The sequence below is a fragment of the Ranitomeya imitator genome, chromosome 10 (assembly GCF_032444005.1).
Source record: "Ranitomeya imitator isolate aRanImi1 chromosome 10, aRanImi1.pri, whole genome shotgun sequence".
Classification (NCBI taxonomy): Eukaryota; Metazoa; Chordata; class Amphibia; order Anura; family Dendrobatidae; genus Ranitomeya; species Ranitomeya imitator.
This window is the reverse complement of record NC_091291.1, coordinates 69,857,068-70,001,246: the sequence shown is the minus strand read 5'-3', so window position 1 is coordinate 70,001,246 and position 144,179 is coordinate 69,857,068. Positions and strand designations below refer to the sequence as shown.

The following is a 144,179-nucleotide window of genomic DNA, read 5'->3' as shown; positions in this document are numbered from 1 at the left end:
ACGAGGGTCTTCAGCCAGTGGATTGAGCATACAATAAAATATTAAAACAAACGGTGTGTTTATTTCATTAAAATACTTTTTAATAATGTGTTTGTGTTTTTTTAACTCTTTCATACAATTGGATTAAGAATGGATAGGTGTCATAATTAACGCCTCTCCATTATTAATCTGGCTTAATGTCACCTTACAATAGCAAGGTGGCATTAACCCTTCATTACCCCATATCCCACGGCTACACGGGAATGGGAAGAGAGTGGCCAAGTGCCAGAATAGGCGCATCTTCCAGATGTGCCTTTTCTGGGGTGGCTGGGGGCAGATGTTTTTAGCCGGGGGGGGGGCAATAACTGTGGACCCTCTCCAGGCTATTAATATCTGCCCTCAGTCACTGGCTTTACTACTCTGGCGGAGAAAATTGCGCGGGAGCCCACGCCAATTTTTTCCGCGATTTAACCCTTAAATTTAAGAGCTAGAGCGCCAAAATTTTGCATATACACACTACTAACATTAGTAGTGTGGAATATGCAAACAAAGGGGGATATGACATGGTTTACTGTATGTAAACCATGTCTCATATCATGTTGGGTTTTGGCAGGAGAAATGAAAAGCCGGTAATTGAATTACCGGCTTTTCTGCTATATCGCCCAGAAGGAAATATATTAAAAAAAAAACCCATAGACTTTCATTGGGTTTCGAGTTTCAGCCGATCCCCGACCCCGACTTTTCAATAGGATCGGCCGATTTCACTTGACCCGACTTTTGAGAAAGTCGGGTTTCGTGAAACCCGACTCGACCCTAAAAAACTAAAAGTCGCTTAACCCTACTGCTGAGGCTCAGCAATTAGATAGGGGGCAAGCACCTATGTCCACTAGTCTGGCAGTGGTCTGTCAGAAATGCCTCATCATCACCTAGTGTCATTTTCTGCATTGCTATTCTTACTGCCTTCTGCACTTACATGTCGTCACCTGGACTTGTGGAATGGGCTTCCAGTCTCCCAGGAGCTGTCTTGGCAAGCAACTTAATCTGCTGTTGCTGTTGTCTGAACTTGTCCTGTTGGTATTGCTACTGTTGTTGGATCTGCCGCTGCTGCTTTTACATCTGCTGGTTAAGCAACTTACTCGTCTCCTCATGTGCCAGCTGTTGCTACTGCTGTGCGTTCACAAGATGCTTGAGCAAGTCCTCCATTTTGCCTGACGTCATCCGCTGGTTGTGGCCTCCTTTACCCAGGACATGCGGTTTGACCATGGCTGCTACTGGTGTTCCCGGAACGTTGTCCGCATTCGACACACCACTTGTGATAGTTTAACTCACTCGGCGATACACATAGGTAGAAAACAGGAACACTGTCTCTTTAAATCTTTGGTTGGTTTATTATATGGTGGCATAAACCAACAAGAAGGGAAAAGTAAACACAGCCCTTCAGGCAAAAACAGGAAAACAACAAAGAAAGCAAAATATTGTAACAGAGTCCATACATTCGGGGGTAGCAGCCCTCTCTGCAGCAACACAGGTTCAGTCTTTCCTTCTCAGGACACAAACCACTGGAGGTCCTCCCCGCTGAACAAAGACTGCCTCTGGAGCCAAGCTATTTAAGCCCCAAACCATGTGACTTCTCCTCCATGTGACTGAACACATGACTGTGACATCACACAGGTCCAGTCAGCACACAGCGGTGACGGCTCTGCAGGTGGAGATAAGGTGGACATCCTCCCACCCACTCCATGGATGTCCACATAAAAGCCAGCCCATTTAGGCAACTGCTAAATGCTCACAACACTTAGTGTACTGAAGGAAAATACTCTGGGTTTCACATCACTGACGCCATTAAGCATAGTGACACAAATCTCCCCACCATTATTTTACCGGTGACTGTCACATTCTCTAAACATTTTTTTTCCATTTATTGCACCATTTACAGCTCTGTTTAGCCATCATGATTTCCTCCTGATTCTAACTTGTTTTTTCCTATAGGGTCTATAGTGTGCACAGATTCTTATTAACTAACCCCTTAAGGACAGAGCCACTTTGTAGGTTAATGAATGGGCCTCATTTTTTAAATCTGACCAGTGTCACTTTATGATGTAATAACTCTGGAACGCTTCAACTGATCCCAGTGATTGTGAGAAAGTTTTTTCGTGACATGTTTTACTTCATGATAGTAGTAAAATTTGTTTGATATGACTTGCATTTATTTGTAAAAATATCAGAAATTTGGCAAACATTTAGAAAATTTCACAATTTCAAAATTTTAATTCTTATGCCCTTAAACCAGAGAGTTATGTCACAAAAAAAGGTAAATAGATAACATTTACCAAATGCCTACTTCACATCAACACAATTTTTGAAACATAACTATTTTTTAAGGAAATTAGAAAAGTTAAAAGTTGATCAGCAATTTCTAATTCTTACAACAAAACTTACAAAACCATTTTTTCAGGGACAACATCACACTTGAATTGACTTTGGGGTGCCTATATGACGGAAAATACCCCAAAGTGACACCATTTTAAAAATTGCACCCTCAAGGTGCTCAAAACCATTCAAGAAGTATATTAACCCTTAAGGTGCTTCACAGGAATAAATGAAATGTGTAAGGAAAAAATTAACATTTAACTTTTTTTCCCCAAAATTTTACTTTAGACCCAATTTTTTATTTTCTAAAGGGTAACAGGAGAAAATGTACCCCAGAATGCAGAGTACACCAGTACCCCAAATGTGGGTGAAAACTACTGTTTGGGCGCACGGCAGGGTTCAGAAATGAAGGAGCACAGTTTTACTTTTTGAACACAAAAATAGCTTGAATCGAGAGCGGACGCCATAATTGGTTTGTAAAGCTCCTGATGTTCCTAAACAGTGGAAACACCCCACAAGTGACCCCATTTTGAAATCTAGAACCCTTAAGAAATGTATCTAGATGTGTGGGGAGCACCTTGAACTCCATGTGCTTCAGACGTTTTTAACTTAGTACTGTAAAAATAAAAAATCATATTTTTCTTACAAAATTTTCTTTTAGCCCCAGATTTTTCATTTTCTCAAGGTTACCTGGAGAAAATGGACACCAAAATTTGTTGTTCAATTTCTCCTGAGTACATCAATACCCTATATGTGGTTGAGAACTACTTTTGAGGCCCAGTGCAAAAGCTCAGAAGGGAACAAGCACCATATTGGAGTTCAGATTTTGCTGGAATGGTCTGAGGGTGCCATGTCACATTGGCAGAGACCCTGAAGTGTCAGAAGAGCAGCAACCCCCATAAGTGACCTCATTTTACAAACTACATCTTTCATTGAATTCATCTAGGGGTGCAGTGAGCCTATTGACACCACATGTGCCTCACAGAAATTTATACCATTGGACGATGAAGTAGGAATAATTACATTTTTACATTTATATTTTTACAGCTAAAATATTGTTTTAGCCCCAAATTTTTAAGTTTCATAAGGGCTAATAGGAAAAAATGTGACCTATCAGTTTATTGTGCAATATAATAATACCGTGCATGTAATGAGGCACAGTGCAAATCTCAGAAGGGAAGTAGTGCCATATTATAGCACAGATTTCACTGCTATGGTTTGCGCGTACCATGACCGAGCCCATGAGGTGCCAGAACAGTAAAATCCCCCATAAGTGATCCCATTTTACAAACTTCACCTCTCGATGGATTTATCTAGGAATGCAGTAATCATATTGAAACCACGGGTGTATCACAGAATTGTATACCATTGGACACTGAAGAAAAAATAATTTTTGTCACAAACATTTTGTTTTAGCCCCAGATTTTACATTTTCATACTGGGAAATTGGTAAAAATGGCAGCAAAATTTGTCACAATTTTTGCTGAACATGGAAATACCCCTATGTGGCTGTACAGTACTGCTTAGCCATACATCATTTCCAAGAAGAGTTTGTGGACTCCATATACAGAGCCCATAAGTACTAGAAGAGCAGAATCCCCCCACCGTAAGTGACCCCAGTTTGGAAATTATACCCCTGCGGTGCTCAGAAGGGAGGGGGTCATTTGGATTTGGAAGCGCAGAATTTGCTGGGTGGGGGTGAGGAGCCACAGCGCTTTTCCGGTGCCTTTGTACTACCAGTAATGTGGAAGCCCCCTATATTTCCATTGACAGATGACAGACCTGAGGGGAGACTTCATTTTTTTGTAGATTGAGTGGAAGCTTTTATTGGGAACATTTTACATAACATTTGGGATGTGATTGAGATTAAACCCCTGAGGGATCATAATGAGGCAGCAGAGTTCATCTGGACTCAGTATGGCCTCTTTTTAGTGGTTTCCTTTTTTTCAAAAGTTCACAAAACTGTGGCGGACCGTGCTTTTATGCATGCCTAAAAAGATGGACGCTGAAGGATCACAGGTCCTATGGCGTCCAAAGTGCCTCCATCTGCCTTGTTACAGGGAATCTTGTGCCAGGGTCAATCTGAATCATGTATAATAGAATGTAAGTCCGCAAGGGCAGGGTCCTCTCCCCTCTGTACCAGTCTGTCACTGTAAACTTGTTTACTGTAAACAATATCTATAACTCTGTATGTCACCCCTTTCTCATGTACAGCACCATGGAATTAACCCCTTTACCCCCAAGGGTGGTTTGCACGTCAATGACCAGGCCAATTTTTACAATTCTGACCACTGTCCCTTTATGAGGTTATAACTCCGAAACGCTTCAACGGATCCTGGTGATTCTGACATTGTTTTCTCGTGACATATTGTACTTCATGATAGTGGTAAAATTTCTTTGATAGTACCTGCGTTTATTTGTGAAAAAAAACGGAAATTTGGCGAAAATTTTGAAAATTTCGCAATTTTCAAACTTTGAATTTTTATGCAATTAAATCACAGAGATATGTCACACAAAATACTTAATAAGTAACATTTCCCACATGTCTCCTTTACATCAGCATAATTTTGGAACCAATTTTTTTTTTTGTTAGGGAGTTATAAGGGTTAAAAGTTGACCAGCAATTTCTCATTTTTACAACACCATTTTTTTTTAGGGACCACGTCTCATTTGAAGTCATTTTGAGGGGTCTATATGATAGAAAATGCCCAAGTGTGACACCATTCTAAAAACTGCACCCCTCAAGGTGCTCAAAACCACATTCAAGAAGTTTATTAACCCTTCAGGTGTTTAATAGGAATTTTTGGAATGTTTAAATAAAAATGAACATTTAACTTTTTTACACAAAAAATTTACTTCAGCTCCAATTTGTTTTATTTTACCAAGGGTAACAGGAGAAATTGGACCCAAAAAGTTGTTGTCCAATTTGTCCTGAGTACGCTGATACCCCATATGTGGCAGTAAACCACTGTTTGGGCGCATGGGAGAGCTCGGAAGGGAAGGAGCGCTATTTGACTTTTCAATGCAAAATTGACAGGAATTGAGATGGGACGCCATGTTGCGTTTGGAGAGCCACTGATGTGCCTAAACATTGAAACCCCCCACAAGTGACACCATTTTGGAAAGTAGACCCCCTAAGGAACTTATCTAGAGGTGTGGTGAGCACTTTGACCCACCAAGTGCTTCACAGAAGTTTATAATGCAGAACCGTAAAAATAAAAAATCATATTTTTTCACAAAAATTATATTTTTGCCCCCAATTTTTTATTTTTCCAAGGGTAAGAGAAGAAATTGGACCTCAAAAGTTGTTGTCCAATTTGTCCCGAGTACGCTGATACCCCATATGTGGCAGTAAACCACTGTTTGGGCGCATGGGAGAGCTCGGAAGGGAAGGAGCGCCGTTTGACTTTTCAATGCAAAATTGACAGGAATTGAGATGGGACGCCATGTTGCGTTTGGAGAGCCACTGATGTGCCTAAACATTGAAACCCCCCACAAGTGACACCATTTTGGAAAGTAGACCCCCTAAGGAACTTATCTGGATGTGTGGTGAGCACTTTGACCCACCAAGGGCTTCACAGAAGTTTATAATGCAGAGCCATAAAAATAAAACAAAAATTTTTTCCCACAAAAATTATTTTTTAGCCCCCAGTTTTGTATTTTCCCTAGGGTAACAGGAGAAATTGGACCCCAAAAGTTGTTGTCCAATTTGTCCTGAGTACGCTGATACCCCATATGTGGGGGGGAACCACCGTTTGGGCGCATGGGAGGGCTCGGAAGGGAAGGAGCGCCATTTGGAATGCAGACTTAGATGGAATGGTCTGCAGGCGTCACATTGCGTTTGCAGAGCCCCTAATGTACCTAAACAGTAGAAACCCCCCACAAGTGACACCATTTTGGAAAGTAGACCCCCTAAGGAACTCATCTTGATGTGTTGTGAGAGCTTTGAACCCCCAAGTATTTCACTACAGTTTATAACGCAGAGCCATGCAAATAAAAAATATTTTTTTTTCCACAAAAATTATATTTTAGCCCCCAGTTTTGTATTTTTCCAAGGTTAGCAGGAGAAATTGGACCCTAAATGTTGTTGTCCAATTTGTCCTGAGTACGCTGATACCCGATATGTGGGGGGGAACCACCGTTTGGGCGCATGGGAGGGCTCGGAAGGGAAGGAGCATCATTTGGAATGCAGACTTAGATGGATTGGTCTGCAGGCGTCACATTGCGTTTGCAGAGCCCCTAATGTACCTAAACAGTAGAAACCCCCCACAAGTGACCCCATATTGGAAACTAGACCCCTCAATGAACTTATCTAGATGTGTTGTGAGAACTTTGAACCCCCAAGTGTTTCACTACAGTTTATAACGCAGAGCCGTGAAAATAAATAATCTTTTTGTTTTCCCACAAAAATTATTTTTTAGCCCCCAGTTTTGTATTTTCCCAAGGGTAACAGGAGAAATTGGTCCACAAAAGTTGTTGTCCAATTTGTCCTGAGTACGCTGATACCCCATATGTTGGGGTAAACCCCTGTTTGGGCACACAGGAGAGCTCGGAAGGGAAGGAGCACTGTTTTACTTTTTCAACGCAGAATTGGCTGGAATTGAGATCGGACGCCATGTCGTGTTTGGAGAGCCCCTGATGTGCCGAAACAGTGGAAACCCCCCAATTATAACTGAAACCCTAATCTAAACACACCCCTAACCCTAATTCCAACGGTAACCCTAACCACACCTCTAACCCTGACACACCCCTAACCCTAATCCCAACCCTATTCCCAACTGTAAATGTAATCTAAACCCTAACCCTAACTTTAGCCCCAACCCTAACTGTAGCCCCAACCCTAACCCTAGCCCTAACCCTAACCCTAGCCCTAACCCTAACCCTAGCCCTAACCCTAGCCCTAACCCTAGCCCTAACCCTAAAACTAACCCTAGCCCTAACCCTAGCCCTAACCCTAGCCCTAGCCCTAACCCTAGCCCTAACCCTAGCCCTAACCCTAGCCCTAGCCCTAACCCTAGCCCTAACCCTAGCCCTAACCCTAGCCCTAGCCCTAACCCTAGCCCTAACCCTAGCACTAACCCTAGCCCTAGCCCTAACCCTAGCCCTAATGGGAAAATGGAAATAAATACATTTTTTTTTATTTTTCCCTAACTAAGGGGGTGATGAAGGGGGGTTTGATTTACTTTTATAGCGAGTGTTTTAGCGGATTTTTATGATTGGCAGCCACTGAAACACTGAAAGACCCTTTTTATTGCAAAAAATATTTTTTGCAATACCACATTTTGAGAGCTATAATTTTTCCATATTTTGGTCCACAGAGTCATGTGAGGTCTTGTTTTTTGCGGGACGAGTTGACGTTTTTATTGAAAACATTTTTGGGCACGTGACATTTTTTGATCGCTTTTTATTCCGATTTTTGTGAGGAAGAATGACCAAAAGCCAGCTATTCATGAATTTCTATTGGGGGAGGCGTTTATACCGTTCCGCGTTTGGTAAAATTGATAAATCAGGTTTATTCCTCGGGTCAGTACGATTACAGCGATACCTCATTTATATCATTTTTTTATGGTTTGGCGCTTTTATACGATAAAAACTATTTTACAGAAAAAATAATTATTTTTGCATCGCTTTATTCTCAGAACTATAACTTTTTTATTTTTTTGCTGATGATGCTGTATGGCGGCTCTTTTTTTGCGGGACAATATGACGCTTTCAGCGGTACCATGGTTATTTATATCTGTCCTTTTGATCGCGTGTTATTCCACTTTTTGTTCGGCGGTATGATAATAAAGCGTTGTTTTTTGCCTCGTTTTTTTTTTTTTTCTTACGGTGTTTACTGAAGGGGTTAACTAGTGGGACAGTTTTATAGGTCGGGTCGTTACGGACGCGGCGATACTAAATATGTGTACTTTTATTGTTTTTTTTTTTAATTTAGATGAAGAAATATATTTATGGGAATAATATTTTTTTTTTTTTCATTATTTTGGAATATTTTTTTTAATTTTTTTTACACATTTGGAAATTTTTTTTTTAACTTTTTTACTTTGTCCCAGGGGGGGACATCACAGATCAGTGATCTGACAGTTTGCACAGCACTCTGTCAGATCACTGATCTGACATGCAGCGCTGCAGGCTTCACAGTGCCTGCTCTGAGCAGGCTCTGTGAAGCCACCTCCCTCCCTGCAGGACCCGGATCCGCGGCCATCTTGGATCCGGGGCTGGAGGGAGCAGGGAGGGAGGTGAGACCCTCGCAGCAACGCGATCACATCGCGTTGCTCCGGGGGTCTCAGGGAAGCCCGCAGGGAGCCCCCTCCCTGCGCGGTGCTTCCCTGCACCGCCGGCACATCGCGATCATCTTTGATCGCGGTGTGCCAGGGGTTAATGTGTCGGGGGTGGTCCGTGACCGCTCCTGGCACATAGTGCCGGATGTCAGCTGCGATAAGCAGCTGACACCCGGCCGCGATCGGCCGCGCTCCCCCCGTGAGCGCGGCCGATCGGCTATGACGTACTATCCCGTCCAGGGTCAGATAAGCCCAGGGCACCTCGACGGGATAGTACGTCTAAGGTCACAGAGGGGTTAATGATGCTATATAAATAAATAATAATAATAATGTATTGCAGATATTTACACAGAAACCCAGGTCTAAGTGCTCAGCATAGAGCACAGGATAAATGCGAGCTGAGCCTTAATCTGATCTTTGGGAGACTGAATGAACAAATCAACAACAGGTGAATAATTGGATTTAATTATTTTTTACGCCGTTCCTTGTGCGTTATAAATGATTAGACAGCTTTATTCTTCGGGTCCGTGCTATTAGAGATACCAGATTTGTATCAGTTGTTTATGTTTATGCTTGGCTGCTGTCACACATTAAAAGATGCTTGACGTTTTTATTGGTACTATTTTCGGGCACATAATCTTTGCTGATCGTTTTCGATTTCGATTTTTGAAACGGCAGAATGGCGTTTTATTCCACTTTTTTCCAGCGGTATAATGAAAAAGAATATTTTGCCATGTTTTTTATCCATTTATAGATGGGGTTGTTCTGAACGTGGCGATACCAAATATGTTTCCTTTTTTTACATAAAAATATATTATTAGTGTAATACTTTTATTTTTTTACAGTTTTTTATTTAGTCCCTCTATGTGACTTTCACTTTTTCACTTTAAGAGGAGACATAATAGGTGTCTATAAGTATCTGAGGGGATGTCACAGTGTAGAGGGATCATCCTTATTCTCATTTGCACATGGAAACACGAGAAGAAATGGAATTAAATCAAAAGGGAGAAGATACAGATTAGATTTTAGAAAAAACTTTTTGACAGTGGGGGTGATCAATGTGTGGAAAAAGCTGCCACAAGAGCTGGTGACTGGTGAGTTCTCCTTCAAAGGAAGTCTTCCAACAGAGACTGGACAGACAACTGTGTGAGATGATTTAGTGAACCCTGCATTGAACAGGGGGTTGGACACAATGATCCTTGAGTTCCTTTCCAAATCTAACATTCTATGACTCTATGGTCTAAACAACTTTCCGTAGCTTGGTGACCCAGGTGTCATCATGACGACCCCTGGTCACCATGGTAACGACGATCAGGCCCCAGCGATTAAATCAGTTCTTAAACAACATTGATGATTAAAAAAAAATTTATTGACAAGGTGTTTAAACGCATTGTGAATAAAAAATCCCTTTTATCATCATCATTTTTGAAGAATCAATTTACTCAAGCAGCACAGCCCAGCTTACAAGTTTCATCCAACTCGATACAATCTCAAGTGTGGTGTTCTTGTAGCTCCTGTACTATACATCGTATTTACCCCTTACTGACATCGATTGTACATGTGAGTGTACATACATACATACATACAGACACATGTGTTATGATCTGGTGGTTTAGGAGCAACATGGGACGAGCTCTGAAGGAGGTGGTACCTGTACTGACCGCAGTCCCTAAGCTCAACACAACACTAGAAGTAGCCGTGGGATGCTCCTGTCACTCCCTAGGCACCTCGTCACAGCCTGAGAATTAACTACCCCTAAAGATAGAAACAGGAAAACTATCTTGCCTCAGAGAAAATCCCCAAAGGATAGATAGCCCCCCACAAGTAATGACTGTGAGTGGAGAGGGAAAAGACATTCACAGAATGAAACCAGGATGTAGCACAGGAGGCCAGTCTAGCTAGATAGATAGGACAGGATAGGATACTGTGCGGTCAGTATTAAAAACTACAAAAATCCACACAGAGTTTACTAAAATCTCCACACCTGACTAAAGGTGTGGAGGGTAAATCTGCTTCCCAGACCTTCCAGCTTAACTGAATTAATCCATACTGACAAGCTGGACAAAACATAGAATGCACAGAACGAATAAGTCCACAACATGTGGACAGAAAGGAGCAAAGCAAGGACTTATCTTTGTTGAACTGGTCAGGATATCAGGGAAATCCAAGCAAAGATGTGAATCCAACCAGGAACCATAGACAAGTGGCACTGGCTGAAGGGAAGAGCCAGGCATAAATAGCCGAGCAGAAAGACAATCAGTGGAAGCAGCTGCAGACTGCTAAATCCAAGGAGCAGCCATTCCACTTAAAACCACCGGAGGGAGCCCAAGAGCTGAACTCACAAAAGTGCCACTTACAACCACCGGAGGGAGCCCAAGAGCGGAATTCACAACAGTACCCCCCCCTTGAGGAGGGGTCACCGAACCCTCACCAGAGCCCCCAGGCCGATCAGGACGAGCCAAGTGAAAAGCACGAACCAAATCGGCAGCATGGACATCGGAGGCAACAACCCAAGAATTATCCTCCTGGCCATAACCCTTCCACTTGACAAGATACTGAAGCCTCCGCCTCGAAAAATGAGAATCCAAAATTTTCTCAACCTCATATTCCAACTCTCCCTCAACCAACACCGGGGCAGGAGGATCAACCGAGGGAACAACAGGCACCACATATCTCCGCAACAAAGATCTATGGAAAACATTATGAATGGCAAAAGAGGCTGGAAGAGCCAAACGAAAAGACACCGGATTGATAATTTCAGAAATCTTATAAGGACCAATAAACCGAGGCTTAAACTTAGGGGAAGAAACCTTCATAGGAACATGACAAGAAGACAACGAAACCAAATCCCCCACACGAAGTAGGGGACCAACACACCAACGGCGGTTAGCAAAACGTTGAGCCTTTTCCTGAGACAACGTCAAATTGTCCACCACATGAGTCCAAATCTGCTGCAGCCTGTCCACCACAGAATCCACACCAGGACAATCAGAAGGCTCAACCTGCCCAGAAGAAAAACGAGGATGAAAACCAAAATTACAAAATAAAGGTGAAACCAAAGTAGCCAAACTAGCCCTATTATTAAGGGCAAACTCGGCCAACGGCAAGAAAGCCACCCAATCATCCTGATCAGCAGACACAAAGCATCTCAAATAGGTTTCCAAGGTCTGATTAGTTCGCTCAGTTTGGCCATTAGTCTGAGGATGAAACGCCGAAGAAAAAGACAAATCAATGCCCATCCTAGCACAAAAGGCCCGCCAAAACCTAGAGACAAACTGAGAACCTCTGTCAGACACAATATCCTCCAGAATGTCATGCAAACGAACCACATGCTGAAAAAACAATGGAACCAAATCTGAGTTGGAAGGCAACTTAGGCAAAGGTACCAGATGGACCATTTTAGAAAACCGGTCACAAACAACCCAGATAACAGACATCTTCTGGGAAACAGGAAGATCCGAAATAAAATCCATGGAAATATGCGTCCAGGGCCTCTCAGGGACCGGCAAAGGCAAAAGCAACCCACTAGCGTGGGAACAGCAAGGCTTGGCCCAGGCGCAAGTCCCACAGGACTGCACAAAAGCACGCACATCGCGCGACAAGGAAGGCCACCAAAAGGACCTAGCAACCAAATCTCTGGTACCAAAAATCCCAGGATGACCAGCCAACACTGAACAATGAACCTCAGAAATTACTTTACTTGTCCATCTATCAGGAACAAACAGCTTCCCCACTGGACAGCGGTCAGGCTTATCAGCCTGAAATTCCCGAAGCACCCGCCGCAAATCAGGGGAGATGGCAGAAAGAATCACCCCTTCCTTAAGAATGCCAACCGGCTCAAGGACTCCAGGAGAATCAGGCAAAAAACTCCTAGAGAGGGCATCAGCCTTAACATTCTTAGATCCCGGAAGATACGAGACCACAAAATCAAAACGGGAGAAAAACAGGGACCATCGAGCCTGTCTAGGATTCAGCCGCTTGGCCGACTCGAGGTAAATCAGATTCTTATGATCAGTCAAGACCACAACGCGGTGCTTAGCTCCCTCAAGCCAATGTCGCCACTCCTCAAACGCCCACTTCATAGCCAACAACTCCCGATTGCCGACATCATAATTGCGTTCCGCAGGCGAAAACTTTCTGGAAAAAAAAGCACACGGTTTCATCAAAGAACCATCAGAATCCCTCTGAGACAAAACGGCCCCTGCCCCAATCTCAGAAGCGTCAACCTCAACCTGAAAAGGAAGAGAAACATCCGGCTGACGCAACACAGGGGCAGAAGTAAATCGGCGTTTAAGCTCCCGAAAGGCCTCAACAGCCGCAGAGGACCAATTCGTCACATCAGCGCCTTTCTTCGTCAAATCAGTAAGGGGCTTAACCACACTCGAAAAGTTGGCAATGAAACGGCGATAGAAATTAGCAAAGCCCAAAAATTTTTGAAGGCTCTTCACAGATGTGGGTTGAATCCAGTCATGAATAGCTTGGACCTTAACAGGATCCATTTCCATAGACGAGGGAGAAAAAATAAAACCCAAAAAAGAGACCTTCTGAACTCCGAATAGGCACTTAGACCCCTTCACAAATAAAGCATTATCACGAAAGATCTGGAATACCATCCTGACCTGCTTCACATGAGACTTCCAATCATCGGAAAAAATCAAAATATCATCCAAATATACAACCATGAATTTATCAAGATAATTGCGGAAAATATCATGCATGAAAGATTGGAACACAGATGGAGCAGTAGAGAGCCCGAATGGCATCACGAGGTATTCAAAATGGCCTTCGGGCGTATTAAATGCAGTTTTCCATTCGTCACCCTGTTTAATACGAACAAGATTATATGCCCCTCGAAGGTCAATCTTAGTAAACCAACTAGCCCCCTTAATCTGAGCAAACAAATCAGAAAGCAAAGGCAAGGGGTATTGGAATTTGACCGTGATCTTATTAAGAAGACGATAATCTATACAGGGTCTCAAGGAGCCATCCTTCTTAGCAACAAAAAAGAAACCCGCTCCCAATGGTGACGAAGACGGCCGAATATGCCCCTTCTCCAAAGATTCCTTAACATAACTCCGCATGGCGGCATGCTCTGGCACAGACAGATTGAAAAGTCGGCCCTTAGGGAACTTACAACCTGGAATCAAGTTAATAGCACAATCACAGTCCCTATGTGGAGGAAGGGAACTGGACTTGGGCTCATCAAATACATCCTGGAAATCCGACAAAATCTCAGGGACCTCAGAAGAGGGGGAAGAGGAAATTGACATCAAAGGAACGTCACTATGTACCCCTTGACAACCCCAACTAGTCACAGACATAGTTTTCCAATCCAGCACCGGATTATGTTCCTGTAACCATGGAAAACCCAGTACAACAACATCATGCAGGTTATGCAACACCAGAAAACGGCAATCTTCCTGATGTGCTGGAGCCATGTACATGGTCATCTGCGTCCAGTACTGAGGTTTATCCTTGGCCAATGGTGTAGCATCAATGCCCCTCAAAGGAATAGGGCTCTGCAAAGGCTGCAAGGAAAAACCACAGCGCCTGGCGAATTCTAAGTCCATTAAGTTCAGGGCAGCACGTGAATCCACAAATGCCATGACAGAAAAGGACGACAATGAGCAAATCAAGGTCACAGATAAAAGAAATTTAGGCCGTAGAGTACTGATGGTAACAGACCTAGCGACCCTCCTAGTATGCTTAGGGCAATCAGAAATAACATGAGCAAAATCACCACAGAAAAAACACAGCCTATTCTGATGTCTGAATTCCTGGCGTTCTGTTCTAGTCAAAATCCTATCACATTGCATAGGCTCAGGACTCTTCTCAGAGGACACTGCCATATGGTGCACAGCTTTGCACTCGAGCAGACGCCGATCAATCTGAATGGCTAGAGACATAGATTCGCTCAAACCAGCAGGCGTAGGGAAGCCCACCATAACATCTTTAAGGGCTTCAGAAAGACCTTTTCTGAAAATAGCAGCCAGAGCATCCTCATTCCATTTAGTGAGCACAGACCATTTCCTAAATTTCTGGCAGTATAATTCTGCCGCTTCCTGACCTTGACACAAGGCCAACAGGGTTTTTTCTGCATGATCCACAGAATTAGGTTCGTCATACAATAATCCGAGCGCTTGAAAAAAATGCGTCTACATTCAGCAATGCCGGATCCCCTGATTCAAGGGAGAATGCCCAGTCCTGAGGGTCACCACGCAGCAAGGATATGATGATTTTAACTTGCTGAATGGGATCACCAGAAGAACGGGGTTTCAAAGCAAAAAACAATTTGCAGTTATTTTTAAAGTTCAAAAACTTGGATCTGTCCCCAAAAAACAAATCAGGAGTAGGAATTTTAGGCTCCAAAGCCGGAGTCTGGACAACATAATCTTGGATACTCTGTACTCTTGCAGCAAGTTGATCCACACGAGAAAACAAACCCTGAACATCCATGCCAGAGCATAAATCCTGAACCACCCAGAGATCAAGAGGAAAAAAAAAAGACAAAACAGAGTACAGAAAAAAAATGGCTCAGAATTTTTTTTACCTTCTTTTGAGATGCATTTAATTCATTTTTGGCCACTTGTACTGTTATGATCTGGTGGTTTAGGAGCAACATGGGACGAGCTCTGAAGGAGGTGGTACCTGTACTGACCGCAGTCCCTAAGCTCAACACAACACTAGAAGTAGCCGTGGGATGCTCCTGTCACTCCCTAGGCACCTCGTCACAGCCTGAGAATTAACTACCCCTAAAGATAGAAACAGGAAAACTATCTTGCCTCAGAGAAAATCCCCAAAGGATAGATAGACCCCCACAAGTAATGACTGTGAGTGGAGAGGGAAAAGACATACACAGAATGAAACCAGGATGTAGCACAGGAGGCCAGTCTAGCTAGATAGATAGGACAGGATAGGATATTGTGCGGTCAGTATTAAAAACTACAAAAATCCACACAGAGTTTACTAAAATCTCCACACCTGACTAAAGGTGTGGAGGGTAAATCTGCTTCCCAGAGCTTCCAGCTTAACTGAATTAATCCATACTGACAAGCTGGACAAAACATAGAATGCACAGAACGAATAAGTCCACAACATGTAGACAGAAAGGAGCAAAGCAAGGACTTATCTTTGCTGAACTGGTCAGGATATCAGGGAAATCCAAGCAAAGATGTGAATCCAACCAGGAACCATAGACAAGTGGCACTGGCTGAAGGGAAGAGCCAGGCATAAATAGCCGAGCAGAAAGACAATCAGTGGAAGCAGCTGCAGACTGCTAAATCCAAGGAGCAGCCATTCCACTTAAAACCACCGGAGGGAGCCCAAGAGCAGAACTGACAAAAGTGCCACTTACAACCACCGGAGGGAGCCCAAGGGTGGAATTCACAACACACATGAATGCACAGAGCACATACATACAGACACATGCATGCACAGATCACGAACAGACACAAGCATATACACTTCACATACATACAGACATGTGCATTCACAAAGCACGTACATATATTCACATGCATGCATAGAACACATACAGACAGACACATGCATGCTCAGCACATACATGCAGACTTACATGCACATAACACATGCATACAGACACATGCATGCACAGAGTGGGGGTCACAGTTGGGGGATCATACTGTGTGGATCACCATCTTTGCCAGGGGAGTTGAGGTGTTGAAGAATTCCCTCTGGAGATATCATGCAGTGTTTGTGGGGCACTTTCAGTAGCATAGCCACCGAGGGGGGCCAGGGACCCGGGTCCCATGCTGTGAGTGTGCTCACCTGGAGCTATGCTACTGTAGCTGTATCAGCATGCACATCATGCCAATACAGTTACATTCTGCAACAGAGCAGAGAGAATCGATCTTCCTGCTCTGCCACCCGGCCGCTATGCGGCCTCTGAGCAGGCAGGGGAGCCCAGTGCTGACATTGAGCCTCCGTCATCGTAAGTGCAACTGTATCGGCTGCATACCGATACAGCTGACTACATTGATGAGAGAGGGAGCACTACACACCCTCTCCCATCAACCCGCTCTGTGTCTGACATCACTGAGAGTCTGCCTATGGGGGGTACATTATACTATATGAAGGCCTATGGGGAGTGCATTATGCTATATAGAGTCTGCCCTGCCTATATGGAGTGCATTATATAATATAGAGTCTGCCTATGGGGAGTGCATTATACTATATAAAGAATGCCTATGAGGAATGCATTATATTATAGAGGCCTATGAGGAGTGCATTTTACTATATTGAGGACTATCTGGCGCATTATACTATATGGAGGCTATCTAGGGGGGCATCATACAGTGTGGAGATTACAGTGAGGGAGCCATCATACAGTGTTGGGGTCATCAAACAGTTTGCAGGCTACTAAGAGGATAGTAAACTGTGTGGGTGGTACTATACAGTGAGGGGGCATTATACTGTGCATAAGAGAGCATCATACTGTGTACAGGGGAGCTATACAGGGGCGGAGAATCGGGACATTATTAAATGTAAAGTGAAAATATTTAGAATTGAGAGTCCTTAGTGGTTGATAAATATTCTTCTATCTACTGGCTAACATGGTACCAAGATATTTATCTTTCCTGTATCTAAATGCAAAGTGGGCACTTATTGTTATAAGAGAACTCAGGTTACTGTGACTGTCAAAGGGGCACACAGGGCAATATTACTTTCTAGGGGGCGAAATGTGGGTACTGTTTTCTAGGACACTTGCATCCAGCATTACAGCATTACTATATTCTAGAGGGGTGCTTTAGAATTTAGAGGGCACAGAGAACCACACAGTAGGTGCAGTAATAGGGACACATACGGCAGCAGCGGTTCAGTATTGGGGTATCAGGTGCAGTAATAGGGACACATACGGCAGCAGCGGCTCAGTATTGGGGTATCAGCAGCAGTAATAGGGACACATACGGCAGCAGCGGCTCAGTATTGGGGTATCAGGTACAGTAATAGGGACACATACGGCAGCAGCGGCTCAGTATTGGGGTATCAGGGGCAGTAATAGGGACACATACGGCAGCAGCGGCTCAGTATTGGGGTATCAGGGGCAGTAATAGGGACACATGCAGCAGCGGCTCAGTATTGGGGTATCAGGTGCAGTAATAGGGACACATACGGCTGCAGCGGCTCAGTATTGGGGTATCAGGTGCAGTAATAGGGACACATGCAGCAGCGGCTCAGTATTGGGGTATCAGGTGCAGTAATAGGGACACATACGGCAGCAGAGGCTCAGTATTGGGGTATCAGGTGCAGTAATAGGGACACATACGGCAGCAGAGGCTCAGTATTGGGGTATCAGGGGCAGTGATAGGGACACATACGGCAGCAGCGGCTCAGTATTGGGGTATCAGGGGCAGTAATAGGGACACATACGGCAGCAGCGGCTCAGTATTGGGGTATCAGGTGCAGTAATAGGGACACATACGGCAGCAGCGGCTCAGTATTGGGGTATCGGGCAGTAATAGGGACACATACGGCAGCAGCGGCTCAGTATTGGGGTATCAGGTGCAGTAATAGGGACACATACGGCAGCAGAGGCTCAGTATTGGGTATCAGGTGCAGTAATAGGGACACATGCAGCAGCGGCTCAGTATTGGGGTATCAGGTGCAGTAATAGGGACACATACGGCAGCAGCGGCTCAGTATTGGGGTATCAGGGGCAGTAATAGGGACACATACGGTAGCAGCGGCTCAGTATTGGGGTATCAGGTGCAGTAATAGGGACACATACGGCAGCAGAGGCTCAGTATTGGGGTATCAGGTGCAGTAATAGGGACACATATGGCAGCAGCGGCTCAGTATTGGGGTATCAGGGGCAGTGATAGGGACACATACGGCAGCAGCGGCTCAGTATTGGGGTATCAGGGGCAGTAATAGGGACACATACGGCAGCAGCGGCTCAGTATTGGGGTATTAGCAGGATGAGGAGTTTGTGCAGGTTGGGAATAGTCCCATTGGGGACAGTGCTGAAAATATGAAACTTGAAATTTCTCTTTGTTGTAATTTCTGCAGCCGAGTCCTGTGGCTAGAAGAAGTTGTCATGTTGGTCTGGGCCAGTTTGAAAAGATGTGAAAAGTGAATGATTCCACTGGAATTGACTGGAAGGTAACAGAACACCGACCACTACAATGTTTCGGTTTCTTTTCTCTTTCACCCCCATACTACTTTCCTTCTTACAATCTCCTGCAATCCCTCCTCCTAGTAAGGAACTAGTCATTTCTTCCTCCATACTCCCCAGCCATCTCACCTTCTCCTCAGAACTGTTCCTCCACATACAATCCTTTTTATCCAGACACACACGGCCGCATCATGTCCTATCCTGCTCCCACCTTCTAATATTCTGTCTGCTGCTCCTCATTGCTGGTGACATATCCCCAAATCCCGGCCCTCCCCAATTCATCCCCACACTCATTTCTAACCCCCTGCCACGATCCTCTGCACGTTTTCCCAACCACGACAACCTCATACCCATTCATCCAGCCCCCACTCCCCAGCTCCCCCTACTTGGAGCACTATGGAACGCACGCTCCATCTGCAACAAACTGCCATTTATCCATGACCTCTTCATCACCAACAAACTCTCCTTCCTCGGCCTCACCGAAACCTGGCTCACCCCCTCTGACTCGGCCTCTCCAGCTGCGCTCTCCTATGGCGGATTCCACCTCTCTCACACCCCTCGCCCCAGCAACAAACGCGGTGGAGGAGTTGGCTTGCTCCTGTCCGACACCTGCTCCTTCACTCCAATCCCGCTACCACCCTCCACTACTCTTCCCTCGTTTGAGGTGCACTCTGTCCGCATCTATTCCCCCTCCAACCTCCAGCTGGCTGTCATCTACCGCCCCCCAGAACTAGCCATCTCCACCTTTCTCGACCACTTCACCACCTGGCTACTTCATTTCCTCTCTGTTGACATCCCCACTATCATCATGGGTGATTTCAATGTCCCCATTGACACTTTCACCTCAGCTACCTCTAACCTTTTATCACTGACTGCCTCCTTTGGCCTCACTCAATGGTCCTCTGAGGCCACTCACAAAGATGGCCACACGCTGGACCTCATCTTCACCCGCCTCTGCTCCCTTACTAACCTCACTAACACACCCCTCCCCCTGTCTGACCACAACCTACTGACATTCTCGCCCCTCTCCTCTCCTAGTGTGCAACCCCCACTCCACAAACTCACTCACCCTCGCAGAAATCTCAAACATCTCAACTTACAATCACTCTCTGAGTCCCTTCTCCCTCTCACAGACATAGCTTCTCTTCATGACACAGATGCTGCTGCCACTTTTTATAACACCACAATAACAGCAACACTCGATTCGGCCGCCCCACTCATGCATAGTAAAACTCGTACAATTAACAGGCAGCCCTGGCTGACCAGCCTGACCAAAGAATTGAGACGGGCTTCCAGGATTGCTGAGCGGAGATGGAAGCGATCCCACTCTGCCGACCACTTCACTGCATACAAGCAGTCCCTCGCCAGCTTCAAGTCTGCGCTCACTGCCGCAAAACAAACTTACTTCTCATCCCTCATATCCTCCCTGTCCCACAACCCTAAACAGCTTTTCAACACTTTCAATTCTCTACTCCGTCCCCCCGCACCTCCTCCCTCCCCCCTCATTTCTGCTGATGACTTCGCCTCTTTCTTTAAACAGAAGATCGATACGATCAGAGAAAGCTTTGGCCCACAGCGCCCACTGCCCCTCTTAGCTGCTCAACCCTGCTCCTCCAAAACCAGCTTCTCCACCATGACAGAAGATCAGCTCTCCACCCTCCTGTCAAGATCACACCTCACCACCTGCACGCTTGACCCGCTCCCATCCCACCTCATCCCTAACCTTTCCATGGTCTTCATCCCAACCCTAACGCACCTCTTCAACCTCTCACTCACAACAGGTGTCTTTCCCTCATCCTTCAAACATGCCAAGATCACACCCATCCTCAAAAAGCCCTCCCTCGACCCATCCTCTGTGTCTAGCTATCGCCCAATATCTCTTCTCCCTTATGCCTCCAAATTGCTGGAGCAACACGTCCATCTTGAACTGTCCTCCCACTTCTCCTCCTGCTCCCTCTTTGATCGGTTACAATCAGGCTTCCGTTCCCATCACTCAACTGAAACTGCCCTAACTAAAGTCACCAATGACCTACTAACTGCCAGGAGCAAGCGACACTACTCTGTCCTCCTTCTCCTGGACTTGTCTTCTGCCTTTGACACTGTAGACCACTCCCTTTTGCTACAAATCCTCTCATCCCTTGGCATCACAGACTTGGCCCTTTCCTGGATCTCGTCATATCTGACAGACCGAACATTCAGTGTCTCCCTCCCCCACACCACCTCCTCACTTCGCCCCTTGTCAGTCGGTGTTCCTCAAGGCTCTGTTCTAGGACCCCTACTCTTCTCCATCTACACTTTCGGCCTGGGACAGCTCATAGAATCCCACGGTATGCAGTACCATCTCTACGCTGACGACACGCAGATCTACCTCTCCGGACCTGACCTCTCCTCCTTGCTTACCAAAATCCCGCACTATCTGTCTGCCATTTCAGCCTTCTTTTCTGCTCGCTTTCTACAACTGAACATGGACAAAACAGAATTCATCATCTTTCCCCCATCTCACTCTACCCCTCCACCAGACCTATCCATCAATGTCAATGGCTGCTCACTATCCCCAGTCCCACACGCCCGGTGCCTCGGGGTGATCCTCGACTCTGCCCTCTCTTTCAAGCCACATATCCAAGCCCTTGCCTCCTCCTGTCGTCTCAAACTCAAAAATATTTCCCGGATCCGTGCTTTCCTTGACCTCAACACTGCAAAAACGCTAGTGCATGCCCTTATCATCTCCCGCCTCGACTACTGCAACCTCCTACTCTCTGGACTCCCCTCTAGCACTCTGGCACCACTCCAATCCATCCTACACTCTGCTGCCCGACTAATCCACCTGTCCCCCCGCTATTCCCCAGCCTCTCCCCTGTGTCAAGCCCTTCACTGGCTTCCTATCGCCCAGAGGCTCCAGTTCAAAACCCTCACACTGACATACAAAGCCATCCACAACCTGTCTCCTCCATACATCTGTGACATGGTCTCCCGGTACCTACCTACACGCGACCTCCGATCCTCCCAAGACCTCCTTCTCTACTCCCCTCTCATCTCTTCTTCCCATAACCGCATCCAAGACTTCTCCCGTGCTTCCCCCATACTCTGGAACTCTCTACCCCAACACATCAGACTCGCGCCTACCATAGAAACCTTCAAAAAGAACCTGAAGACTCATCTCTTCCGACAAGCCTACAGCCTGCAGTGATCCTCAACCTACTGAACAGCCGCACAGCCAGCTCTTTCCTCTCCTAGTGTATCCTCACCCACCCCCTGCAGACTGTGAGCCCTCGCGGGCAGGGTCCTCCCTCCTTATGTACTCGTGTGCCTTGTTATCTGCTCATGTTTAATGTATTTGTCTATATTTGCCCCGTATTCACATGTAAAGCGCCATGGAATAAATGGCGCTATAAAAATGTATAATAATAATAATAATAATAAAAGAAAGCATGTCAACTGTAAGTCACCATCTGTAATTGTGCTGTAATCTCTTATATGTTCCATAGGACTGGTATCTACCACTGACCATATGGCAGTAATATCCATGTCGGTCTTTATATAGAGATTATCTTCAGTAACAGCGCGGCCATCTGCTGAGGTTCTCCTCCACTATTGGGGTGTGTTGTCCAGTTGTAATCAAGGTTACCTGGTTAGGGGCCACTCAGAAGTTTTGCCCCCCTGAACCGAAACACTAGCTACGCCTCTTGTTGACATTATACTTTATGGGTGCAAAGTTGTGAGATATGCTCTTCTTTGACACCTTCAAATATATATATCTATATCTATATTTTTTTTTTGGGGGGGAGTGTGGGGGCTCAATTGAATCTTCTGCTCTAGGGCCCCATGATTTCTCTGGATCTAAAAATTGGGCTTAAAAAAGGTTGCATGCAATTGACACAAACCTTGCTAAACAGAAGCTGTAGTGCTAAAAAAAATCTGTGCAAAACATTTTAAACTTAAGAAAGTAAAAAAATAAATTCCTCCTGAAAATGAAACACAGCACAACATAAATTTAAAGCAAAAAATGTATTCTATAGAATGTTTGGCTTTGAGGAACAAATCATTTAATTATAAAATATGACTAATTATTCTCTAGCTTTGAATTTATAATTAAGCTACAAATGGTTTCTACACCCTTGAATAGATGTTATAAAACATACAGTAGATGCAATACACAGTACATGGAGAATATACTGTATGTGCACAGGTTAGGCAATGCTTTTACCTCAGCTTATCTTAAGAAAAAGCTTAGTAACTCAGTAAGCTGAGAAATGCCTGTGCGGCTACTATTAGGAAATGGAAAGGATAATTCATATTTGAAGATCCAGACCATATACTATCTTGCTTGCAGATAGCGCTTTCTTGAAGGTGTTCTGGAGCTGGAACTTGACCTATAGAGAAGACAAAAATGAAGCCGTATAAAGCAGTCATATAGTGAAATACCCCTTGTATCAGTTAACTATAAAAAAAAATGTAATTCAACACTTTAAGGTCCAGATCTAATTTAGCCATAATGACCATTTATCTTTTTTCATTTTTTTCATCATCAACATTTTCATCAACATAGCTCTATGAGGGCTAGTTTTTTTCAGGATGAGTCGGATTTATCAGTGGGTAACTTAACCCTGCTGTTCTGTTCGGTCTGGGGAGACCTATTTTGAACTTTGGTATTTTTTGGGGTGTTCAAGATGCGGTTCTGAAACTTGTGGTTGATTGACTTAAATGAGGATGGGTCGGTCGGCCACGGGTTTCAGAGCCGCATCTTGAATATTTTAAAGAATATTGAAGTTCAAAGTCGGTCATTTTTGACCAACAGAACAGCAGGGTTAATACCAAACTTTTATTAACGCTCTATGGGGAGACTTAAAAAAAACACAGCAATTCCCCCGTTGTTGTTTTTTTTACAGTTTAGAGTTTATGCTTTTCCTGTCTTCCTTTGGGGTCAAAGACCTTGCCCTATCTTGGATCTCCTCATACCTTACCAACCACACATTTAGCATTTCCTACTCCCATACTACCTCTTCATTTCACCCCCTCTCTGTTGGTGTCCCTCAAGGCTCTGTCCTAGGACCCTTACTTTTTTCAATCTATACACTTGGCCTTGAACAACTCATAAGGTCCTATGGCTTTCATTACCATCTATATGCTGATGACACTCAGATCTACCTCTCTGGCCCAGATATAACCTCTCTGCTGTCCAGTATTCCAGAGTGTCTATCACCCATATCCTCTTTCTTCTCCTCTCACTTCCTCAAGCGCAATGTGGTCAAATCTGAACTAATTATCTTTCTTCCATCTCGCATATCTTCCCACCTGATCTATCTATCAAAATACATGAAATCACACTTTCCTCTGTCCCTAAAATCCGCTGCCTCGGAGTAACCCTTGACTCTGTTCTGTGTTATGATCTGGTGGCCTTGGAGCAGCATGAGACGTACTCTGGAGAAGGTGGAACCTGTACTGACCGCAAACCCTGAACTTAACAGCGCAACTAGAAGTAGCCGTGGGGGGTACCTAACACTCCCTAGACCCCTCGACACAGCCTAAGAACTAACTACCCCTAAAGACAGAAACAGGAAACCTATCTTGCCTCAGAGAAAATCCCCAAAGGAAAGACAGCCCCCCACAAATATTGACTGTGAGAGGAGAGGGAAATAACATACGCAGAAATGAAATCAGGATTTAGCATAGGAGGCCATACTAGCTAAAAAGAAAGAATAGAACAGAGTACTATGCGGTCAGTATTAAAACACTAGAAAATATCCACCACAGAAAATACAAAACACCACATCTGACTAAAGACATGGAGGGTATATCTGCATCTCCAGAGAAATAGCTAGGCTGCAAAAAAATCCTTCATAGACTAAGCTGGACAAGACAAAAACATGAAAATGCACAGAACTATAAGGTCCACAGCAGGTGGACAGCAAAAACAAAGCCAGGACTTATCTTTGAAGAAAAGCACAGCAAACAGGAGAGACCAGAAGGGATGTGAATCCTCCAAAAACAATGGACAACTGGCACTGACTAAAGGATCAAGCAAGGCTATATAGCACAGCCCAAATTGCAAAAAATAGATACACCTGATAAATGCTGCGATCCAACTACCGCAGCACTACCACTCATAACCACTGGAGGGAGCCCAAGAGCAGAATTCACAACAGTTCTGTCCTTCAAACCACACCTTCAAGCTCTCACCCCTTCTGTTACCTCCAGCTCAAAAATATTTCCAGAATCCATCCTTTCCTCAACCCTCACTCTACGAAAATGCTTGTGCATGCCCTAATAATCTCCCGCATTGACTACTGCAACATCCTCCTTTGTGGCCTACCTTCTAACACTCTCGCACCTCTCCAATCCATCCTTAACTCTGCTGCCCGACTAATTAATCTCTCTCCTCGCTACACTCCTGCTTCCCCTCTTTGCAAATCCCTTCACTGGCTCCCAATTTCCCAGCGTATCCAGTTTAAACTACTAACACTGACCTACAAAGCCATCCATAACCTTTCTCCTCCGTATATTTCCAAATTAATCTCTCAATATCTTCCCTCACATAATCTCCGGTCCACCCAAGACCTCCTTCTCTCCTCCACGCTTATTCGCTCCTCACCCAATCACCTCCAAGACTTCTCCAGAATATCCCCCATCCTCTGGAATTCTGTGCTCTAACACGTCTGGTTATCCACCACATTTGGATACTTCAAAAAGAAACATGAAAACCCACCTCTTCAAGAAAGCTTACAACCTGTAATGACCACATGGCCACCTCAACACCATCGGAGATACTGCCCCCTTCCCAATAATCCTGTAGAATGTAAGCCCGCAAGGGCAGGGTCCTCTTCCCTGTGTACCAGTCTGTCATTGTTAGTTTGTTTACTGTAAGTGATATTTGTATTTTGATGTAACCCCTTCTCATGTACAGCACCATGGCATTAATGGTGCTATATAAATTAATAATAATAATAATAATAAAGTGCAAATGCATATAATTATGGTCACAATACAAGATCAAAATTTGGAAAAATATATATCACAAAAAGAATAATAAATATGCCAGTGCAAACATAAAGGATGAATAGTGAATCGGCCACTATTAATGTGGGTTAAAAACACTCTATATAAAATAGCCATGCATAGTAAATAAAGAGATAAATAAAGTTACCACTACATATATCAACTACCTCCAGGAAGAAGCATAAGCGAAACACGCATCAGGGTCCTTTTCCTCAGCTTCCAGACCACATTACATGTTATTATTTATCTCTTTATTTACTACTAGATTGTGGCCCAATTCTAACGCATCGGGTATTCTAGAATATGCATGTCCTCGTAGTATATGGACAATGATGATTCCAGAATTCGCAGCAGACTGTGCCCGTCGCTGATTGGTCGAGGCAACCTTTATGACATCATCATCGCCATGGCAACCATTATGACATCTACGTCGATACTGTGCCCGTCGCTGATTGGTCGAGGCGAATTCGCGGCAGACTGTGCCCGTCGCTGATTGGTTGAGGCAACCTTTATGACATCATCATCGCCATGCTGTGCCCGTCGCTGATTGGTCGAGGCCTGGCGGCCTCGACCAATCAGAGACACGAGATTTCCAGGACAGACAGACAGACGGAAAAACCCTTAGGCAATTATATATATAGATGCTGTCATTTCCTCCTGGCTGGGCTGAAGTTGGTGGTGCAGTACAGTGACCGGATGAGGAGGCGGTGGAGGAAATGGAGTAGGAAGGAGAGACAACATGGACTTAGAATCATCCAGCAATCCTCAGTGGTGGTAGGATATCTGCTAGAACTTCTTTTGCCTGCCCAGACCACCACTACATTTACCCAGTGTGGTAGTTAGGGAGATGTAACATCCCTGGTCATGCTTACTGGGCCACATATCGGTGATTATGTGGACCTTGCAACTGATGGCATTGAGCAGTGCACACCTGATTTGGTCTGCAACATGTGTGTGTAGGGCAGGGATTGCCCACCTGGAAAACTATTGGCGGCTGGAAACAACGTACTGCGGTACAGCCACCACCATCAGTTTTTAAAAACTGTCCGTCTCCACCAGCCGGAATGGCAGCATTTCAAAGGCCAGGAATTTTGAAATGCTGTCATGCAGGACCATATTTCTTGGGTGTGTAGGGGAGTAATTCCTCCTTCTCTTGAGGGTTTGGAAGATGGGGAGCTGAACACTTCCATGGGACAGTGTGAACACTGATGGTGCTATCACATCCTCTCTTTGCGGTGAGGCAGGTGGTACTGTTGCTCGTGAGAGGCAAGAAGAGGCCGAGATCGCAGCAGCAGAGGGCTCAAATCTGTCATGCTTTTTAAGGTGTGTACTCCACTGCACCTCATACTTGGAATTCAGATGCTTTGTTATGCAGGTGGTGCTCAGGTTCAGATCATTTATACCTCATGTCTTGTTGTCAGCACATTGGCTGAAGAAATGCCACGCCATGGAGGTCCTTTAAGTTGGCTTTGGTTTGCTCATTTCCTTGGTGCGGTGGGCAGTAGCAGCTGATCTACTGGCTCGGGGCCGTGCGCTATGCTTTTGCACCATGCTCACTCTTTTGCTGTGCTGCTGGGCAACGTGCCAACCTCTTCTGCCTCCAAACTGCATACATCACAAGGATGGCCTTTGCTCCTTGTGAGATCTAGGACCTCATCATCCCCTGCATCATCTTCCACCCACTCCTCGCCCCTCCCTCCTTGCCGGTCTGCACACTGCAGAAATATGCTGCAGTTGGTGTTTCATCATCTACTGAGATGTGCTGCAGTGGTCCATTGACTGTGTGCAGTAGCCCTCCCAGGTACACTTCCTCCAACCTATCAGGTGGTTGGGTATCAGCGCACTCAATCTCTTCCACTTGTAGGACAGAGCCAGGTGGATGAGCTATGGAACCCAAGCCAGCACACACATCAAAAAGCAGAAAAGACTGTTACATGTCTTGGGCCTCAGACTCTTTGGCTGATTTGCAAGGGGGTGAGGTGAAAGCCAGAAGACCATGGTCCTTAAGTGTCAACTCTGTGCATTTTGGAGGGGACCAGGTGGAAGATAACGAGAAGGACACTCTCAGCCATCCAATCTAACACTGCCTCAACTTGTTCTGGCCTCACCATTTGCCTGCGTGTACCATAGGAAGGTGTTTCATTTGGGCATGTAGCAGGCACAGAATGACAACGTCCTTTCCCTTCAGCAGCTACACCACGTCCAGCAGCAGCTGTAAAAGCACCACCACGGCCATGTTCATGTTCCTTGTTTGATACTCTCCTCTTTTTTTGTAGTGTTTTAGGCACACTACTCCCACAGACATTGGTGCAGAGTAAACCAATTTGTTTTTAGGCACACTACTTCCACAAACAAGGATGCAGAAGAGAACAATTTGATTTTATGCACACTACTCCCACATACATGGGAGCATAGTATAAAAATTGGTTTAGACACACTACTCCCACCTATACGGGTGCAGTGTATAAGTAATTGGTTTTAGGCACACTACTCCCACAAACACGGGTGCAGAGTAGAACAATTTATTTTAAGTACACTATTCTTACAGACATAGGAAAGATATATATCTTGGAACCGTGTTAGCCAGTAGATAGAAAAATATTTAGAATTGAGAGTCCTCAGTGGTTTATACCTTTTAATGGCTACAGAAAAGATGGTAACAAATTGTAAGTTTTTGAGACTACTCTGGTCCCTTCATCAGCCTATGCGTATTGACCTACCATTCCAGGAGCGTAATCACAAAGCAGCTCGAGATAGGAGACCTACTCGCCTGTCTCCAACTGTCCACTTAGCCCATGTTCTGCAGTCTTCTTCCACAGCAGCATCTGAACTGATGCTAGTGGATCGACTCAAAATGGCAGAGCAATGTCATTGTGAGAGACTTGCTCAAGGTCTATGCCTATACTGTGGAGATGCTTCTCATTTGCTTCGTTCCTGCCCAGTGCAGCTGGGAAACTCCTCCACCTAGGTCAGGAAAGAGAGGCCTCCCTAGGTGTATGTGATTCCTCTCTACCCTTAACCTCAATGGTCCAGTTGTCTTTAGGTCTTAAACGCTATACAGAGGTGGCATATGTGGATTCAGGTGTGGCAGGGAACTTCATTAGGCTTGCAGAGGTGGAGAAGTACCACATCCCAGTTAGGACCCTGGAAAATCCTCGGTGGATTGCTTCTTTGGACGGTAGACCTTTGCCAGAGGCGATCACTAAGGTTACCGAAGAACTGGAGTTGCAGGTTGGGGCTCTGCATCGGGAGAAGATTGCCTTCTACGTTCCCTCTGACATGTCCCATGCCCTTCTTCTTGGTTTACCCTGGTTAAGGGCGCATGAGCCGCCCTCAATTGGCATTCTGGTAACATACTTCATTGGGGTCAGCATTGCCAGGACAGGTGCTGCCAGTTCGACCAGTTGGAACATCATGGCCTCCATCTGTTCCTGTTGGGTTATCCGTTGCCTACTCATCTTTCACGGATGTCTCCGACAAGAAGGAGGCAGAAAGTCTTCCTCCGCATCAGCCTCCGGGTTTGACTCCTCCTAGGGGTAAAACATACCCACTCTCTCCAGCAGAGACCCAGATCATGTCGGAATATATTGAGGAAAATCTGGCCAGGGGCTTTATCCAAAAGTCCTCCTCTCCCGCAGGCACTGGGTTCTTTGTTAAAAACAAGGACGGCTCCCTTTGACCCTGTATTGACTATAGAGGTTTGAATGACATCATGATCAAGAACAGGTATCCCCTACCTTTAATTCCAGAGCTTTTTGATCATTTGAGGGGAGCAAGGATCTTCACAAAACTCGACCTTCATGGTGCCTACAACCTGATCTGTATCCGCGCCAGGGACGAGTGGAAGACCGCGTTTAATATGCGGGAAAGACATTACGAGTACCTGGTCATGCCCTTATGCCTATGCAATGCACCCACAGTATTTCAGGAGTTTAACAACATTTTTCGAGTCCTCCGATATTTATGCATTGTAGTTTACTTGGACAATATTTTCGTCTTCTCTCCGGACCTGTCTTCTCATCAGCGGGACGTTCGCCAAGTGCTGTTACGTTTAAGGGAAAATCGTCTCTATATCAAATTGGAGAAATAAGTATTTGAACTAACCTCTTTACCATTTTTGGGATGCATTATCTCGGACTTTGGCTTGAAGATGGATCCAGAAAAAGTATCAGCCATCCTTATCTGGCCACTGCCTCTCGGAGTAAAAGCTATCTAACGGTTCCTTGGATTCACAAACTATTACAAGCAGTTCATCCCGCATTTTTCCTCGCTATCTAAGCCTATCTCAGCTCTTGTCCGTAAGGGAGCCAACTCCCACGTCTGGTCTCCGGAGGCTAAAGATGCCTTTTTGTCTCTGAAGCTAGCCTTTGCAGACCCCCTGTACTTCATCATCCTGAGACTAACAAGCCGTTCATTCTAGAGGTGGACACCTCCTCCATGGGAGCAGGAGCTGTTCTTCTCCAAAAGTCCTCTTCCAGTCACTTAGTCACCTGCGTTTTTTCTCCAAAGTGTTTTCTTCTGCCAAGAACAATTATTTAATCGGGGACAGAGAGCTATTATCCATCAAATTGGCTCTTGAGGAATGGTGCTACCATCTTGATGGGGCAGTGCATACTTTCATAGTTTTCTCCGACCACAAGAATCTGTCCTACATCCGGTCGGCTCAAAGACTTAATCTCCGACAGGCCAGATGGTCCCTGTTTTTTGCCCGCTTCGATTTTGAACTGCACTTTAGACCAGGCCATAAGAACATCAAGGTTGATGCCCTGTCCAGGTCCTTTCAGCCAGCTGATGCCGAGGAGGTCCTTCCCACATGATCGATCTCTTCAGGATTATCATGGTGACTCCCCTGGGTCTGGCTAATTTACCCCTGGGGAGCACGCTAGTTGCCGAGGATGACAGAAAGAAGGTGTTACTCTGGGGCCATTCATCCAAGTTTGCCGGTCATGCAGGGATAAAGAGGACTTTCTCTCTCATATCCCGCCACTATTGTTGGTCCTCTCTATGCCAAGACATCAAGGATTTTATAGCTTCATGTCCCTCCTGCACCAAGAACAAGATTCTGAGACAACTTCCCTCTGGTACGCTGCAGCCTCTCCCGATACCTTCGGCCCCATGGCAAGATATAGCCATGGATTTCATCACCAATCTTCCTCGCTCCTCTGGTTGTGCGGTAATCTTGGTGGTCATGGATCGCTTCTCTAAGATGGCGCACTTCATTTCTCAGCCAGGTTTGCCTTCTGTCTCTGAATTGGCTACGACTTTTATTGCTCACATCTTCAGGATTCATGGATTCCCACAACGCATCGTGTCCGACAGAGGAGTTCAGTTTTCTTCCCAATTTTGGAGGGCTCTCTGCACGCTTATGAATGTGGCTTTGGATTTTTCTGTAGCCTATCACCCACAGACCAACGGTCAAGTGGAATGTACCAACCATATCCTGACATCTTACATTTGCAATTTTTCCAATGCTCACCAGGATAATTGGGCCTGTCGTCTTCCTTGGGCTGAATTTGCCTATAACAATCATCCTAGTGACGCTTCCAACAAGTCTGCTTTTTTCATTGTCTCGGGACAACATCCTAATATGCCCTTGCCGGTTCCGCCAGTCTCGGGTTTACCTGCAGCTAACTCTTTGTCAGTAGAGTTCTCTAAAATTTGGGAGGAGACCAAAGGAGCTCTTGTCAAAGCAGGTGACAGGATGAAGAGATATGCTGATAAAAGACATTTGGACCCACCTCCGCATCTTCCCGGTGATAAAGTATGGCTTTCATCCAAGTGTATCCAGCTTAAGATTCCCTCCTACAAGTTGGGTCCTCAATACATAAGTACTTTCAAGATCTTTGGACGAATCAATGATGTAGCCTACAAGTTGAGGTTGCCTGCCTCGCTCCATATTCCCAACTCCTTCCATGTCTCCCTCCTCAAACCCATGGTGTTTAATTGCTATCACTCCTCTGTCTGTCGCACTTCTGATCCTTTTAGTCACAAGGACATGTTTGAGGTGAGCGATATACACTCCATGAAAAAGGTGAGGGGGAAAACCTTCTTTTTGATTGATTGGAATGGGTTTGGCCCTAAGGAGAGGTCATGGGAACCTTGGGAGAACATCACTGCACCTCATTTCTTAGAAAAGTTTCTTACCAGCCTCAAGAGGAGGGGATGTAAGGGGGAGGTACTGTTACACCGCCATCTGCCCTCCAGCTCCGGGATACTTACCTCGCTCCTCGGCGTGCCGCGGGCCAGGCTCCTCCAGGGGACTCTCCTCTGTTTCCGGCTTGGCAGGCGCGTCAGAGGTCTGCTTAGGCTGCGGCCGCACATCTCCTCTGCTTTTTATGCAGCCTGACCCGGAAGTAACCTCCTCCAGGCGTTCTGTGCTCTCCTGTATCCAGTGTGCCTCCCAGTGCGCCCTCTGCGCTTCCCTGTATCCAGCCTGCATCCCGGTGCATGTCCTGCACTCTTCTGTATCCAGCGTGCTTCCTAGTGCACGTTCTGCGCTCCCCTGTATCCAGCATGCTTCCCAGTGCACGCTCTGCGCTCTCCTGTACCCGGCGTACTTCCTAGTGCATGCTCCACGCTCCAGTACCGGTTCTGGCGGTACTTAAAGGGGTGGTCATAGCGGCAGTGACCCGGTCCGTGGCTCTGGGCATCCAATTAAAGGGAGATTAAATTGAAGTGAGAAATAAAGTCTAATGCTCATGATGCCACCTGTGGCACTCGGCCAGGGATGGCCGACACTGCTTAAAGGGATCTGCTGGGGCCGATGGTGATGCAGTTTAGATGGTTTCTCTCCCCACAGGTGGAGCGGAGGCCCCAGGGCTACCAGGACAGTCTATGAGGGTTGTAGATGTTGGGGTGCAGGAAATAATTGGAGGACACAGGGATACAGTCTCTTTACCTTTTAATTGACAATGCAGTCCAGAATGCTGGTGATAGGTGATCTTTGAAATCCGGGCAGCCTGGAAGCGGTTCGGATCCCTCTAGCCAGGTGGGGTTGGAAGCCTTCCTTTCTGCACTCAATTCTGGGTTCTTGATGCATTAGCTTTCCTCAAGTCCCTCTCTCAATCTGTCCCTTAGGTGGAACACTACTCGCATAGTGTGACGCCCCAGGATCCTGGTCGTCACAGTGGCATTGTTTTCCTCACGGGGAGAGTGATGGAAGCGATGAAAGATCTCTTTTATCAGGTAACCACATACACACAACACGTTCATACTCCAGGCCAGAAGGGAGAGCTCTAAACCTGGTTTAGGATGAACTCCCCTATAAATACATTCTGGTCTGGAGGGAAAGAGAGTTTTGAGCATTCTGTCAGAGGACAGAGACGAAGTCAGACGGACATAGAGTGTCAGAAGGTCTGAAGGGTCTGTGTAGTCAGAGGTACTACAGCTCTTGGAGAGAGGAAACTTAGAAGGAAAAAACAACTTGTGGAAAGTGTGCAGGAGAGAAAAGGCACAGGAGAGTGACACCCACCAGGGGAGCAGAGCAGTGATCTGGCTACCTCCCTGGCTAGTGCAGATTCCGGTAGCCGGAGGACCGAGGCCCTGCCGGACTCTAAGGGGTATAGCAGAAACCGGCAGGACAGCTGGACTTTAAGTGACCTGTCCACCTTTATACCCAAGAGGCACAGTGACATATAGGGCCTGGGTCATGATAGAGACACTGTAAAAAGGCTCGAGTCACCTGTCATATGAGTTTGTGTCCTATGGGGACAGAGAGGAACTGTGAGGACCTTATCAGAAGCCATAGGCAGTAAGGGACTACAACACTACAGCGCTTTGAGGAAGGCTTTCATCTCCACCTGGTAAAGGGGACTTTGGATTTGCTTCCAAGCCGGCGGGACCCTGCCTGTACCTGTGATTTGGTGCCCTGGACTGTGGTTGCCTGAAGCTACAGTAAACCGAGTAAAGAGATTGCAAACCTGTGTCCTCCATTTCTTACCACACCACTCACCATCTTCATCTATACACCGAGAGCCCTGGGAACATACTTCACCTTTGGGAAGTTATACCATCTAGCTGCAATAACATCACCCCAGATGACCCCTTTAAGCAGCATCAGTCCCTACTGACCTAATACCACAGGTGGCGCCACGAAAAAACTTTATTTAATTCCTTTTTACATGGGCGCCCAGGGCCATGGACCGAGTCGCCGCCATGACACATCCCTTTAAACATCCCTTTAAGTACCGAGTACCCCACGGCCCTGGTGGGCATTCCACATAGCAGGCAGCTCGAGCCTTTTTCAGGTGTCCCTCTCTTTTGGTGACTCCGGACTCTGGTCTGCTGCTGTTCCTTCGGGTGTCAGTTGTGGCCAGGAGACCTGCAATCTCCTGCCCTCCGGTTTCAGTTTTGGGGCATACAGCTTCCACACAACCTCAGACCACAGTGTCTGGTTTCCTGCTCTCAATCCTGGGATGATCTCAATCGCAGCTCCTATCCCCAGCTTCTCTCTTACTCGGTTCCTCTCCCTTCACTGTCTCACACAGACTGACTTCTAACTCCTCCCCCAAGCCAGAACGTATAGGGAAGCTACCCTGAAACCGGGTCCAGAGCTCCCCCTCCTGGTTTGGAGTCAGGAAAGTGTTGTGTGCCAGTGTTAACTTCTAAGGGGATCCCTTCTCGCTTCCAGGCATGGCATCACCCTCCCCAGGAGGCAGGCAATACCACTGTGGCAACCAGACTCCTGGGGTGCCACACTGACCCCAGGGGTCAGGTACGCTGACACTATTTAGGGATTTGTTCAGATCAGCTGGTCAAGCATACTGGATCAGAGTTAAGCTACTCATGGACCGGGAATAGCTTCATGCACTGGATGCTCCAGAACCAGAGGCAAGGTTTAGACAGTAGCTGCTCCAGGACCATGGGACTGGGTACACTCTGGGACCAGGGGATGGGGTTCAGGCACTGGCCACTCAGGGACCAGGGAAGAGGTTTAGGTACTGCCTCTCTGGTACCAGGGGACAGGGTACAGGAACTGGCCGCTCCGGGACAAAATTCAGGCACTGGCTGCTCCAGAACCAGGGGATGAGGTTCAGGTACTGGCCGCTCTGGGACCAGGGGGAAGAGGTTCAGTTACTGGCCTCTCCGGTACCAGGAGACAGGGTTCAGGTTCTGGCCACTCCCACACCAGGGGACAGGGTACAAAACCTGGCTGCTCCGGGACCAGGGTATAGGGTACAGGCACTGGCAGCTCTGGGACCAGGGGATGGAGTTCAGGTACTAGCCCCTCTGGGACCAGGGGACAGAGTTCAGGCACTGACTGCTCCGGGACCACGGGACGGAGTTCAGGCTCTAGCCACTCTGGGACCAGGGGATGAGGTACAGGTACTGGCCGCTCCGGGATTATTGGACGTGGTTCAGATACCAGCCACTCAGGGACCAGAGGAAGAGCTTCAGGTACTGACCTCTCTGGTACCAGGGGACAGGTTACAGGAACTGGCCGCTCTGGGACCAGAGGACGGAGTTCAGGTACTAGCCCAGAGGACGGAGTTCAGGTACTAGCCTCTCCGAAACCAGGGGACAGAGTTCAGGCACTGGCCGCTCCGGGACCATGGGATGGGGCTTTAGGCACTGGTCTTTCAGGGAACAGGGGATAAATAATAATAATAATGATTATTATTATTATTTTTATTTATATAGCGCCAACATATCCCACAGCGCTTTACAGTTTAACAGTTTCAAACACAACAGTGTTTGAACAGGGATGACATTAAGGCAGTGGCTGCTCTGGGACGAGGGGATGAGATTTAGGCATTGGCCGCTCCAGGACCAGGGGATGAGGTTCAGGAACTGGCAGCTTCGGAGTCAGGTGACAAGAATACAGAACTCAAAACAGCAGGACCAGGGAACTTTGGACACAAGACTTGTCACACTGGGACCAGGGATACAAGTTCAGGGTCACTAGCCACACGAGGACTGGGGGACCTCACAACTCTCTAGTAACTATGGACACAGGACTTGTCACACCGGGACCAGGAATACATGTTCAGGGCACTGGCCACACTGGGAATAGGGGACCTCACAACTCACTAGTAATATTCACTATGTTGCTTGGCGACTCCCTAGGGGAGAGGGAGTCTTTTATACAAGATACCTCCCAGCCATCTTGCAGGTGTACTGCTTATGCTAAATACCTCTCAGCAACAGGATGAGAGCATTTAGCATAATACGCCCACTGCCCCATTAAGAACAGGCAAGCATGGGCACGCGTGTACTAGTTGCACTGCTGGACTGTGGTGTGCACAAAACCAGGGAGCAGGAGAACGCAGGGGACCATACCACAGGGCTGGTGCAGTGAATAAACTGATATCCCTGGATGGAGGGGTAAGGGGACACAATACAACTGCATCTGCGCAGCGACCGCTGAGTTGTTACCAGTGCTGATTACCAGGTAGCCACACTGCTGGATCCCCACTACAAGAACAACGTGCCATCCTTACTTCCATAACTGGAGCATGATCAGAAGATGTGGTGATACAAGCGTACGCAGATACACTACTGACGGCATCCCCAACTGAAAGCAGGGACTCAGTGGAAGCATGAGGCAGAGTAGGAGGAAATCACCAACACGGCTTGAGCCCAGGTACCACCTCAGAAGGGAAGGTTAGCATAGCCAAAATATCGAAAACCTTCCTCAGAACTCCACAACACCCAGCACCACTGTCTGATATGGTCTGTATTAGCAGGAGGCAGCTTTTCAACAACATGGTAGAAGAGTATATGTCCACACTTCTACTGAGTGTTGCGTCTGCCCCATTTAATGTCAGGCTCTCCAAATTAGACACATATCCCAAGCTTGCCCTTTACATCTTGGTGGTGCTGGCCTGCCCTGCGGCAAGGGTACTTTCAGAACTTGTGTTTAGCATGGTAGGGAGTGTGATCACAGACAGGTGCATACAACTGTCCGCAGCAAATGTGGGGAAGCTAACATCCCATAAGATTCATGGCTGAATAGAGAAGTATACCAGCCACACCCAGCCATTGTTATACACCACCCCAGTTTGTTCGTTCTATTTGCCATTCCCAATGTTTTGAGGTCTCCCTAAATTTAGAAGGAAAACAAAAAGAAATGAAGCTGTTTTGCAGAGTGCACCCACAGAGGCTGTTTTGCAAAGTACCTCCACAAAGGCTGTTTTGCAGAGGACCCCCAATGAAGCTATTTTGCAGAGTACCCCCAAAGAGGCTATTTTGCAGAGTATTCCTACATAGGCTGTTTTGCAAAGTACCCAAAATGAGGCTCTAATACAGGCTTTCCAAACTCTGAAAACTGTGAGAAGCCCATGTTCGAAGTTCAACACCAGACTCTAAGTGTCAGGTACGAACCACAAACTTTAAAAGTTTGGGCTCACTCATTTCTATAAAGAATTTAAAAAAAACACAAAACAATGTAGAATATGTGCTACTATTATATATTATAAAACTTTTTTTTGTACTCTTAGCATTCTCTCAAGCAGTTTCAACAGGTAGTCTAGTCAATCACTGGTAATGGTGAAAGTCTTGAAGGAGTTCCCAGAGATTCTGAGCACTTGCTTGCTGCTTTGTTTTGATTTTTCAATCCATCAGACCCCAAACCATTTAAGTTAAGTTGAGGTCAATTTATTGTGGAAGTCAGGTCATCTGACACTGCACTCCAACTTTCTCCAACCTCAATACCACTTACTTGGCCTGGAGATGTTTGGGCTCATTGTCCTATTATAACACAATTGATGGTCTCAGTAAGTGCAATCCAGATGGGATGGCATGTTGGAAATATGGAGAAAATTTTTAAAATTTAGCAATTTTCAACTTTGAATTTTTATGCCCTTAAATCAGAGAGATATGGAACACAAAATAGTAAATAAATAACATTTCCCACATCTCTACTTTACATCAGCACAATTTTGGAAACAACATTTTTTTGTTAGGGAATTATAAGGGTTAAAAGTTGACCAGTGATTTCAGTAGTGTAGCATCGGGTGGTTTCGTCAAACTCAATATGACAGGTGCCCCGCCCCCTATCAACGTGTATCAAAGTGTGTAACCCCTCCCCTCCCCTGTCTGACAGCTGGTAGCCAGCTGTCCCTCCTTGGCTGACTTCCCCTTTTGATATAGTTTGATATAGTTTGATATTTTCCTCACGTATTTGTTTTATATTAGATTTTGATAATCCCCTATTAGATGGACAGTTATATAATTATATCCTAGTTGTTTGGGAGCTCTGTAATATGTAATTTAGAAGCAGTGTTCTCTAATATTCCAATGTGTCCAGATTAGATTTTTTTGTAATAAAACCCAATGCATGGTGTTTTGAGAACCAGAAGAATTAAAGGCAAAGACAAGCTTAGGCTACGTTCACATTAGCGTTGTGCGCCGCTGTGTCGGCGACGCAACGCACAACGCATGCAAAAACGCACCAAAACGCACGCAAAAACGCTGCGTTTTGCGATGCATGTGTCGTTTTTTTGCCGAAATTTGGACGCAAGAAAAATGCACGAACAAGATCGGGAGCATGGACATCAGAGGCAAAGACCCAGGAATTATCTTCCTGAGCATAACCCTTCCACTTAACCAGATACTGGAGTTTCCGTCTTGAAACACGAGAATCCAAAATCTTCTCCACAATATACTCCAACTCCCCCTCCACCAAAACCGGGGCAGGAGGATCAACAGATGGAACCATAGGTGCCACGTATCTCCGCAACAATGACCTATGGAATACGTTATGCATGGAAAAAGAATCTGGAAGGGTCAGACGAAAAGACACAGGATTAAGAACCTCAGAAATCCTATACGGACCAAAGAAACGAGGTTTAAACTTAGGAGAGGAAACCTTCATAGGAATATGACGAGAAGATAACCAAACCAAATCCCCAACACGAAGTCGGGGACCCACACAGCGTCTGCGATTAGCGAAACGTTGAGCCTTCTCCTGGGACAAGGTCAAATTGTCCACTACATGAGTCCAAATCTGCTGCAACCTATCCACCACAGTATCCACACCAGGACAGTCCGAAGACTCAACCTGCCCTGAAGAGAAACGAGGATGGAACCCAGAGTTGCAGAAGAACGGCGAAACCAAGGTAGCCGAGCTGGCCCGATTATTAAGGGAGAACTCAGCCAAAGGCAAAAAGGACACCTAGTCATCCTGATCAGCAGAAACAAAGCATCTCAGATATGTTTCCAAGGTCTGATTGGTTCGTTCGGTCTGGCCATTAGTCTGAGGATGGAAAGCCGAGGAAAAAGACAAGTCAATGCCCATCCTAGCACAAAAGGCTTGCCAAAACCTCAAAACAAACTGGGAACCTCTGTCAGAAACGATATTCTCTGGAATGCCATGCAAACGAACCACATGCTGGAAGAACAATGGCACCAAATCAGAGGAGGAAGGTAATTTAGACAAGGGTACCAAATGGACCATCTTAGAGAAGCGATCAGAGACCACCCAAATGACTGACATCTTTTGAGAGACGGGAAGATCTGAAATAAAATCCATAGAGATATGTGTCCAAGGCCTCTTCGGGACCGGCAAGGGCAAAAGCAACCCACTGGCACGAGAACAGCAGGGCTTAGCCCGAGCACAAATCCCACAGGACTGCACAAAAGAACGCACATCCCGTGACAGAGATGGCCACCAAAAGGATCTAGCCACTAACTCTCTGGTACCAAAGATTCCAGGATGACCAGCCAACACCGAACAATGAACCTCAGAGATAACTTTATTCGTCCACCTATCAGGGACAAACAGTTTCTCCGCTGGGCAACGATCAGGTTTATTAGCCTGAAATTTTTGCAGCACCCACCGCAAATCAGGGGAGATGGCAGACACAATTACTCCCTCTTTGAGAATACCCGCCGGCTCAGATAAACCCGGAGAGTCGGGCACAAAACTCCTAGACAGAGCATCCGCCTTCACATTTTTAGAGCCCGGAAGGTACGAAATCACAAAGTCAAAACGGGCAAAAAACAGCGACCAACGAGCCTGTCTAGGATTCAACCGCTTGGCAGACTCGAGATAAGTCAAGTTCTTATGATCAGTCAAGACCACCACGCGATGCTTAGCTCCTTCAAGCCAATGACGCCACTCCTCGAATGCCCACTTCATGGCCAGCAACTCTCGATTGCCAACATCATAATTTCGCTCAGCAGGCGAAAACTTCCTGGAAAAGAAGGCGCATGGTTTCATCACCGAGCAATCAGAACTTCTCTGCGACAAAACAGCCCCTGCTCCAATCTCAGAAGCATCAACCTCGACCTGGAATGGAAGCGAAACATCTGGTTGACACAACACAGGGGCAGAAGAAAAACGACACTTCAACTCTTGAAAAGCTACCACAGCAGCAGAAGACCAATTGACCACATCAGCACCCTTCTTGGTCAAATCGGTCAATGGTTTGACCTTAACCAAGAAAAATCAGGAGAAACACATCTGTTATACAAAATGTTTAAGGCCAACAAAGCATGGATTCAAAATGGTTCTGTAATGGACAATTCATTTACCCATATTTATATAGAAAAGGTAAAAATCACAACTGAAGAAGCCGCCAGTAATACATGAACAAAAGTAACACCAGGAAAATAAAATACTGTAACATAAGTAAAACATTATATTCAATAATATTCATATTTTTAACCTTATATGTTTTGTTTGCGGCAGTTCAGAGAAATCAAAAACCATATCATGTTTGGTGCACTATATTAAATGCTTTATGCATATAAACTTACGTTATCTTAACCCAAGGATTCTTGATAATGCAAAAAGAAAGGGGATTACTAATGCTGCTAGGTTATTTCTAGGTACCCAGATAAGGTCATTTTTGTGATAAAATGTATTGGTAAACTGTAAATGATCTAGCCTAAGCAAATAAATAGTGCAAGTCACATATCTAATGAGAAAATTATTATTTAAATGATTATAACTTTAAACCATAACGCAGAAAAATAAACTGTGATACATATGTTTGACTGTGCTTTTAGAATTACTCGCTTATCGCCAGAGTTGAGCTTTAGAAATACAGAATAACCTTTCAAACGAAAGATTTTATAAAGTGCAGTGTAAATAAGATGCCTGCCGTCTGTATTTGAACCAGAATGTTACAAACTATATATATATATATATATATATATATATATATATATATATGTATATATATATATATTGTTAAATATTAATTATTCTTATTTTTATTCTGTACTGAGCACATTGCTTCTTGCTGACACTATCAAAAGCTATTTCTGTGTATGTAGCTCAGGGTATAAGTTAACTCCATATACAGAAGACATGTGATCTGTAGAAACCATATAAATAACGTCTCTAAGGAGGGTGGGGGGCTTTTTGTTACGTGGGGGCTTTTTGTCACGTGGGACGGTCACCTCCCTTCCTTCACCATCATTCTCCATGGACATGGGACAAGACACGAGGAACAACAGCTGTTAGCTACTCCATGCTATGATGACTTCAGACTTCACACAGACAGATGACTTCTACCATTCTACCTTTTAAAGATGAGTAACAAGAAAAGCGCTGATATCTACACATGGACACTCTGTTTGTAATTGTTTCATCTACCTTTTATGTTTTCTGCAATTTGGTTTTTCTGTGGACTAGTCAATAAACCACTATACTTTCTTCAGAAAATCATGACATTTTTCTTTTAAGAATAATGCACCTGGTTAAGTCTTGATTAGATATTTTTGCGCAATAACGATTTTTTAACATTTGGCCTAGCCAGCCAGTTTTGATTTTTTGTGCTATTTTTGCGTGAATTTCCTTCTTCTTGCACACGGGGGAAGACAGAAGAGTTCTGCTAGATTGTGCAAGTATTCAGGAATTCCACTTCAAAACTTCAAGTCACAAAGAACTCATACAAGAACCTACGAATTACGAAGACTTTAAAAGGTGTCAAACGGATTGACAGCAAGCACTGGTAGTGCTGAAGATAGATGTGCTAAAAATAGCCGTGCTGAAGTCCGGAGCCCAGCGTTGTAAAAGCAAAGGGATTACAAGCTGAGATTTCAAGGTAAGACAAATGGATTTGATAAATTCATATGCTAAATCAAGTCAGATAGAATTTGTAAGTTTGTACGGATCTAGCTTAGAAATATTTTGGTCTAATTTATTTGCAGAATGCAGAATAGCGAATTCGAATTTGAATTTAGATTCTAAGCTAATGTCTAAGAAAAAAGAAAAAGAGCAACTTAAAAATATCTTACATATGGTTTATGTATTTAACGAGTTTGTGACAGAGAAGTCCAAAAAAGACAGTGTAGAAAGAATTTCTAAGGAAACTAATGATGTTCCCAAGATTGACTGTAATGAGAAGAGTGAGAAAGATGTGACGCACGTATCTGTAATGACGATGACCACCCAAAGTGACATTGACTTTGTGACACAAGATGAAAAACAAGATGGAGGAAGTGAAGGAGACATGACAATTGACAAAGATGATCTACGAGGGACAGATGTACCATTGCCCTTAAAAATAGACGACTCAGAGGCCCAACTCCAACCTAAATCTAGGAAAATCCTGCTAAAATTATGCAAAATCATTCCTGCATATGATGACAAAATCCATGTGTGCAGAAATTCAGAGATATTTGAAAGTTTTGCTGATAAGTTTGATTTGACTAATCAGGAGAAAAATAATTTGTTTAAAATTTGGATTCCGGGACATTTTATGAGAAGATTTTCATTAGAAATGCAGAAGGAGGAGTATGAAAATATGACTGATGTAGAAAGATTAAGAATTTTGATTTTCTGTGGATTAAAAGAAAATTATCCAGATCTTGATATTCTTCTAAAATTGAAGATTGGCCAGAAAGAATGTACTTTTACATTCATGTCCATTTTTGAAAGGACTTATAAATTGGTCTGTACGAATTTGAATCAACAATCCATGATAAATTGTTTTGTAAACAAATTTAAATTCTTAAATCCTGTATCTCGTATAATTGCTACACAGAAAAATTCTTTATACGAATGCGCCCAATCCCTTGATTTTTCTAGAAAACACGAGAATCTTGAAAGGAAAACACATTTTACTAAGTTTTTGAAACCAGTCAGAATTCAATCTTATCAAAAGCCAAAATCAAAATCTTCAAATCTGATCCAAAATCAAATCTATGAAGTACGAAGAAAATTACATATTTGTTACAAACCGTATGAAAAGATTCAGGAGTCTATTAAAGAAATTTCTCTGAAAGATTTAAAATCTGAAGGATCAGATCTGTCTCTAAAGATGGCGGAGACTGACAGACGGAAGCAGGTGAGTATCCCAGGGGGAGCTCAGCTGAACACTCCATTATCACAGCAGCTCTTCAAAGAGTCCATAGGGTTAAAACTGACCTTACTAAATACAGCATTTCAGATAATCGACAGAGAGTTATATTTTGGGATAGGAATTGGCTAAATATGTAATTATATTATATGATGAGTTATACAATGTATTATTTATTAATATGTAATTATTTTATTCAATATAATTCTGCAGTTATATATATTAATATAGTATACAGTAAATACTGTAGCATATTTGTATAAATAGAGATTATATTAACTGTATTTTTATATATATAGTGAAATAATTAAAATTTACTCCAGTAAAAAATATTTAGAATTACAATTAAATACATTTATTAAATATATACATATGTATAAGATATTTAAATTATTTTGTTTTGAAATAAATATGAAATTAACCTTTATCTTTCATTTCCCTTAGAATTTTACTTTCAAAGCGAGGATTGAACAAAAAATACCTGTTTCATGAATTTATGTCTTATTCACACAGGAAGTTATATTAACTGCATGATTTTTATATATATATTTAACACTAACAAAATAAATAATATATCTAACAACCTAAAAATGTGTGTACTACATGTAAATTTTCTTTCTGTAATAATCTAAAACGTGTTTTTTTTTCCTTCCACTGCATGGTGCATGACGTGACAGCTGTGAGTTAAGGAATATCATATAGCCTTGTTTTTTAATTTTAGGAATTTTCCTCAGCCTTACATTCAAAGGGTCTTAGTTACAGGCTTGTACCGAAATAGCGTTAGAACATTCAACTCAAGTTTCTTGTAAATGAGTCCAGTCCTTTCTATAGTTTAAAACATACTGATACTGTTAAATAATATTTGGGGAATATTCAAAGGAATATTAGAATACTAAATTTAATAGATTACAATGCGCATTGATTGATAATTAGGATACAATATTTTGGGTTAATATACATGTTTTTTATTCTTTGTATGTGAAATGTATTGTGAACGTCTATGTGAGTCACAGTTTGAGTGACAGGTAACAGAGAATATGGGCAGCTGCTAAGAGTGAACCTAATGCTAAGTGTGTAATGTAAGAGTGACCAGAGCGTGGTATGTGGAATGTGGAATGTGTATGCACAGTTTGACTGAGGCCTCATGATTTATGGTATGTTTGAAAAAAAAAACAAAAAAAACAACAACTTTGTGTTTAATAAATAATAAGATTCAGTTAAATTATTAGAATATTAAGATATATTTAAATATTATTATGCAACATATATTTCTTTGGTGATTATTATTTAATAAGTACAATAATACATCAATATGATTTTTCTAGAAAACCTACATTTAGAATAATTTTTCCAAATTATAATTTTATGATATTCAGTGTTTTTTTTTTATAGTTACATAGATGAGTACACATCTTCAAACAAATATATGGCACAAGTTGATATGACAGTTATAAAAATAATGATTTTTCACTTGGGTTTTTACAAATTAATTTTTTCATAAAATAATATTTTTTGATATTAAGGGGGAAATGTGTTTTTGATCCTGATCACATCATCACATTTCATCAATACCTCTTCTTCACACATTTTAATAAAGAAGAAATATTAATAAGGTATTATTGGGTACAATAACAATAAATATTATAAAAGTCATTTTTTCCTCTAATGAAGGGTATTATATGCAAAGCTGCATAATTTCAATATTTTGGTGATCCAAGGTTATGACAACATCTACATGAGGAAGTATTAAGGGAGTGTGTTACTGAAACAATCTCAGCATTTGTCATCAACATATAAAGGCCTTATTTTTATTTTTATTTTTTATTCTCATTTTTATTTTTCATTTTTTTCCACTTTTCTTTCAATTTTTATTTTTCATTCTTATTTTTCATCAAGGAAAAATCAATATTTAATAGAGTAATGTCTACAAGCATATTGCTTTATCAAATATAGTGATCATATGGTTTCATTATATAAGAAAATTTCAATTCTGAGTTAAATACAACAATTCTTTCACTCATTCATTCATTTATTCATATATATATTCTTATTTTGGTTCATGGCTATACATACTTACATATTATTGGTCTACTGAACATAAATTAATAAAGTTTTAATACTAAATATCAGCACTTGTTACATAAAAGACATACTGACATCTATGGGTTCAAAAAGAAATTACACCTATGACATAAAAATGTCCAATCACATGAAGAATATGGTTAATAATATACTATCATTTATTATTATTATTATTATTTTATTTTCCAAATATAAATTCCATTTTAATATCATTTAATAATTATATGGATATTATTGATTGCTATGGTACGCTGTGATATTATAAGTTAGGGAAATTACCAGATTTGGTATAGAATAGGGAATGAAGACTTCAATCAAGATACTAAAGACGTTAATAAAGATTTTATATTTTTCTAAATTCAATTGATTCTTAAAAGTTACAAGAAGGAAAGCCGTTATCCAGAAGTTCCACAAGGTAACAATGCTATGATTTCTGAGTAATAATAGACTGTGTCAAATACAATTCATGTCACCATTCACAACTACAGCATCCATCACTGACAACTGAGTACAGTATCAAAGATGAACAGTGTTATTACGTTCCAGTGGTTTCCTATCACCTATAAGACTTCCATGAAAGCTGGTGAACACTCAGGTAATTGTCAGGACGCTACAACCCTGACATGTGTCCTGTGCACTAAGGACTGGTTATGGTGCTATGTTTGGCAAGGAAGAGTCAATGTAACCCTTGCTGTGCTGACCAAAGACGTCACACCTGTTCCAAGACCAGTGCGGACGATATGAGGATTCCAGATGATTTCCAAGGCGAGCCAATGTAAGTCCAGGTTTCTAAAGGTGACACTGCACAGATATTAAAGCTTCATTTCATCTATGAACTTTGTTTTCTTATCAACATTTGAATTTATGGACTTTGATTGACACATGACACACGGTCTCTACATATCTACATGCTATCATCTATTACAAAAGACATATTAAAGATTGTTTGAAAGAACCAAGAAGAAGAACCAAGATGAAGACCAGATGACATCAGATGATGATCAGACCTGAGATGCTTCAAGTAGATATAGGGAAGTATAATATATATTTTATATGAATATTAGTCACGGCTTACCATAACATGAATTTACATATCATTATATTATTGAGAACATATAACGATATTATTATTAATAATATTATTTATTACATCATTTTGCCAAAGAAGAAAGTAGATTTTATTAATATTTTAATTTGAGGGTTCCAATCAATGTCTGTCACCCTCAAAAGGGGGAATTGTTAAATATTAATTATTCTTATTTTTATTCTGTACTGAGCACATTGCTTCTTGCTGACACTATCAAAAGCTATTTCTGTGTATGTAGCTCAGAGTATAAGTTAACTCCATATACAGAAGACATGTGATCTGTAGAAACCATATAAATAACGTCTCTAAGGAGGGTGGGGGGCTTTTTGTCACGTGGGGGCTTTTTGTCACGTGGGACGGTCACCTCCCTTCCTTCACCATCATTCTCCATGGACATGGGACAAGACACGAGGAACAACAGCTGTTAGCTACTCCATGCTATGATGACTTCAGACTTCACACAGACAGATGACTTCTACCATTCTACCTTTTAAAGATGAGTAACAAGAAAAGCGCTGATATCTACACATGGACACTCTGTTTGTAATTGTTTCATCTACCTTTTATGTTTTCTGCAATTTGGTTTTTCTGTGGACTAGTCAATAAACCACTATACTTTCTTCAGAAAATCATGACATTTTTCTTTTAAGAATAACGCACCTGGTTAAGTCTTGATTAGATATTTTTGCGCAATAACGATTTTTAACATATATACACAGAGGAAGGAGATATAGTGTATATTGGATCCATTTGTGAGGAAAATCATTGGTGTATGTCCGGATTTGAAAGTAGCTATTTGGCTCTATTTTAAGCTACAGATATGACAATAGTCTGAACAGAGCCTAAGATGTAACTTCATATGAAACTACTGTGATACATTATAAAGCACAAAATAGGTTTGAAGCTTTGTGTAGAAATATATCAGACAAAGAATATAAAACTACTAGGGAAAAGGGTTCTATTTGTAGGCTGTCTCTTACTCATAAAGCTAAATAGGCATTTAATATGAATACTAGTGATTATAAAAAAAACACTCGATTTTTAGATTTCTGGCTAAGATTTAAATTTATTCTTACACATGCGTACCGATGCACATATATAGAGTATATAAAGAGTATAAAGGGGCGTGTCCGGATGCCGAGCTGAGCAGACGTGTGGTGAGGGAGCTCCTGCCATCTTCCAGCTATAAATAGCATAATATCACCCTGCATCACCGGGTTCCACAGTCAGCATGGGGCCCAGGAAACCTAGAAACACACAGCAACCAGCGGTGGACCAGCCAGCGCAGCGGACAGCTCTGGACACCTTCCTGGGCCTTGAACAGGTCCAGGGAGATACTCAGGCACCATCTTTACAGAGGCAGGTCGGTGAGGAGGGGGTTTCCCGGCGTGACACTCTGCATCAGGACAGCATTCAGGAGGCAGATGGCTGCGGGGAGGAGGAGGAGATCTCCCCCTCTACATCGGGGGAAGAGCCGTGCACAGAAGGAGCTGAACTTCATGGAGACCAGACCAGCACCGCTGCTGACAGCAGCCACGAGGTGAGGGGGAGGGGGGATGTGGGGCCCCCTTCCTACACCCGTCTTATCAGCTCACACAAACAAACAGCTCCTCTTCACATCAGGAGGCCCATGGACGGAATATTACACAGGACACTGCCTATATCCAACCCCATGAGGGACACTACTCCTCTCATCATCCACATTCTTCAGTTAACTATCCTCCTAACTCACAGCCTGTTGGCAGCTTCAGGGGGCCTCCCCCTCCCTCCCAAGACTGGCAGTCTATTCTGGCATCCCTACCATCTAAAGAGGACTTTAAGATCCTTATCAGTGAGGTCAAAGACATATGCAGGGCAGAAATAGCCAATGTAAGACAAGATTTACAACACTTAAATGGGAGGATAGAAGCCCTGGAAGAGGAACATGACTCCACAAGAAAACACATGACAGAAATTCACCAGCTAGTGTCCTCACAACAAAAAGTGATGGAGGAAATGCAGTCCCACGTAGAGGATTTGGACAATAGAGGACGCAGATGCAACATTCGTGTGAGAGGAGTGCCTGAGGTAGAGGACTCTGAATCTCCTGATCTGATCCTGCAGGACATCTTTAATAACATTCTGGGTGCACCTTCAACCAATATAACTAAGTTGGACAGAGCACATAGGGCGCTACAGCCTAAGAACATGTCTACTCAACCCCGAGATATTATATGCTGTGTTCACGACTTTACTTATAAAGAATTGATCATGTCCAAAGCCAGGACCCGGAACCAGATCCCCTCATTTCGGGGAACAGAGGTTCAGCTCTTTCCAGATCTCTCCCGTATTACCCTGCAGAAGCGGAGACACCTCAGGCCTCTGTTGTTAATACTCCAGGAACACCAAATTAAATATAGATGGGGGTTCCCATTTGCCCTGACAGCCAGGAAGGATGGAAAGTCTGCGTCTCTGCGCACCCCTGCTGATGTGACATCCTTCTGTACAACCCTAGAGATCCCAGCGATTGACATTCCGCCATGGGTCCTGCATGTCCCTGGGGCTCCCCCTCCGCCGGTGTGGACCAAGATGGGGAGAGGAAGGCGCGGGGCGTGTGGGGGAGGTGGGGGGAGGGGTGGCTGCGCCCCGTCTTCCCCCCGTGCCCGTTGACTTGACTCTTAGTTTAGGCTTGTTTAGAACGGGCCGCGTACTCTCTTTTTCCCTAAGTCCCCCTTTCTGATTGGCCCCTCTGCTTTTTGGCCTGCGACGCTGGAAATGGGACATCCAAACCCCGCCGAGGGATGGATACAGTGCTACCCCTGTGTGTCTGGAGCCGCATCATTTACTGAAACAATTGAAGCAGGTCACCCGGGAAGGCGGGTGGCGGGGGCTCCACCAGGGCCACGTCGGTTGCTTCTCAGTTGCCCCTTTCTTCACGTTGGAGGGGCGGCTGGCTGGTGATGGACTGGCTCTCTCGGATTCGGAGACTTCCACCTATCCTAGGGCTTCCTTGGGATTGATATTAAGACCTACTATTTCTACCACTCTGGCCCTCCGAGCCAAGAGTGGGTTTCCTCAGGGGATCCCTCTCCGGATTAAACCCCGGGTATTGTTCTCAATTGTTCTTCTATGTTTTTTCACTTTTTGGATATGTAATTTACTAACTGAGTGTCTATGTCTTCCCTTTTCCCTGCTGTTTTTATCCTACCCAACCATCCAAATTTCGTTTTCACCCTCGGTTCGATCCTTGACAGCCTTCATCTGGTGGACCAGCCGCGCTGAGATAACCTCTATGTTAACCTACACCTTCAAAGGTAACGGTCCCGACACCTGCACTACATTCCACTCAATACAACTAAGATGACACGTATTGTATCTATTAACGTGCGGGGTCTTAATTCTCCCCGCAAGAGGAAATTGCTGTTACAGGAGCTGCGCTCCACTAGGGCAGATGTGGCCTTTATCCAAGAGACCCACTTTGACTCTACAGGCTCATTTAAGTTTGCCGCCCACTTATTTCCCCAACAATACCTAGCAAGCACGAATTCTAAAAAAGGGGGGGTTGCAATCCTGATTGCAAAAAACTGCCCCATACAAGTCACTGGAAATCACTCTGACCCTAAGGGACATTACGTGATCCTAGAGGCACAGGTGGGGGGCTCTCCTCATATTCTCGCTAACATTTATGCCCCGAATGAGGGACAGATTCGCTTTTTGAGGGGGGTTTTCTCACTAGTGGGGGGGCTTCCCCGCGCGGCAACGATAGTGGGTGGGGATTTCAATCTTCCATTCTCTTAAACATTTGACAGGCTCTCTCTCGGGGGGTTGCCGCCCTCTGACTCTGTAAAGAAGCTGTCTTTGGGCTTCCGGAGGATTATAAGATCTGAGGCTCTCTTTGACGCATGGAGGGTGGCACACCCTGGAGAGAGGGCCTTCACCTTCTTTTCGCACCCACACCGGACCCATACCAGGATCGATTACTTCTTTGTAAACTCTGCTATTCTTAAGAGGCTGGGGGGGGGGGAACTGGGCTCCATTACTTGGTCAGATCATGCTCCTGTGATCATGGAACTTGAGGGAACCCACTCACGACCTAGATTTGGCCACTGGCGCTTAAATGAATCTCTACTCAAGGACCCGGAAGTTAGGGCCTCACTGCATAAGCAACTGGAGGAATTCTTCCAGCACAATACGGGCTCGGTCTCCTCCCTGGGAGTTCTGTGGGAAGCACATAAGGCGGTGATGAGGGGCCATTGCATTAGGGAGGGCGCCAGGGCCAAGAGATCCGCAGGGGTCCAGAGGGCACATTTGACTTCTCAATTAAAGCTTCATGAGAGGAAACTCGCTGAATCTCCCTCTCTGGCCGCTTTGAAAGCGGTGGTCAGACTAAGGGAAAAATTAAAAGATCTGGCGGTGGCGGGGGCGGAGAAGCTGCTAACTTTCTCTAGACAGAAATTCTATGAAAGGGGCAATAAGGCACATACCCTCCTGGCACGCCAGCTGAAGGAACGCTCCGCGGCTTCATGTCCTCAGGCCTTACGGGACGCTGCAGGGGTGACGCACTATCACCCTGATGCCATAGCTGACATTTTTTATAATTTCTACAAAAAACTGTACAATCTCGGTCCCCCATCGGCTGATGGTTCCCAGGGTTCAGGGGCTATTGGAGACTATCTTGCTACCTTAGATCTCCCCTCACTACCTAGTGAGGCGATTGAATCTTTAAATAGCGTTGTATCCCCCGAAGAGGTAGAGGAGGTTTTGGAGTCCCTACCCATGGGAAAATCACCTGGCCCTGATGGTCTGACGTATTTTTACTATAAGACATTCGCCAAAACACTTCTTCCTCACATGACCTCGGTATTTAACTCCTTCTTGCAAGGCGACCCAATCCCATCCACAATGCTACATTCCCACCTCATCCTCCTTCCAAAGCCGCCTAGGGACCCCTTGGACTGTGCAAACTATAGGCCAATAGCCCTTTTGAATTCGGATTTGAAGGTGTTCACCAAGCTGCTGGCCTCCAGACTTAATAAATGGCTACCCTCGATTATTCATAAAGACCAAGTGGGCTTTATTCCATGCCGTCAGGGGGGTGATAACACTAGGAGGGTTGTCGACTTGGTGGACATCTCGAACCGAAAGAAATTGCAAACATTAGTACTGAGCCTCGACGCCGAGAAGGCTTTCGATCGCCTCTCCTGGCCATTCCTTTTTAGTACGATGCAGGTCTTTGGCATTTCTGGGGGATTTTTGTCCGCGCTGAGATCCCTATATAACCACCCTACAGCGGCCATAAAACTTCCTCTCTGTACATCTAAACCATTCACTATATCGAATGGCACCAGGCAGGGGTGCCCTTTGTCGCCTCTTCTGTTTGCCCTTTGCATAGAGCCCCTGGCAGCGTCCATACGACGGGACCCCAATATCTCTGGGGTGATGGTTGGGAGTAAATCTTTTAAGATCGCACTATTTGCGGATGATGTTCTATTGACGCTTACTAATCTCCACGTGTCCCTTCCGAACCTCATGAGGGCTTTGAGGAGATACGGGGACCTATCTGGATATAAAATCAATTCCAGCAAAACGGAGGCTATGCCGCTGAACATCCTCCCTGAGGTATGGGAACATCTACGCCTGAATTTTAAATTCAGGTGGAAACAGGATGCTGTGAAATATTTGGGGGTGAATATTACGTCCTCATACGAGACCCTCTACAAACTAAATTTCCCCTCCCTCTTTAAAGAATCAAAAGCCCGCCTAACTAAATGGCAATCACTTCCTCTCTCGTGGATGGGTCGGATAGCGGCGGTAAAAATGAGTCTTTTACCCAGATTGATCTACGCCTTTGAGACCCTCCCAGTTGGAGTTCCGGTCTCGGAACTGAAGTCCCTTCAGGCGGCTATTATTAGGTTCATATGGCAACAAAAGCGCCATAGAGTGGCTAAGGAGGTTCTCACAGCTCATAAGACCAGGGGAGGGCTTTCTGTGCCAAATATTCTTAAATACTACTGGGCTACACACCTGAGGAGAATCCCCTGCTGGACGTCCCTATGGGCCTACAGCAGGTGGAATGAAATAGAGAAATTATGGCTTGCCCCAATACACCCTAACTCTCTTTTATGGTCGCCAGCACAATGTAAGTCCTTTCCACCCCTTCTAGGCCCCATGCAGTCCACTCGTGACATTTGGAACACCTGCACACGGAGATTCGCCCTCATGTCACCTTGCTCCCCCCTGGTGTCCTTCATCTATCATCCACAGCTCCCAGGCAGTTTAGAATCTCCTATGGTTCACCCTTGGCTTAAAGCAGGCCTATTTAGATTTGCGGACATTATAGACGGGGAGACCATGGAGATTCACTCCTTTGATTATCTTAAGCAACATTTCTCGATTTCCAACAGGGAATTCTTTCAATACCTACAAATTAGAGATTTTGCTAACTCCCTATATGGTAAAGCAGGAGCTTCGATCCCCACGGATTTCGAGAAAATTTGCAGGAGAGGTGTGAACACCAGGGGTCTGATTTCAGAAATTTACAACATTTTATCGGATCCACAGGATGGGTCTGGTGAATCTTTTCTATATATGCGCAAGTGGGAGGCCGCCTTGGAGCGGCGTATTTCTCCCCGAGAGTGGTCTGTCATTTGGAGGAATGCCGCAAAATCATCAGTGTGTACTCTCTATAGAGAAAATATCTATAAGATACTAATGCACTGGTATCACACTCCAGAGTTTCTGCATGGACTGAATCCCTCTATCCCTCCCTCCTGTTGGAGATGTGGGGGAAGCACTGGGTCTCTTGTCCACATATTTTGGTCATGCCCAAAAATTGTGCCCTTTTGGGGTCAGGTTAAGTCCCTCATAGATAAGATATTGCATGCAGACATAGAACTAAACCCGCTAGTGCTTCTCCTGGGTCACGGGGTGCCGGGTATGGGCAAACTTTCCAATAGATTATTGCAACATATCCTTACGGCGGCCAGATGCCTGATTGCGCGTCTTTGGAGACAGCCGAGTCCCCCTTCGCTTCAGATCCTCCTTGGATGGATCATGGATGTCAGAAGGATGGAACACCTTACAGCCTTACTAAATGACTCGGTGGTGCGCTTCCAGGCTATATGGTCCCTGTGGGATTATTATGCAGCGGGATCCGACCTGTAGTGCGACTGAGTACGGATTTGATTAATCGATTTAACTGAGGTTTTTCCCTTTTTTTTTTTTTTTTTTCCCCTCTCTCTTTCCTCCCTTCCCTCTACCCCTTATTGTCTTGTCTTTGTCATTTACGTCTTTGTAGAATTAAGGTCATTGATGGCCTTATATCGTCTATATTGTTTATATCGTTTACTGTTCATGCATTCTATACAGAAACTAAATGCTTGTAAGACCCTGTTTTGTTTTAAAATGTTTAATAAAATAAAAATTTTATGGTTAAAAAAAAAAGAAAAAAAAAGAGTATTATAAATAGGCCAGGTGTTTACATTTAATATATAGTTAAGAAAAAGTTCTACTTACTTGTTAAAATCTTTCTCATGCACACTGAAAAAAAAATGTGGTGGTTATCACAGCTAACACAGCCCCAGGACACGCTGAAAAATTATGCTGCCACTGCAAAATAATTGTAATGACTAGCAAAATCCAAGGAAAAAATAAAAATAACTGAATGTAACAATTGACAAGTAGTAGAAACAAATGGGATAGCATTTTAATTATTAAGGAGCGTATTTTTATTACACACAGCCCTGCTGTATATCACATAAAATACATTTAAGTGTAAAAAAAAAAATGTGGCAAAGTACACAGGGTATGAATAATATTTCAAGGTAATGTACATTTACAAAGGATTCTGTAATAAAAAGTAAATATTTTTATCTGAGCATTACAAATGCTTTCTTTGAAAATAAACATTGCCAGAGCTGTCATTATAGGGTATTTTTTCCCCGTAGCATAGTATATATTTTACAAAAAAAATAAATCATAATAAAAAAAGCATGAAAATGAAAAATATTAAATTCCTATGCACATATGAACAAAAGAGGAAGTGTCTGTGTTCATCTGAAAAAAAAACCTGACAGATCATGTTAGGAATATTCTTTGTTGCATCTAGAACTGAACATAACTAAGCTTGTCTTTGCCTTTAATTCTCCTGGTTCTCAAAACACCATGTATTGGGTTTTATTACAAAAAAAAATCTAATCTGGACACATTGGAAAATTAGAGAACACTGCTTCTAAATTACATATTACAGAGCTCCCAAACAACTAGGATATAATTATATAACTGTCCATCTAATAGGGGATTATCAAAATCTAATATAAAACAAATACGTAAGGATAATATCAAACTATATCAAACTATATCAAAAGGGGAAGTCAGCCAAGGAGGGACAGCTGGCTACCAGCTGTCAGACAGGGGAGGGGAGGGGTTACACACTTTGATACACATTGATAGGGGGCGGGGCACCTGTCAGATTGAGTTTGACGAAGCCACCCGATGCTACACTACTGATTTCTAATTTTTACAACAAAATTTATAAAACCATTTTTTTAGGGACCACCTCACATTTAAAGTCACTTTGAGGGGTGCACATGACAGAAAATACCCAAAAGTGACACCATTCTAAAAACTGCACCCCTCAATGTGCTCAAAACCACATTCATAAAGTTTATTAACCCTTTACGTGCTTCACAGGAACTGAAGCACTGTGGAAGGAAAAATTTACATTTAACTTTTTTTTAACAAACATTTTATTTCAGAACCAATTTTTTTATTTTCAAAAGTGCAAAAAGAGAAAGTGAACCACAAAACTTATTGTGCTGTTTCTCTTGAATACGCTAATAACCCATATGTGGAGGTAAACCACTGTTTGGGCGCACGGCAGAGTTTGGCTGAGAAGGAGCGCCGTTTGACTTTTTCAATGCAAAATTGGCTGGAATTGAGATCAGACGCCATGTCTCGTTTGGAGAGCCCCTGATGTGCCTAAACAGTGGAAACCCCCCACAAGTGACACCATTTTGGAAACTAGACCACTACTGGTGTCTGAATCCTGAATCCACGTTTGTGGTAACTGTACCCCGTAGCCACATCGGCGGTACCAGTCTGCCACCCTTGGGGCTGAATACTCAGGCCAGGACTGTGAACCTCTCCCTGTGGCCATCCAGTCTGCATCGTGTGAATATGTTTCTGTGGCCACCATGTCTGCAGTGTGAACTTGTTCCAAGTGGTCATCCTGTTAGAAATTGACTCAAGAGGCCGTCCTGTTGTCATGGTTGTGGACAGGGTTCCTTCCTTGACCTCTCGGTGTTAATTTGTATAACCTCCTTTTGGTTTGGGGAGGGCTATATTTAACCTGCCTTTGGGAATCCTTGTCAGTTGTACATCTGTCTTGGCTGTGTGTCTGACCCCCTGGTGTGCTTGCATACTGTTTAGTCCGATTGCTTTCTTGTGTATTACTAGGCCTGTTTTGTAGTTCTGTGCTTTGCCTTGTGACTCTGTGCTTATTGTCTGTTTCTGGCTCTGACGTTCGGCTTTGTACTCCAACTTCCCTGCTGTCTGCCCTGTTTGTACTGCACCGCTATCTTCGGCTCCCCGACCTTTTTTGCTACGTCTCGACCATGCTTACGTCTCACCCTTTTGGCACTTCATCAACCTCCTGGCTTGACCTTGGCACGTTCAGACTACTCTCTAGCTTTGCCAGTCAACACCGCTATTCGGCATCTGGCCCCGCCTCCGTTCACTCCTCTGGAGGTCACGTGCTTCAGGTCCTGTGCTCTGGAAGGTAAGCTCACCACAGCACTCTTACTCTCTCTCTGCCCTTCTGTAATATGTGCTCAGACTCCTGCTGTAAGTCTGCAGAAGGGCTCCTGACATTATCACTGACCTAAACATTTAAACGAGATTTTATACCTTTTTTTTTCCTTGGTCATGAATCCGCTGCATGTTCTCTCTGAGCAAGTGAATAGCCTGACTCAAATGATGAAAAACTATCTGTGAAGCAATGAACCCTGGCTCAGTCGCATCAACAGGTTCAGAGGGAGGTTGCTGACACTGTGATGGGTTTTTCTACTTCTCGGGGTCGGGGTGAGGGGGCCACAGATGTTTCCCTAATCTCCCCTCGAACCACCTGTTAAGTTGCCTGACACCTTTTCTGGGGACAAACAAATATTCAGGGTGTTCAAAGAGGGGTGTCAATTGTTTTTCTCTCTGCATTCGCACGCCTCTGGGAATGAAAGCCAGAGGGTGGGAATTATTTCTTTATTAAGGGGGGTTCCACAGGCTTTGTCTTTTTCTTCCTCCACTCCAGAACGTACACTACAGTTCAAAAGTTTAGTGTCACCCAGACAATTTTGTGTTTTCCATGAAAATTCATACTTTTATTAATGAGTTGCCAAATGAATTGAAAATCTAGTCCAAGGTTTGAAAAAAAGATTTTTATTCGAAATAATAATTTTCTCCTTCAAACTTTGCTTTCGCCAAAGAATGCTCCCTTTGCAGCAATTGCAGCATTGTAGACCTTTGGCATTCTAGCAGTTAATTTGCTGAGGTAATCTGGAGAAATTTCACCCCATGCCTACAGAAGCCCCTACCACAAGTTGGTTTGGCTTGATGGGCACTTTTTTGTGTGTACCATACGGTCAAGTTGCTCCCACAACAGCTCAATGGGGTTGAGATCTGGTGACTGCGCTGGCCACTCCATTACAGATAGAATACCAGCTGCCTGCTTCTGCCCTAAAAAGTTCTTGCATAATTTGGAGTTGTGCTTTGGGTCATTGTCCTGTTGTAGGATGAAATTGGCTCCAAACAAGCGCTGTCCACATGGCGCTGCAAAATGGAGTGATAGCCTTTCTTATTCAATATCCCTTTTACCTAGCACAAATCTCCCACTTTACCAGCACCAAAGCAACCCCACCCCATCACATTACCTTAACCATGCTTGACAGATGGCGTCAGGCACTCTCCCAGCATCTGTTCAGTTGTTCTGCATCTCACAAATGTTCTTCTGTGTGATCCAAATACCTCAAACTTGGATTATTCTGTCCATAACACTTTTTTCCAATCTTCCTCTGTCCAATGTCTGTATGCCCGTATTAACCCCTTCCCGACATGCGCCGTACTAGTAGTGCTCTGCGGGAACTGAGTTCTCGCAAACCGCAGTACTAATACGACAGCACGATCGCGCGGCCTCACGCTGAGCGCCACGGCGATCGCGTGCGGGTGTCAGCTGTATATGACAGCTTACACCCTGCAGCAATGCCCACGATCGGCGCCAGCGCTGATCATGGGCACTTAACCCCTCTGATGCTGCTGTCAGTAGTGACAGCGACATAGAGGGGCATCGCGCAGGGATGGGGGCTCCCTGTGCTCTCCCACCGGAACAATGCAATGTGATCGCATTGTTCCGGTGTTCTGGAAGGAGTCCCCAGATCCAAGATGGCTGTGAGGCTCCTTCCAGGTCCTGAAGTGAGGTGGCTTGCCGGCGCCTGCTCAGAGCAGGTGCCAGAAAGCCTCCTGCACTGCCTGTGAGATCGCTGATCTGACACAGTGCTATGCAAAGTGTCAGATCAGCGATCTGATCTAATATAGTGATGTCCCACCCTGGGACAATGATAGAACGTAAAAAAAAATAAAAATAGAATGTATAAAGAAAAATAAAAAAAAATCCTCAAATAAAGAAAAAAAATGTTACCAATAAATCCATTTATTTATGTAAATAATAAAAAAAAATAAAAGTACACATATTTGGTATCGCTGCGTCCGTAACGACCCACTCTATAAAACTATCCCACTAGTTCCCCTTCAGAGAACACCGCAAAAAAAAAACCAAGGCAAAAAACACTTTATTATCATACCGGCGAACAAAAAGTGGAATATCACGCGATCAAAAAGACAGATATAAATTAACATGGTACTGCTGAAAACATCATCTTGTCACGCAAAAAAAAGCCGCAATACAGCATCATCAGCGAAAAATAAAAAAGTTATAGGTCTCAGAATAAAGTGATGCAAAACAATTATTTTTTATATAAAATAGTTTTTATTGTATAAAAGCACCAAAACATAAAAATAATGATATAAATGAGGTATAGCTGTAATCCTACTGACCTGAAGAATAAAGCTGCTTTATTAATTTTACCACACGTGGAACGGTATAAATGCCCCTAAAAGAAATTCAGGAATTGCTGGTTTTTGTTCATTCTGCCTCCCAAAAATCAGAATAAAAAGCGATGAAAAAAAGTCATGTGCCCGAAAATGGTACCAATAAAAACGTCAACTCGTCCCGCAAAAAACAAGACCTTACATGACTCTGTGGGCCAAAATATGGATAAATTATAGCTCTCAAAATGTGGTGATGCAAAAACTATTTTTTGCAATAAAAAGCGTCTTTTAGTGTGTGACGGCTGCCAATCATAAAAATCTGCCAAAAAAACCCGCTATAAAAGTAAATCAAACCCCCCTTCATCACCCCCTTAGTTAGTGAAAAATAATAAAAATTTTAAAAACGTATTTATTTCCATTTTCCCGTTAGGGTTGCGGCTAAAGTTAGGGTTGGGGCTAGGGTTGGGGTTAAAGTTAGGGTTTGGATTACATTTACGGTTGGGATTAGGGTTAGGGGTGTGGTTAGGGTTATGGTTGTGATTAGGGTTAGGGGTGTGTTTGGATTAGGGTTTCAGTTATAATTGGGGGGTTTCCACTGTTTAGGCACATCAGGGGCTCTCCAAACGCGACATGGCGTCTGATCTCAATTCCAGCCAATTCTGCGTTGAAAAAGTAAAACAGTGCTCCTTCCCTTCCCAGCTCTCCCGTGCGCCCAAACAGGGGTTTACCCCAACATATGGGGTATCAGCGTACTCAGGACAAATTGGACAGCAACATTTGGGGTCTAATTTCTCCTGTTTCTCCTTGGGAAAACACAAAACTGGGGGCTAAAAAATAATTTTTGTGGAAAAAAAGATTTTTTATTTTCACGGCTGTGTTTTAGTGAAACACTTGGGGGTTCAAAGTTCTCACAACACATCTAGATAAGTTCCTTGGGGGTCTAGTATCCAATGTGGGGTCACTTGTGGGGGGTTTCTACTGTTTAGGTACATCAGGGGCTCTGCAAATGCAACGTGACACCTGCAGACCAATCCATCTAAGTCTCCTTTCCAAACGGCGCTCCTTCCCTTCCGAGCTCTGCCATGCGCCCACACGGTGGTTCTCCCCCACATATGGGGGATCAGTGTACTCAGGACAAATTGAACAACGTTTGGGGTCCAATTTCTCCTGTTACACTTTGGAAAATACAAAACTGGGGGCTAAAAAATAATTTTTGTGGAAAAAAAATAATTTTTATTTTCACGGCTCTGCGTTATAAACTGTAGTGAAACACTTGGAGGTTCAAAATTTTCACAACACATCTAGATAAGTTCCTTAGGGGGTCTTCTTTCCCCCTTGTGGGGGGTTTCAATGTTTAGACACATCAGGGGCTCTCTAAACGCGACATGGTGTCCCATCTCAATTCCAGTAAATTATGCATTAAAAGTCAAATGGCGCTCCTTCCCTTCCGAGCTCTGCCATGCACCCAAACAGTGGTTTACCACCACATATGGGGTATCAGCGTCCTCAGGACAAATTGTACAACAACTTTTGGGGCCCAATTTCTCCTGTTACCCTTGATAAAATAAAAACAAATTGGATCTGAAGTAAATTTTTTGTGAAAAAAAGTTAAATGTTAATTTTTTTTTAAACATTCCAAAAGTTCCTGGGAAACACCTGAAAGGTTAATAAACTTCTTGAATGTGGTTTTGAGTACTTTGAGATGTGCAGTTTTTAGAATGGTGTCACACTTGTTTTTTTTTTTTATCATAGAGACCCCTCAAAGTGACTTCGAAGGTGATGTGGTCCCTAAAAAAATGGTGTAAAAATGAGAAATTGCTGGTCAACTTTTAACCCTGATAACTCCCTAACAAAAAAAATGTTGGTTCCAAAATTGTGCTGATGTAAAGTAGACATGTGAGAAATGTTACTCATTTAGTATTTTGTGTGACATATCTCTGTGATTTAAGGGCATACAAATTCAAATTTGGAAAATTGCGAAATGTTCAAAATTTTTGCCAAATTTCCGTTTTTTTCACAAGTAAACGCAGGTAATATCAAAGAAATTTTACCACTAACATGAAGTACAATATGTCTTGAGAAAACATTGTCAGAATCGCCAAGATCCGTTAAAGCGTTCCAGAGTTATAACCTCACAAAGGGACAGTGGTCAGAATTCTAAAAATTGGCCCTTGTCATTACCGTGCAAACCACCCATGGGGGTAAAGGGGTTAAATAATTAAAAATTGGTAATATTCTAACATTTACTTGGACGACAGGAAAGTTTCATATAGATCAGAATGATTGCATAACACATGAGTTCTGCCTCTATAATCGGAGTCCTGGCTCCTGCTACAACAGACATGAGCTTGATAGAGTATGGAAGCTCCATTGCCACTTCTCAACATGATTATGGGGTGCCAATAGATTCCCATGGCAATCAGTCTGATATCTAGACCCTCTTAGCACCCTCAACAGTGCGTGAGAAAAGCAGCCCCTCGTCCATGACTTCCCGCCCTGGGGACCTTAAAACTCTTCCAATGACACCATTGATGCTGCTGACCTCCGGTAGGCATCGGCACTTCTTGTGCCAATCAACAACCTTTCTTTATGGAAAACAGCTACACACTGTATGATTGGGTAAACAAAACTACTTGCAGCTTTAGTATGATGCCACTCCCTTAGAAAAAGGCATGACCGCCGAAACACGTGTCGGGAATGTGACAGCTTTGCGTGGCAAAGGTATATTATCCTTCCAACTCCTTTTAGCATGCATTTGGCTGATTACATATTGCTTTTGATGGGATTACATTCTGTCTCACAGTTAGACACTCAATGATGCTATCTATTCCACTAGATCACTTTACCTTATGTCTACTATTTATGAATAATTTCAGCATGTATTGATATTGCACACTATATAATACCATACCACTTAACATATTTGTAAATAATATCAAAACTTCCTATACAAAAAATACAAACATACAAACACAAACAATAATGGCATAAAAATTACCAAAAATGCAAACATACATCCAATGAATATATATATTCATGTACTCATACATCATGAAAATTGTTTTTTTATGTACTGTTGTATTTTTTGTATTATGGTATAAGAAGTATTCATCTTTTACAAATATGCAGGTGTCTGAAACATTCAATTCAAATGTGTGTTCAGGGCTGCCATCAGGGCATTAATACCATTACTGGTGTATGGGGCCCGTGATCTGGAAGGGCCCAGTGTCAGAGTTTTCATAAGCCAGAGTGGTGTGTGGAGGGCGCAGTAGGAGGAGCTTCACTGTGACAGACAGCTGGGAGAGGCAGCCAGGGCAAAGCCACAGGAGGGCGGGATTCCTCCATCCAAACCCTGCTGCAATGCAGTATTCTTCCCAGTCACAATCAGGAGCAGCCCAGCCCCCGGGTGAGTGTGACTGAGCCTGTGTAAAGTGTATGGACTGTGTGATGACAGGTTCCAGTCTAGTTCCTGCAGCAGACGCATTGTCATTGAGTCAGCTGGTGTGCTCTCTGACTGCATCAGCCATACTATCAGCACAGCAGCCGGCTCACCGAGGATGCTGTTATGTCCTGACTCCTGTCTTTGTGTGTGTCAGCTATAGATCCTGATAAGAGCACAGTCTGTGCTAGTGACCCCTCCCCCCTCACTTCCTGCAGAGAAACATAGTAACATAGTTAGCAAGGCCGAAAAATAACTTTTGTCCATCCAGTTCAGCCTATATTACGTCAGAATAAATCCCCAGATCTACATCCTTCTAAAGAACCTAATAACTGTACATATAGTTACATAGTTATTAAGGTTGAAGGAAGACTATAAGTCCATCTTGTTGAACCCATAGCCTAACCTAACATGCCCTAACATGTTGATCCAGAGGAAGGCAAAAAAAACCCATGTGGCAAAGAGTAAGCTCCACATTGGGGAAAAAAATTCCTTCCCGACTCCACATACGGCAATCAGACTAGTTCCCTGGATCAACGCCCTATCAAGGAATCTAGTGTATATACCCTGTAACATTATACTTTTCCAGAAATGTATCCAGTCCCCTCTTAAATTTAAGTAATGAATCACTCATTACAGCATCATACGGCAGAGAGTTCCATAGTCTCACTGCTCTTACAGTAAAGAATCCGTGTCTGTTATTATGCTTAAACCTTTTTTCCTCCAAACGCAGAGGATGCCCCCTTGTCCCTGTTTTAGGTCTATGATTAAAAAGATCATCAGAAAGGTCTTTGTACTGTCCCCTCAGATATTTATACATTAAAATAAGATCACCCCTTAGTCTTCGTTTTTCCAAACTAAATAGCCCCAAGTGTAATAACCTATCTTGGTATTGCAGACGCCCCAGTCCTCTAATAACCTTGGTCGCTCTTCTCTGCACCCGCTCTAGTTCAGCTATGTCTTTAATATGAGTTTGTCATCCACCCATACTCCCAGGTCTTTTTCATTGACGGTTTTGCCCAAAGTTTTAGAATTAAGCACATAATTATACATCTTATTACTTCTACCCAAGTGCATGACCTTACATTTATCCCCATTAAAGCTCATTTGCCATTTATCAGCCCAAACTTCTAGTTTACATAAATCATCCTGTAATATAAAATTGTCCTCCTCTGTATTGATTACCCTGCAGAGTTTAGTGTCATCTGCAAATATTGAAATTCTACTCTGAATGCCCCCTACAAGATCATTAATAAATATGTTAAAAAGAAGAGGGCCCAATACTGACCCCTGTGGTACCCCACTGCTAACCGTTACCCAGTCCGAGTGTGCTCCATTAATAACCACCCTTTGTTTCCTATCCCTGAGCCAGCTCTCAACCCACTTACACATATTTTCCCCTATCCCCATTATTCTCATTTTATGTATCAACCTTTTGTGTGGCACCGTATCAAAAGCTTTTGAAAAGTCCATATACACTACGTCCACTGGGTTCCCTTGGTTCAATCCGGAACTTACCTCTTCATAGAAGCTGATCAGATTAGTCTGACATGAACGGTCCCTAGTAAACCCGTGCTGATACTGGGTCATGAGGTTATTCCTCTTCAGATACTCCAGTATAGCATCCCTTAGAATGCCCTCCAGGATTTTACCCACAGTAGAGGTTAAGCTTACTGGCCTATAATTTCCGAGTTCAGTTTTTGTCCCTTTTTTGAATATTGGCACCACATTTGCTATACGCCAGTCCTGTGGTACAGACCCTGTTATTATGGAGTCTTTAAAGATTAAAAATAATGGTCTATCAATGACTGTACTTAATTCCTGCAGTACTCGAGGGTGTATCCCATCCGGGCCCGGAGATTTGTCAATTTTAGTGATTTTTAGACGCCGCCGCACTTCCTGCTGGGTTAAGCAGATGACATTTAATGGGGAATTTTTATCACTAGTCATTTTGTCTGCCATGGGATTTTCTTGTGTAAATACTGATGAAAAAATGTCATTTAGCATATTGGCTTTTTTCTCATCCTCATCCTCATCCACCATTTCACCCAGACTATTTTTAAGGGGGCCAACACTATCATTTTTTAGTTTCTTACTATTTATGTAGTTAAAGAATATTTTAGGATTATTTTTACTCTCTCTGGCAATGAGTCTCTCTGTCTCAATCTTTGCTGCCTTGATTTGCCTTTTACAGAATTCATTTAATTTTCTGTATTTATTTAATGCCTCATCACTACCTACTTCCTTTAATTCTCTAAATGCTTTCTTTTTGTCACATATTGTGCCCCTTACAGCTCTATTTAGCCATATTGGTTTCCTCCTATTTCTAGTATGTTTATTCCCATACGGTATATACTGTGCACAGGTCCTATCCAGGATGCTAATAAATGTCTCCCATGTTCTTTGTGTATTTTTGTGTCTCAGGATATCGTCCCAGTTAATTGCACCAAGATCCTCTCTCATCTGTTGGAAATTTGCCCTCCTGAAGTTTAGTGTCCTTGTAACCCCTCTATTACACATCTTTTTAAAGGATACATGAAAACTTATTATTTTGTGATCGCTATTTCCCAAGTGACCCCCAACCCTTATATTTGATATGCGGTCTGGCCTGTTGGTTAATATTAGGTCTAGCAGTGCCCCCCTTCTTGTTGGGTCCTGAACCAGTTGTGAAAGGTAATTGTCTCTCATAGTTGTCAAAAACCGATTACCTTTGCTGGAACTGCAGGTTTCTGTTCCCCAATCTATTTCAGGGTAGTTGAAGTCCCCCATAATAATGACTTCTCCTTGAGAAGTAATATTGTTACGCTCCAGGAAGACATACAGGTCTCTCTTGAAGCCCTCAACTGAGTTCGCCATCACCACCTCCCCAGGAAAAACAATTCCAGATTCTCACTGCCCTAACAGTAAAGAATCCTCTTCTATGTTGGTGGAAAAACCTTCTCTCCTCCACGCGCAGAGAATGCCCCCTTGTGACCGTCACCTTCCTTGGTATAAACAGATCCTCAGTGAGATATTTGTATTGTCCCCTTATATACTTATACATGGTTATTAGATCACCCCTCAGTCATCTTTTTTCTATACTAAATATTCTTAAATTTGATAATATCTCTGGGTATTGTAGTTCCCCCATCCCCTTTATTAATTTTGTTGGCCTCCTTTGTACTCGTTCTAGTTCCATTATATCCTTCCTGAGAACCGGTGCCCAAAACTGGACACAGTACTCCATGTGCGGTCTAACCAGATATTTGTACAGAGGCAGTATAATGATCTCATCATGTGTATCTAGACCTCTTTTAATGCACCACATGATCCTGTTTGCCTTGGTAGCCGCTGCCAGGCATTGGCTGCTCCAGGTAAATTTATAATTAACTAGGATCCCCAAGCCCTTCTCCATGTCAGATTTACCCAGGAGTTTCCCGTTCAGTGTGTAATGGTGATATTGATTCCTTCTTCCCATCTGTATAACCTTACATTTATCATTGTTGTTCTGTCCACACTAAATGAGACCGGCTCATGTAGCTATTCAAGCAGCTAAACCGCTATACCAGAATCCAATAAGGAGGCTGTGGTTGAATCTGTGTTTTTATTGAACATGTTAGTATATTGGCGCGGTGAAACTGTAAACAATCATATACATACAGTCAGTGCATGGTACAGCAGAAATGCATTCAACACATACATTATGTGCATTATGCATGAACATTTACAAAGCTAGTAACTGACCTAAGGATACAATTAACTAACCTAGGTTAATATTAGAGCAGAAATTGACCACTGAACACATAATACATACCGGCAATGTAATCGCAAGGGAGACTAAAATGGAGATGTTCATTGCTGAAAGCTGAGTGAAGGAAAATGGAGGCTGAGCTACCACAATGCATTGCAAAGTGAAGGAGAATCAGACATAAGAGATAGAAAACAGAAAATAGGATCGCAAACATGACTATGGCAGCTAGAGGGAGCCAAAGCGGTACATACAAATAAAGATTTTGACTATGCAAGTTTCTCTGTACTCATACTATCATACTAATAACTGCAAAATTATGTAAACAAATAATCAGATATAACAGATTAGATGTCGGAGACAGAGCAATTGTTAAACCTCATCTGCCACCTTTCGGCCCAAGATTCCAACTTATCCAGATCCATCTGTAGCAGAATACTATCTTCTCTTGTATTGACTGCTTTGCATAGTTTTGTATCATCTGCAAATATCGATATTTTACTGTGTAAACCTTCTACCAGATAGTTAATAAATATGTTGAAGAGAATAGGTCACAACACCAACCCTTGTGGTACCCCACTGGTCACAGCGACCCAGTTAGAGAATATACCATTTATAACCACCCTCTGCTTTCTATCACTAAGCCAGTTACTAACCCATTTACACATATTTTCCCCCAGACCAAGCATTCTCATTTTGTGTACCAACCTCTTGTGCGGCACGGTATCAAACGCTTTGGACAAATCGAGATATACCACGTCCAATGACTCACCGTGGTCCAGCCTATAGCTTACCTCTTCATAAAAACTGATTAGTAGGTTTGACAGGAGCGATTTCTCATAAACCCATGCTGATATGGAGTTAAACAGTTATTCTCATTGAGATAATCCAGAATAACATCCTTCAGAAACCCTTCAAATATTTTACCAACAATAGAGGTTAGACTTACTGGCCTATAATTTCCAGGTTCACTTTTAGAGCCCTTTTTGAATATTGGTACCACATTTGCTATGCGCCAGTCCTGCGGAACAGACCCCGTCGCTATAGAGTCCCTAAATATAAGAAACTAGATGGTGGCCCGATTCTAACGCATCGGGTATTCTAGAATATGCATGTCCACATAGTGTATAGCACAGCCACGTAGTATATTGCCCAGCCACGTAGTATATTGCCCAGCCACGTAGTATATTGCCCAGCCATGTAGTATATTGCCCAGTCACGTAGTATATTGCCCAGTCACATAGTATATTGCCCAGCCACGTAGTATATTGCCCAGTGATGTACTATATTGCCCAGCTACGTAGTATATTGCCCAGCTACGTAGTATATTGCCCAGTGACGTAGTATATTGCCCAGTGACGTAGTATATTGCCCAGTGATGTAGTATATTGGCCAGCTACATAGTATATTGCCCAGTGACGTAGTATATTGCCCAGTGACGTAGTATATTGCCCAGTGATGTAGTATATTGGCCAGCTACATAGTATATTGCCCAGTGAGGTAGTATATTGCCCAGCCACGTAGTATATTGCCCAGCCACGTAGTATATTGCCCAGTCACGTAGTATATTGCCCAGCCACATAGTATATTGCCCAGCTACGTAGTATATTGCCCAGCCACGTAGTATATTGCCCAGTAACCTAGTATATTGCCCAGTGACGTAGTATATTGCCCAGTAACGTAGTATATTGCCCAGCCACGTAGTATATTGCCCAGTAATGTAGTATATTGCCCAGTAACCTAGTATATTGCCCAGTAACGTAGTATATTGCCCAGCCACGTAGTATATTGCCCAGTCACGTAGTATATTGCCCAGCCACGTAGTATATTGCCCAGTCACATAGTATATTGCACAGCCCACATAGTATAAAGCACAGCCTATGTAGTATATTGCACATCCCATGTAGTATATTGCCCAGCCCACGTAGTATATAGCAATGTGGGCATCATATCCCTGTTAAAAATAAGAATTAAAATAAAAAATAGTTATATACTTACCTTCCGGAGCCCCCGGATCCAAGCGAAGCAGTTACTGACGCTGAGTCCTTGCGCGCTCCGGTCTAAAGAGTGCATTGCGGTCTCGCGAGATGATGACGTAGAAGTCTCGCGAGATCACAGCATGGACCGGTTACCGGAGCATTGCGAGCGGGAAAGGCCTGTTGTGGATCCGAGGGGCCGACGGACGGTGAGTATATAACAATTTTTTATTTTCTTTATTATTTTTAACATTAGATCTTTTTACTATTGATGCCGCATAGGCAGCATCAATAGTAAAACGTTGGTCACACAGGGTTAATAGCAGCGTTAACCGATTGCGTTACACCGCGGAATAGCGCGGTCGGTTAATGCTGCCATTAACCCTGTGTGAGCGGTGACCGGAGGGGAGTATGGAGGGGGCACTGACTGCGGGGAGTAAGGAGCGACCATGTTGCCGCCAAACTGTGCCCGTCGCTGATTGGTCGTGGCTGTTTTGCCGCGACCAATCAGCAACTTGGATTTCCATGATAGACAGAAGCCGCGACCAATGAATATCCGTGACAGACAGAAGGACAGACAGAAAAACGGAAGTGACCCTTAGACAATTATATAGTAGATATTGGTTTGCTTATTACATTACTTAGTTCTCTTAGTACTCGTGGGTGTATGCCATTTCGACCCGGAGATTTATCTATTTTAATCTTATTTAGCCGATTTTGCACCTCTTCTTGGGTTAGATTGGTGACCTTTAGTATAGGGTTTTGTCTCTCGGGATTTCACCTAGCATTTTATTTTCCACCGTGTAGAAGAAGGTGTTTAATATGTTAGCTTTTTCTACATCATCTACAACCATTCTTTCCTCGCAATTTTTTTAAGGGGCCTACACTTTCACTTATGATTCTTTATCTATTGATATAGTTGAAGAACAGTTTGGAATTAGTTTTACTCTCTATAGCAATGTGCTTTTTCCTTTTTGGCAGCTTTAATTAGGTTTTTAGATAAAATATTTTTCTCCCTATGGTTTTTTAGAGCTTTAACGGTGCCATCCTGCTTTAGTAGTTTAAATGCTTTCTTTTTACTGTTAATTGCCCCTCTTCTTTGTTTAGCCACATTGTGTTTTTCCCTATTTTTTGTCCTTTTATTCCCACAAGGTATAAATCGCTTACAGTGCCTATTTATAATATTCTTAAACATTTCCCATTTACTACCTGCATTCTTATTTCTGAGGACACTGTCCCAGTCAACCAGATTAAGGGCATCTCTAAGCTGGTCAAACTTTGCCTTCCTAAAGTTCAGTGTTTTTGTGACTCCCTGACAAGTCACCCTAGCGAAAGACAGGTGAAACTGTACAATATTGTGGTCGCTATTTCCTAGATGCCCGACCACCTGCAGATTTGTTATTCTGTCAGGTCTATTAGATAGTGTTAGGTCTAAGAGTGCTGCTCTTTGGTTGGATTCTGCACCAATTGTGAAAGATAATTATTCTTGGCTATTAGCAGAAACCTGTTACCTTTATGGGTTTTACAGGTCTCTGTTTCCCAGTTAATATCCGGGTAGTTAAAGTCCCCCATAACAAGAACCTCATTATGGGTTGCAGCTTCATCTAACTGCCTTAGTAGTAGACTTTCCATATCCAAATATATGTTATATTTTATCCACGATAAAATCCATTGAGATTGATCCTCAAAGCAAGGCCTAGATGGAACTGGAAGAAGTTGAAGTCCTAGAGGAGAAGATTGTGGAGTCATGTTCCGTGCACATGTTAAACAATAAGAAACATATTTTCTCACATCCTTCCTACAATTAGGCCACCAAAAAAGTCCGAAATAGTAGTTCTTGCATTTTCATTACTCCAGGGTGTCCTACAAGTTTAGAATCATGGACACGTTTGAGGACTTCAAGTCGAGCAGATTTGGGGACATATTTGGTGGTTCTGCATCTAAGATACCTCCTTAATGGAAAGATCAATGTCTTTAGAAGGATGGTTAAGAAAGAAGTCAGTTTGGTAGCTATGTTTAATTTTCCTCAAAAATTCTTTGAAGTCCAGTATTCCACAAAAAAAAATTTGGACGTAGAATGGTACAGTCAGTGCTAGACCTCTCCTGAGGTCCAGGTTCAACAAAAATTCTGGACAGAGCATCAACCTGGCCATTTCTTGAACCAAGTCGATAAGAAATTATAAAATTAAACCAGGAGAAAAATAAGGCCCAACGTGCTTGTCTTGCAGACAACCTCTTAGCTGTATGGATAAATTCTAAAGTTTTGTGGTCAGTAAGAACAGTCACCGGATGTCAAAAGATGTCTCCATTCATAGATGGCAACTTTAATGGCTAAAAGTTCCTTATTCCCAATGTCACAGTTCTTTTGTGCAGCTGACATGGTATGAGAAAGCAATGCACATGGATGAAGCTGCACTTTGTCTCCAACTCGCTGTGATAAAACAGCTCCCACCGCAGAGTCTGAGGCGTCTACTTCAACAACAAACGGAAGTTCAGGGTTTGAATGGACAAGTAATGGTGCGGAAGTAAAGAGTCTTTAGTTTGTCAAATGCCGTTTGTGCCTCTGGAGACCAAAAAACACTCTGCTTTTCTTTGCAAGTGAAGTAATTGGTAAGATTTGAAAAGTTTTTAATGAATCTCCTACAGAAATTTGCAAACCCTATAAAGCACTGAACGTCTTTTAAATTTCTTTGTGTAGGCCAGTCAACTACCCCTCTGATTTTACTGGGATCCATGCTCAGACCTTCTGGGGAGATAATATATCCCAGAAATTGAGTTCAGGTTTGTTCAAATTCACAAATTGATATAGAGATGGTTTTATAGTAGACGTTCCAGGACTAACTGGGCATGTCTGCAATGCTCCTCCTGGGTATCTGAAAATATAAGAATGTCATGAAGATGAACAACAAAAAATTGATCCAAAAACTCTTGAAAAACAAATGATGAAGTGCTGAAAGGAGGCTGGGGCATTGCTAAGGCCTCTTAGGTTGAGTTTGGTAAAAAGTCTGGCAGAACGCAGTCTCTCCATCAACTCGGGGATTAAAGGGAGTGGGTAGCGATTCATAATGGTAATTCCTCATAGATTGTAAGCTTGCAAGCAGTGCCCTCATTTCTCTTGATATCTGTTTTGATCTATGTGTTTATTGTTATGCTGTAATGTCTATTGTCTGTACCAGTCCCCTCTAAAATGTAAAGTGCTGCGGAATATGTTGGCGCGATAGAAATAAAATTATTGTTATTATTATTGATTTCTCTACAATCAATGCACGGCAGCAGAGTTGATTTCTTTTTTTCTACAAAAAAACAAGTGTTCTCCAGCTGGCGAAGAGGAAGGTTGAATAAAGCTTTTCTCTAAATTTTCGTCTAGATATTCCATTAATACTTTTAATTCCGACTCAGAAAGATTGTAAATTCAGCCAAATGGAATGGACGCTGCAGGAAGCAATTCAATGGGACAGTCATAAGGACGATAAAGGTGATTCATCCACAGTTTCCATATTGATGGGCATGGATTTAGTCCTACTTGAATTGTTATTTTCAAGTGTGAATTGTAAGTCCATGAAATTCCCTCCTGCTCCAGAATCTAACATGGCAGAGCATTTTTTTTTGGCTCCCAATGATGACCTGTATGGGAATGACAAAATGAGATGATGGTGACTGCTCTTTGCCTTTATCTTGCATTATGGACGAGATGGTCTGCAGAACTGGATCTGGCCATTCCAAGACGTATAAATCACTTTCAGTCCTGGCATTTGTAAGGCTATGGTCCTTTTATTAGGACAATTGATGGCAAAATGTCAGTGCCCCAACAATAGAGACATAGATTCTCTGTATAACGTCTCTCCCTCTCTACTGCAGAGAGAGGTTTACGGATTACATCATTTTGCATAGGTTCAGGAACAGTATCATTTTCTTGTTAGCTTTTTAATGCTGATTGAGTAAAGGAGTAGTTAGGGGTGTCTGAGTAGTAAGTCATGTGGTGTCTGTGACCCAGCGGCGGAATTCGGAGGTATATTCAGCTCAAGGAAAAAAAAAAGGGTTGTTGTTCCAGCATTTGGTAAAATTAGTTATTTCTTTATTTTAAATCCATTATACCTTGTAAAAATGACAATGGTTGCACAGACAAGGCGGAGGAGCAAGACGAGTTTCAAACACTCACTTGCATTCTTTATCACAGTTTAACTACATAATAAAAAAAAATTACTAAAATACTAGATGTGCCAATGAAAACAGTTGGAACAAGTCACATGACACAATTATATCAATGAAAACAGGTGTATGAAAACAGTCAATAGTGATACATGGTTTCTCTTTTTAGATTAAAACCTTTAGGGCTTCTTGAGTCCAGATTAAATATCCAATACGCTTTTTTTGTCAATAATTTGCGTTTAATATCTCCACCTCTTGCATGTGAAAATAGTTTTTCAATACCTAAAACTTGCAAAGAAGACAAGTCACGGTTGTGTTCAATAATAAAATATTTTGTAATAGCAGAGACGTTTCTACTAATGTGATTTGCATTAAGTATATCATTGTAATGTTCATTGAACCTGGTTTTTTATTTACGTGTGGTACAACCTATATGGTGCAATTCAGTTTGTATACCACGTTCTCTGAGTCACAATTAATATAGTGCTTAATTTTATTCTCCATTGAATGATCAGAATCATAGAGAGCATAACTGCATAATGTGAATGAGCACATGCAACATCTCGGTGAACCACATTTGAAATGTCCATTTTGCTGAAACCAAGTACTTTTTTTTTCGTGGGTCAGTAAAAAATGTTGGAGAAAGTGAATTACCTAATGAAGGTGCCTTTTTTGCTACAACATTGCAGCCTTTTTTCCAAAAGTGTGCTAATGTCTCATCTTCAAAAAGTATTGGTAGTTGTTTATGAAACATTTATTTTGATTTCTGGAAACTGTGCACTGTATTGCAGCGAAATGACAGGTTTATTTTTCAAAAAATAATTTTTTACTTTAATTTTAGGACACAAGAGATCAGTTTGTTCTTTGTCAGAAGTTATTTTCTTACCCCTGTCCAATACTCATTGGGGATAACCCTGTTGTTCTAATCTATTTGAGGTTGATATTATTTCGTTTTCAACCACTGCGGGGTCTAAACAATTTCTGACAATCCTTGTTAACTCACCTACTGGTACAGCTTTAGCCACATGCTGTGGCTGGCTGCTGGAAAAATGCATGATGGAGTTACCTGCAGATGGTTTGCGATGAATAGCAGTGGATACAATTTCACCTGGAATACCCGTTAGAATCAAATCTAAGAACACCAAAGTTTTAGAACTAGAGGAAACAGTGAAGCGCAAATTAAATTAATTATCATTCAAAAATGTGACAAATCCTGATATGGCAGACTCATCCCCTAACATATGAATCTACCATACCAGGATAAATTAGAGATGTAAGGATTACTGTCTGAATACAAAAACAATGTTCCCAATATGACATAGTCAAATTTGCAAGAGAAAGTGAAAGACGCACATCTAATCACCTTGGATTTCTAAGAAAATTTTTTTGTCAAAAACAAAATAATTATGATTTAATAAAAAATTGGTTACATCTAATATATATTATTGTATTACATCAGGCTACAGACTGAACATCTCTAAATGGAATCTCAAAGTGTCTTTGATGTATCCAGGTATACGCTGTATCAAAGATTGTAAGACTGAATCCAACCACTCTCCCAAGCGTTCATTACACGATCCAATTCCGTTAATCAGTCGCATTGGGGGTGGAAGGATGTCTTTATGCACCTATGGTACAGCGTGTATTTTAGGTATTACAGGATTTAATGATGTTAAATATTCACTCATTGTTTTTGTTAAAATGCCTAGTCCTACACCCTCTACTATTAAGATGTTAATTTGTTCACTAATTTTTTTTGGCTGGATTAAATCTTAAGAGGGGATATGTACTGTCATCAGACAAAAGTTTCAAAATTTGCGCCTTGAAAGTTTTTCAGTGTCTAAAACAACTATCTTGCCACCTTTATCAGCCCTTTTCATTGTGATATCTTTGATGGATTTTAACTGATTAAATGCCTATTCAGCTACAGAGCGCCACTCTTGACGTAGGTTATGCAATTTGGTTTCAGCTGTAGCACAACGATTTGGATCATTAAACACTTGGCCCATAGCAGTGATGAAAGAAACTAAGTCATTTAGGAGGTCAGAGTTCTTCTCCACATAAGGTGAGGCCCATGCAAGAGCCTTATCAGTCAGCAGATTAATGATAAAAAGAACCCATTTCCTGTCACTGGTAAACGGAGAAGGATGCAATAGGAAATAGATATGGCATTGATTTAGGAATCCACGGTAGTGATAACGATCCCCGCTGAACTCTGCGGGCAGCGGAATGCATGCGTTTAGTTCAGGCCAGAGTTGCGCAATTCCAGATGTTGTCTCTGCAACTCAATAATTTCTTTTTGCTGAGCCAACAACCGTCTCTGCAACTTAGAAAATTTTTCTTGGTAGGTGGTACCACAAATCTGAAGTTCAGCAACTTGTTGCCTCAGTTGGGCTGCAACGGACTCCATTTTGTGTGTGTGAATATTCTGTTATGAAATAATGTGGTTGGAGTAGTGATATTGCAACCACTAGTGGCAGCACCGGCAGGTAGCGTAGTCTGGTATAGCCAAGGAGTCAGTACACAGGAAGAGCAGTGTCGTTTGAAGGAATATGGCTACGTTCAGACTAGCGTTGTGCTAGTGTGCGTCGGGTGACGCAGCGGCGATGCACGCGTCATGCGCCCCTATGTTTAACATGGGGGACGCATGCGTTTTTGTTTGTTGCGTTGTGCGACGCATGCGTCTTTTTTGCTGCAAGCGTCGGACCAAGAAAACGCAACAAGTTGCATTTTTCTTGCGTCCGATTTTTGGCAAAAAACGACACACGCGTCGCAAAACGCAGCGTTTTTGCGTGCGTTTTGCCGCGTCTTTGCGTGCGTCGTGCGTTGCGTCGCCGACGCAGCAGCGCACAACGCTAGTCTGAACCTAGCCTAAGCAAGAATCGTAGTCAAACAAACCAGAGGTCGTTACCAGGAGCAGCAGTATCGTTTTAGGGAATAAGCAGGAATCGTAGTCAAGAAAGCCAGAGGTTGTTTACCAGGAGCAGCAGTGTTGTTTGAAGGAATAAGCAGGAATCGTAGTCAAGAAAGCCAGAGGTCGTTTACCAGCAGCGGCAGTGTCATTTGAGAGAATAAGCAGGAATCGTAGTCAAGGAAGCTAGAGGTTGTTACCAGGAGCAGCAGTGTGATTTGAGGGCATAAGAAGGAATTATACTCAAGGAAGCCAGAGGTCGTTTACCAGAAGCAGCAGTGTCGTTTGACGGAATAGCAAGTGGAAGGGAGCTTGACTAGAGGCAGGTAGCTCAATAATCATGGAAGGAAATGAGAGCAAGGCCAGGATTAAATAGGATGTGCACTCAGGATCAGCCAATCAGAAATTCAGGGTAGTGACCAACAGGAGCTTAGGGTGGAGACATCAGCAACAACATAGGTACAAGTATTTGGGTTAGCACGGAACTGTCCAGCGAGCTAAATCGCTCAGAAGGAACAGCTGCTGTCTGGTGCACAGGAGTTGCTAGGTTAGAGTCGTGACAATAGCAATGTATGTACTTAAACCATGATTACAAATTATTAAAAAGCAAAATTATTAAAGCTTGGTGTCCTTTTGTGTTTTTACCCTGGCAGCCTAATAAAGGTCCTCCAGGTCCACCATAGGATCTGCCTTTGACATGGCCTAATAGTTTGCCTTTCAGCATAATATTGACAGGCAAAAATGCTTTGGAATACTACATTTTCCAAAGCACTATTTATATACATTAATGTTAATTAAAAAAAATAATAATAAAGTTAACTTATTTGTATTGCATATACATCAGATTTAAAATGCTTGCCTGTTTTCCCCATTCTCTTAAAAAAATAAAATAAAATGTGGTCTCTAGATGCATTGGAAAAAATATTTTTTCTATAACACTGGTTTCAATACTGGTTTAAAAAATACACTCGCTTGGTAAAGCGGTAAAGTGCAAAAGGCCAATAAGTACAAAAAGTACAATTCAAATTCTTTTTACATTTCATGTTTTCCCCTCAGTAAAAATATGAAAGCAGTGTTTTTTTTATTCTTCTTCAAATTCAAAATCATTTATTCAATGATTATTAAAAGTAAAATGGTTGCAATTGGAAAATAAGATGCTGTAAACAAGTGATCATACAGCTAAACAATAGAAATATAGAAAAAACGTTTTTGTCATGAAATAAGAAAGTCTAAAGAAAGAGCCAGGAGAGATATTAATTACAAAATTTAAAAAGCTTACTTTAAATAAATTGCATTGTAAATCAGACTAAGACCCATAGAGCAACAAACCACTGAGATTATCTACCTCAATAGCATATTTGTCATTTAGGGATTCTCTACCACATTACATACAGTAGGTACGGAAAGGATTCAGACCCCTTTAAATGTCTTTGTTTCATTGCAGCTATTTGGTAAATTCAAAAAAGTTATTTTTTTCTCATTAGTGTACATTCTGCACCGCATCTTGGCTGAAAAAAAACAGAAATGTAGTAATTTTTGCAAATTTATTGAAAACGAAATACTGAAATATCAAATCGTCATAAGTATTCAGACCCATTGCTCAGTATTGAGTAGAAGCACCTTTTGAGCTATTACAGCCATGAGTCTTCTTGGGAATGATGCAACAAGTTTTTTGTTGGCAGATATGCAACAGATCCTTATTTGTGTGCAGGAGGTGTTTACACTTTTATGACAGTAGATGGTGATGTTGTTACTATTATATGCTTAGTTGAATGTAATGCATACTTGTACTTTGGTTTCACTTTCTCTCTGGTAAAAGGTCCTTTAGACTTCCTGTTATGCTGTATTAAGAAGCTGATCCATGTACCTCATGTTCTGTGAAGATAAATGTTGAATTACCCATAAAATCTACTCTCACAAGTTTCTTTTTCTGTGCAACATTTTCACATCTGGATTTGGGGATCCTCTGCCATTCTTTCTTGCAGATCTTCTCCAGTTCCATCAGGTTGGATGCTGAACGTTGTTGGACAGCCATTTTCAGGTCTCTCCAGAGATGTTCAATTGGGTTTAGGTCAGATCTCTGGCTGGGTCAGTCAAGAATGGTCACAGAATTGTTCTGAAGCCATTCCTTTGTTATTTTAGCTTTGTGCTTAGGATCATTGTCTTGTTGGAAGGTGAACCGTTGGCCAAGTCTGAGGTTCAGAGCACTCTGGAAGAGGATTTCATCCAGGATATCTCTGTACTTGGCCACATTCATGTTTGCTTCAATGACAACCAGCCATCCTGTCCCTGCAGCTGAAAATCTCCCCATAGCATGATGCTGCCACCATCATGTTTCATTGTTGGGATTGTATTGGGCAGGTGATGAGCAGTGTCTGGTTTTCTCCACACATACCGCTTAGAATTATCACCAAAAAGGTCTATCTTCATCTCATCAGACCAGAGAATCTTATTTCTCATAGTCTGGAAGTCCTTCATGTGTTTTTCAGCAAACTCTATGCGGGCTTTTATATGTCTTGCACTGAGGAGAGGCTTCTGTTGGGCCACTCTGCCATAAAGGCCAACTAGTGGATGGCTGCAGTGATAGTTGACTTTGTGGAACTTTCATCTCCCTACGGCTTCTCTGGAGCTCAGTCACATTGTTCTTGGGGTTCTTCTTTACCTCTCTCATCAAGGTTCTTCTCCCACGATTGCTCAGTTTGGCTGGTGGTCCCAAACATCTTCCATTTAAGGATTATGGAGGCCACTGTGCTCTTAGGAACCTTGAGTACTGCAGAAATTCTGTTCTAAACTTGGCCAGATCTGTGCCTTGCCACATTTCTGTCTCTAAGCTCCTTGGCTAGTTCCTCTGACCTCATGATTCTCATTTGGTCTGACATGCCCCGTGAGGTCTTATATAGGCAGGTGTGTGCCTTTCCAAATCAAGTCCTATCAGTGTAATTACACCCAGCTGGACTCCAATGAAGGAGTAGAACCATCTCAAGGAGGATCACAAGGAAATGGACAGCCAGCATGTGACTTAAATATGAGTGTCTGAGCTAAAAGGGTATGAATACTTATGAACATGTGATATTGCAGTTTTTCTTTTATAAAATTTGCAAAAATTTCTACATTTCAAACATACAGCATGTAATACGGAGGGCAGGTGAGACCAAATATATACCTTGTTAAACAACATTGTGTACGGCTGTATCAGCCATCATATCAGAGATCCGCTATTTGTATGTATAAATACAATGGAATGATAATAGAGTACATATTGGATAGAGGCATGAAATCAATGTATACTACACCTTTAAATTTAAGCCCAAGATATTACACGTCCCAATCCTTAGTTACCTGCTATGATATGGCAGCAGTGTCTCCTATGCTCAATCCGTCTGCCCCTATGCACGTTATGGATTTCTCCTTCTTCAGGAGTATAGGAAGGAGGGAGCAGACAACCATGATACATGTCAGAGGTGGTCTAGTTTTCATGTGTATACAGATATGCATCAGTATGCACAGCTATTCAATAATTATATATAACCATCTTGATTACTTTGGCTGTTACCTCCCCTGACATATCAATATCGGTCATTTATTTATATTATTACCATATTCCAACCCAACAAGAAGGGGGGCACTGCTAGACCTAATATTAACCAACAGGCCAGACCGCATATCAAATATAAGGGTTGGGGGTCACTTGGGAAATAGCGATCACAAAATAATAAGTTTTCAAGTATCCTTTAAAAAGATGTGTAGTAGAGGGGTTACAAGGACACTAAACTTCAGGAGGGCAAATTTCCAACGGATGAGAGAGGATCTTGGTGCAATTAACTGGGACGATATCCTGAGACACAAAAATACACAAAGAAAATGGGAGACGTTTATTAGCATCCTGGATAGGACCTGTGCACAGTATATACCGTATGGGAATAAACATACTAGAAATAGGAGGAAACCAATATGGCTAAATAGAGCTGTAAGGGGCGCAATAAGTGACAAAAAGAAAGCATTTAGAGAATTAAAGGAAGTAGGTAGTGAGGAGGCATTAAATAAATACAGAAAATTAAATAAATTCTGTTAAAAGCAAATCAAGGCAGCAAAGATTGAGACAGAGAGACTCATTGCCAGAGAGAGTAAAAATAATCCTAAAATATTCTTTAACTACATAAATAGTAAGAAACTAAAAAATGATAGTGTTGGCCCCCTTAAAAATAGTCTGGGTGAGATGGTGGATGAGGATGAGGAAAAAGCCAATATGCTAAATGACTTTTTTTCATCAGTATTTACACAAGAAAATCCCATGGCAGACAAAATGTCTAGTGATAAAAATTCCCAATTAAATGTCACCTGCTTAACCCAGCAGGAAGTGCGGCGGCGTCTAAAAATCACTAAAATTGACAAATCTCCGGGCCCGGATGGGATACACCCTCGAGTACTGCAGGAATTAAGTACAGTCATTGATAGACCATTATTTTTAATCTTTAAAGACTCCATAATAACAGGGTCTGTGCCACAGGACTGGCGTATAGCAAATGTGGTGCCAATATTCAAGAAGGGGACAAAAACTGAACTCGGAAATTATAGGCCAGTAAGCTTAACCTCTACTGTGGGTAAAATACTGGAGGGCATTCTAAGGGATGCTATACTGGAGTATCTGAAGAGGAATAACCTCATGACCCAGTATCAGCACGGGTTTACTAGGGACCGTTCATGTCAGACTAATTTGATCAGTTTCTATGAAGAGGTAAGTTCCAGATTGGACCAAGGGAACCCAGTGGATGTAGTGTATATGGACTTTTCAAAAGCTTTTGATACGGTGCCACACAAAAGGTTGATACATAAAATGAGAATAATGGGGATAGGGGAAAATATGTGCAAGTGGGTTGAGAGCTGGCTCAGGGATAGGAAACAAAGGGTGGTTATTAATGGAGCACACTCGGACTGGGTAGCGGTTAGCAGTGGGGTACCACAGGGGTCAGTATTGGGCCCTCTTCTTTTTAACATATTTATTAATGACCTTGTAGGGGGCATTCAGAGTAGAATTTCAATATTTGCAGATGACACTAAACTCTGCAGGGTAATCAATACAGAGGAGGACAATTTTATATTACAGGATGATTTATGTAAACTAGAAGCTTGGGCTGATAAATGGCAAATGAGCTTTAATGGGGATAAATGTAAGGTCATGCACTTGGGTAGAAGTAATAAGATGTATAATTATGTGCTTAATTCTAAAACTCTGGGCAAAACCGTCAATGAAAAAGACCTGGGTGTATGACAAACTTAAATTCAGTGGCCAGTGTCAGGCAGCTGCTACAAAGGCAAATAAAATAATGGGATGCATTAAAAGAGGCATAGATGCTCATGAGGAGAACATAATTTTACCTCTATACAAGTCACTAGTTCGACCACACTTAGAATACTGTGCACAGTTCTGGTCTCCGGTGTTTAAGAAAGACATAGCTGAACTGGAGCGGGTGCAGAGAAGAGCGACCAAGGTTATTAGAGGACTGGGGGGTCTGCAATACCAAGATAGGTTATTACACTTGGGGCTATTTAGTTTGGAAAAACGAAGACTAAGGGGTGATCTTATTTTAATGTATAAATATATGAGGGGACAGTACAAAGACCTTTCTGATGATCTTTTTAATCATAGACCTGAAACAGGGACAAGGGGGCATCCTCTGCGGTTGGAGGAAAAAAGGTTTAAGCATAATAACAGACGCGGATTCTTTACTGTAAGAGCAGTGAGACTATGGAACTCTCTGCCGTATGATGTTGTAATGAGTGATTCATTACTTAAATTTAAGAGGGGACTGGATACCTTTCTGGAAAAGTATAATGTTACAGGGTATATACACTAGATTCCTTGATAGGGCGTTGATCCAGGGAACTAGTCTGATTGCCGTATGTGGAGTCGGGAAGGAATTTTTTTCCCCAATGTGGAGCTTACTCTTTGCACATGGGGTTTTTTTGCCTTCCTCTGGATCAACATGTTAGGTTAGGCTATGGGTTGAACTAGATGGACATATAGTCTTCCTTCAACCTTAATAACTATGTAACTATGTAACTATGTAAGAAGACTAGTGAATAAAACAAGGAGGTTTTTCTACTTACGACACTTTGATCCTATTTGAAATTACAATCCACAGCATGGGCTGCTGCCAGGAAAGTTTAGGGCTCTGTGTATAATTTCAGAAGCTATTCTTACTTCTATTCTTTGCATGCGAGCATGAAGCACTCATTCCATAATTTTACCTTTTGAACTGTTCCATTTGTAGAATTTCAGCTCCATCAGCATCTCTGTCATGTTCTCCACCTTGTTATGTAAGTATGTGTTCTCCGTCTGCAGCTCCTTGAGAATATCATGCAGTTGAAAACAGATGGTGGCTCTCCATAGCATGAGGACCGCAAAAAACACAAGCCAGCTCTGCATGCCTCAAATCTGTGCTTGGCTGTATAAGGTTATGAGTAATTCTTGCACAGTTGCAACTTAATTTAACCTGCAATTGTCCACCTCAATTATAAAAAAGGCCAAAATTTATGGCACAAGTTACTCTCCTTGTGTTGAGTAATGGAAGCAATAACAGGAAAAGCCGTTCTTGTGCACACCTAAAAATAATGCCATTGATTTTGCCATGTACAAGGACATTGATAATTATACAAAGGACATGAACTATTCCAGTATCCAGTGAAAGAGGCCTAAGGCACTATTATTCTAAAATGCATAGGCTCACAAACTGCGACACCCCCTCCATTAATATTGATGTCCTGCTGTTTTAGTGCCGGTTGTCATGACCAATTCCTTTCAACACACCGCACACTTATTATTCACATTAATTTAACTCTGTTACAGGAACAGAAAATTAACTTGTCATTGACAAGTACATATGATTTATTTAGTGATGGATTTTTCTAAAGGCATGGGCACAGGGACACGCGGATGCTGATCGTAATTCAGGAGAAAAGGAGACTGCACCGTAGAATCGGAGGCGGCATTATTTAAAGCAAACTCTGCCCATGGCAGTAGGGACGACCAGTTGTCATGCCTGGCAGACAAAAAATGTCGTAGATACATGATCAGTGTCTGAGTGGTCCTCTCCACCAGCCCATTCGTCTCAGGATGATACACCGAAGACAAATTTAACTCTGTACTGAGCAGGCGACAAAGTTCCCTCCAGAAACGGGACGCGAACTGGGGACCCCGTTCACTGACAATCTTGTTAGGCAACCCATGAAGGTGGAACACATGTTTGATAAATAGTACCGCCAGAGCCCATGTGGATGGTATACGGGGAAGAGGAACCAGGTGTACCATTTTGGAGAAATGATTGGTGATGGCCCAAATTACCTTATTATGAGACTCAGGCAGGTCCACAATAAAGTCCATTCCGACCATCTCTCAGGGTCTATCTGCCACAGGCAAGGGATAGAGCAAGCCCGAAGGTGTCTGCCTGGAAGGCCGATTCCTGGCACACTAGACACAGGTTTGCACATAATCCTTGACATCTCGTGCCAACTGAGGCCACCAATAAGCCCTCTCTAGAAGTTCGGTGGTCCTTTTGATTTCGAAATGACCACCCACTTTGGAGGTGTGCGCCCACGAGAGAACTTCCAGCTGAAGATTAGGTGGTACATAGGATTTGCTTGGAGGTACCTGCTCTAGAGACACCGGTGCCACCATTTGAAGGCTCTCCGAAGGGACTATTAGACGTGGCTAGTCCCCTTCCATGGAGGGGATTACTGAATTGGACAGAGCATCGGCATGTACATTTTCCCCGGACAAATAATGGATAGTAAAATTGAACCAGGAGAAGAATAAGGACCACTTGGACTGGTGAGAATTCAGCCGTTGGGCAGTCTGGAGATATAGGAGATTTTTATGGTCCATAAAAACCTTAAAGGGATGCCGAGCTCCATCCAGGAGATGCCTCCATTCCGAAAAAGCCAATTTCATGGCGAGCAGCTCCCTGTCCCCAATGGAATTATTCCTCTCTGCAGAAAAGGTTTTAGAAGAAAAGAAGCATGGATGTTTCCGACCTTGGGCATCCTTTTGATATAGGACTGCCCCAGGTCCTATGAGGAGGCATCAACCTCCAAGATGAAGGGCTTGTCCACATGGGGTTGATGCAGAACTGGCGCCCTAGCAAAATGAGACTTCAGGGAGGTAAAGGCCTTGGAGACCTCCTCGGACCACTGCCTACAGATAGCTCCTTTCTTGGTGAGGGTTACCAATGGAGCTGCTAATGTGGGGAATGAACTGGCAGTAATAATTGATTAACCCCATAAAGCGCTGCACCGCTTTAAGGGAATGCGGTTCCTGCCAGTTCAACACCGACTCCAGTTTGGCAGGGTCCATAGCTAAACCCATGGCCAAAATGATGTACCCAATTTGATTGTGAGCAGAGAAATTTCAGAACACAGAGAAGCGAGATGGTGACGTTAAATATGACATCCATGTCCACTCCTGAGGTCTTATGTGTGGAGTCTGAACTGTATACCGACGGCCTTGTTGATGCTGGTAGTCAACAACTGCCCTCTTCTGCTCGCAAATCCTTCCCGACATCTGCAGTGTAGAGTTCTACTTGACAAGCAGATCCGGCAGCTCCGGGTAGGTTTTGAGAAACAGCTCAACCACAAGCTTAAGCACATGGACCAGGCATGGTACGTGTGTGAGCCTCCCTCACCTTAGAGCCACCACCAGGTTCCAGTCATTGTCACATACGACCATGCCTGGCTGTAGGTTCAGCGATGTCAGCCACAGATCTGCCTGCTCTTTCAGAGCTGTCTACAACTCTTCAGCATCGTGCAGTTTGTCACCTAAGCATATTAACTTCAGCACAGCCTGTTGCCACTTGGCTGATGCAGTGCTGCAGTGTTTCCAGCTTGTGAATGATGTGGTCATTTCGGACATGGAGGCTGAAGAGGAGGAGGATGACATGCAAAAGCTGTAGACTGTGGGGGCAATCCTGATTGACCTAGGGCTTGCAATCAGTGTCGGGAGGACGTGTTCCATCCCAAGGTCCGACTGGGTCCTGGCTTCCACTATGTTAACCCAGTGTGCCGTCAGCGAGATGTACCATCCTGTTGTGAATTCTATGGCCAAGCTCCCTCCTGTGGTCGTGAGTGGTACTTCGGCTGGTTCTGTCTATGAGCTTCCTTTGGTGGATGAGAGTGGTACTGCGGCTTCTGAGTTTCCTTCATCAGGTGACGAGGTTAAGTCGTTAGGTGCTGCTCTATTTAACTCCACCTAGTGCTTTGATCCTGGCCTCCAGTCAATGTTCCAGTATTGGTCTTGCTTTCTCCTGGATCGTTCCTGTGGCCTGTCTATCCTGCATAAGCTAAGTTTTGCTTGTGTTATTTTTGTTTGCTATTTTTTCTGTCCAGCTTGCTATATTGGTTTTTCTTGCTTGCTGGAAGCTCTGGGACGCAGAGGGAGCACCTCCGTACCGTTAGTCGGTGCGGAGGGTCTTTTTGCCCCCTCTGCGTGGTTTGTAGGGTTTTGTGTTGACCGCAAAGCAATCTTTCCTATCTTCGGTCTGTTCAGTAAGTTGGGCCTCACTTTGCTAAATCTATTTCATCTCTGCGTTTGTATTTTCATCTCAACTCACAGTCATTATATGTGGGGGGCTGCCTTTTCCTTTGGGGTATTTCTCTGAGGCAAGCTAGGCTTATTTTTCTTTCTTAGGGCTAGCTAGTTTCTCAGGCTGTGCTCGAGGCGCATAGGACTGGTCAGGAGCGCTCCACGGCTACCTTTAGTGTGGTTGGATAGGATTAGGGATTGCGGTCAGCAGAGTTCCCACCTCTCAGAGCTCGTCCTATGTTTTTGGTAAATTGTCAGGTCACTTTGTGTGCTCTGAACTACAAGGTCCTTTGTGGTTCTGAATCACCTGATCATAACAGTACTGGAGGCCCAAAGTACTAATGCTTCTCAATAGAGGGAAAAGAGAAGTTCTGAGACCATTTTTTTTTCATTGCACTGTGTTCTGTCTTTCTTTTCCCCTTTACATCAGGGTGGTTCAGAACACAGGTGTGGACATGGACATTCAGGGTCTGTTCTCTTTGATGGATAATCTCGCTATAAATGTACAGAACATTCAAGATTTAGTGGTTCAGAATCCTATGTTAGAACCTAAAATTCCTATTCCTGAGTTATTTTCTGGAGATAGAGCTAAGTTTTTGAATTTTAAAAATAATTGTAAACTATTTCTGGCTTTGAAATCCCGCTCCTCTGGTGACCCAGTTCAACAAGTTAAGATCATTATTTCTTTATTACGTGGCGACCCTCAAGACTGGGCATTTTCCCTTGCGCCAGGAGATCCTGCATTATGTAATATTGATGCGTTTTTTCTGGCGCTCGGATTGCTGTATGATGAACCTAATTCAGTGGATCAGGCAGAGAAAAATTTGCTGGCTCTGTGTCAGGGTCAGGATGAGATAGAGATTTATTGTCAGAAGTTTAGAAAGTGGTCCGTGCTCACTCAATGGAATGAATGTGCGCTGGCAGCTATTTTCAGAAAGGGTCTCTCTGATGCCCTTAAGGATGTCATGGTGGGATTTCCTATGCCTGCTGGTCTGAATGAGTCTATGTCTTTGGCCATTCAGATCGCTCGACGCTTGCGCGAGCGTAAATCTGTGCACCATTTGGCGGTATTATCTGAGCATAAACCTGAGCCTATGCAGTGCAATAGGACTTTGACCAGAGCTGAAAGGCAAGAACACAGATGTCAGAATGGGCTGTGTTTCTACTGTGGTGATTCCACTCATGCTATCTCCGATTGTCCTAAGCGCACTAAGCGGTTCGCTAGGTCTGCCACCATTGGTACGGTACAGTCGAAATTTCTTTTGTCCGTTACTTTGATCTGCTCTTTGTCTTCCTATTCTGTCATGGCATTTGTGGATTCAGGCGCTGCCCTGAATTTGATGGACTTGGAGTATGCTAGGCGCTGTGGGTTTGTCTTGGAGCCCTTGCAGTGTCCTATTCCATTGAGAGGAATTGATGCTACGCCTTTGGCCAAGAATAAGCCTCAGTATTGGACCCAGCTGACCATGTGCATGGCTCCTGCGCACCAGGAGGATATTCGCTTTCTGGTGTTGCATAATCTGCATGATGTGGTCGTGTTGGGGTTGCCATGGCTACAAGTCCATAACCCAGTATTAGATTGGAAATCAATGTCTGTGTCCAGCTGGGGTTGTCAGGGGGTACATGGTGATGTTCCATTTCTGTCTATCTCATCATCCACCCCTTCTGAGGTCCCAGAGTTCTTGTCTGATTACCGGGATGTATTCGATGAGCCCAAGTCCAATGCCCTACCTCCGCATAGGGATTGTGATTGTGCTATCGATTTGATTCCTGGTAGTAAGTTTCCTAAGGGTCGACTGTTTAATTTATCTGTGCCTGAGCACGCCGCTATGCGGAGTTACGTGAAGGAGTCCTTGGAGAAGGGTCATATTCGCCCGTCATCGTCGCCATTGGGAGCGGGGTTCTTTTTTGTGGCCAAGAAGGATGGTTCGCTGAGACCTTGTATTGATTACCGCCTTCTAAATAAAATTACGGTCAAATTTCAGTACCCCTTGCTGCTGTTATCTGATTTGTTTGCTCGGATTAAGGGGGCTAGTTGGTTCACCAAGATAGATCTTCGTGGTGCATATAATCTTGTGCGTATTAAGCGAGGCGATGAATGGAAAACTGCATTTAATACGCCCGAGGGTCATTTTGAATACCTAGTTATGCCTTTCGGACTTGCCAATGCTCCATCAGTGTTTCAGTCCTTTATGAATAACATCTTCCGAGAGTACCTGGATAAATTCCTGATTGTGTACTTGGATGATATTTTGGTCTTCTCGGATGATTGGGAGTCTCACGTGAAGCAGGTCAGAACGGTGTTCCAGGTCCTGCGTGCTAATTCTTTGTTTGTGAAGGGATCAAAGTGTCTCTTTGGTGTTCAGAAGGTTTCATTTTTGGGGTTCATTTTTTCCCCTTCTACTATCGAGATGGATCCTGTTAAGGTCCAGGCCATCCATGATTGGACTCAGCCGACATCTCTGAAGAGTCTGCAAAAGTTCCTGGGCTTTGCTAATTTTTATCGTCGCTTCATCTGCAATTTTTCTAGTATTGCTAAACCATTGACCGATTTGACCAAGAAGGGTGCTGATGTGGTCAATTGGTCTTCTGCTGCTGTGGAAGCTTTTCAAGAGTTGAAGCGTCGTTTTTCTTCTGCCCCTGTGTTATGTCAGCCAGATGTTTCGCTTCCGTTCCAGGTCGAGGTTGATGCTTCTGAAATTGGAGCGGGGGCTGTTTTGTCGCAGAGAAGTTCTGATTGCTCGGTGATGAATCCATGCGCCTTCTTTGCCAGGAAGTTTTCGCCTGCTGAGCGAAATTATGTTGGCAATCGAGAGTTGCTGTCCATGAAGTGGGCATTCGAGGAGTGGCGTCATTGGCTTGAAGGAGCTAAGCATCGCGTGGTGGTCTTGACTGATCATAAGAACTTGACTTATCTCGAGTCTGCCAAACGGTTGAATCCTAGACAGGCTCGCTGGTCACTGTTTTTCTCCCATTTTGACTTTGTGGTTTCGTACCTTCCGGGCTCTAAAAATGTGAAGGCGGATGCCCTGTCTAGGAGTTTTGTGCCCGACTCTCCGGGTTTATCTGAGCCGGCGGGTATTCTCAAAGAGGGAGTAATTGTGTCTGCCATCTCCCCTGATTTGCGGCGGGTGCTGCAAAAATTTCAGGCTAATAAACCTGATCGTTGCCCAGCGGAGAAACTGTTTGTCCCTGATAGGTGGACGAATAGAGTTATCTCTGAGGTTCATTGTTCGGTGTTGACTTGTCATCCTGGAATCTTTGGTACCAGAGAGTTAGTGGCTAGATCCTTTTGGTGGCCATCTCTGTCACGGGATGTGCGTTCTTTTGTGCAGTCCTGTGGGATTTGTGCTCGGGCTAAGCCCTGCTGTTCTCGTGCCAGTGGGTTGCTTTTGCCCTTGCCGGTCCCGAAGAGGCCTTGGACACATATCTCTATGGATTTTATTTCAGATCTTCCCGTCTCTCAAAAAATGTCAGTCATTTGGGTGGTTTGTGATCGCTTCTCTAAGATGGTCCATTTGGTACCCTTGTCTAAATTACCTTCCTCCTCTGATTTGGTGCCATTGTTCTTCCAGCATGTGGTTCGTTTACATGGCATTCCAGAGAATATCGTTTCTGACAGAGGTTCCCAGTTTGTTTCGAGGTTTTGGCGAGCCTTTTGTGCTAGGATGGGCATTGACTTGTCTTTTTTCTCGGCTTTCCATCCTCAGACTAATGGCCAGACCGAACGAACCAATCAGACCTTGGAAACATATCTGAGATGCTTTGTTTCTGCTGATCAGGATGACTGGGTGTCCTTTTTGCCTTTGGCTGAGTTCGCCCTTAATAATCAGGCCAGCTCGGCTACCTTGGTTTCGCCGTTTTTCTGCAACTCTGGGTTCCATCCTCGTTTCTCTTCAGGGCAGGTAGAGTCTTCGGACTGTCCTGGTGTGGATACTGTGGTGGACAGGTTGCAGCAGATCTGGACTCATGTAGTGGACAATTTGACCTTGTCCCAGGAGAAGGCTCAACGTTTTGCTAATCGTAGATGCTGTGTGGGTCCCCGACTTCGTGTTGGGGATTTGGTTTGGTTGTCATCTCGTCATATTCCTATGAAGGTTTCCTCTCCTGAATTTAAGCCTCGTTTCATTGGTCCATATAGGATTTCTGAGGTTCTTCATCCTGTGTCTTTTCGTTTGACCCTTCCAGATTCTTTTTCCATCCATAACGTATTCCATAGGTCATTGTTGCGGAGATACGTGGCACCTATGGTTCCATCTGTTGATCCTCCTGCCCCGGTTTTGGTGGAGGGGGAGTTGGAGTATATTGTGGAGAAGATTTTGGATTCTCGTGTTTCGAGACGGAAACTCCAGTATCTGGAGAAGTGGAAGGGTTATGCTCAGGAAGATAATTCCTGGGTCTTTGCCTCTGATGTCCATGCTCCCGATCTTGTTCGTGCCTTTCATATGGCTCATCCTGGTCGTCCTGGGGGCTCTGGTGAGGGTTCAGTGACCCCTCCTCAAGGGGGGGGGTACTGTTGTGAATTCTGTGGCAGAGCTCCCTCCTGTGGTCACAAGTGGTACTTCGGCTGATTCTGTCTGTGAGCTTCCGTTGGTGGAGGAGAGTGGTACTGCGGCTTCTGAGTTTCCTTCCTCAGGTGATGTGGTGAAGTCGTTAGGTGCTGCTCTATTTAACTCCACCTGGTGTTCTGATCCTGGCTTCCAGTCAATGTTCTAGTATTGGACTTGCTTCCTCCTGGATCGTTCCTGTGGCCTGCTGCTCTGCATAGCCAAGTTTCGCTTGAGTTATTTTTGTTTGCTGTTTTTTCTTTCCAGCTTGTTTATTTGGTTTTTCTTGCTTGCTGGAAGCTCTGGGATGCAGAGGGTGTACCTCTGTGCCGTTAGTCAGTACGGAGGGTCTTTTTGCCCCCTTTGCGTGGTTGTTTGTAGGGTTTTGTGTTGACCGCAAAGTTACCTTTCCTATCCTCGCTCTGTTCAGAAAGTCGGGCCTCACTTTGCTAAATCTATTTCATCTCTACGTTTGTCTTTTCATCTTAACTCACAGTCATTATATGTGGGGGGCTGCCTTTTCCTTTGGGGTATTTCTCTGAGGCAAGGTAGGCTTATTTTCTATCTTCAGGCTAGCTAGTTTCTCAGGCTGTGCCGAGTTGCATAGGGAGCGTTAGGCGCAATCCACGGCTGCCTCTAGTGTGGTTGGAGAGGATTAGGGATTGCGGTCAGCAGAGTTCCCACGTCTCAGAGCTCGTTCTATGTTTTTGTGTTATTGTCAGATCACTGTTGAAGAACCGATATCAAATCTTTGTAGAGGATGAAGATGGCACACCTAAGGATGAAGCAATACCAGCAAGCAAAAAAGAAAAGGGCACACAGCAACAAGTGACAGCAAAAAGTACAGCCAAGAAGCAACGAAGAGTGGTGGTGGTGGGAGACTCACTACTGAGAGGCACAGAAGCAGCCATCTGCAGACCGGACATAACTGCAAGAGAAGTATGCTGCCTTCCAGGTGCGATGATCAAGGATGTGACCGATAGGATACCAAAGCTCTTCAACTCCAAGGACGTCCACCCATTTCTTCTGATACATGTTGGCACCAATGACACGGCAAGGAAGGACCTACCGACAATCTGCAAAGACTTTGAAGAGTTGGGGAAGAAAGTAAAGGAACTGGATGCACAGGTAGTTTTTTCTTCTATCCTTCCAGTAGACGGGCATGGCACCAGGAGATGGAACAGGATCCTTGATGCAAACAACTGGCTAAGACGATGGTGCAGACAACAAGGATTCGGATTCCTGGACCACGGTGTGAATTACTTGTACGATGGACTCCTCGCCAGAGACGGACTACACCTCAACAAACCTGGGAAACACACATTCGCCAGAAGACTCGCTACACTCATCAGGAGGGCGTTAAACTAGAAGAAGAGGGGACGGGAAGAAAAACATTAGACTTGAACAAAGAAGATCCAGGAAAACATACTCAGAAGGGAGGTAAGAACATTTCTAAAACAATCCACAGCGAGGAGATTGGAACAAAACAAAATCCTCTAAACTGCATGCTTGCAAACGCCAGAAGCCTGACAAACAAGATGGAAGAACTAGAAGCAGAAATATCTACAGGTAACTTTGACATAGTGGGAATAACCGAGACATGGTTAGATGAAAGCTATGACTGGGCAGTTAACTTACAGGGTTACAGTCTGTTTAGAAAGGATCGTAAAAATCGGAGAGGAGGAGGGGTTTGTCTCTATGTAAAGTCTTGTCTAAAGTCCACTTTAAGGGAGGATATTAGCGAAGGAAATGAGGATGTCGAGTCCATATGGGTCGAAATTCATGGAGGGAAAAATGGTAACAAAATTCTCATTGGGGTCTGTTACAAACCCCCAAATATAACAGAAACCATGGAAAGTCTACTTCTAAAGCAGATAGATGAAGCTGCAACCCATAATGAGGTCCTGGTTATGGGGGACTTTAACTACCCGGATATTAACTGGGAAACAGAAACCTGTGAAACCCATAAAGGCAACAGGTTTCTGCTAATAACCAAGAAAAATTATCTTTCACAATTGGTGCAGAATCCAACCAGAGGAGCAGCACTTTTAGACTTAATACTATCTAATAGACCTGACAGAATAACAAATCTGCAGGTGGTCGGGCATCTAGGAAATAGCGACCACAATATTGTACAGTTTCACCTGTCTTTCACTAGGGGAACTTGTCAGGGAGTCACAAAAACACTGAACTTTAGGAAGGCAAAGTTTGACCAGCTTAGAGATGCCCTTAATCTGGTAGACTGGGACAATATCCTCAGAACTAATAATACAGATAATAAATGGGAAATGTTTAAGAACATCCTAAATAGGCAGTGTAAGCGGTTTATACCTTGTGGGAATAAAAGGACTAGAAATAGGAAAAACCCAATGTGGCTAAACAAAGAAGTAAGACAGGCAATTAACAGTAAAAAGAAAGCATTTGCACTACTAAAGCAGGATGGCACCATTGAAGCTCTAAAAAACTATAGGGAGAAAAATACTTTATCTAAAAAACTAATTAAAGCTGCCAAAAAGGAAACAGAGAAGCATATTGCTAAGGAGAGTAAAACTAATCCCAAACTGTTCTTCAACTATATCAATAGTAAAAGAATAAAAACTGAAAATGTAGGCCCCTTAAAAAATAGTGAGGAAAGTATGGTTGTAGATGACGAGGAAAAAGCTAACATATTAAACACCTTCTTCTCCACGGTATTCACGGTGGAAAATGAAATGCTAGGTGAAATCCCAAGAAACAATGAAAACCCTATATTAAGGGTCACCAATCTAACCCAAGAAGAGGTGCGAAACCGGCTAAATAAGATTAAAATAGATAAATCTCCGGGTCCGGATGGCATACACCCACGAGTACTAAGAGAACTAAGTAATGTAATAGATAAACCATAATTTCTTATTTTTAGGGACTCTGTAGAGACAGGGTCTGTTCCGCAGGATTGGCGCATAGCAAATGTGGTGCCAATATTCAAAAAGGGCTCTAAAAGTGAACCTGGAAATTATAGGCCAGTAAGTCTAACCTCTATTGTTGGTAAAATATTTGAAGGGTTTCTGAGGGATGTTATTCTGGATTATCTCAATGAGAATAACTGTTTAACTCCATATCAGCATGGGTTTATGAGAAATCGCTCCTGTCAAACCAATCTAATCAGTTTTTATGAAGAGGTAAGCTATAGGCTGGACCACGGTGAGTCATTGGACGTGGTATATCTCGATTTTTCCAAAGCGTTTGATACCGTGCCGCACAAGAGGTTGGTACACAAAATGAGAATGCTTGGTCTGGGGGAAATTGTGTGTAAATGGGTTAGTAACTGGCTTAGTGATAGAAAGCAGAGGGTGGTTATAAATGGTATAGTCTCTAACTGGGTCGCTGTGACCAGTGGGGTACCGCAGGGGTCAGTATTGGGACCTGTTCTCTTCAACATATTCATTAATGATCTGGTAGAAGGTTTACACAGTAAAATATCGATATTTGCAGATGATACAAAACTATGTAAAGCAGTTAATACAAGAGAAGATAGTATTCTGCTACAGATGGATCTGGATAAGTTGGAAACTTGGGCTGAAAGGTGGCAGATGAGGTTTAACAATGATAAATGTAAGGTTATACACATGGGAAGAAGGAATCAATGTCACCATTACACACTGAATGGGAAACCACTGGGTAAATCTGACAGGGAGAAGGACTTGGGGATCCTAGTTAATGATAAACTTACCTGGAGCAGCCAGTGCCAGGCAGCAGCTGCCAAGGCAAACAGGATCATGGGGTGCATTAAAAGAGGTCTGGATACACATGATGAGAGCATTATACTGCCTCTGTACAAATCCCTAGTTAGACCGCACATGGAGTACTGTGTCCAGTTTTGGGCACCGGTGCTCAGGAAGGATATAATGGAACTAGATAGAGTACAAAGGAGGGCAACAAAATTAATAAAGGGGATGGGAGAACTACAATACCCAGATAGATTAGCGAAATTAGGATTATTTAGTCTAGAAAAAAGACGACTGAGGGGCGATCTAATAACCATGTATAAGTATATAAGGGGACAATACAAATATCTCGCTGAGGATCTGTTTATACCAAGAAAGGTGACGGGCACAAGGGGGCATTCTTTGCGTCTGGAGGAGAGAAGGTTTTTCCACCAACATAGAAGAGGATTCTTTACTGTTAGGGCAGTGAGAATCTGGAATTGCTTGCCTGAGGAGGTGGTGATGGCGAACTCAGTCGAGGGGTTCAAGAGAGGCCTGGATGTCTTCCTGGAGCAGAACAATATTGTATCATACAATTAGGTTCTGTAGAAGGACGTAGATCTGGGGATTTATTATGATGGAATATAGGCTGAACTGGATGGACAAATGTCTTTTTTCGGCCTTACTAACTATGTTACTATGTTACTATGTTACTGTATGTGCTCTGACTACTATGTCCATTGTGGTACTGAATTACCTAATCATAACAGGGTACATGTGAAACCTCTTCCTAGACTAAAATTCTCTCTCTCTGTGGAGGGGTATTGGACCTGCTGTAATTAAAACACCTGTGGCTAGGAGGCGGAGTGCACGATCAGAAGGCTAAAGAATACATTTCAAAAACCTGACCGGCACATCCAACCATTTTTAAGCGCTAAACGCTCTCATTTTTCATATTTCTAGTGCAGTAATGCAGTTCAAATTTCGTGTTTCAAGTTTGCATGTTTCAGCGCTGCAGTGTGCTGCCTTATTTACTTAACTATATAAGAGTTGGCGACTCTAGGTTCAGCACCTGTTCACACTTAGTATATGTTTGGCCATTTTTATGCGCTAAACGCTCTCATTTTTCATATTTCTAGTGCAATAATGCAGTTCAAATTTCGTGTTTCAAGTTTGCATGTTTCAGCGCTGCAGTGTGCTGCCTTATTTACTTAACTATATAAGAGTTGGCGACTCTAGGTTCAGCACCTGTTCACACTTAGTCTATGTTTGGATGTGCCGGTCAGGTTTTTGAAATATATTCTTTAGCCTTCCGATCGTGCACTCCGCCTCCTAGCCACAGGTGTTTTAATTACAGCAGAGAATTTTAGTCTAGGAAGAGGTTTCACATGTACCCATTCAGATGGAGACATTTATTCTCAGCGAGGTAAGGCAAGTGTAGGACCTGGTATAAGAGAGATGCCGTAAAGGGGCTACCAGGTACACATAAAATTGGCCATTTTTATGCGCTAAACGCTCTCATTTTTCATATTTCTAGTGCAGTAATGCAGTTCAAATTTCGTGTTTCAAGTTTGCATGTTTCAGCGCTGCAGTGTGCTGCCTTATTTACTTAACTATATAAGAGTTGGCGACTCTAGGTTCAGCACCTGTTCACACTTAGTCTATGTTTGGATGTGCTGGTCAGGTTTTTGAAATGTATTCTTTAGCCTTCTGATCGTGCACTCCGCCTCCTAGCCACAGGTGTTTTAATTACAGCAGGTCCAATACCCCTCCACAGAGAGAGAATTTTAGTCAGGTCAGGTTTTTGAAATTTAAAAAACAACCAGACTCGGGAAGACCTAACAGATGAACTGGCATCTTCCATCATGTTGGCATTATGAGAAATGGTTGCCTGCCTTCTGTCTGCAGCCATCACACTGCTTCTTCCTGCCTGTTGGGGTTCTATGCCTCCTTCCCCCTGCGTACTGCTGTCTTCTCTCTACATGTCCTCCTGCCAGGTTGGGTCAGTTACTACATCATCCACCACCTAGTCTTCCACTTCCACACCCTGGTCCTCCTCCTGACTTTCTGGCAATTGTGTCTCATCATCATCCACCTCTTGTAACACTTCCCCACCATTGCCTTCCTGTGACTGTGGCTACTCAAATATTTGGCCATCGCTACATGCGATCTCCTCTTGCCCTGCTTGAAGTGGACCAGGCGAGAGGCCCGAATCTATAAATGGAAAAGTGAACAGCTCTTCGGAGTGTCCAAGTGTGAGATCAGTTGTCTCCGGGCACTTGGTATGGTGGGAGGAAGGAGGATTAAGGTGAGGAATATGCGGTCCAGACTCACGGCTACTGAGTACCCATGTACTTGACCATGTGGAAGACAGGGTGGTGGTGGCGGCAAAATGACTGGAAGCAGTATCCGCTATCCAACTAACTACCTTTTGAGACTGCTCTGGGTTCAATAGTGGTGTGCTGCAGTCCCCTAGTAATTGGGACACGAAGGTCAGGCGAGAAGATGTGGGTGTTTGTTGTGGCACAATTTCAGCTTGCCCACGAACTCGGTCTCTGCATGCACCATCACCATCACGTCCAGTTCCCCACTGGACTGCAGGCGGCGGTCCGGTTCCAAAGATGCTGTGTGAGAAGGACCTTCGTGACGTCACGGTCATGTGACCGCGACGTCACCGTAGGTCCTGGTCGCATAGCAAACCTGAGACCGGACGGCCGCGTGCAGCGCTGAGAGGTGAGTATAGCATTATTTTTTATTTTAATTCTTTTTTTACCCACAAATATGGGTCCCGGGGCCTGGAGGAGAGTCTCCTCTCCTCCACCCCGGGTATAACCCGCACATTATCCGCTTACTTCCCGCATGGTGGGCACAGCCCCATGCGAGAAGTAAGCGGATCAATGCATTTCTATGGGTGCAGAATCGCTGCGATTCTGCACAAACAAGTGACATGCTGCGGGTTATAAACCGCTGCGTTTCTGCGCGTTTTTCCCGCAGCATGTGCACAGCGGTTTGCGGTTTCCATAGGGTTTACAGGTTACTGTAAATGCAATGGAAACTGCTGCGGACCCGCAGCATCAAAATCGCCGCAACGTGTGCACATAGCCTTAACGGAATCAGAAATTCTAGGATTAACCCTTACGATTGTAGGATCTCCTGCCATCGCCGCATATGCTGCTAAGGCTGTAGGAAGACTATCTTGTCTGGTGGCTAGATCAATAAATACTACCAGTAGAGCCTTAGAAGATATCTTATTAGATACACAAAGTTACCGAAAAGCTATCTTACAGAATAGAGCAACTTTGTTATTAATTCACCACCATGGATGACGAGAGTTTGAAGGTATGTGTTGTTTTAACTTTTCAGATCATAGCCAGGATTTGCAGTCTCAGACCAGTTACATGAAGACGTTGATCATATCACACAAAGTAATGGTAAATGGTGGGATTGGTTAATTTCCTGGTTGCCTGATTTTGGTTATTTACGCTATATTTTAGGAGTAGTTTTTGCTATGATCTCTGCCTGTATTGCATTATGCTGCTGTATACAATGTACCGTATATACTCGAGTATAAGCCGAGATTTTCAGCCCAAAATTTTGGGCTGAAAGTGCCCCTCTCGGCTTATACTCGAGTCACGGTGGGCGGCAGGGTCGGCGGGTGAGGGGGAAAGGGCGCTGAGGCATACTCACCTAGTCCCGGCGATCCTGACGCTCCCTCTGCCCGTCACACGGTCTTCGGTGCTGCAGTTCTTCCCCTCTTAAGCGGTCACGTCGGACCGCTCATTAGAGAAATGAATACGCGGCTCCACCTCCCATAGGGGTGGAGCCGCATATTCATTTCTCTAATCAGCGATGCTGGTGACCGCTGATAGAGGAAGAGGCTGCGGCACCGAAGACCATGTGACAGGCAGAGGGAGCGGGACGCCGGGACCAGGTAAGTATGTAATATTCACCTGTCCCCGTTCCACACGCCGGGCGCCGCTCTGTCTTCGCGTCCTCTTGCTCTGACTGTTCAGGTCAGAGGGCGCGATGAGGCATATTGTGTGCGCGGCGCCCTCTGCCTGATCAGTCAGTGCGGAGAGACGTCGGGATGAGATGTCGGGAGCTGCAAGCAAGAGAGGTGAGTATAGCATTTTTTTTTTTATTGCAGCAGCAATGGCACAGCTTTATATGGCACAGCTATGGGGCAATAATGAACGGCGCAGAGCACTATATGGCAGCTATGGGGCAATAATGAACGGTGCAGAGCACTATATGGCACAGCTATGGGGCAATAATGAACGGCGCAGAGCACTATATGGCAGCTATGGGGCAATAATGAACGGTGCAGAGCACTATATGGCACAGCTATGGGGCAATAATGAATGGTGCAGAGCACTATATGGCACAGCTATGGGGCAATAATGAACGGCACAGAGCACTATATGGCACATCTATGGGGCAATAATGAACGGCGCAGAGCACTATATGGCACAGCTATGGGGCAATAATGAATGGTGCAGAGCACTATATGGCACAGCTATGGGGCAATAATGAATGGTGCAGAGCACTATATGGCACATCTATGGGGAAATAATGAACGGTGCAGAGCACTATATGGCACAGCTATAGGGCAATAATGAACGGTGCAGAGCACTATATGGCACAGCTATGGGGCAATAATGAACGGTGCAGAGCACTATATGGCACAGCTATGGGGCAATAATGAATGGTGCAGAGCACTATATGGCACATCTATGGGGAAATAATGAACGGTGCAGAGCACTATATGGCACAGCTATAGGGCAATAATGAACGGTGCAGAGCACTATATGGTAGCTATGGGGAAATAATGAACGGTGCAGAGCACTATATGGCACAGCTATAGGGCAATAATGAACGGTGCAGAGCACTATATGGCACAGCTATGGGGCAATAATGAACGGTGCAGAGCACTATAGGGCACAGCTATGGGGCAATAATGAACGGCGCAGAGCACTATATGGCACAGCTATGGGGCAATAATGAACGGTGCAGAGCACTATATGGCAGAGCTATGGGGCAATAATGAACGGTGCAGAGCACTATATGGCAGAGCTATGGGGCAATAATGAATGGTGCAGAGCACTATATGGCACAGCTATGGGGCAATAATGAACGGTGCAGAGCACTATATGGCACAGCTATGGGGCAATAATGAACGTTGCAGAGCACTATATGGCAGAGCTATGGGGCAATAATGAATGGTGCAGAGCACTATATGGCACAGCTATGGGGCAATAATGAACGGTGCAGAGCACTATATGGCACAGCTATGGGGCAATAATGAACGGTGCAGAGCACTATATGGCACAGCTATGGGGCAATAATGAACGGTGCAGAGCACTATATGGCAGAGCTATGGGGCAATAATGAACGGTGCAGAGCACTATATGGCACAGCTATGGGGCAATAATGAACGGTGCAGAGCACTATATGGCACAGCTATGGGGCAATAATGAACGGTGCAGAGCACTATATGGCACAGCTATGGGGCAAGAATGAACGGTGTAGAGCACTATATGGCAGCTATGGGGAAATAATGAACTGTGCAGAGCACTATATGGCACAGCTTTCTATGGTACATCTATGGGGAAATAATGAATGGTGCAGAGCACTATATGGCACAGCTATGGGGCCATAATGAACAGTATGGAGCATCTATTTTTATTTTTGAAATTCACCGGTAAATGCTGCATTTTCCACCCTAGGCTTATACTCGAGTCAATAAGTTTTCCCAGTTTTTTGTGGCAAAATTAGGGGGGTCGGCTTATACTCGGGTCGGCTTATACTCGAGTATATACGGTATTCCTTCTCTCAGATCAATGTGTCGTTCATCTACTGAAGCTATTCCCTTGGGATATGGCATTGCATATAAATGATACATGGCTTCCGGATGGCAAATTTTTTCCCTCAGAATTGAGTGACTATAACTTTTCCCCTATGCTTGGTTACAAAAAGTAACCATTATTGACTGCCTCATTTTTTGTTCTTGATTTCTTTTAGTGTTTCTTAAAGCCAGAAAGTTGCCATTTGAAATGACTTTAGTTTTGTGCCATGTCTGTGATCTGCTTTTTTTCTGCAAAATTAAACAACTGAATGAACATCCTCCAAGGCCGGTGATTCCATAATTTTTGCCAGGGCTTGAATATAATTAATTAGCTAGTCAAACAGCAAAAGACCCCAGACCAGCAGCAGAATTACAGGTTTGCTATGAGTGCGACCACAGGGTACAGCGTACACAGTCAGCCGAGTGATTCACTGTGCGCAATTCGCATAATTATAATAGACTAGATGGTTGCCCGATTCTAACGCATCGGGTATTCTAGAATATGCATGCCCACGTAGTATATTGCCCAGCCCACGTAGTATATTGCACAGCCACGTAGTATATTGCACAGCCACGTAGTATATTGCCCAGTCACGTAGTATATTGCACAGCCCACGTAGTATATTGCAGTCATGTAGTATATTGCCCAGCCACGTAGTATATTGCCCAGTCACGTAGTATATTGCACAGCGCACGTAGTATATTGCCCAGCCACGTAGTATATTGCCCAGTCACGTAGTATATTGCACAGTCACATAGTATATTGCCCAGCCACGTAGTATATTGCCCAGCCACGTACTATATTGCCCAGTGATGTAGTATATTGCCCAGCCACGTAGTATATTGCCCAGCTACATAGTATATTGCCCAGCCACGTAGTATATTGCCCAGTCACGTAGTATATTGCACAGTCACATAGTATATTGCCCAGCCACGTAGTATATTGCCCAGCTACATAGTATATTGCCCAGTGACGTAGTATATTGCCCAGCCACGCAGTATATTGCCCAGCCACGTAGTATATTGCCAGTGACGTAGTATATTGCCCAGTCACGTAGTATATTGCCCAGTCACATAGTATACAGCACAGAGCCACGTAGTATATTGCCCAGCCACGTAGTATATTGCCCAGCCACGTAGTATATTGCCCAGTCACGTAGTATACAGTACAGAGCCACGTAGTATATTGCCCAGCCACGTAGTATATTGCCCAGTCACGTAGTATACAGTACAGAGCCACGTAGTATATTGCCCAGTCATGTAGTATATTGCCCAGTCACGTAGTGTACAGCGCAAAGCCAAGTAGTATATTGTCCAACCACGTAGTATATTGCCCAGCCACGTAGTATATTGTCCAACCACGTAGTATATTGCCCAGCCATGTAGTATATTGCCCAGCCACGCAGTATATTGTCCAACCACATAGTATATTGCCCAGTCACGTAGTATATTGCCCAGTCACGTAGTTAATTGCCCAGTCACATAGTATATTGCCCAGTCACGTAGTATATTGCCCAACCACGTAGTATATTGCCCAGTCACTTAGTATATTGCCCAGTCACGTAGTATATTGCCCAACCACGTAGTATATTGCCCAGTGACGTAGTATATTGCACAGCCACGTAGTATATTGCCCAGTGACGTAGTATACAGCACAGAGCCACGTAGTATATTGCCCAGCCACGTAGTATATTACCCAGTCACGTAGTATATTGCCCAGCCACGTAGTATATTGGCCAGTTACGTAGTATACAGCACAGAGCCACGTAGTATATTGCCCAGTGACATAGTATATTGCCCAGCGAAGTAGTATACAGCACAGAGCTACGTAGTATATTGCCCAGTCATGTAGTATATTGCCCAGCTACGTAGTATATTGCCCAGCCACGTAGTATATTGCCCAGTCACGTAGTATATTGCCCAGCTACGTAGTATATTGCCCAGCCAGGTTTGTCACAGTCTTAAAAATAAACATATACTCACCTTTCCGAGGGCCCCTTGTAGTCCACGGCAGCTTCCGGTCCCAGGGTTGGTATGAGCGCAGGTGATGACATCGCGGTCACATGACCGTGACGTCATGGCAGGTCTTTCTAGTGAAGGCGCGCAGGGCCTGTGATGACGTCGCGGTCACATGACCGTGATGTCATAGCAGGTCCTTCTCCCATACTATCTTTGCCACCGGAACCTGCAACGGAAGATGGCAGCCGGCGGTAGCGGCTCAGCGGACTACAGAGGGTGAGTATAGCAGGTTTTTTGTTTTTTTTAAATTATTTTTAACATTACATTTTTTACTATTGATGCCGCATAGGCAGCGTCAATAGTAAAAAGTTGGGGACACACAGGGTTAATAGCGGCGGTAATGGAGTGCGTTACCCGCGGCATAACACGGTCCGTTACCGCCGGCATTAACCCTGTATTAGCGGTGACCGGAGGGGTGTATGCGGGCGACAGGCACTGACTGCGGGGAGTAAGGAGCGGCCATTTTCTTCCAGACTGTGCCCGTCGCTGATTGGTCGCGGCAGCCATGACAGGCAGCTGGCGAGACCAATCAGCGAATGAATAACCGTGACAGACAGACAGACGGAAGTGACCCTTAGACAATTATATAGTAGATCAGCGATTTTTGTTATTTCAGTGGAAAATTCAGAATCTACCACTGTGTTACAAATTTAATTTTAAGGGTCAATTTTGAGTTTTCCTGATAGATTTTTTTCATGCTGATTTCAGAGATGACTTCAAATTTTTTTCTATCACATAAGGTTTTTGAAAAAATGTTATGAAACATAATATTCTGTTGTAATTCTAAAAACTCATATGAACTTTTTCTGAAACAGTAGATTCTGAATTTTCCACTGAAATAACATAAATCGCTGATCTATTATAATTATGCGAATTGCGCAGTGAATCATTCGGTTAACCATGTATGGTGCACCCTGTGGTCAGCGTTCATAGCAAGCCTGTAATTTTGCTACATGGAGGTGATCGAGTAGTGGGTGCTCCTAGTCTCCCATGGAGGCTATTGAAGCATGACAAAAGTAAAAAAAAAGTGTTTAAAAATATAAAAAAACATAAAAGTTCAAATCACCCCCCTTTCGCCCCAATCAAATTAAACCATTAAAAAAAAAATCAACCCTACACATATTTGGTATCGCCGCGTTCAGAATCGCCCGATCTATCAATAAAAAAACATTAACCTGCTCTGCTAAACAGCGTAGCGAGAAAAAAAATCAAAACACCAGAATTACATTTTTTCTGGTTGCCGTGACACTGCATTAAAATGCAATAACAGGCAATCAAAAGATCATATCTGCACAAAAGTGGTATCATTAAAAACGTCAGCTCGACATGCAAAAAGTAAGCCCTCACCCCACCCCAGATCACGAAAAATGGAGACACTATGGGTCTCTGAAAATTGCACAATTTGTGTTTTTTTTTAGCAAATTTTGGATTTTTTTTTCACCGCTTAGATAAAAAAGAACCTAGACATGTTTGGTGTCTATGAACTCGTAATGATCTGGAGAATCATAATGGCAGGGTAGTTTTAGCATTTAGTGAACCTAGCAAAAAAGCCAAACAAAAAACAAGTGTGGGATTGCACTTTTTTTGCAATTTCACTGCACTTGGAATTTCTTTTCCCCTATTAGAGTACACGACATGCTAAAACCAATGGTGTCGTTCAAAAGTACAACTTGTCCTGCAAACAATAAGCCCTCACATGGCCATATTGACAGAAAAATAAAAAAGTTATGGCTCTGGGAAGGAGGGGAGCGAAAAATAAAAACGCAAAACTGAAAAAAGCTGCGGGGGTTAAGGGGTTAAAAACCTTATGTGATACAGACTCTTGGAGCACAGAGTTGGAGCGCCCCCAGACACAGGGCCACGTGTTCTCGGTACTGGGCCTCTCTGGTTCGGTTCTGAGGCTGTCACGGTGGCTAGACCCGGTCCGCGACCCTGCTAAGGGGCGTCCAATAAAGGTGGTACAGTCTGTTAGGGGTTCGTGACGCCACCTGTGGTGTTCGGTCAGGGTGACCGACGCTGCTGTGGGGTCCGCTGGGGTGATGGAATGGCAGCTGGATGGTATACCTTCCCACAGGTGAAGTATGTCCCCAGGGCTTCCCAGTAAGGTGGATGGTGATGGTGTGAGGTGCAGTCAATAACGAGGACACAAGGTTGCATTCATGATAAACATATACATGATCATGAATTCACAATTTCTTACACCTGGCCAGGTGATCATAGATATTTAGCGTGTGACAACCATTGTCCCATCAGTTTGACAACCAATTGTCACATCATGTGCTATATAGAATATGGTGAATATACAAGTCAGTAATCAACTAAATAGGTCAGGTGTCTATTTTGACATCTGACCGGTTCAGTTGAGTACTGAACTTGATTTCCACCATTTTCTCTTTGTACAGTGACACTACACTAGGTACAAAAATAAGAGTATGGAAATAACTACTATTTTTTTGGCCAACTCATATCTGTATACTAAAGAAATACATATTGATGTTGTCTTGTATTTTATACTACTGGAGATATGTTTTGGCCAAAAGAATAAGTGTGTGGCGAAGTGTATTGGTGTGTATTGAGAGCGGTGAAAGACACAATAAACCAAGCATAATTGTTGCAAATAAACTTTTTTTTTATTAACACAAACAAATTTATTTTTTTGTACCGCGACGGGTTGTACCGCGCCGGCTTGGGGTTGAGTGACGTAACTGGGGGGTGTTCAGAACTGAAGCCTGGCTCACCGTGGAGGAGGCAGAGGTGGCAGGAGAAGGGGCAAGAAAACTGGAAGGGTCTGGAAGTTCGGGGATGGGGCTTAAAACATGAGGAGCTTGAGACACACTGGAAGGGTGAGACACAACAGACAATTGAGACACATCGGTAGGTGATGGGGGAGGAATAATCAGAGTTTTTTGTTTTTTATGAGTTTTGCCAGTTTTTCTTTGGGTTTTCCTGGTTGGGGGATGTCTTCTTGGGCTAGGTTGTAGAGTGTGGGCGGGAGACACGTCAGGACCCGGCTCCACAATAACACAGTCCGTCTCCATTGTGGAGCACTCGGCAACGTCTGAGTCCAACACCATTGTAGTGGGGGGGGGGGGGGAGATAAAGTCCCGCCTGGGTCCTGGTGCCTCGTTGGGGGAAGGGAAACTAAAACCCTCCCAGGATCCTGGTGCCTCGTTGGGGGGGGGGAACATAGAACCCTCCCAGGGTCCTGGTGCCTCGTTAGGGGGGGGAACAAAGCCCATACCAGTGTCCTGCTGCATTGCTGGTGGGGGGGAACATAAAGCCGTGGCAGGTGTTATGTTTGCTAATGACAGGTGTTATAAAGGCAATCCAGAAACACAGTGTGCTTAGCGATCAGAGCGCACACAGTGATCTGACAAATACCCAAAAATACAAGAACGAGCTCTGAGACGTGGAAACTCTGTAGACTGCACACCTGATCCTATCCTAAACACAACTAAAAGCGGCTGTGGATTGCGCCTAACAACTACCTAGGCAACTCGGCACAGCCTAAGAAACTAGCTAGCCTGAAGATAGAAAAATAGGCCTGACTTGCCCCAGAGAAATTCCCCAAAGGAAAAGTCAGCCCCCCACATATAATGACTGTGAGTAAGATGAAAAGACAAAACGTAGGGATGAAATAGATTCAGCAAAGTGGGGCCCGATATTCTAGGACAGAGCGAGGACAGTAAAGCGAACTTTGCAGTCTACAAAAAACCCTAAAGCAAAACCACGCAAAGGGGGCAAAAAAAACCCACCGTGCCGAACTAACGGCACGGCGGTACACCCTTTGCGTCTCAGAGCTTCCAGCAAAACAAAAGACAAGCTGGACAGAAAAAAAGCAACAAAAAAGCAAAAAGCACTTAGCTATACAGAGCAGCAGGTCACAGGAAAAATCAGGAGAAGCTCAGATCCAACACTGAAACATTGACAAGGAGCAAGGATAGCAGCATCAGGCGGAGTTAAGTAATGAAGCAGTTAACGAGCTCACCAGAACACCTGAGGGAGGGAGCTCAGAAGCTGCAGTACCACTTGTGACCACAGGAGTGAATTCAGCCACAGAATTCACAACAGTACCCCCCCCTTGAGGAGGGGTCACCGAACCCTCACCAGAGCCCCCAGGCCGACCAGGATGAGCCGCATGAAAGGCACGAACAAGATCGGAAGCATGAACATCAGAGGCAAAAACCCAGGAATTATCTTCCTGAGCATAACCCTTCCATTTAACCAGATACTGGAGTTTACGTCTAGAAACACGAGAATCCAAAATCTTCTCCACAATATACTCCAATTCCCCCTCCACCAAAACCGGGGCAGGAGGCTCAACAGATGGAACCATAGGTGCCACGTATCTCCGCAACAACGACCTATGGAATACATTATGTATGGAAAAGGAGTCTGGGAGGGTCAAACGAAAAGACACAGGATTGAGAACCTCAGAAATCCTATACGGACCAATAAAACGAGGTTTAAATTTAGGAGAGGAAACCTTCATAGGAATATGACGAGAAGATAACCAAACCAGATCCCCAACACGAAGTCGGGGACCCACACGGCGTCTGCGATTAGCGAAAAGTTGAGCTTTCTCCTGGGACAAGATCAAATTGTCCACTACCTGAGTCCAGATCTGCTGCAACCTATCCACCACAGAATCCACACCAGGACAGTCCGAAGACTCAACCTGTCCTGAAGAGAAACGAGGATGGAACCCAGAATTGCAAAAAAATGGAGAAACCAAGGTAGCCGAGCTGGCCCGATTATTAAGGGCGAACTCAGCCAACGGCAAAAAGGACACCCAATCATCCTGGTCTGCAGAAACAAAACATCTCAGATATGTTTCCAAGGTCTGATTGGTTCGTTCGGTCTGGCCATTAGTCTGAGGATGGAAAGCCGAGGAAAAGGATAGGTCAATGCCCATCCTACCACAAAAGGCTCGCCAAAACCTTGAAACAAACTGGGAACCTCTGTCAGAAACAATATTCTCAGGAATGCCATGCAACCGAACTACATGCTGAAAGAACAAAGGTACCAAATCAGAGGAGGAAGGCAATTTAGCCAAGGGCACCAGATGGACCATTTTAGAAAAGCGATCACAGACCACCCAAATGACTGACATCTTTTGAGAAACGGGAAGGTCAGAAATGAAATCCATCGAAATATGTGTCCAAGGCCTCTTTGGGACCGGCAAGGGCAAAAGCAACCCACTGGCACGAGAACAGCAGGGCTTAGCCCTAGCACAAATCCCACAGGACTGCACAAAAGTACGTACATCCCGTGACAGAGATGGCCACCAGAAGGATCTAGCCACTAACTCTCTGGTACCAAAGATTCCAGGATGACCAGCCAACACCGAACAATGAAGTTCAGAGATAAGTTTATTAGTCCACCTATCAGGGACGAACAGTTTCTCTGCTGGACAACGATCAGGTTTATTCGCCTGAAATTTTTGCAGCACCCGCCGCAAATCAGGGGAGATGGCAGACACAATGACTCCTTCCTTGAGGATACCCGCTGGCTCAGATAAACCCGGAGAGTCGGGCACAAAACTCCTAGACAGAGCATCCGCCTTCACATTTTTAGAGCCCGGAAGGTACAAAACCACAAAGTCGAAGCGGGCAAAAAATAACGACCAACGGGCCTGTCTAGGATTCAAGCGCTTGGCAGACTCGAGATAAGTCAAGTTCTTATGATCAGTCAATACCACCACGCGATGCTTAGCTCCTTCAAGCCAATGACGCCACTCCTCGAATGCCCACTTCATGGCCAGCAACTCTCGATTGCCCACATCATAATTACGCTCAGCGGGCGAAAACTTCCTGGAAAAGAAAGCACATGGTTTCATCACTGAGCAATCAGAACCTCTCTGTGACAAAACCGCCCCTGCTCCAATCTCAGAAGCATCAACCTCGACCTGGAACGGAAGAGAAACATCTGGCTGACACAACACAGGGGCAGAACAAAAACGACGCTTCAACTCCTGAAAAGCTTCCACAGCAGCAGAAGACCAATTAACCAAATCAGCACCCTTCTTGGTCAAATCGGTCAATGGTTTGGCAATGCTAGAAAAATTACAGATGAAGCGACGATAAAAATTAGCAAAGCCCAGGAACTTTTGCAGACTTTTCAGAGATGTCGGCTGAATCCAATCCTGGATGGCTTGGACCTTATTTGGATCCATCTCGATAGTAGAAGGGGTAAAGATGAACCCCAAAAATGAAACTTTCTGCACACCGAAGAGACACTTTGATCCCTTCACAAACAAAGAGTTAGCACGCAGGACCTGAAAAACCATTCTGACCTGCTTCACATGAGACTCCCAATCATCTGAGAAGATCAAAATGTCATCCAAGTAAACAATCAGGAATTTATCCAGATACTCACGGAAGATGTCATGCATAAAAGACTGAAACACAGATGGAGCATTGGCAAGTCCGAACGGCATCACTAGATACTCAAAATGACCCTCGGGCGTATTGAATGCAGTTTTCCATTCATCTCCTTGCCTGATTCTCACCAGATTATACGCACCACGAAGATCTATCTTAGTGAACCAACTAGCCCCCTTAATCCGAGCAAACAAGTCAGATAACAATGGCAAGGGATACTGAAATTTAACAGTGATCTTATTAAGAAGGCGGTAATCAATACACGGTCTCAGCGAACCATCCTTCTTGGCTACAAAGAAGAACCCTGCTCCCAGTGGTGATGACGATGGGCGAATATGTCCCTTCTCCAGGGATTCCTTCACATAACTGCGCATAGCGGCGTGTTCGGGCACGGATAAATTAAATAATCGACCTTTAGGGAATTTACTACCAGGAATCAAATTGATAGCACAATCACAATCCCTATGCGGAGGTAGAGCATCGGACTTGGGCTCTTCAAATACATCCTGATAATCAGACAAGAACTCTGGGACCTCAGAAGGGGTGGATGACGAAATCGACAAAAATGGAACATCACCATGTACCCCCTGACAACCCCAGATGGATACCGACATGGAATTCCAATCCAATACTGGATTATGGGTTTGTAGCCATGGCAACCCCAACACGACCACATCATGCAGATTATGCAACACCAGAAAGCGAATAACCTCCTGATGTGCAGGAGTCATGCACATGGTCAGCTGGGCCCAGTATTGAGGTTTATTCTTGGCCAAAGGTGTAGCATCAATTCCTCTCAATGGAATAGGACACCGCAAAGGCTCCAAGAAAAACCCACAACGTTTAGCATAATCCAAATCCATCAGATTCAGGGCAGCGCCCGAATCCACAAACGCCATGACAGAAAACGATGACAAAGAGCATATCAAGGTAATGGACAGAAGGAATTTGGACTGTACAGTACCAATGACGGCAGACCTAGCGGACCGCTTAGGACAATCAGAAATAGCATGAGTGGAATCACCACAGTAGAAACACAGACCATTCAGACGTCTGTATTCCTGCCGTTCAACTCTAGTCATAGTCCTATCGCACTGCATAGGCTCAGGTTTAACCTCAGGCAGTACCGCCAAATGGTGCACAGATTTACGCTCGCGCAAGCGTCGACCGATCTGAATGGCCAAAGACAAAGACTCATTCAAACCAGCAGGCATAGGAAATCCCACCATGACATCCTTAAGAGCCTCAGAGAGACCCTTTCTGAACAAAGCTGCCAGCGCAGATTCATTCCACTGAGTGAGTACTGACCATTTCCTAAATTTCTGACAATATACTTCTATATCATCCTGACCCTGGCACAAAGCCAGCAAATTTTTCTCAGCCTGATCCACTGAATTAGGCTCATCGTACAGCAATCCGAGCGCCAGGAAAAACGCATCGACACTACTCAATGCAGGGTCTCCTGGCGCAAGAGAAAATGCCCAGTCTTGAGGGTCGCCGCGCAAAAAAGAAATAATAATCAAAACCTGTTGAATAGGATTACCAGAAGAATGAGGTTTCAAGGCCAGAAATAGCTTACAATTATTTTTGAAACTTAGAAACTTAGTTCTATCTCCAAAAAACAAATCAGGAATAGGAATTCTTGGTTCTAACATAGATTTCTGATCAATAGTATCTTGAATTTTTTGTACATTTATAACGAGATTATCCATTGAAGAGCACAGACCCTGAATATCCATGTCCACACCTGTGTCCAGAATCACCCAAATGTCTAGGTGAAAAAAAAAAAGTGAACACAGAGCTGAGAAAAAAAAAAAAAAAATAATGATGTCAGAACTTTTTCTTTCCCTCTATTGAGAATCATTAGTGGGGCTCCTTGTACTGTTATGTTTGCTAATGACAGGTGTTATAAAGGCAATCCAGAAACACAGTGTGCTTAGCGATCAGAGCGCACACAGTGATCTGACAAATACCCAAAAATACAAGAACGAGCTCTGAGACGTGGAAACTCTGTAGACTGCACACCTGATCCTATCCTAAACACAACTAAAAGCGGCTGTGGATTGCGCCTAACAACTACCTAGGCAACTCGGCACAGCCTAAGAAACTAGCTAGCCTGAAGATAGAAAAATAGGCCTGACTTGCCCCAGAGAAATTCCCCAAAGGAAAAGTCAGCCCCCCACATATAATGACTGTGAGTAAGATGAAAAGACAAAACGTAGGGATGAAATAGATTCAGCAAAGTGGGGCCCGATATTCTAGGACAGAGCGAGGACAGTAAAGCGAACTTTGCAGTCTACAAAAAACCCTAAAGCAAAACCACGCAAAGGGGGCAAAAAAAACCCCACCGTGCCGAACTAACGGCACGGCGGTACACCCTTTGCGTCTCAGAGTTTCCAGCAAAACAAAAGACAAGCTGGACAGAAAAAAAGCAACAAAAAAGCAAAAAGCACTTAGCTATACAGAGCAGCAGGTCACAGGAACAATCAGGAGAAGCTCAGATCCAACACTGAAACATTGACAAGGAGCAAGGATAGCAGCATCAGGCGGAGTTAAGTAATGAAGCAGTTAACGAGCTCACCAGAACACCTGAGGGAGGGAGCTCAGAAGCTGCAGTACCACTTGTGACCACAGGAGTGAATTCAGCCACAGAATTCACAACAGGCAGGGTCCTGCTGCATCGGGGTGGGTCCTGCCCGGAAAGGTATGGCTTGGTCCTGCTGCATCATGGGGGACCCGGTGCGATACGCCATGCCTGGGTCCTGCTGCATGGGGGGGTGTCCTGCCCGGAAAGCAACGCCTCGGTCCTGCTGCATCAGGGGGGGGGGGGGCGGTCCGATATGCCTGGCCTCGGTCCTGCTGCATCGGGGGTGGGCCGGTCCGATATGCCATGGATGGGTCTTGCTGCATCGGGAGGGGGCCGGGCCGATAAGCCACGCCAGGGTCCTGCGTCATCGTGGTGTCAGCGGAGGAGGTCCAAGCCGGAGCAGCGGTTGTCACGGTGGTGGCGGTGGGATGTCCAACAGCACTCGTCATCGTGTTGGCGCTGTAGTGGAGTACACCTGTTGAGGGAATAGAGGTGGCCGTGCAGTGGTATGCAGCAGAGGTAGGAATGGTGTTTACTAGTGACAGTGACGGCAAAGTTGGATATGCCGCCACATTACGACTCTGACTCTGCTGCATAGCCTGCACAAAAGCAACATTGCAGGCCTGCATTACACTCAGCTGGAGATCAGGGCTAAGGTGTTCCGACATGCCCTGTTGGATTTGATTAAAAAAATGATGAGCTGGCTTCTGGAGGTCGGCTTTCACTTGATCAACGCTTTTGGTGACATCCTGGATGCGGCAATCTAAGAGATTATGGGACACATCCATTCTGTCACCTAAAGCCTTGATAGCTTCGTGTAAAACCGAGCTCAAGTGCAAAAACTCGGGCATGAGGGACCTATCCGAAGCCCTCTGTCGCTGCCGGGATGAGCCCGCAAAAATGGGTGCAGCGAAAGAGGACTGCGAAAGGGGAAGACCTGATGGGCCAGCTCCCTGGTCTCCAGTGAGTGTGGAAGGCCCACCTGCTGCTGCGCTGCTGGATGGCTGGGACGGGTCCGTGGCTGCCGGCTGAAGGACCGCTCCAGAACCTGGTGCGACAGTCGTGCAGTGTGTGCTGTGAAAAAAGAACACAGAAAATTAATACCAAAATATAGCAAGACGGTACATCCTGTGGAATTTAAAATTACAGATTATGTCAATGCAATACAACCGGAAGCATGTGAGAAATACTTACGTTCTCATGAGAAGGACCGGTCTTAAAAAGGCCAGCACACGGTGATATTTGTAGAGCCGGTGCCTTGCTCCAGAACCACTAGCTGCACTCTTCTCTGCACGCAGGTCCTTGTTGAAGCGGTCCTTCATGGAACGCCAATGTTTTCTTATTTTCTCAACTGTGAAATAACAAAAACATATAATGGTCAGAAAAAGTACTTTTGGCCGTGCTCTCTTGACTGTGTGTGATGACAGAAACTCCAAAAAGTTTCTTTAATCACACACAGTCAAGAGAGCCCGACCAAGGTCTCTGCTGCTTCACACTGCAGTGCAATACTTACCAAATGCATTACGGACCCGTGGCGGGGCATTCTCCCAGCCATCCCACAACGCTTGGGCCACCTCACTCCACAAACGACGTAGCGTACTATTGACGGCGTGCTGTGGATCCCGGCCGTCCCACAACGGGACTCGCTCCTGGACCAGATTGATCAGGAGGTCATTATCAATCCGGTCATCGTCCCGTTGTGAAACCTAAAAGTAAAAGAAAATCATATAAGTTTGCTCAATCACATTGGGAAAAAAGAAAAAAAAAAGAAGATGAGAAAGGGCAGGAATATGAAAGTCAACTTTAGGAAAAGGATCATACAAGAAAAATTAAAAGAAAATCAAGGGTACAGAATGGAAGATTCAAGAATATTACAATGAGGACAGTCTGCCTTGTATACATACCCGCTGACGTCTTCCCACCGGACCTTGACTCCGCTGCTCCGTCCCTCTCTGTCCCTCAGTTGAAGTGCTCTATAAAAAAAAAAAAATCAAATTGTCTCATGTGTCGATGCGACAGTCAATACTTACCAAGCTGAAGGACAAAAAACTAACCTCACTAACGTGATCCACTTCTGACTGGCGTGGCTCAAACTCCTCATCAGATGAAGACTCCGCAGAAGACATTCTGATGCATGTTGAAAAAAAAAATAAAAAAATTAGGACATGTAGATCCAAAAAATTAAAAATAAATGCATTGGCTAGGATATACTCACATTGCTCTGGGTCTTGTCCACCAATGCGTCCGAGCAGGGTCTTGTCTTCTTTGGTGTCTGATCTGATGAGAAGTGACCAGAAACTTCCCCCAACCTTCCTTTTATAACTCTGCTGCTATGGGGGAGGCTTATCAGTGTCTAGACAGCCTTATCTACAGTCTATTCAACCATTGTTAAAAAAAACGTATGCGTAAAAAAAACGCATGCAAACGCATGCACAAAAAAACGCATGCGTCCCCATTGACTCCAATGCCTTTTTGGTCCAAAAAAACCCGCATGAAAACGCATGCGTTTTTTTTGTGTCCAAAAACGCCCCTCAAAAATACTACTAGTTGCATTTTGGAAAATGAACGCATGCAGCAAAAAAACGCATGCGTTTCAAAACGCGACCAAACGCGTACCACTAAAAACGCATGCGTTTTCAATGTTAAATATAGGAAAAAAAATGCATGCGTTTTTTTGAAAAAAAAACGCTGCAGACAAAAACGCAAGTGTGAAACCACCCTTACTTCCTCCCCAACCCCTTTTTTTACCAGTGTGAGGAGTGGCCCAATAAATAAAGCCTTTTGCTCCCCCCAGTGGCCAGAGTGTCATACTGCAACGACCAGATCTCTGGGGCGCTGCACTCCCCCCCGGTTAAATCCAGTACTCCTGGACTGGGAAGAAGAACAACAATACATTGCAGCAAAAGACATACAACATTTTTGAAATGCTAAAACAAGTAAATAGAACAATGCTTCCCTTTATGGGAGGTGAGGACACTTGAACGTTACAAACAGAATTAAATATTTTTAAATAACAGGTTGACTATAAATAACTCTCAGTACCCAGCCGGGTATTCTACCAAGTGCAAACTTTGAACAATAATTTAACTTTTTCCTTTAAGGGCGTATAAGCTGAACCCACTAAAGGCCTACTATAAAATACTATATAAATAACTCAACTTTTCTTTCCGTTCTAACTTCCCCAATGCAGGACCGCCTAGCTCCTTGGCTGGGCCTACCAGAGGTGTATCTAGGGTTTCTGGCACCCGGGGTAAGAATTCATTTTGGCGCCCCCCCCCCCCCAGCACATATGCGATTTGCGCACTTAGTCATGTACCCACAAGCTCCTCTCCCTAATGCTCTCAATGTTCAGTGAAAAACTGAGAAGCAGAAGAAAAGCTCGTTGTCACCAGACCATAAGTGTGAAAGTCACATATGAGTGACGTGTCCATGTGACGACTACTGGAACCTGCTGACCTGAATCCTGACATCGCAGACTTCTGAATTCTCACAACAAATGCACTGGACACTTTTAGGATTCTCCCTTGCCGGTGGACGGTCATGTCAGTACAAGCATGTGATTTGTATAATTCTGAACACATTCCGACTAGACGTGCCCGGCCTCGCTCAGTTCATTTTCATTGACGGAGGCCACACATGTCTAGTCAGCACGTGACCACATGTATGTAAATTGCCAGCACGAGAGAATCCTGACAGCGTGCAATGAGCACTGTGAGAACTCAGAAGTCTGCAGTCACGAAGAATGACTGCAGACTCATTACAAACCTGGACATCCCCTTTAATGCTCCTAACATAAATAAAAACATGAGAGTTAGTCAGTATCACAATTAACATTTACATCCAGGTACCTTATAGATGATGTCGTCTCTGGAGTCGTTCTTCTTTTCTTCATCTTCACGATGCCCTTAAAGATACAAGTGTCATTATAATGCTCCTGAATGAAAAATTGCCCCTCACTATATTGTCTTCACAAAATATGACCCCCACACTGTCCCTCTTATGGTACATGCTCTTCACACTGACCTCTCCTTTCCATACCGGTCCCCTCTTCACACTGTCCTCTCACACTGTGTCCCCCATATAGGGCCCAGTATTTATACTGTACTCTCTCATCACACTCCCCCTCCTTGGTATACTGTCCCCTCCTGGCTGTGCCCTTACACTGCCCCCATGCTACGAACCCACTACTCAGTTTCTATTCTGTGCCCCATCACCCCCTTTGCTGTTCATTTTGTGTCCTCAAATCTCCCATCTCCACTCCAATTCAACCCCACACAATAAATCCCCCCATTACCCACACAGCCCCTCATCACCCCCATCTCCTGATCCCCCACACAGCCCCTCATCAACCCCATCTCCCCCTCATCACCCCTACACAGTCCCTCATCATCCTCCCATTCCCCACAGGCCCTCATCATTCCCCAAAAAGGCCCTCATCACCCTGCTTCTCCACAGAGCCCCTCATCATCCCCCCATTCCCCACAGGCCCTCATTATCACCCACACAGCCTCTCATCCCCCATTCCCCACACAGCCCATCACCCCCATACAGCCCCTCATCACCCCCCTTCTCCCCCAAAGCCCCTCATCACCCCCCTTCTCCCACACAGCCCCTCTCATTCCTTCTTTTTCCACACTGCCCCTCATCATGCTCCATTCCCCACACAGCCCCTCATCATCCACTACACAGCCCATCATCATTCCCCACACAGCTTCTCATCATCCACTACACAGCCCCTCATCATTATCCCTCCATTCCCCACAGCCTCTCATCATCCACTACACAGCCCCTCATCATTATCCCTCCATTCCCCACAGCGTCTCATCATCCACTACACAGCCCCTCATCATTATCCCTCCATTCCCCACAGCATCTCATCATCCACTACACAGCCCCTCATCATTATCCCTCCATTCCCCAGACAGCTTCTCATCATCCACTACACAGCCCCTCATCATTATCCCTCCATTCCCCACAGCGTCTCATCATCCACTACACAGCCCCTCATCATTATCCCTCCATTCCCCACAGCTTCTCATCATCCACTACACAGCCCCGCATCATTATCCCTCCAATCCCCACAGCTTCTCATCATTCACTACACAGCCCCTCATCATTATCCCTCCAATCCCCACAGCTTCTCATCATCCACTACACAGCCCCTCATCATTATCCCTCCAATCCCCACAGCTTCTCATCATCCACTACACAGCCCCTCATCATTATACCTCCATTCCCCACAGCGTCTCATCATCCACTACACAGCCCCTCATCATTATCCCTCCAATCCCCACAGCTTCTCATCATCCACTACACAGCCCCTCATCATTATCCCTCCAATCCCCACAGCTTCTCATCATCCACTACACAGCCCCTCATCATTATCCCTCCAATCCCCACAGCTTCTCATCATCCACTACACAGCCCCTCATCATTATCCCTCCAATCCCCACAGCGTCTCATCATCCACTACACAGCCCCTCATCATTATCCCTCCAATCCCCACAGCGTCTCATCATCCACTACACAGCCCCTCATCATTATCCCTCCAATCCCCACAGCTTCTCATCATCCACTACACAGCCCCTCATCATTATCCCTCCATTCCCCACAGCGTCTCATCATCCACTACACAGCCCCTCATCATTATCCCTCCAATCCCCACAGCGTCTCATCATCCACTACACAGCCCCTCATCATTATCCCTCCAATCCCCACAGCGTCTCATCATCCACTACACAGCCCCTCATCATTATCCCTCCAATCCCCACAGCTTCTCATCATCCACTACACAGCCCCTCATCATTATCCCTCCAATCCCCACAGCGTCTCATCATCCACTACACAGCCCCTCATCATTATCCCTCCAATCCCCACAGCGCCTCATCATCCACTACACAGCCCCTCATCATTATCCCTCCAATCCCCACAGCTTCTCATCATCCACTACACAGCCCCTCATCATTATCCCTCCATTCCCCACAGCGTCTCATCATCCACTACACAGCCCCTCATCATTATCCCTCCAATCCCCACAGCTTCTCATCATCCACTACACAGCCCCTCATCATTATCCCTCCATTCCCCACAGCTTCTCATCATCCACTACACAGCCCCTCATCATTATCCCTCCATTCCCCACAGCGTCTCATCATCCACTACACAGCCCCTCATCATTATCCCTCCATTCCCCACAGCGTCTCATCATCCACTACACAGCCCCTCATCATTATCCCTCCATTCCCCACAGCTTCTCATCATCCACTACACAGCCCCTCATCATTATCCCTCCATTCCCCACAGCGTCTCATCATCCACTACACAGCCCCTCATCATTATCCCTCCAATCCCCACAGCGTCTCATCATCCACTACACAGCCCCTCATCATTATCCCTCCAATCCCCACAGCGTCTCATCATCCACTACACAGCCCCTCATCATTATCCCTCCATTCCCCACAGCTTCTCATCATCCACTACACAGCCCCTCATCATTATCCCTCCATTCCCCACAGCTTCTCATCATCCACTACACAGCCCCTCATCATTATCCCTCCATTCCCCACAGCGTCTCATCATCCACTACACAGCCCCTCATCATTATCCCTCCAATCCCCACAGCGTCTCATCATCCACTACACAGCCCCTCATCATTATCCCTCCATTCCCCACAGCTTCTCATCATCCACTACACAGCCCCTCATCATTATCCCTCCATTCCCCACAGCGTCTCATCATCCACTACACAGCCCCTCATCATTATCCCTCCAATCCCCACAGCGTCTCATCATCCACTACACAGCCCCTCATCATTATCCCTCCAATCCCCACAGCGTCTCATCATCCACTACACAGCCCCTCATCATTATCCCTCCATTCCCCACAGCTTCTCATCATCCACTACACAGCCCCTCATCATTATCCCTCCATTCCCCACAGCTTCTCATCATCCACTACACAGCCCCTCATCATTATCCCTCCAATCCCCACAGCTTCTCATCATCCACTACACAGCCCCTCATCATTATCCCTCCAATCCCCACAGCGTCTCATCATCCACTACACAGCCCCTCATCATTATCCCTCCAATCCCCACAGCGTCTCATCATCCACTACACAGCCCCTCATCATTATCCCTCCAATCCCCACAGCGTCTCATCATCCACTACACAGCCCCTCATCATTATCCCTCCATTCCCCACAGCTTCTCATCATCCACTACACAGCCCCTCATCATTATCCCTCCATTCCCCACAGCGTCTCATCATCCACTACACAGCCCCTCATCATTATCCCTCCATTCCCCACAGCTTCTCATCATCCACTACACAGCCCCTCATCATTATCCCTCCAATCCCCACAGCTTCTCATCATCCACTACACAGCCCCTCATCATTATCCCTCCATTCCCCACAGCTTCTCATCATCCACTACACAGCCCCTCATCATTATCCCTCCAATCCCCACAGCTTCTCATCATCCACTACACAGCCCCTCATCATTATCCCTCCAATCCCCACAGCGTCTCATCATCCACTACACAGCCCCTCATCATTATCCCTCCAATCCCCACAGCGTCTCATCATCCACTACACAGCCCCTCATCATTATCCCTCCATTCCCCACAGCTTCTCATCATCCACTACACAGCCCCTCATCATTATCCCTCCATTCCCCACAGCTTCTCATCATCCACTACACAGCCCCTCATCATTATCCCTCCATTCCCCACAGCGTCTCATCATCCACTACACAGCCCCTCATCATTATCCCTCCAATCCCCACAGCGTCTCATCATCCACTACACAGCCCCTCATCATTATCCCTCCATTCCCCACAGCTTCTCATCATCCACTACACAGCCCCTCATCATTATCCCTCCATTCCCCACAGCGTCTCATCATCCACTACACAGCCCCTCATCATTATCCCTCCAATCCCCACAGCGTCTCATCATCCACTACACAGCCCCTCATCATTATCCCTCCAATCCCCACAGCGTCTCATCATCCACTACACAGCCCCTCATCATTATCCCTCCATTCCCCACAGCTTCTCATCATCCACTACACAGCCCCTCATCATTATCCCTCCATTCCCCACAGCTTCTCATCATCCACTACACAGCCCCTCATCATTATCCCTCCAATCCCCACAGCTTCTCATCATCCACTACACAGCCCCTCATCATTATCCCTCCAATCCCCACAGCGTCTCATCATCCACTACACAGCCCCTCATCATTATCCCTCCAATCCCCACAGCGTCTCATCATCCACTACACAGCCCCTCATCATTATCCCTCCAATCCCCACAGCGTCTCATCATCCACTACACAGCCCCTCATCATTATCCCTCCATTCCCCACAGCTTCTCATCATCCACTACACAGCCCCTCATCATTATCCCTCCATTCCCCACAGCGTCTCATCATCCACTACACAGCCCCTCATCATTATCCCTCCATTCCCCACAGCTTCTCATCATCCACTACACAGCCCCTCATCATTATCCCTCCAATCCCCACAGCTTCTCATCATCCACTACACAGCCCCTCATCATTATCCCTCCATTCCCCACAGCTTCTCATCATCCACTACACAGCCCCTCATCATTATCCCTCCAATCCCCACAGCTTCTCATCATCCACTACACAGCCCCTCATCATTATCCCTCCATTCCCCACAGCGTCTCATCATCCACTACACAGCCCCTCATCATTATCCCTCCAATCCCCACAGCCTCTCATCATCCACTACACAGCCCCTCATCATTATCCCTCCATTCCCCACAGCTTCTCATCATCCACTACACAGCCCCTCATCATTATCCCTCCATTCCCCACAGCCTCTCATCATCCACTACACAGCCCCTCATCATTATCCCTCCATTCCCCACAGCGTCTCATCATCCACTACACAGCCCCTCATCATTATCCCTCCAATCCCCACAGCTTCTCATCATCCACTACACAGCCCCTCATCATTATCCCTCCATTCCCCACAGCCTCTCATCATCCACTACACAGCCCCTCATCATTATCCCTCCAATCCCCACAGCGTCTCATCATCCACTACACAGCCCCTCATCATTATCCCTCCAATCCCCACAGCTTCTCATCATCCACTACACAGCCCCTCATCATTATCCCTCCATTCCCCACAGCTTCTCATCATCCACTACACAGCCCCTCATCATTATCCCTCCAATCCCCACAGCTTCTCATCATCCACTACACAGCCCCTCATCATTATCCCTCCATTCCCCACAGCGTCTCATCATCCACTACACAGCCCCTCATCATTATCCCTCCAATCCCCACAGCGTCTCATCATCCACTACACAGCCCCTCATCATTATCCCTCCAATCCCCACAGCGTCTCATCATCCACTACACAGCCCCTCATCATTATCCCTCCAATCCCCACAGCTTCTCATCATCCACTACACAGCCCCTCATCATTATCCCTCCAATCCCCACAGCTTCTCATCATCCACTACACAGCCCCTCATCATTATCCCTCCAATCCCCACAGCGTCTCATCATCCACTACACAGCCCCTCATCATTATCCCTCCAATCCCCACAGCGTCTCATCATCCACTACACAGCCCCTCATCATTATCCCTCCAATCCCCACAGCTTCTCATCATCCACTACACAGCCCCTCATCATTATCCCTCCAATCCCCACAGCTTCTCATCATCCACTACACAGCCCCTCATCATTATCCCTCCAATCCCCACAGCGTCTCATCATCCACTACACAGCCCCTCATCATTATCCCTCCAATCCCCACAGCTTCTCATCATCCACTACACAGCCCCTCATCATTATCCCTCCAATCCCCACAGCGTCTCATCATCCACTACACAGCCCCTCATCATTATCCCTCCAATCCCCACAGCTTCTCATCATCCACTACACAGCCCCTCATCATTATCCCTCCAATCCCCACAGCGTCTCATCATCCACTACACAGCCCCTCATCATTATCCCTCCAATCCCCACAGCGTCTCATCATCCACTACACAGCCCCTCATCATTATCCCTCCAATCCCCACAGCTTCTCATCATCCACTACACAGCCCCTCATCATTATCCCTCCATTCCCCACAGCTTCTCATCATCCACTACACAGCCCCTCATCATTATCCCTCCAATCCCCACAGCTTCTCATCATCCACTACACAGCCCCTCATCATTATCCCTCCAATCCCCACAGCTTCTCATCATCCACTACACAGCCCCTCATCATTATCCCTCCAATCCCCACAGCTTCTCATCATCCACTACACAGCCCCTCATCATTATCCCTCCAATCCCCACAGCGTCTCATCATCCACTACACAGCCCCTCATCATTATCCCTCCATTCCCCACAGCTTCTCATCATCCACTACACAGCCCCTCATCATTATCCCTCCATTCCCCACAGCTTCTCATCATCCACTACACAGCCCCTCATCATTATCCCTCCATTCCCCACAGCTTCTCATCATCCACTACACAGCCCCTCATCATTATCCCTCCAATCCCCACAGCGTCTCATCATCCACTACACAGCCCCTCATCATTATCCCTCCAATCCCCACAGCTTCTCATCATCCACTACACAGCCCCTCATCATTATCCCTCCAATCCCCACAGCGTCTCATCATCCACTACACAGCCCCTCATCATTATCCCTCCAATCCCCACAGCGTCTCATCATCCACTACACAGCCCCTCATCATTATCCCTCCAATCCCCACAGCGTCTCATCATCCACTACACAGCCCCTCATCATTATCCCTCCATTCCCCACAGCTTCTCATCATCCACTACACAGCCCCTCATCATTATCCCTCCAATCCCCACAGCTTCTCATCATCCACTACACAGCCCCTCATCATTATCCCTCCAATCCCCACAGCTTCTCATCATCCACTACACAGCCCCTCATCATTATCCCTCCATTCCCCACAGCTTCTCATCATCCACTACACAGCCCCTCATCATTATCCCTCCATTCCCCACAGCGTCTCATCATCCACTACACAGCCCCTCATCATTATCCCTCCAATCCCCACAGCTTCTCATCATCCACTACACAGCCCCTCATCATTATCCCTCCAATCCCCACAGCTTCTCATCATCCACTACACAGCCCCTCATCATTATCCCTCCATTCCCCACAGCTTCTCATCATCCACTACACAGCCCCTCATCATTATCCCTCCAATCCCCACAGCTTCTCATCATCCACTACACAGCCCCTCATCATTATCCCTCCAATCCCCACAGCGTCTCATCATCCACTACACAGCCCCTCATCATTATCCCTCCATTCCCCACAGCTTCTCATCATCCACTACACAGCCCCTCATCATTATCCCTCCATTCCCCACAGCTTCTCATCATCCACTACACAGCCCCTCATCATTATCCCTCCATTCCCCACAGCTTCTCATCATCCACTACACAGCCCCTCATCATTATCCCTCCAATCCCCACAGCGTCTCATCATCCACTACACAGCCCCTCATCATTATCCCTCCAATCCCCACAGCGCCTCATCATCCACTACACAGCCCCTCATCATTATCCCTCCAATCCCCACAGCTTCTCATCATCCACTACACAGCCCCTCATCATTATCCCTCCAATCCCCACAGCTTCTCATCATCCACTACACAGCCCCTCATCATTATCCCTCCATTCCCCACAGCTTCTCATCATCCACTACACAGCCCCTCATCATTATCCCTCCAATCCCCACAGCTTCTCATCATCCACTACACAGCCCCTCATCATTATCCCTCCAATCCCCACAGCGTCTCATCATCCACTACACAGCCCCTCATCATTATCCCTCCATTCCCCACAGCGTCTCATCATCCACTACACAGCCCCTCATCATTATCCCTCCAATCCCCACAGCTTCTCATCATCCACTACACAGCCCCTCATCATTATCCCTCCATTCCCCACAGCGTCTCATCATCCACTACACAGCCCCTCATCATTATCCCTCCAATCCCCACAGCTTCTCATCATCCACTACACAGCCCCTCATCATTATCCCTCCATTCCCCACAGCTTCTCATCATCCACTACACAGCCCCTCATCATTATCCCTCCAATCCCCACAGCGTCTCATCATCCACTACACAGCCCCTCATCATTATCCCTCCATTCCCCACAGCTTCTCATCATCCACTACACAGCCCCTCATCATTATCCCTCCATTCCCCACAGCGTCTCATCATCCACTACACAGCCCCTCATCATTATCCCTCCATTCCCCACAGCGTCTCATCATCCACTACACAGCCCCTCATCATTATCCCTCCAATCCCCACAGCTTCTCATCATCCACTACACAGCCCCTCATCATTATCCCTCCATTCCCCACAGCTTCTCATCATCCACTACACAGCCCCTCATCATTATCCCTCCATTCCCCACAGCTTCTCATCATCCACTACACAGCCCCTCATCATTATCCCTCCATTCCCCACAGCCTCTCATCATCCACTACACAGCCCCTCATCATTATCCCTCCATTCCCCACAGCTTCTCATCATCCACTACACAGCCCCTCATCATTATCCCTCCATTCCCCACAGCGTCTCATCATCCACTACACAGCCCCTCATCATTATCCCTCCAATCCCCACACACCTCGGTAATCTCCTCACATGGCTGCATGCTGCAGACCCTCAGTCCTCCTCACACGACTCCAGCAGCTTCCTGGTTCCTGCTATCTGTCTTCACTGGACTGAAGGAGGCCCCGCCCCTTCCGGTGACATCTTACCTCAGCTCCATTCTAGACAGGCACTGCAGTCAGATGTTCAATTGTACTCATGTCCGTAAGATACGAGTACAATTGAACACTGGGAGCCGCGCGCTGCAGCGTCTCTGTGCCGGATGTCAGCTTGACAGTCCGACACAGAGAACAGCTGACTCCGAGTGCAGGGGCGGCAGAATGCAGCTGCCAGGGGAGACATTTGGCGGCCCAACTGCGCCCCCCTGCCAGCTGCGCCCGGGGCACATGCCCCGGCTGCCCCCCCCCTAGATACGCCACTGGGGCCTACTGTCATTGTGCCGACCATCTTTCTACAGTTCTCAGGAGGACTCTCTCTCTAACCCCTACGGGTTCACTTTCAAGCTTTCCTGTCCTCAGTTTCTATCAACATTATTAACATTTCAACTTTTATTAAAGCAATCATGTAAACATTCCCTTTAAGAGGGACCCAAGTCTCTATGAGGTAGTGCAGATTCTCTCTCTGTCTGCAAGTCCACTGAAAGCAAGACCTCCTACGTCATGTCCAGAAGCATTATCTTCGCAAAGTCTTCTTTCGCTTGTAAAACCAGTAGGGAGCACCTTTAAGAAGGTGCAAACTATATACATAATCATTCACCGTCCATGATCCGGCAGTCTTTGGAAACAATGATAAACTTGTGCAAAAATAGAAAAAGAACTATAAACAATAGGGATCCCGGGTAAACAAAGGGACCCCTAGGAGTTAACCCTGGACGGGTTTAAAGCAGCAAACAGGAAACAGTTAACTATGTACATTTGTCGGGGTTTCGAGGTTTAGTGCTGTAACTCAGGGGGTAGCCCAGCTGGATACTGGCGGCTACCAGGTGCCACATCAGGGGCTCCCTCACTCCAGATGGGGGTCTTATGGCTTTGCATATCTCTTTTCTCATCCGATGCGGTATCAATGTCACTGATCGGTTCTTCAGGTATAATCTGGGTTCGAATGTCAGTTTTGGTAGTAGATTCAGTAGCGGCAATAATACCCATTGTGGTAATAGTATTAGGATTTGTCAGTTCAGAGTTAGTCTTAGTCATGGCAGCAGGTGGCGCTGTTACGGAGCTTGTCAGTAGGTCTTCTGTCAGTGAGGCAGGGTCGTTCTTCATACCTGCTTCAGATGCGGTCCCTCCGGTGCCGGCCTGCTCCGTCTCCGCTGGGATCTGGAACGCTGACTGCGGGGCCTTGCGCTGTGGCATTGTCATCTCTGTTTGCAGTATCTCGCTTTCCGGCAGGGCCTTGCTTTCTGGCTTCGGAGCGCTGGAACTTCTTTCTTGCTCCGGACCACACGAGGCTGCCGACAGACGTCTGGTGAGGCCCCCGGTGACGATCTCCTTCCACCCGGCCTCAGTGCTCAGCTGCGTCCGCCAGAGTCGATCGCTGAGCTCGTCCACTCCGGCCTGTAGGAAGTCGGGGCCAACAGGTGACGCCTGGCCGTGGTATCTCTCTGGGTAGCTGGGGGAGTCCTCTGCTCCGACCCCACGCTCCGGTCCCGGGCGGCTTGTCATGGCGTCCTCCACGTGACTCACTTCTTCTCCCTCCTTGTCCTTTTCCCGCTCTCTCCTTCGTGGGCGGTTTCGTTTTCTTTGTCTCCGCCCTCCACTGAGGATCAGGAGGCGGATCTCGGCAGCTGACGGACACGTCCTCGAAGTACAGAAATATTTAGACTGGGCGGCTATTACTTTTCGCGCTCTTCAGCTTGCTCACGCCCACTTCCACGCCCTTCTTCTTCTCCTGCGCTCCTCGTGGCGCAGCAATGGCAGCGGTTTTGGCGGGAATCTTGCGGCAGATAGCAATACACAGTCTTTGCAATAAATCACAGTTCAAACACGTTTCAATCACAGTTCCAAGGCACACATGACCCGCTTCCCAGGCTTAAGTACAATCCTGTTCGTGACGCCAAGTTGGAGCGCCCCCAGACACAGGGCCACGAGTTCTCGGTACCGGGCCTCTCTGGTTCGGTTCTGAGGCTGTCACGGTGGCTAGACCCGGTCCGCGACCCTGCTAAGGGGCGTCCAATAAAGGTGGTGCAGTCTGTCAGGGGTTCGTGACGCCACCTGTGGTGTTCGGTCAGGGTGACCGACGCTGCTGTGGGGTCCGCTGGGGTGATGGAATGGCAGCTGGATGGTATACCTTCCCACAGGTGAAGTATATCCCCAGGGCTTCCCAGTGGTGTAGATGGTGATGGTGTGAGGTGCAGTCAATAACGAGGACACAGGGTTGCAGTCTCTTTACTGAAGACTTCAGGATCCTCAATCCAGAGCACGCTTAACAGGGCTGTCTGAGACTGAGACCGTTCCGATGGGCACTTCCAGAGTTTCCTTCGCAGATGGAAATCGTTGCCTACCACTAGCGCCTGTGTGTTGTAGTCCTACCCTGCTGAGCATTCGGAATAGTCCTCACAACTGCTGTTCTCGTTCGTTCTCTACAGCTCTCTCTCTCTCTTTAGTTCCAGATGTTGCTAGTTTCTCGTCCCCCAGTATGTTTTGATTAGGACGCACCCGTATGACGGGAAGGCCTGGAGGTCTTCCGGGACCCTAGAGACGCCCCTCTCCCACTGTTGCCCCCTATGTCTTCTTAGGAAATTTAAGGTAGACAGCCAACCTATAATTAACTGTCCTGCAGAGTTCGAAGTAAGGCCTAGAGTCAGTTAATCCCGCGGTATTCCGGCCACCGACTACGCGCCTCAGTAAGATGTTGCCTCAGTCTCACGGCACGACTCCTACTGGTTCTCCTTTGTGCTTGATCTTGTTTACACTGTTTCACAATATCCTTCCCTTCGTGTCTCTCTCTTGGATACCGCCGCAGGGTGTGCAGGCGCGGTTCCGTTACGTTCTGTTCACTAGGTGCCTGCCAGGTTCCCACGCCTGACAGGGACCCCCCTTTGTCTTCTCCCTGCAACACCCCCTGCCACGGGATGTTGCCTGAATCCAACCCAGTCAGCTTCTGACTAACTTCCTATCCAACCCCTAGTTTTACCAGTGTGAGAAGTGGCCCAATAAATAAAGCCGTTTGCTCCCCCTAGTGGCCAGAGTGTCATACTGCAACAACCAGATCTCTGGGGCGCTGCAGATTCATGTTCAGCACATCACAATCTGTACAAGAACATTGTCTGCAGACAAGAACGTCCCAGAAATGTGTTGTGCAGCGTTATCTGATGACAGTGTATTGTTGTGAGAAGCTCCTGTACAGCAGGCACTACATCCAGAAGGTGATGTTCCTCCAGTCCACTGTATATTGGGCGGGGACCTAGCAGCGGATCCTACCACTGCGCGGGGAGGCTAATTACAGGCTCATACCATTATACAGGCTGCGGGGGGGACCTACTAGCGGATCCTACCACTGTACAGTGTGTGGAGGGAGCTACTAGCAGATCCTACCATTGTATCTATGTGTGCGGGGAGGCTAATTAGAGGCTGATACCATTATACAGGCTGTGGGGGGGGGACATACTAGCCGATCCTACCACTGTACAGTGTGCGGAGGGAGCTACTAGCAGATCCTACCATTGTATCTATTTGTGCGGGGAGGGGGGGTGGGTTAATTAGAGGCTCATACCATTATACAGGCTGTGGGGGGGGGAACATACTAGTGGATCCTACCACTGAACAGTGTGAGGAGGGAGCTACTAGCAGATCCTACCATTGTATCTATGTGTGCGGGGGGGGGGGGGGGGGGCTAATTAGAGGCTCATACCATTGTACAGGCTGCGGGGTCGACCTACTAGCGGATCCTACCACTGTACAGTGTGCGGAGGGAGCTACTAGCAGATCGTACCATTGTGTCTATGTGTGCAGGGAGGCTAATTAGAGGCTCATACCATTGTACAGGCTGCGGGGTCGACCTACTAGCGGATCCTACCACTGTACAGTGTGCGGAGGGAGCTACTAGCAGATCCTACCATTGTATCTATGTGTGCGGGGGAGCTAATCAATGGCTGCAGGGGGGACCTACTAGCGGACCCTACCACTACGATGAGACTATCAGATGTCCTGTCCGTACACTCTGAGCCCAACAATGACGTATTACCCAATGAGGGTTCGTTGTTACGGGCAGGAAATAAGCCACGGCTCCGCCCCTTTCTCTCCCTTTCCTTCCTGTGGCTCGGCGGAGAGAGGTAACGTGGTGCGGCCGCTGCTGTGATACCGGCTATAATGTGCCTCAGTTGGGGGAAGACGGCGCCGGAATGTCCCCGTGCCCGCGCTGTGCGGCTCCGGGGGTGGATGGCGCGGTCTCACGGTGTCTCCCACGTGGGCTGTAGACGCTGAGGCCGCATGTCCCAGGCTCCGGTTAGGCCCCGGTGCCGCCGCAGAGCTGCCACACTGCGCGCACAGCCGGACGCCCCCGGTGTTACACCGGCCTGTGGGGCACTGGTGCCCGGGATTGCGGCCTGTTCCCGCAGCGGTCAGACATTCCTCTGCCCGGGTATAGAGGCGGGACCGTCCTGTATAGGAACCGACTGTGATCACCACGGAACCTGCTGCGGCGGTGACTTGTCTGTGATTGCGGCAGGAGGTGCGCGACCCGGGGTGTCCTGCCTGTGTGTAGGGTGCCGGGTCTGCCTGTGTGTAGGGTGCCGGGTCTGCCTGTGTGTAGGGTGCCGGGTCTGCCTGTGTGTAGGGTGCCGGGTCTGCCTGTGTGTAGGGTGCCGGGTCTGCCTGTGTGTAGGGTGCCGGGTCTGCCTGTGTGTGTAGGGTGCCGGGTCTGCCTGCGTGTAGGGTGCCGGGTCTGCCTGTGTGTATGTAGGGTGCCGGGTCTGCCTGCCTGTGTGTAGGGTGCCGGGTCTGCCTGTATGTATGTAGGGTGCCGGGTCTGCCTGTGTGTATGTAGGGTGCCGGGTCTGCCTGCCTGTGTGTAGGGTGCCGGGTCTGCCTGTGTGTATGTAGGGTGCCGGGTCTGCCTGCCTGTGTGTAGGGTGCCGGGTCTGCCTGCGTGTGTGTAGGGTGCCGGGTCTGCCTGCGTGTGTGTAGGGTGCCGGGTCTGCCTGCGTGTGTGTAGGGTGCCGGGTCTGCCTGCGTGTGTGTAGGGTGCCGGGTCTGCCTGCGTGTGTGTAGGGTGCCGGGTCTGCCTGCGTGTGTGTAGGGTGCCGGGTCTGCCTGTGTGTATGTAGGGTGCCGGGTCTGCCTGTGTGTGTAGGGTGCCGGGTCTGCCTGCGTGTAGGGTGCCGGGTCTGCCTGTGTGTATGTAGGGTGCCGGGTCTGCCTGCCTGTGTGTAGGGTGCCGGGTCTGCCTGTATGTATGTAGGGTGCCGGGTCTGCCTGTGTGTATGTAGGGTGCCGGGTCTGCCTGCCTGTGTGTAGGGTGCCGGGTCTGCCTGTGTGTATGTAGGGTGCCGGGTCTGCCTGCCTGTGTGTAGGGTGCCGGGTCTGCCTGTGTGTATGTAGGGTGCCGGGTCTGCCTGTGTGTATGTAGGGTGCCGGGTCTGCCTGTGTGTATGTAGGGTGCCGGGTCTGCCTGTGTGTATGTAGGGTGCCGGGTCTGCCTGTGTGTATGTAGGGTGCCGGGTCTGCCTGTGTGTAGGGTGCCGGGTCTGCCTGTGTGTATGTAGGGTGCCGGGTCTGCCTGTGTGTATGTAGGGTGCCGGGTCTGCCTGTGTGTATGTAGGGTGCCGGGTCTGCCTGTGTGTATGTAGGGTGCCGGGTCTGCCTGTGTGTAGGGTGCCGGGTCTGCCTGTGTGTATGTAGGGTGCCGGGTCTGCCTGTGTGTATGTAGGGTGCCGGGTCTGCCTGTGTGTATGTAGGGTGCCGGGTCTGCCTGTGTGTAGGGTGCCGGGTCTGCCTGTGTGTAGGGTGCCGGGTCTGCCTGTGTGTATGTAGGGTGCCGGGTCTGCCTGTGTGTATGTAGGGTGCCGGGTCTGCCTGCCTGTGTGTAGGGTGCCGGGTCTGCCTGTGTGTATGTAGGGTGCCGGGTCTGCCTGTGTGTATGTAGGGTGCCGGGTCTGCCTGCCTGTGTGTAGGGTGCCGGGTCTGCCTGTGTGTATGTAGGGTGCCGGGTCTGCCTGCCTGTGTGTATGTAGGGTGCCGGGTCTGCCTGTGTGTATGTAGGGTGCCGGGCCTGCCTGTGTGTATATAGGGTGCCGGGTCTGCCTGCCTGTGTGTAGGGTGCCGGGTCTGCCTGCCTGTGTGTAGGGTGCCGGGTCTGCCTGTGTGTATGTAGGGTGCCGGGTCTGCCTGTGTGTATGTAGGGTGCCGGGTCTGCCTGTGTGTATGTAGGGTGCCGGGTCTGCCTGTGTGTATGTAGGGTGCCGGGTCTGCCTGTGTGTATGTAGGGTGCCGGGTCTGCCTGTGTGTATGTAGGGTGCCGGGTCTGCCTGTGTGTATGTAGGGTGCCGGGTCTGCCTGTGTGTATGTAGGGTGCCGGGTCTGCCTGTGTGTATGTAGGGTGCCGGGTCTGCCTGTGTGTATGTAGGGTGCCGGGTCTGCCTGTGTGTAGGGTGTCGTGTCTGCCTGTGTGTAGGGTGCCGGGTCTGCCTGTGTGTGTGTAGGGTGCCGGGTCTGCCTGTGTGTATGTAGGGTGCCGGGTCTGCCTGTGTGTATGTAGGGTGCCGGGTCTGCCTGTGTGTATGTAGGGTGCCGGGTCTGCCTGTGTGTAGGGTGTCGTGTCTGCCTGTGTGTAGGGTGCCGGGTCTGCCTGTGTGTGTGTAGGGTGCCGGGTCTGCCTGTGTGTGTGTAGGGTGCCGGGTCTGCCTGTATGTGTGTAGGGTGCCGGGTCTGCCTGTGTGTGTGTGTGTAGGGTGCCGGGTCTGCCTGCGTGTGTGTAGGGTGCCGGGTCTGCCTGTGTGTGTGTGTGTGTAGGGTGCCGGGTCTGCCTGCGTGTGTGTAGGGTGCCGGGTCTGCCTGCGTGTGTGTAGGGTGCCGGGTCTGCCTGCGTGTGTGTAGGGTGCCGGGTCTGCCTGTGTGTGTGTAGGGTGCCGGGTCTGCCTGCGTGTGTAGGGTGCCGGGTCTGCCTGCGTGTGTGTAGGGTGCCGGGTCTGCCTGCGTGTGTGTAGGGTGCCGGGTCTGCCTGCGTGTGTGTAGGGTGCCGGGTCTGCCTGCGTGTGTGTAGGGTGCCGGGTCTGCCTGCGTGTGTGTAGGGTGCCGGGTCTGCCTGCGTGTGTGTAGGGTGCCGGGTCTGCCTGCGTGTGTGTAGGGTGCCGGGTCTGCCTGCGTGTGTGTAGGGTGCCGGGTCTGCCTGCGTGTGTGTAGGGTGCCGGGTCTGCCTGCGTGTGTGTAGGGTGCCGGGTCTGCCTGCGTGTGTGTAGGGTGCCGGGTCTGCCTGCGTGTGTGTAGGGTGCCGGGTCTGCCTGCGTGTGTGTAGGGTGCCGGGTCTGCCTGCGTGTGTGTAGGGTGCCGGGTCTGCCTGCGTGTGTGTAGGGTGCCGGGTCTGCCTGCGTGTGTGTAGGGTGCCGGGTCTGCCTGCGTGTGTGTAGGGTGCCGGGTCTGCCTGCGTGTGTGTAGGGTGCCGGGTCTGCCTGCGTGTGTGTAGGGTGCCGGGTCTGCCTGCGTGTGTGTAGGGTGCCGGGTCTGCCTGCGTGTGTGTAGGGTGCCGGGTCGTGTCTGCGTGTGTGTAGGGTGCCGGGTCGTGTCTGCCTGTGTATTTGTATATATGGTGCTGTGTCGTGTCTGCCTGTGTATGTGTATATATGGTGCTGTGTCTGCCTGGGTGTATATAGGGTGCTGTGTCGGGTCTGCCTGGTCACTACTGAGCCTGTACATAAAGTGCAGCGCAGACTCAGATCAGGAACAGAACAGACATTTATAGGACATTTCATAACTCCGACTCCACAGCACTGGTCACTACTGAGCCTGTACATAAAGTGCAGCACAGATTCATCTCAACTAAAAGCCGAGACCCTTAGATCAGGAACAGAACAGACATTTAACTTTCCCAAATTATTCAGAAAACACAGCACATCCTGCATTGTACTACAGCACCCAATGTATGATATATTTATGTATTTTAGGAGTCTGTCCGTTGTATAGTGACTGCGGCTCCATAGTCCTGCTTCTACTGATGGCAGGAGCAGCGGGCAGTAGCTAGATGCTCTCTTCTCATGATAGATGAAGATGATTCCTGTGTTTTATCTACCATGCTGATAAGATTCCTGTGGACCTATGCATTGTGTGTAGCGCTTCCCGGAGGTTCTTTGCCACACCAGAGCACTATGAACCTTAAGGTACCTTCACACTCAGCAACTTTACAACGAGAACGACAACAATCCGTGGCGTTGCAGCGTCCTGGATAGCGATCTCATAGTAACATAGTAACATAGTTAGTAAGGCCGAAAAAAGACATTTGTCCATCCAGTTCAGCCTATATTCCATCATAATAAATACCCAGATCTACGTCCTTCTACAGAACCTAATAATTGTATGATACAATATTGTTCTGCTCCAGGAAGACATCCAGGCCTCTCTTGAACCCCTCGACTGAGTTCGCCATCACCACCTCCTCAGGCAAGCAATTCCAGATTCTCACTGCCCTAACAGTAAAGAATCCTCTTCTATGTTGGTGGAAAAACCTTCTCTCCTCCAGACGCAAAGAATGCCCCCTTGTGCCCGTCACCTTCCTTGGTATAAACAGATCCTCAGCGAGATATTTGTATTGTCCCCTTATATACTTATACATGGTTATTAGATCGCCCCTCAGTCGTCTTTTTTCTAGACTAAATAATCCTAATTTCGCTAATCTATCTGGGTATTGTAGTTCTCCCATCCCCTTTATTAATTTTGTTGCCCTCCTTTGTACTCTCTCTAGTTCCATTATATCCTTCCTGAGCAGCGGTGCCCAAAACTGGACACAGTACTCCATGTGCGGTCTAACTAGGGATTTGTACAGAGGCAGTATAATGCTCTCATCATGTGTATCCAGACCTCTTTTAATGCACCCCATGATCCTGTTTGCCTTGGCAGCTGCTGCCTGGCACTGGCTGCTCCAGGTAAGTTTATCATTAACTAGGATCCCCAAGTCCTTCCCCCTGTCAGATTTACCCAGTGGTTTCCCGTTCAGTGTGTAATGGTGATATTGATTCCCTCTTCCCATGTGTATAACCTTACATTTATCATTGTTAAACCTCATCTGCCACCTTTCAGCCCAAGTTTCCAACTTATCCAGATCCATCTGTAGCAGAATACTATCTTCTCTTGTATTAACTGCTTTACATAGTTTTGTATCATCTGCAAATATCGATATTTTACTGTGTAAACCTCGTTGTGTTTGACACGCAGCAGCGATCAGGATCCCGCTGTGATATCGCTGGTCGGAGCTAGAAGTCCAGAACTTTATTTGGTCATCAGGTCGGCGTGTATCGTCATGTTTGACAGCAAAAGCAACGATGCCAGCAATGTTTGACATGGAGCTTAAGGTACCTTCACACATAACGATATAGTTAACGATATCGTTGCTTTTTGTGACGTAGCAACGATATCGTTAAGGAAATCGTTCTGTGTGACAGCGACCAACGATCAGGCCCCTGCTGGGAGATCGTTGGTCGCTGAGGAAAGTCCAGAACTTTATTTGGTCGCTGGACTCCCTGCAGACATCGCTGAATCGGCGTGTGTGACGCCGATTCAGCGATGTCTTCACTGGTAACCAGGGTAAACATCGGGTTACTAAGCGCAGGGCCAGTGCAGGAGGAGTGCAGAGAAGCAGAGCACCGGGGACAGACAGCGGTAGGTAAGTATGTAGTGTTTGTTTTTTTTACTTTTACGCTGGTAACCAGGGTAAACATCGGGTTAGTAAGCGCGGCCCTGCGCTTAGTAACCCGATGTTTACCCTGGTTACTCGGGGACCTCGGGATCGTTGGTCGCTGGAGAGCGGTCTGTGTGACAGCTCTCCAGGGACCAAACAGCGACGCTGCAGCGATCGACATCGTTGTTGGTATCGCTGCAGCGTCGCTGAGTGTGAAGGGGCCTTAACCAGCGAAAACGATAAGTGAGTCGCCGTTACGTCACTACGTCTCTGGATCGCTCCTGCATCGTTCTGGAGCTGCTGTGTTTGACGTCTCCACAGCGACCTAAACTGCGACGCTCCAGCGATCGGCTCGTTGTCTATATCGCTGCAGTGTCGCTGAGTGTGACGGTACCTTTATACCTGCATCATCCGCTGCTGCTCTTCTGATTGTGGCACAATGTCTTCTGGCCCTTCTAATCAGAAGAGGCGCAGGGCTCTGGTGTGGTGGCCACGGACTGCTGACATGGCCTCTGGACCAGTCTTATGTATATCTTTGTGTCCAGCTGTTATCTGTCCTGTTTCATGTACACATTCACAAATGCCCACTTGTTATGGAAAGTCGGGTTTGTATATTGACATGTAATGTTTGTGTTGTAGGTACTTAACAATGTCGGCTCACTTGCAGTGGATGGTTATAAGGAACTGCTCTAGTTTCCTAATTAAGAGAAACAAGCAAGTGTACAGCACTGTGAGTATGACAGAGGGAGGCGCTAATGAACCAGCATGCACCAATGCTACTATGAAGGGAGGCTGTCACAAGTCATTATCTAATCAGGGCTCTAAAGGGGATCTGTCACCTAATTTTACAATACTTGCTTACGCTATATGTTAGCCCTAATTCAGATGTCCGTAATATTTCTCGTAAATACATGTTTTGATTCCGCTTTTCATCAGTGTTAAGACAATTTTTGCCATCAGTGTTTCTGAAAAATCAGTTATTTTTATGTTTGGGGAAAAAGACAAAGCGTCTCCTATCCATAGGATGCTAATCACAGACTCCATCCATTTGATGACAGTGATTTGCATCAGTCACATCTCTATGGCATTTTGGTGGCTCACTTAAGTAAGTGCACCAGGATCATCAAGTCTGTAAGCTTTATATTAAATGTTTTGCGAAATCTGGTGACAGATCCACTTGCCCTGAAACTAAGCCAAGTGGGAGGAGACTGATGTTTCTGACCCATTTGCACTACAATCTTTTCAGAAGCCTCTATACAGTGAAAAATAACCTAGCCAGACTTCATAGACTTCCATGGGTGATCAGAAAACGGCCATGATCACACTGATGAAGCAATGCTTTTGGGTAGAACAGCTCCGTGTTATCGCATGCCACTTATCGGCTTTTTAAATGTGAAATCCAGCAAAGAAAAAGCCTTTATTGGAAGTAAATTAAGTCCTCATTCACCATCACCCATGCCCGAAAGTTAGCGACAATATAGTCCTCCACCTAGGGGGTGATTGGCTCATGGTGCTGTTTATCATTTCAGACCATGTTTAAATGTACAAAGACTCCATTTATTTTTGGTTTGCAACCAATATGCAATAGCCGTCTGTTTATTGCACTTTTGCAGCACTTTTTGGTCAGTTTTGAGGCATTTTTTTCTTTTAGAGTATATGCAGTTTTTAACTTTTCAGGAACTCCAAAAGTCTGGAGAGCGAAAAATGCACATTTCAATAGTGTCTTAAAACACAGTTGTCATGGAATCGCATCCACGTTGCATAAATGACATAAGACATGCATTTACGTGTGAACATGGCCTTACAAAAGGCGTTCACAATTCTGAGGATTTGGTCCCATTCTGGGCACTAAATATACTCATCCTGTCTGCAGAACCTAGGATTGGTGAATGTTGTTTATCTTAAGATTATTCACTTAGTCTCTCCTATTTCTTGCCTTTTTTGGTTTGTATAGGAGCCCAACAATCTGAAGTCCAAAAATTCTTTTCGTTACAATGGACTTATCCACAGAAAAACAGTCGGCATTGAGCCTGCTTCTGATGGGAAGGGTATTGTTGTCGTCTTGAAGAAGCGTGCAGGTAAATTGCTGGAGGGATCAGTATGAGCTAATGGGTGTATTTGTGGTGGTAGTATTTACATGACTATTACTGATCTGCACTAAAATCCAGCTTGCAACTGTGTTTTACAACTAGGTGATTCTCATTTTAATGTCCACTTTAATTATTCCATCTACCGTTGTATTGTATAACGTAGATTTATAGATTTCATATTTAAGTCTGTTATTTTTATTTTATAGGGCAACGTAAACCTGCTACATCATATGAAAAAATCACCATCAATAAGAACTCACGTGCCACACTTAATAGTGTGCGCCACCTTATCGGCAAGAATAAGTACAGGAAAGACCTCCGTATGGTAGGCGAATCACATTGCTTGCTATTGTTTTGAGATTGCATGAGGTGGATCTGCGGCCACAGGGCCGGAGCACTTACAAGAAAACTGTCCAATTTGTAGCGAATGTTATACCTGTCCTATCAATTTGTGAGGTCAGCAATTGTCCTGGGTTTGCATTCAGTAATCTTTTGTGTGATTCTTCTTAGGCTGCACTTCGTCGTGCTAGCGCCATCTTGAAGAGTCAGAAGCCAGTTGTGGTGAAGAAGAAACGTACCCGGGCTGCCAAGACTGCATAAAGCTTCCTGTAGACTGTTTAATAAAAGAACTGAACACACACTAGTATTCATTTTAGTTTTTTATTTTCATGTTGATCAGTTTTGTAAACTAGGTAGAAGAGGTTCTTTATAAGAAAATGTTAGCACCTTGGCTGTCTCGTCTGCTTTGGCCAAATGGAAAGTGACATCCCTTCCATGTAGAAATCTGAATTATTAGGTGATTGGAAACCACCAATGTGGGTGGGGTTATTTTTCTGCTCACAGTGCCCAATCATTTTATCTGTCAGTTTGGCTTTTTACCCTTAGGATATAGATACTCAAAGTCTCATCATTCACTTCAAAAAATCACTGCTCTGGATGGTGACAGAACTCTGTTCTAGAGCGGACTAATTTTTGTATGACCTGATGTCTTAGCTGTGGTCAGGACTCGTGCGGCAGAAGTGAGGGGCCAAAGATATCTTGGTAGCATTCTGAAATCAGGCAGTGACGAGATGGGATCCATCTTGGCTCCAGTCAATATCAGTTTGGGAATGCTTGGTTGTTAAAGTGCATGAAAGGCCCGGGCCTGTGCAGCGAAGTGGGAGATTCTCTCCCACAGTTCATTTTAAGCCTAGTTAAGCTCTGACCGCTGAACACAGGAACAAGCTGCCGTGTTCACCGGAGACCATCGGAGAAGCTGGGACTTGCAGAGACTGTGCCGGGAGGGTGAGCCATGTGATATTCACCTGTCCCCATTCCACAGCCGGGCTCCATCTTCCGCGTCCTCTGGCTGTGACGTTCAGGTCAGAGGGCACGATGACGTGGGTAGTGCGTGACCTCTGCCTAAACAGTCACTGCAGAGAGACGGAAGTGGAACGGGGATAGGTGAATATCGCAAATGCCAGGAGCCTGAGCCAGCGGCGACACCGGCACCTCGCTCCCAGTGACAAGAGGAAGAGTATGTCTTTTTTTTTTTTTTTTAACCGCAGCAGCTTATGTGGTTATATTATTCTGTGGAGCATCTTATGGGGCCATCAACTTTTATGGAGCAGCATATGGGGTTATATTCTATGGAGCATCTTATGGGGGCCATCAACCCTTTATGGGACATATTAACAACCCTTATGGGGCCATCATTAACCTTTTATGCAGCATTATATGGGGCATCTTATGGGGCCATCATTAATCTATTATGCAGCATTATATGGAGCATTTTTTGTATGGAGCATCTTATGGGGCCCATCATGAACTGCATTCAATATGGATATTCAAAAACACTTAACCTACTGATATCTCAATTAATTTTACTTTTATTGGTATCTATTTTTATTTTTGAAATTTACCAGTAGCTGCTGCATTTCCCACCCTAGGCTTGTACTCGAGTCAATAAGTTTTCCCAGTGTTTTGTGGCAAAATTAGGTGTCTCGGTTTATAGTAGAGTATATACGGTATATATATTTATACATACATAGTTACATAGTCTAAAAAAAACCTGATCAAATTCAACCTATCAATTATGCATAAAAGTATTTAGAGCCCGCAGTGCCATATGTTACAAGAGAAGCATTTGCCTTTCCGCCACATGTATTGAATGCCGCCTGGTTCTTTTGTAAGGTCTCCAGGAAAAATAAGTGTTAACCCCTTCGCTAATGGAGCCGTACATATACAGCAGCATGGGAACTGCGTTCCCGTAAAGTCTTTCATGTATGGCACAATAATCCTATCGGCTTACTTGAAGAGACATTACAATCATCAATGGGTGTTGGCGATATATTTATTATAGCGCTATTTATTCCATAGCACTTTGCATGTGAGGAGGGGTATACATAATAAAAAAAACAAGTACAATAATCTTAATACAAGTAACGACTGTTACGGGAGGAGTGAGGACACTGCCCGCAAGGGCTCACAATCTACAAGGGATGGGTGAGGATACAGTAGGTGAGGGTAGAGCTGGTCATGCAGCGGTTTGGTGGATCGGTGGTTACTGCAGGTTGTAGGCTTGTCAGAAGAGGTGGGTCTTCAGGTTCTTTTTGAAGGTTTCCACATTATATCATAGTTGACACCCTGCAGTAACTCCCATCAATCTCGGCTAGTGCTAATTGTGGGTGTTTAACCCCTCTGATGCCGCTATTAATGGCAACAATGGCATCAGTCTACTTACAGAGGGAAGAAGCTCACTGCTCCAATTGGCACAGCGATGATCCCAGGCTGAAAGATGGCAGCAGAGTCACGCGGGACTGCAGGACCTGACATGTCTCCTGTGTTTGACACCCTTAATGTCCTTAACTTTTAATCCAAAAAGCAAGTAAAAACCATAAACGCGTGTAGTCCAGCTGGACAAAAATTGCGGAAAATAGTGCAAGATGTAAACAGCAATAACCCGTGTACATGTGATGATATCAGTACTGACCAACATATAGGACTCTTAAGTCCTGGCAGTAAACAAATAATGACACCATGTAAACAAAATATTAGCCGACCTGGTCAGATAGCAATGTGTCATAAATCGTTCCTGGTAATCACAATTACTCATTGATTGACTGGCAATCTGACCTAATAGTCATGCAAAAGTTGGCATGTATTAAACAGGGACACAACATGAAACGCTCTCACCCGTTCAGATGACATGTGCTGTCACGGTTATCCATTGGGGATGTGAAGCAAAATAAGATGCGCTCCTCCCAACATGTTTCCTTATCTTCGGTGGCCAAAGGCTGAACTTGATGGACCTAGGTTTTTTTTCAACCTATGTAACTAGAGAGAAAAAATGCTCTGCGACATTTCACACTGTGCTGCACACTCTGAGCGGGCTAAAGATGTCTGGCGTAGCAGCGTGGGCTTCTCCATAGTGCCCTTCAGCAATTCAGACACATGGTATAGCAAAGCCATTCGGGCTAAAACAGTATAAAACTTAGGGATCCGCCAAGGAACGCCATTTTGTGCCTGTACTGTGTAGGGATAGGAGAGCTCGTAGCATACAGGATAGGGAGAGATAAAAACCTAATGCGACTGTGATGTACTAAAGTGCTGATGTCTCAGATTGACAATGGGAATTATAGTCTCATTCAGAATAGATACCAAAGATACAAGTGATGTAAGGTGAACTGTTGTAGCATCGCATCATCGCCACTCAGTGTGACTGGGAATAATCTGTTATTATAATTACTAGATCGTGGCCCGATTCTAATGCATCGGGTATTCTAGAATATGCATGTCCCCGTAGTATATGGACAACGATGATTCCAGAATTCGCGGCAGACTGTGCCCGTCGCTGATTGGTCGAGGCAACCTTTATGACATCATCGTCGCCATGGCAACCATTATGACATCTACGTCGATACTGTGCCCGTCGCTGAATCAGAAACGTGAGATGTCTACGTCCTTTGACATCATCGTCGCTGTGCCCGTTGCTGATTGGTCGAGGCCTGGCGGCCTCGACCAATCAGAGACGCGGGATTTCTACGTCGATGCTGTGCCGGTCTCTGATTGGTCGAGGCCTGGCGGCCTTGACCAATCAGAGACGCGGGATTTCCAAGACAGACAGACAGACGGAAAAACCCTTAGACAATTATATATATAGATACAGTAGTATCATAATAGCTGGGTTTTTTTTCACACAGTGACAGCGAGCAAGGGTGGTATTAACCCTTTCATGACTTGACATACCCATACGTCATGGTCGGACAGGACTTTCCAAACTTTGACGTATGGGTACATCATGACGATAATGATCACACAATCGCCCCAGGAGTTCAGCTCATGTGACAGCTGAGACCTGGCTGTCACTGCCAGGAGCATTGTCCGCCCCACCCCTAAGTGCCACGACTGGTATTGATAGAAGCATTTGTGAGGCTAGGAGAGGGAGGGTGCTCTCTCTCCCGTCCGATTGGTGCCCCCGTGAAGTAATTGAAAGGGCCCAGTGGTTGTTATGGCAACCTGAGGTCTGCCAGTGATGATGGGATGCTTAGACTTTTTCTAAGAGGCTACTGTCAGTGTAATATCGATGGGTATAATGCAATAAAAGTTATTGTCCCATAGAGGGACTTAATACAAAAAAAAGTTAAAAAACAACAAATTATCGAATATATAAAGCTGTATGTATGTGTGTATGTCCGGGATTGGCATCTGCGCCGTCGCAGCTATAGCCACAAAATTTTGCACAGTCACACGTCTGGACCCTGAGAGCGTCATAGGTTATGTTGTGAGGCAAAATTTTAACCCCGCACATTCCAATTCACCAAACAATTTTGCCCCTATCTACATAATGGGGAAAAAGTGAAAGGAAAAGTGTTGGAGGCAAATTGACAGCTGCCAGATGTGAACAAGGGGGACTTAACGAATAAGAGCGATGGCGACAAAGAGAATATACCGTACAGTTGCTAAGGTGGAGCCCCGACATGGGATACTCACCACACACGGGGATATGAACACACACAAAATGCGCCATACACTACCACATGCTTGAACACATATCACCCTCAGCGCACATTTCACCACACATACACCAACCTCGCCACATAAAAGTCGAAACACAAAAGTCGCCGCTCAAAACTCGCCACGCGCAAAACTAGGCTCGCGCAAAACTAGGCTCACGCAAAACTCGCCACACGTGCAAAACTCACCTCATGGAAAACTCGCCACACGCAAAACTTGCGCGGAAAAATTGCCACATGCACAAAAGTTGCAACACATGCAAAAGTTGCCTCACACAAAACTTGCACATACTCAAAACGAACCACACATAAAACTTGCCACGCGCAAAACTCGCCATGCGCAAAACTTGCTGCACACAACTTGCTACACTAACCTGTCACATGCAACTCGACACACAAAAAGTTTCTACACGCATGTCGCCACATGCAACTCAACACACACAACTTGACACATGAAACTCACCCTAAAACACAGACAAGTCTGGTATTATCCTTCAAAAATAAAAATCTGATTAACCCCTTACCGGCATCGGACGTACTATACCGTCCGATGCCGGCTCCCCTGCTTTGATGCAGGGCTCCGCGGTGAGCCCGCACCAAAGCCGGGACATGTCAGCTGTTTTGAACAGCTGACATGTGCCCGTAATAGGCGCGGGCAGAATCGCGATCTGCCCGCACCTATTAACTAGTTAAATGCCGCTGTCAAACGCAGACAGCGGCATTTAACTACCGCTTCCGGCCGGGCGGCCGGAAATGACGTCATCGCCGACCCCCGTCACATGATCGGGGGTCGGCGATGCTTGTGAATGGTAACCATAGAGGTCCTTGAGACCTCTATGGTTACTGATTGCCCGTCGCTGTGAGCGCCACCCTGTGGTCGGCGCTCACAGCACACGTGCAATTCTGCTACATAGCAGCGATCAGCAGATCGCTGCTATGTAGCAGAGCCGATCGTGCTATGCCTGCTTCTAGCCTCTCATGGAGGCTATTGAAGCATGGCAAAAGTTAAAAAAAAAAAGTTTAAAAAAATGTGAAAAAAATATAAAAGTTTAAATCACCCCCCTTTCGCCCCAATCAAAATAAATCAATAAAAAAATATCAAATCTACGCATATTTGGTATCGCCGCGCTCAGAATCGCCCGATCTATCAATTAAAAAAAAGTATTAACCTGATTGCTAAACAGCGTAGCGGGAAAAAAATTTGAAACGCCAGAATTACGTTTTTTTGGTCGCCGCGACATTGCATTAAAATGCAATAACGGGCGATCAAAAGAACGTATCTGCACCGAAATGCTATCATTAAAAACGTCATCTCGGCACGCAAAAAATAAGCCCTCAACCGACCCCAGATGATGAAAAATGGAGACGCTACGAGTATCGGAAAATGGCGCAATTTTTTTTTTTTTTTTTTTTAGCAAAGTTTGGAATTTTTTTTCACCACTTAGATAAAAAATAACCTAGTCATGTTTGGTGTCTATGAACTCGTAATGACCTCGAGAATCATAATGGCAGGTCAGTTTTAGCATTTAGTGAACCTAGCAAAAAAGCCAAACAAAAAACCAATGTGGGATTGCACTTTTTTTGCAATTTCACCGCACTTGGAATTTTTTTCCCGTTTTCTAGTACACGACATGCTAAAACCAATGATGTCGTTCAAAAGTACAACTCGTCCCGCAAAAAATAAGCCCTCACATGGCCAAATTGACAGAAAAATAAAAAAGTTATGGCTCTGGGAAGGAGGGGAGCGAAAAACGAACACGGAAAAACGAAAAATCCCCCAGTCATGAAGGGGTTAATAAGCAGACAAACTACAAGAGCAACAAATGTACCATATAGGAAATACGGCAGCTGTCAGTCACATGACCTGTCTATTATGTGTATGTGTGAGCTAATATATACTGCCGGGGGGGAGGGCTTCCTTTTGGCTGGGGATTTATCAGGCTGCCAATTTAGCTTACAAATACTGAGGTAAAAATACTGACCAAATAACGTGTGAACACGGTCTAATCCAGGAGGAGATGACACACATATATACTATATACAGGAGGAGATGACATAGGTATATACTATATACAGGAGAGATGACACAGGTATATACTATATACAGGTGGAGATGACTTACAGGTATATACTATATACAGGAGGAGATTACACACGAATATACTTTATACAGGAGGAGATGACATACAGGTATATACTATATACAGGAGGAGAGGATACACAGGTATATACTATATACAGGGGAGATGACACAGGTATATACTATATACAGGAGGAGATGACACACAGGTATATACTATATACAAGGGAGATGACAGGTATATACTATATACAGGAGGAGATGACATACAGGTATATACTATATACAGGAGGAGATGACAACCTGGTATATACTATATACAGGGGAGATGACATACAGGTATATACTATATACAGGAGCAGATGATACACAGGTATATACTATATACAGGAGGAGATGACTTACAGGTCCATACTATATACAGGAGGAGATGACATACAGGTATATGCTATATAAAAGGGGAGATTACACGGGTATATAGAGGAGATGACATACAGCAGGTATACACTATATACAGGAGATGACATACAGGTATACAGTGGGGCAAAAAAGTATTTAGTCAGTCAGCAATAGTGCAAGTTCCACCACTTAAAAAGATGAGAGGCGTCTGTAATTTACATCATAGGTAGACTTCAACTATGGGAGACAAACTGAGAAAAATAAATCCAGAAAATCACATTGTCTGTTTTTTTAACATTTTATTTGCATATTATGGTGGAAAATAAGTATTTGGTCAGAAACAAACAATCAAGATTTCTGGCTCTCACAGACCTGTAACTTCTTCTTTAAGAGTCTCCTCTTTCCTCCACTCATTACCTGTAGTAATGGCACCTGTTTAAACTTGTTATCAGTATAAAAAGACACCTGTGCACACCCTCAAACAGTCTGACTCCAAACTCCACTATGGTGAAGACCAAAGAGCTGTCAAAGGACACCAGAAACAAAATTGTAGCCCTGCACCAGGCTGGGAAGACTGAATCTGCAATAGCCAACCAGCTTGGAGTGAAGAAATCAACAGTGGGAGCAATAATTAGAAAATGGAAGACATACAAGACCACTGATAATCTCCCTCGATCTGGGGCTCCACGCAAAATCCCACCCCGTGGGGTCAGAATGATCACAAGAACAGTGAGCAAAAATCCCAGAACCACACGGGTGGACCTAGTGAATGAACTGCAGAGAGCTGGGACCAATGTAACAAGGCCTACCATAAGTAACACACTACGCCACCATGGACTCAGATCCTGCAGTGCCAGACGTGTCCCACTGCTTAAGCCAGTACATGTCCGGGCCCGTCTGAAGTTTGCTAGAGAGCATTTGGATGATCCAGAGGAGTTTTGGGAGAATGTCCTATGGTCTGATGAAACCAAACTGGAACTGTTTGGTAGAAACACAACTTGTCATGTTTGGAGGAAAAAGAATACTGAGTTGCATCCATCAAACACCATACCTACTGTAAAGCATGGTGGTGGAAACATCATGCTTTGGGGCTGTTTCTCTGCAAAGGGGCCAGGATGACTTATCCGGGTACATGAAAGAATGATGGGGCCATGTATCGTGAGATTTTGAGTGCAAACCTCCTTCCATCAGCAAGGGCATTGAAGATGAAACGTGGCTGGGTCTTTCAACATGACAATGATCCAAAGCACACCGCCAGGGCAACAAAGGAGTGGCTTCGTAAGAAGCATTTCAAGGTCCTGGAGTGGCCTAGCCAGTCTCCAGATCTCAACCCTATAGAAAACCTTTGGAGGGAGTTGAAAGTCCGTGTTGCCAAGCGAAAAGCCAAAAACATCACTGCTCTAGAGGAGATCTGCATGGAGGAATGGGCCAACATACCAACAACAGTGTGTGGCAACCTTGTGAAGACTTACAGAAAACGTTTGACCTCTGTCATTGCCAACAAAGGATATATTACAAAGTATTGAGATGAAATTTTGTTTCTGACCAAATACTTATTTTCCACCATAATATGCAAATAAAATGTTAAAAAAACAGCCAATGTGATTTTCTGGATTTTTTTTTTCTCAGTTTGTCTCCCATAGTTGAGGTCTACCTATGATGTAAATTACAGACGCCTCTCATCTTTTTAAGTGGTGGAACTTGCACTATTGCTGACTGACTAAATACTTTTTTGCCCCACTGTATATTATATACAGGAGATGACATACAGGTATATACTATATATAGGAGGAGATGACATACAGGTATATAGTATATACAGAAGTGATGACATACAGGTATATACTTTATACAGAAGGAGATGACACATGGGTATATACAATATACAGGAGGAGATGACATACAGCAGGTATATACTATTTATAGGGGAGATTACATACAGGTATATACTATATACAAGATAAGACAAACATGTATATACTGAGGTGAAAATGAGGGGTGTGAGGTGAAAATGAAAAGGTGTGAGTGCAAAATGAGAGGAGTGAGGGAATATAGTGGAGTGATCGGAAAATGACAAATGTGAGGTCAAAATGACAAGTGTTAGGGAGGAATGAGAGGAGTGAGGGGGAAAATGAGAGGTGTTAGGGAGAAAATGAGAGATGTGAGGGGGAAAATGAGAGGCATGATGGGAAAATAAGAGATGTGAGGTGCTATAACTAACCACAGATATTGACTATGCCCAGGCAACGCCGGGCTCTTCAGCTAGTATATATATATAAAAAAATAAAATTATAGCAATAGGTATATTTTTATATTTAACCCCTTAATGACCGCCAATACGCCTTTTAACTGACCTGACATATAAGAGAATAGCCTCCCCATACAGATGACAATCCAGCATCTGTTGGTTGTACATTATAGCTGACAACTTGCTGTATCAGCCATGATCAGTGTTTGCACCGTCCAAATCTGTTTAACCCCTTAGATGCTGCTGTCAATAGTGACTACATCATTATAAATGGTTAACAGAGTGTGGGGGTTCTTCTTTATCCCAATTGGTGCCCTCAGATCATGATTTTGTTGTCCTGATGTTTGCGATGGCAATTCATGACCAAATAGCGGCCTTACAGTCTGACGGCTGTAGTAATCTGTTTAGAAGTTAGCAACATTTAGGTGGTAAAAATACACATTTTCATTTCTGTCATACCACTTTGCATTAATTCCTGTAAAGCACCTGAAGGGTTAATAAACTACCTGACAGCAGTTTTCAATATGTCAGGGGGTGCTGTTTTTAAAATGGTATCACGTTTGGGGGTTTCCCAATATATGGGACCCCTAAAGTCACTTCAAACATGGATAAGTCCCTAAAAAAATAAATGGTAAATTTCTTTGAAAAAATGAAAAATTGCTGCTACATTTTTAAACCTCCTAAAATGCTAACAAAATAAAATAACATTTTACAAATGGTGCTGATGTAAAGCCGACATGTGGGAAATGTTATTTATTAATGGTTTGCTGTTGTATGACTATCTGGATTAAAGGGATAATCAT

The 144,179-nt window shown here is 45.1% G+C and overlaps 1 protein-coding gene and 1 long non-coding RNA gene across 2 annotated transcripts; one reads left to right on the top strand and one right to left on the bottom strand.

The window, feature by feature from the left end:
• Positions 1 to 22,773: 22,773 nt before the first annotated feature.
• LOC138651856 (uncharacterized) lies at positions 22,774 to 122,161 on the bottom strand. The gene is made up of 3 exons (XR_011315546.1): positions 121,760 to 122,161; positions 112,943 to 112,998; positions 22,774 to 23,135 (listed from the first exon to the last, which is right to left on the bottom strand). It is a non-coding gene; the product is annotated as an uncharacterized lncRNA (long non-coding RNA).
• A 3,704-nt stretch (positions 122,162 to 125,865) lies between these two features.
• On the top strand, positions 125,866 to 134,295 carry RPL28 (ribosomal protein L28). Its single transcript, XM_069740858.1, has 5 exons — positions 125,866 to 126,013; positions 132,205 to 132,295; positions 133,520 to 133,643; positions 133,862 to 133,980; positions 134,166 to 134,295. Exons 1-5 carry the CDS (start codon positions 125,871 to 125,873, stop codon positions 134,253 to 134,255), a joined length of 567 nt encoding a protein of 188 aa, XP_069596959.1. The 5' UTR covers positions 125,866 to 125,870; the 3' UTR covers positions 134,256 to 134,295.
• Positions 134,296 to 144,179: the final 9,884 nt, after the last annotated feature.

Coding starts and splice junctions, on each gene's coding strand:
- RPL28 (XM_069740858.1), top strand. CDS start 125,871: ATGAGACTATCAGATGTCCTGTCCGTACACTCTGAGCCCAACAATGAC. Junction 133,644..133,861: donor CGTCTTGAAGAAGCGTGCAG/GTAAATTGCTGG, acceptor TTTATTTTATAG/GGCAACGTAAACCTGCTACA. Junction 133,981..134,165: donor ACAGGAAAGACCTCCGTATG/GTAGGCGAATCA, acceptor GATTCTTCTTAG/GCTGCACTTCGTCGTGCTAG.